The sequence below is a fragment of the Ursus maritimus genome, unplaced genomic scaffold (genome assembly GCF_017311325.1).
Source record: "Ursus maritimus isolate PB19 unplaced genomic scaffold, ASM1731132v1 scaffold_4, whole genome shotgun sequence".
NCBI lineage: Eukaryota > Metazoa > Chordata > Mammalia > Carnivora > Ursidae > Ursus > Ursus maritimus.
In genome coordinates this window covers 12,057,100-12,201,278 of record NW_024426552.1, presented here as the reverse complement: position 1 = coordinate 12,201,278, position 144,179 = coordinate 12,057,100, and the positions used below count along the sequence as shown (strand labels likewise).

The 144,179-nt window shown below is 40.3% G+C and overlaps 3 protein-coding genes and 1 long non-coding RNA gene across 7 annotated transcripts in view; 1 reads left to right on the top strand and 3 right to left on the bottom strand.

The window, feature by feature from the left end:
* Positions 1-36,100, bottom strand: part of SYNJ1 (synaptojanin 1) — a 94,525-nt gene extending 58,425 nt beyond the window's left edge. The window contains exons 1-9 of one of the 4 annotated variants that reach the window (XM_040621025.1): positions 36,036-36,100; positions 34,866-35,011; positions 15,320-15,406; positions 13,537-13,804; positions 10,191-10,416; positions 9,012-9,095; positions 4,211-4,272; positions 1,271-1,367; positions 1-131 (exon numbers count right to left, since the gene is read on the bottom strand). The exon at positions 1-131 is cut by the window's left edge and continues 39 nt beyond it. In XM_040621025.1, the coding sequence (XP_040476959.1) occupies positions 1-131; positions 1,271-1,367; positions 4,211-4,272; positions 9,012-9,095; positions 10,191-10,416; positions 13,537-13,804; positions 15,320-15,406; positions 34,866-34,989 (1,079 nt within the window). In that variant the 5' untranslated portion in view covers positions 34,990-35,011; positions 36,036-36,100. Of the gene's footprint in view, positions 132-1,270; positions 1,368-4,210; positions 4,273-9,011; positions 9,096-10,190; positions 10,417-13,536; positions 13,805-15,319; positions 15,407-34,865; positions 35,012-35,923 lie in introns of those variants that run through there. The other 3 variants (XM_040621021.1, XM_040621023.1, XM_040621024.1) reach the window with 3 other exon arrangements.
* Positions 36,101-42,364: 6,264 nt separating this feature from the next.
* Positions 42,365-75,984, bottom strand: PAXBP1 (PAX3 and PAX7 binding protein 1). Its single transcript, XM_040621020.1, has 18 exons — positions 75,464-75,984; positions 73,858-73,986; positions 69,077-69,253; positions 67,715-67,936; positions 67,051-67,154; positions 65,788-66,005; positions 65,053-65,242; positions 61,276-61,399; positions 57,580-57,679; positions 57,377-57,492; positions 55,394-55,593; positions 54,203-54,347; positions 53,384-53,505; positions 51,901-51,977; positions 51,452-51,518; positions 47,294-47,440; positions 45,402-45,556; positions 42,365-43,538 (listed from the first exon to the last, which is right to left on the bottom strand). Exons 1-18 carry the CDS (start codon positions 75,951-75,953, stop codon positions 43,421-43,423), a joined length of 2,901 nt encoding a protein of 966 aa, XP_040476954.1. The 5' UTR covers positions 75,954-75,984; the 3' UTR covers positions 42,365-43,420.
* Positions 75,985-76,283: 299 nt separating this feature from the next.
* LOC103673108 lies at positions 76,284-105,850 on the top strand. The gene is made up of 4 exons (XR_571314.2): positions 76,284-76,332; positions 93,963-94,017; positions 97,343-97,384; positions 105,811-105,850. It is a non-coding gene; the product is annotated as an uncharacterized LOC103673108 (long non-coding RNA).
* Positions 94,087-95,847, bottom strand: CUNH21orf62 (chromosome unknown C21orf62 homolog). The gene has a single exon (XM_008701824.1). The coding sequence runs from the start codon at positions 94,922-94,924 to the stop codon at positions 94,277-94,279; it is 648 nt and encodes a 215-aa protein (XP_008700046.1). The 5' UTR covers positions 94,925-95,847; the 3' UTR covers positions 94,087-94,276.
* Positions 105,851-144,179: the final 38,329 nt, after the last annotated feature.

Genomic DNA, 144,179 nt, shown 5'->3' with positions numbered 1-144,179 from the left:
TCTACAAACTTCTGGACTTGAGGTTTAAGAACACTATGTAGTTTTTCTGCCTTTCCTCCTTTAACCATTTGATGATAGTCAAAATTCACCATCTGGATATCAGCAGCATGTTCAGAAGCTTTCAAATGACTCTGAAAGTAAAAAGGCAAATACTCATCTAAATGTTAAGTAAATATGACCTTATCAAGTAATGTTAAAATGGAACCTTACATTTTAAATTTAAACCTCAGCATGGTCCCTTGAAATCTCACTGATCTCACACAAGGCTTGCACTGATGGTGGCAGTAAAATGGAAAATTACTTGCTGGTATCTAATAACATCTTTTTTGTAAAACCTCACATATGGTCCCCAAGAGATTAGGTGACATAATTAACATCAGAGAACTTAAATAATATTCTCATCTGATTCAGAAAATTAAAAATTATTTCTAAGCAGCAGCACTTCATTTTTTACAAATACCTGTATCTGTTATAGAATCTCAAAATAAAGTAACTGATTTAAGACAAAACCTACCAAAGACTGGAAAATTCACTTTTTAATACTTTCATTCAAATGTTTTAAAAGTCATTCTCTAAAGTATAATCTGTTTATTAACAATATTTATTTCACAAGCTTAAAAACAAAATAGTCAAGTAATTAAGTTACTTCCAGACTTCTTGAAATTAAACTTCAGAAAATGTTCTCTAACCATTTTTTATTTTGGTTTTAGCTTATAATCGTAAGGAACACCATCATTTATGTTAATTCATTATTTATTCAGTGAGCGTTTATGAAAAATACTTTTTCTTTAAAAGTTGGACAATCTTTGGGTTCTTTTTTACTTGAAATCCTCAAGTTTTCACTCATCAATACAAGAAGGTATAGCCTTGCATATATACCAATGCATCATTCACCATCTCCTAGGTTTAAAACAGTGACTGTGGTTTCTAGGAAATAGGCAAGGCAATGAACAGATGAAGGAGGAAACTGCCTGTTATCTTTTTACCAGTGACAGATGAACATTTTTCAGAGGGGAGGATATTCTTCTGCTTCTTCACAGTCTAAATTAAGTACATTTCAGAAAACAGCATCAATTGCTTTGAAAGCTTTCTATAATCCCAATTTCAACAACATTATGTGAAACTGTTTCTTAGTAGCCCAAAGAGTTAATGGTTCCAACAAGTACCCAACCTTTTTCTAGGAAATAATTTCTTTAGCGTATTATATTATTTTTTTATATCATTCTACATGTCCATGGTCCAGAACAAAAGAAAAAATGATCATGCCTACCTGGAAAGCCTTACTAAGCATATGTTCACCTTCCTTAGATCCAAGCAAATTTACTATTATTTGTTTACCATATAAATTCTTAAGTGTTCTAAAATGCCTATTAAAGAAAAAAAAAAGAAACAAGCATATGTCAAGTGATAAGCTAAATTTTTTTTCCAACAAACAAATCCATTAAATAGAACCTACAAGACTGTTTTCTAAACTCCTAGAACTGGCAATACTGGATACAAATTCATTCCACTAATTCATTCCTCTCAAAACTCTGAATTTATGAAAATTCAGATAATACCCATTTCCTCTCTGACTCATCAATGCTGAGACTCTCACTTGTGCTGGAGCTGCTGGACCCATCCAGCCCCTCTCCCCTCTGTGTGGCTCGTGCCACATAAGCACCGAGAACACAAGCTATCCAGCTTGGGATGGCAGCTACGGCAGAGGGCTGCACCATATACGTGAGGACATCACATACCCCATGGGTATTCAGGACCTCCTTAACAGTTCTAGTCTTATGAAAAATAGGTCCCAAATAGGAGTATTTTTTTCTCCCCAGCTTCTAACTATTCCAGGGGCTATAGAGCAATGCCGTCCCAAGGAAATATAACATGAGACACAGACATAATTTTAAAATTTCTAGAAGGTACATTAAGAAAAGCAAAAATAAACAATGAAATTAATTTATATATATTATTTAACCCAATACAGCTAAAATATAATTTCAACATGTAATATAAAACAAACATTAATAAAATATTTTGCATTTTGTTTGCACTATGTCTTTTTTAAATTTTTTATTTAAATTCAATTTAGTTAACATATAGTGTATTATTAGTTTCAGGGGTAGAATTTAGTGATTCATCAGTTACTTACAACACCCAGTGCTCATTATATCAAGTGCCTTTTTTTTTTTTTTTTAAAGATTTTATTTATTTATTCGACAGAGACAGAGACAGCCAGCGAGAGAGGGAACACAGGCAGGGGGAGTGGGAGAGGAAGAAGCAGCCTCATAGCGGAGGAGCCTGACGTGGGGCTCGATCCTAGAACGCCGGGATCACGCCCTGAGCCGAAGGCAGACGCTTAACGACTGCGCCACCCAGGCGCCCCTCAAGTGCCCTTCTTAATGCACATCACCCAATACCCTATCTCCCCACTCACCTCCCCTCCAGGAACCCTCAGTTTATTTCCTAGAGTTAAGAATCTCTTATGGTTTGCCTCCCTCTCTGTTTTCATCTTATTTTTTCTTCCCTTCCCCTATGTTTATCAGTTTTATTCCTTAAATTCCACATATGACTGAAATCATATGGTATTTGTCTTTCTCTGACTGACTTATTTTGCTTAGCATAATACACTTCAGTTCTTTTTTTTTTTTTTTTAAGATTTTATTTATTTATTTGACAGCGAGAGACAGCCAGCGAGAGAGGGAACACAAGCAGGGGGAGTGGGAGAGGAAGAAGCAGGCTCCCAGCAGAGGAGTCTGATGTGGGGCTCGATCCCAGAATGCTGGGATCATGCCCTGAGCCAAAGGCAGACGCTTAACAACTGAGCCACCCAGGCGCCCCTACACTTTAGTTCTACCCACGTCATTGCAAATGGCGAGGTTTCATTCTTTCTGATGGTTAATATCCCACTGTATATATACCACCTCTTTATCCATTCATCTTTCGATGGACTTCTGGGCTCTTTCCATAGTTTGGCTATTGTGGACAATGCTGCTATAAACATTGGGGTGCATGTGCCCCCTTCGAATCACTATGTTTGCATCCTTTGGATAAATACCTAGTAGTCAATTGCTGGTCATAGGGTAGTTCTATTTTTAACTTTTTGAGAAACTTCCATACTGTTTTCCAGAGTGGCTGCACCAGTTTGCATTCCCACCAACAATGTAAGAGGGTTCCCCTTTCTCTGCATCCTCACCAACACCTGCTGTTTCCTGAGTTGTTCATTTTAGCCATTCTGACTGGTGGGACGTGGTATCTCATTGTGGTTTTGTTTTTGTTTTTTTTTTTAAGTTTCCTTTTTTTTTTTTAAGATTTTATTTATTTATTTGAGAGAGAGAGACAGCCACCGAGAGAGGGAACACAAGCAGGCAGAGTGGGAGAGGAAGAAGCAGGCTCCCAGCGGAAGAGCCTGACGTGGGGCTCGATCCCAGAACTCCGGGATCACGCCCTGAGCCGAAGGCAGATGCTTAACGACTGAGCCACCCAGGCGCCCCTCACTGTGGTTTTGATTCGTATGTCCCTGATAATGAGTGATGTTGAGCATTTTTTCATGTGTCTGTTAGCCATTTATATGTCTTTTTTGGAGAAATGTCTGTTCGTGTCTTCTGCCCATTTCTTAACTGGATTTTTTGTTTTTCAGGTGTTGAGTTTGATAAGTTCTTTACAGATTTTGGATACTAGATCTTTATCTGATATATCATTTACAAATATCTTCTCCCATTCCATAGGTTGCCTTTTAGTTTTGTTGACTGTTTCCTTTGCTGTGCAAAAGCTTTTTATTCTGATGAAGTGCCAATAGAGTTCATTTTGCTTTTGCTTCCCTTGCTTTTGGAGACATGTCTAGCAAGAAGCTGCTGTGACCAAGTCAAGGTTGCTGTGCACTAAGTCTTTGAAATCCAGTGTGTATTTTACACTTACGGTACATTTCAATTTGGACTAGTCATATTTCAAGTACTCAGTAGCTACATGTGGCTAGTGGCTACCCTATTAGACGGCAAATTCAAAGATGTGGTTTTGAGGCCAAGAGATCAAGACCCACAACCTAGTGCTACTACCCCCAGAAGTCATAATACTGGGTATCACTTTCTTCTGGTTAAATTAGGAGTTAGCAGAAATCTTACTTAGAGCCAAAACAAGCTGAAATGAATCAGTAAAATATAATAACTAGTTTTGTTGCTTAACAATATCAAAATTTATAGCATTATATAAAAATAATCAGTCTCACCTGTCAAAAGCAGGGGCATTGGCTTCAAATCCCCTTGACATCCGAACACGATGAGATCCCACCTATAACAAGAGAAACACATTTAATCATACCAAAAGCCAACATGTAGACAAAAGAAATATCATTGTTTACAATATGTAGTAATTCATTTGTTGAACACACAATAGTACATCGAATAATTGATTTTCATTCATATTATTGTTTAAAAAAAAACAAGTTCAAGGGGTTTCCTTTCCCTTTATTTTTAAAAACATGACCTCATAAAAAAAACTAGACGTTATGAAACATTAGTAAACTAACAAGAATTTTTACTTATGAAAGATATTTTTAAGATAATTTTAAATTTCCTTCAAACATTACCTTGTTTTAGCTCAAACTACATGCCCTATGTAAGTTAACATATTGCTACCATCTGGTAATAAAAAAACTGAAATGCAGACAAGTGAAATAACTTGTCCTCTTAGGTCAACAGAACTAATTCCAAAAAAACGATTCACATGAGAATTTAGGTCTCCTGAACTAAATTCCTACTCTTCCAAGCTGCCTACAAGGGCAATGTCTACATATTTTTCTTTGTTATGCTAAATGCCCTATCCACTTCTTCATCCAAAGATCCAACAAATTAAAAACACCCTTCCTGGAAAAACAGGCTTTTCCAAGTCAGTCTCATAGTCACACACACAGAATCAGACAATATGGGTTAAGAGAATTAAACAAGATGGAAAATATCTGCCTTTCTGTTTTCTTTTCTCACATAGGAGAGGAGCAGAAAGATGACACAAAATTAAGAAAGCTATAAGAGATGCCAAGAAGAAATATAAAAGTGACACCAGATTATCTCCCTGAACTTCACTTTTAAACATTTCCCTCTAAGGCTCTGGGATCAAAGTTCCCCAGAATTCATTCTCCCCAATTTGAACAAAGTGACTTTAAAGAGGCATGGGAAGACGGCTACCAAATCAATCATGCAGTTTGATGAATTAAAAAAAAAAAAAAAGCAAAGCTCTAACATGCTCATCCAATTCAAAAATTGAATTAACGGTATTATCCATTCATCAAACATCCTTCTCTCCTGATAAGCGAGACAATCTAGTAACTCTCCTGATAATCAGTTATTTTCTCTTTAATGTTTTTTCTTTTCAATAAGAAATTGATTTGCCTAATGTCACACCTATATTCAATTTTATTTTATGGTGCTTAATAGTCTTTATAAAATTTTAAAATTTGAAAGAGGTGTACCCCAGGACATTAAGCATTTTAGACTGAAGAAAACTCACCAGAAGTTGATACTTTTTCTTTGGAGTACTCTCAGGTAATTGCCTATAACTCTATAAAAGTCCAAGACTTAGCATTTTTCTACCGATTAATATTTATTTTAAGTAGTACTGCCAACTGTCAAGAAGGTAAAAAAATACAAGTTCTGTTTTTCAAGCAATGGCTGTGGTTGTTCCCCATCACCTTGGTCTTCGACACACAACTAGCTATACAGCATAACTCTTATAGTTAACATATTGGTTAAACTACACTGTTTTTTTTACTCAATGAGGTTTTAGGACAACTGCCTAAAACAGAATTCTATAATAAAAGAGCTCTTATATTAAATTCAATCAATGTAGTACTCTAGAAAGTTTTAAGGCTTTAAATAACCATAAATTTATCCAATTTTTTAAAAAGTTGTACCAAAGATATCTTTTAACAATAATTTAATAGGGTGGTATGGAACATCATTTTCCATCAATACAATTGCTTCATGTTTACATATTTCTAAAACTTTAATGCGACCAAAAATTGAGTGTGCAGCATTATACTAGTCATAGATCTGATGATGCTTACCATCTTTTAAGGTTAATATAAGCTGTAACATAATGTCAGAGTAATAGTATAAATTGTAAATGTTAAAAAAATAATTTCTGAGAAAGGAAGTCATAAGTAAAATGAATGAGTTGCCACCACTTAAAGTATCATCCTTACCTGTGTAGCACCTTATGACAACTCCTAGTAAGTCCTTAAATTAATTCATATTGACATTTACCTTTTCTGTAAAAGGCCTGACTCCCCAAACAGATGGTAAGCGTTCTCTGAAGCATCACTATAGTCTGAATCTCGCATAGTATACAACGCTATACACCCAGTATAGAGTAATACACATTGGAGGAACTTCAGTATTTAATGAAGAGATCAGTGTGGAGGAGGGACTGAATCCATTCAAGGAGATCTGAGTGGGCTATACTGAAGGAGGGCAAACATTAATTTGGGGAGCAGAGGATACTTGTTAGAAGACAGCAAGGCATGAAGTTGGATAGGCAGAAGAAAGCAGATCGTGAAGAAAAGGGCGCCTCATAGATCTGATGAGCATAGTATTTCAAAAGCGGGAAGAACTGCCAGAGAGCTGGGAGGCGACTGGTTAGAAAACTGTGAGTCTTCCAGGCAAGAAGAAATGAGGAAGACCCTAACTGGGATAACAGGAGTGGGAAGTGAAAGCAAGGCAGAGTCCCAGCGCCTAGGAGAACACTGGGCTAAGTGTCACAGAGCTACCTTTGCTGGCTCAGGACTGGCTGTAGGAGCAGATGGGGTTGGAGATGCTTCGAGGTCAATAGAATAGCATCAGGTACACAGAAGTTCTCAAATGTGAATGGTAGGGGACTTGGTTAAAAATACAGATTTCTGGTCCCATTCCAAGAGATTCTATTTCAGCTGATGTGAAGTTGAGGCCATGAATCTGTCTTTTAAAATCCCCTCAGAGGATTCCTTCAAAATCTTACAATTAAAAAAACCTCAGAGAAATTAACTGTGGAGGATAAGAGGCAAGTGAAGGGACAACTAAGGATTCTCTGTCTGTGCCTTCTGAAGTGGGACATCTCGCTATGTAACACTAGCGTCAAGGAACTCTAAAATCAATTCCAGTCCTGAGAATACATAGGATACCTAACAATCAATTTCAACCACCCCCTGTCAAAAGCCCTTCTTTGTCTTCTAAGGGGAAATTAATTTACGGACTTGGTATTTTGTATTTTTAAAAATGAATATTTTTCAGTTTTTAAAAATTGATGAAATATTTTCATTCCTCTATTACCTATTCTAAGAATGATGGGGAAAATGTTTTCCTGTAAAAGATCCTTATGAAACTAATCCATTCCTGTTCAAAGAAAAGCGGACTTTAAAAACTACTAAGCTAAATAATTGAGAACCACTTAGTCAATCCTTAACCAATGACAACAATAGGCCAGCTCCATGAAAATTTAGCAGAATTATTGGACTGTCTCAATGTCTTTATTAAGAAATGCATGATTTTAAAATCCATAGTTTTCAGCCCTTAAACAATATGACATTGGCGAGACAGACTACGTGGGCCAGCCACAGAACACAGCAGGAGGGAGGAGGGTGGCCTCACCCAAGGAGGATCCCTCAAGGTTAATACTTACGATCTAACTATATTGAATAATCAAACACTGTAATTCTGAACTTCTAATAAAATATCATAGAGAGCAGCTAACAGAGGGCCCATAAATAGGTTATTACCATTTCTTACACTCCCCTGTTTCTAAAGCAAAAGCATTCACCTTGCATCAAAACAAGGCTTTAGGAATGTTCTTAGCAAACATTCCAAACACCCTTCTCTGGATCACAAAGAAGTGGACTAGGGTTGGGATTCTCTTCCAAAAGAGACTTGGGGAGAGATATATCTACTTGTTACCCCTGCGTGCTAAAGAGAAAACTTGCATAAGTCAAAATTCTTGATAAGAACTCAGGAATTGTAACTGCTTTTAATCCTTGTTAATTCTTGGCCTGTCTTACATAAATTGCAGAATTGCAAAGGTTCAAGTGGTCTGCAATCTTTCCTCACAACAGGCGTCCTAAACTAAGAGATGCAGCTGGGAACTAAAAGGAGGCAAGATTTTATTCTGTCCATATTCTCAGTATTATAGGTTAAGGCATGAAACTTACTAGACAATACATACAAGAAGTCTAAAATGAAAGTAACGTATACTTTAGGGACTAAAGATTTTTGAATAAAAATAAAATGCAAAATCACGCTATTACAGGCAATCTAATATTATGAACTTACATGAAAAAAATCTATTATTTTAAAGATTAGATGTTTATATCAACAAAGTTAAAAAAAATCAGAAAGCAAGCCAGAGAACATATTAAAGATAAACATAGTAAAATCACTACAAATTATAAAGTAAAATTCTAGCAGCAGATGTATTATTGATAACAACAAAAGCTAGCCTTTACACAGAGCTGCCCGTGGGTACCAGGCATTGGTCTTAGTACTTTTTATTTTATCTTTACAACCCTATGAACAGGAACTACTAATATTATTATTCTCCTTTTACAGATAAGCAATTGCCCAAGGTCACATAGCCAGTAGTGGCAGAGTAAGGATCCAAACTGAAAAGTCTGGTTTCAGGAGCCATCCCCTGCCTTTTTTTTTTTTAACTACTACATTCTTCCACCTAAAGACTTACGTAGAAGTCATATATTAAGATACTGTTATATATTAAGATACTGAGATAGTAAATATGAAACAATGAATATCAAGTGCTATGGAAATATCAAAATTTTAATATTAAATACGGTAGTTGAATTTCTATGGACATTTGAAAGAACATTAAATGAAAAATATCTAAGACAATTCCACGAACTCTTGTATTTAGACCATCATTTGTGAATCTAGCTAATATTACTAAACTGAGTAACAGCACTATCCAATGAACTAATGAACTATCCTCAAAGTTTAGAAAATGTGGAAAATATTCAAGAGAAAACACAAGACAAAACAATGTTACACAGATACCTGCAACCCTGGTTGCTCCCAGAACAATGGAACAGATCCCCGGATTTGTATGAAAGAAGAAACAGAGTCATCTAAGTACACAACCTACAGAGAAAAATCACATATAAAATATTTCCGCAAAGTTATTACCTCTACATGACAAAGACAAATTTGCTAGCATCTGTTGCCTGCTAGTTTTATCTTATGAACCAGTCTCTCACATATAATTGTCTTAACAAAATATCCAGAAGAGGCGACTAAATAAGTTTGACTTTCTTTTAATTAGTAACAGTTTTTCTGTATATTAATCAAAAAAATAGTAAAAACATAAGCATACGAATCACAACTTTTAAAAAGGAATGCCTTCTGAATCTCAATATTTTACACACATACCTTATATTTAATATTTTCTCTAGTTTTTAAAATGCTTTTCAAAAACTAATTTGAAGAACTGAACTGAGCTGGGAATATAGCCTGAATTTCAATTCTATAGCATCAGAGCCAAAATGTCATAAATTTTTTTTAATTCAAGTATAATTAACATACAGTGGTAATTAGTTCCAGTTGTACAATATAATGATTCAACAATTCTATACATTTCTCAGTGCTCATCAAGATAAGTGTACTCTTAATTCCCTTTATCTATTTCATCCCCTTTATCTATTTCCCCCATCCACCTCCCCTCTGGTAACCATCTGTTTGTTCTCTGCATTTAAAAGTCTCTTCTTTGTCTCGCCTTTTTCTTTGTTCATTTTGTTTCTTAAATTCCGCATATGCATGAAATCATATGGTATTTGTCTTTCTCTGACTGCAAATGCCATAAGTTAATTTTAGATGGCATATATATCTACCTTTAAGAGCTGGGTTTGATTTAATTTCAGAAAACAAAAACACTTTTATTAAGTTGTCTAGCTCTACAATTGAAAATTTTTAAATTCAATACCAAAATGTATAGCATTGACAACATCATGCTAATTAGTAAAAATCTTGTTATTCATTTGAAGAGCCATACCTAAGTTTGTTTATAAATAAGTTTGTTTCAGGAAAGCCTTCCTTAAGGCCAGTAAGTAGCCAAGAACAACCACAAAATGACATTACAGATGTGAAAAGGAGCTCTGAATCAAATTGAAATCTGTGGCTCTATTATTTTCTGGGTCTCTCATCTAATACATGAATTAAGCAATATAAAACACTATATACCTGTTCTGTTTCTACAAAATTAGCGACGTGACCGTCATCATTTGTTCCCCGGACATTAAACCTTGTCCCAGCTCGTTCACAGCTGAGTCTGGAAATGAGGCAAGCCTTTGCCTGCTTATGAGCAGCATAAATTGTTCTGATTTCTACTCCCCCACACATGAGGCGTAATAACCAGTCATCACAATTCACACCATAGTGCTTGAGATGCAAGTGCAAAGACTGATTCCTAACAGAAAAAAAATAACTCATTAGCTTACTGAGTACCAGATAACATAGCATAAGTTTTAAAACAGTGTTCCTGAAACATTTATTTAACGCTATTCAATTAAAAGGCCCTACAAATAAGTCAATTCATTTACATTTACTATGCTAGGAATCAGAAGAGAAGGCTATTAAATTCAATCCTTTGGCATATGACCTATGGTCTATAGAAAAGAAGCATATCTTTTATGTTTTTAGTATCTGTGCCCCATTCTGCCATCTTTTTATATAATGTATATACATAACCTTATCCCCAAAAAAAGGATTTCATACACATATCCCCACCCCACTTTATAAAGCTCTACTCTTAACGCTCCACTTTAATAAGGCTCTATTTTAATTGATTTTAACTTAAAAAGCCAATTGAACTAGTAGCTACCATATTAATACATGTCTAGAGTTTTCCATTATTCCAAATAGTTTAGCATTCTAGGTAACAGAGGGGACCTGGTTTCCAAACTTTTCTGGAGCAAAAAGTTTTACTCAAATAAACACACAGAAGCCCAATGATTAGGAAACACATCACAGCAGAGTCACTATGGCTAAAGCAAGGATAGGGGCTGGAGTCCTGCTGGGTTGGCCACCTTCTCATCCCGCTGACTGCCTCTTCTGGGCTCTTGACTGGAACCTTAGTACTCCAAAGAAAGCATGTGGGATCTCCCAACCAACTGATCACCAAGGAAAATACACTGTGCAGAAAAACTTTCTGGCTGGTCTTTTCAGATAACAAAGTGTTATAAAAGTGAATTTTCTATAATACTGAAGCTTGGTTCTTTGAGGTTTCAAACTCTTCTGTTTTAGGCAGAAATTTTTTCTTAAGTACTCTGCACTATCTTGCTGTCTTAGTCATTAATACACAGCACTACTGCTAGACCAGCAGCTGCCCAGCCCTTCTCCACAGGGTATAGGCTGCAGTAGAGATAAAACAGATGGTGGTGGCGAGCAGTTCTGATAAATCATCCAGCAAGAAAGCGTAATGCAAATGAATGGTGAGATTACTACTGGACTACCACTGAATCCTATGGCCATTATGTATTTTCAAAATACGACTTGAGCTTCCATACTCTACTATTACCTACGTTGATCAGCGGCAAAATTCAAACTGGCTGTGACCCTGTATGTCCAGACACCACAGTGAGTCCCATGTCATGGCAGAGGTATAAGCAACCTACTTGTCCCCATTTAGATACAAGTGGGATCCTATGCATTTGTTCAGATAGAGTTTCTCCCTCTGCCATCAGTTTTCATTTTTCTGTGCTGTCAATGTGTTGCTGTTTTAATTCTATTTAAATTTATAAACAACTCTCAACTGGCAGCAGCTTCAAATCCCCAATGGAATAAAATGACTTGGGTTTTTGTGATAGGTGTTTGTGACTGGCAACAAAACTTACTTGGCTGTATCCTGGAAAATATTTCTACTAAGCTACAAGAGTATGCATAGTAAATTCATAAAGCTTTCATTTTTCTATGCAAAAGTGAAGCTCAAGAAGGCCAATCCCTAGCAAAATTGTACAAAGTATAAAAATACCGAAACTCATTTTTGGTGTTTTAGTCTCCTTTTGTTCAACCTGTCTCCTATTAGATAAACTCCCTCAATGATACCTAAACTTGTTGCCACCTCCACCCTTAGTTGAAATAAATAAATAAATAAATCCTACTGGATAAACGTAGCAAATGTGTTTACTTGCTGATCATTGAGCCAATGCATCTGCACCTGCTTAAACTTCTAATTATGGCAGGAAAACGTTTATCCCTTAATCTAAGGAATTTGGGCTAAGAATGACCAGGATGGGGGAGAAAAGAAAGTAAGGTCAGCTGCCTGGTCCAGCTGTACCACCTCAAATTTTCAGGGATTTCGATGTCTCTTCCATCAGAAAAAGTGTGGGGCTGACATGAGCAGCCGGGACTCTATGCCCACTCATCTGCCCTGTTAACCCTTCCTTCCCCACCCCTCCATCGTCTCCTGCTTTGTGAGGCTCCAAGTCTCTGACTACAGTGCACTGGAGTCTTTTTTCATTCTGCCCTTGTTTCTCCTCCATGCTACTCTGCTGGGCCAAAAAACTTCTGTGTTAGCTACAAAGTTTCCTCTAAAATTAGTTTCTTATCCTAACTGTTGTTGATTTTGAGCCCTCTGACACCCAGGGCAGATGGGTCGGACCGAATGTGCTACTCAAGGACCATAGGTAGATGGTGCAAGGGGGAGGGAAAAATATATACAGGAGGAACACCTTGAATCTGACCTACTAAGGGATACCCAAGAGCAGGGAGTCCTGAACTTTGGCCTTATAACATGGAAACATAAAGAAATATAATTGCTACATGACGTGAAGGAAAAAAGTCAACAGCAATGCCGGCTGTGGACAAGAGAAGCACTATACTAGAAATCTGGTCAGCTCCAATAAAGCAGTACTATTTATAGTCACATACACTTACCCTTCGTGCATACTTACAGTATAGCACATTTATGCATGATCATGAAATATATTAGTTACCTACTTAAGTCTTACTTTATTATAGTACTAAACTTTACCCTAGTATGACACTTCTTCATAGTCTATTGCTCTTGAATCAGGATTATCCACCTATAACCTTTAAATTAAAAATAATAAGGCAATGTGGTCTTAGAAAAGCAGTGCTGCCAGAGACAAGATCTCAAAACTAAGAACAGTAAATACGAGTAACGCAATTTGATTACAACTAATTCATTCTTAATTTTATTTTACTTTTTTTTTTTTTTTGGACTTTGGGAATCTAACAACAACTATTACATGTAATTTATGAATAGTCAAATCCTTTATATATTAATTCTTAATTTTAAAATAAGTATCTTATATTTCAGAAATGAAAGGTCAGTCTAGATCAAGGAGAGCAAATGGGTTTCGTGTCACATGAGCACTTCAATAAGCTGACCCTGGATGCCTACTATGCTCTGCTGAGGATTCTGGAGCAGGACAGTGGTGTGCTCTATCAGCAATGCCCATCCCTGTTCTCTCTGCAAATAACCGATGAACATGCTATGCCCCATATCAAACTATTGCACGGCAAGCACATGATTACAAAAGGAAAAAAACGTACACAAACTCACCAGAAAAATCTATTATCAGTTGTGTGTTCTTGCATGCTACGATGTGCATTAAGACTCAGATCTAAACTGATTCCAGATGCAGACCATGCAAAATAAAAGTTCCCTGAATTCAAAACTTTTCGCACTTCTGAAATGCGATCCTCATCTGAAGAATCAATTCGTAGTGATATAAATTCAGTAGAAGTAACTCGGAAAACTTCAGATTCTTGAATTTTTCCAACAGACATACATCCGGTGACCAGGACCAGATAATGTAACATGGTATCACCTGCAAAAACCAAAGAATTAATTGGATGAAAAGTCCCAATATTTTTCAAATTATTCAAAGTTTCTTCCAACTTTCTTGTCATGTCTCCAACTTTTTAAATCTGACAGCATGGTTATTTTAAACTGACATGGACATGTTTATATTTACAATTGGATTTTTGGCAAAAGTTGAAAAAAAAATCCTTGCTTAAGCACATTTAGTATAATGAAGCATTTAAGCATTACCAGAATATCTCATATTGATGAAATCATTCCTCTACTCAATCTGAGGATATCAAGTAAAAAAAAATATGTGTGTTATCTTCCCCAGCTTTCTTTTATGATTGTCAGGAAATTCAGATAAGACAATAAATGTGGGAGTTCTTTGTAAATAGCACAGTTGAAAAAAAAAGGAAAAATATAAACGTGAGCTGCCGCTGCTGACACATGAACAGAAAGCCCCTGCTAACAATTTACAAAGCAATTTGGTTTACAAAAACTTTCATAGAGATTTTTCACTAACTTTGACAAAAATCCTATGAAATTAGCATGAAGGCCAAATTCAGCGGTGGTGTACTTTGACAATGGGCTCCGAACAGGCAGACACGGCCCTGAATCTTGGCTCCACCACTCATTATGTAGACCAACTTCAGTGTGTTAACATAACCAACCTCAGATATGCTCCTTCATAAACCAGGATGAAAATAAACCTCACTGGCCTGTGAGGGTTCCCTGAGACAGTCCTGGTTAAGCACCTAGGCGCAGTGCTTTACATGTGATAGATTCATAACAAATGACAAATCTCCACTTTACACACCAGTCCTCCTCAAAGTATGGCCCGTGAACTGTCACAGTGAGAAAGGTGCTTGTTCCAGAATGGAAATCAATTACCTCACTAAATTCACTGTTTAGTTTAGCTGCCTTTTTTTTTCATAGTAAGACTTTATCAACGATGGCAGCCATGTGTTGGTCTGCATGATGGTGCGAGCTCATCATCTCATTACTGACCAGTAACAAAATGAATCACGGACTGGTACCAGGCCTTGGGCCACGCTGTTACAGACAAACTGGTAATCACAAAGGTTTCTCTGCAGCCCATAGTGACATTAAGTGGCAGAGACAGACTGAATCTGAGACCTTTTAAATACAAAGCAGATGTCCTTTCCACTATAAACCAGAGCAAGGAGTGTGGCTCTTTTCCTAAAGCACTGAAACAAACAAACAAATGGAACCAAAAAAAAAAAAAAAAAAAAACAGGGCAATACCCTCATTTCCTCTTTTGACAACTGATACCAATCTTAAAATGTTTTAAATAGGACAATGACTCTGGAACTTAATATCACAAGAGCCTGAGTATGTAGCCTGGCTTTTCAACCAACACTTTCCCAAGATGAGCATAATTAGGGTTTAAAAGATGTTACCATGCTTTTAGCTCAAATATGGAGTATGAAATGATAGATACGCAGTCTCTCTCTCAAATCCTTAGAATTAAAAAAATCGAAATGAAAAGACTAATTATACGGAACAATGAACTTACCAAGATTTAATCGTAAAACACCTAAGAGTCCATATGCATCCAGTACTTTGGAGTATGTCCCCTTGATTGCCTCTTTTTCCGCAGATGCTACAAAAAAATTTTTTTCAGCATAAGAAAAACGGCCTTAAATATCAGATTTTATTTAGCTATAAAGCCAGAGTCTCAAACAAAAGCTCCTAAATCTAAATCTGATATTCTTTCTTCTTCTCCTTTTTTTTTTTTTTAAGTAGGCTCCACACCCAGTTTGGAACCTAACACAGGGCTTGAATTCACAACCGGAGATCAAGACCTGAGCTGAGATCAAGAGTAGGATGCTCAACCAACTGAGCCACCCAGACACCCCTAAATCTGACATTAACATAAATGTATCCCATAAAATATTTTCTCAACTAGTAACTTAATTGTCCTTCTCAGAGAGTCAACAAATTGCTCCAGCACCATTGATGAATTAATCCAGCCTTTCCCAATGATCTGAAGAACTGCCCTGAATAATACTCATAATAATGTTTGGAGGTTGTTTTTTTTTTTTTTTTAAGATTTTATTTATTTATTTGACAGAGATAGAGACAGCCAGTGAGAGAGGGAACACAAGCAGGGGGAGTGGGAGAGGAAGAAGCAGGCTCATAGCAGAGGAGCCTGATGTGGGGCTCGATCCCCTAACGCCAGGATCACGCCCTGAGCCGAAGGCAGACGCTTAACGGCTGCGCCACCCAGGCGTCCCTGGAGGTTGTTTTTGAATGTTCTTCTCTGTCCCACTTATCTGTTTGCCCACGTCTACTACCAGCACTACCCTGGGTTATCATACCCCTAGTGGACAACATCCAACTCCTTTACCAGCAATCTTTCAGAATCTGGACTCAACCTCCTCTTTCTGCTTCATTTTTCATTACTCCCTTCTCTCTCCCACCCTCTGCGTTCTATACTCTCATCACATTAAACTGCCCCTAACTGCCCAAACACGGTCTTTACACCCCTGCACCTTTGCACGACAATCTAGCCTTCTGCCTGCAAGGCTCCACCTAACCTTCACCTTATATAAACATCGCACAAGGTCACTTTCTAGAAACCTTTCTTTACCTCTCAGGCACAGTTCTTTCACAGAGCTCCCTCTTCATGTTGCCAACACATTTTATATAGACCCATCACTTGTCTTTCCCATTAACCAGCCTGATCCTTGAAGGCAGGAACATTGTCCTATGCATCTTTTTATCCCTGATATTTAGAATAGTGCTTGTAAGAGAGAAGATGACAAATGTTGAAATGATAAAAGCCAATGGCAACACTTGACAACAGAGTTTAGCGTAGGAAAGGAAATCTTCAGTTTGGCCTTTGTCTCAATTTCATTTCTTCCGCTATAAAGTTAATGTTATCTTGTTGATGAATATAACCCACAGAATCATATTCCTAGGTCAGGCTGTTGTGGTTGCTTTATTGAAAAACAAAAACAATCCTGAAACTTTAAAGGAAAACTCTTTTTAATTCTTAGCAAATACACTTGTTAAAAATTTGACCCAAAAAACTCCAAAGAAATATAAGCCACAGCTAGTATCTCAATGGACAATTCCAAATAATTCTAAAGTCTACAAATCCAGAAAGGTATGATGCTCTTTCTCATTCTGTCCTTTCTCTTCTGTTTCTTTTCTTCTCTACTGTTCTCCCTTTCCACTCTCCATCCCACACCCCCCAATTCACCTCCTAGCTGAGTAGTTCACTCCTTATTTACCCTAATCTCTTGCCCCCGTCCCCTTTCTCCTTTCCTCCTTCATCTACTATATAGAATTACAGTATATTTTGGCAATAGTATATGTTCCACATGAGAAAAGCATGTTATGGGATCCCTGGGTGGCTCAGTAGGCTAAGCGTCTGCCTTTGGCTCAGGTCAGGATCTCAGGGTCCTGGGATCAAGCCCTGCCCCACTGAGCTTCCTGATCAGTGGGGAGTCTGCTTTTCCCTCTCCCTCTGCCCCTCCCCCCCCAGCTTGTGCTCTCTAATAAATACAGAGAATCTTAGAAAAAAAAAAAAGCGTATTATTAGATCCTTACAGCCTTCCCACTTCCTGTCAGTCTTTATGGCCAACAAAAGGGCTATCTTCTCAGCATACTGGTTTGCTTAATACTCTTTAGTACTTTGTATTAGAGAACTTTTCCTACCCCCACCCCCACCCGAGCTCTTCTCCAGGGTTCTACAGACCATCTCATCTTCCCTGCCTGCTTCACCTCTTTTCAGACCATCTACTCATAAGCCTTCTTCCTAGTTAACCCACTTCTGCTTTGGAATACGTTGTGCTCCGCTAGCTGGCAGAACAGGCTAAAGCTTATTACTCAATTAATCACTCAATTAGCTCATGCCATTAAAATTATAGGGTTTTGTATTTTATTCTGCATTCTTAGAGTTCTTCTTCTTATTACACCATATGCTTAAATAACAGTTACTCCTAACATTAAATGACAAGCGACACAAATATAAAATGTCACAACATTAATTTTAATTATATTTTGTAAAGTAAATCAGGATTGCCTGTCCTGAAATACTGCCTCATTAAGAGTACCACGTGTACATTAAAGCAAACGTTAGAGACTTGTTATATCTCTGATGACGAAAGTCATGGCTTCCAGCGCAAATTATTAGAGTTTTAGAGGTTACATGTTTTATGTATTTAAATACAATTGCTAATATGGTAATATAGATATTACTAGATGTATCAGTTTCAGCAGCAATCATTATTTAGGTTCAAATACCAGCAGCCAGTAAGATTAAAAAGAAAATGTATTTTTAATATTAAGCCATCACCTTCCCTTAAAAACAAAAAAAAAGTCATTTTATAACTTAAATTACCATGCAACAAAATGGTCTCTCTTCTGATAATATATAATAATTGTCTTTTCATTAACTGTGTTCAAATATATGAATAAGTCCTATCTCTCAGGCCCATCTATGAAACACCCATCTATGAAACTGTCATCTGATTCAAACATGACAATAAAGGTCATGCTGCTTATTTACACTTATATATTATATTCTAAGACTCAGGAAACACACACACACACACACATACACACGAGCAAACAATTTCAACTAAAGGGCCTATTCTTAGATAAAAGTATGCTAAAGGAAAGGAAAAATAATTTGAGGAGTAGATATCATTTTACTTCCAAGGAATTTTTTGCTTTCTCCTCAAACTATTGAATGAAATTTTAAAATAAGTTTTAGAGTGATGAATGATGTTTCAGCTGAGGTATCTATAGATTGTTTCTGTGATGATTATGACAGTAACTAACACACATTATTCAATTTTCACAACAATCCCATGGGCAAAATTACAACTATTTCCATCTGACATGAGGAAATAGGCTTAGAAAGGTTATCAATTTGTTACTAACTTGTCTAAGCTTCAACAGCCTGAGTCAGAGAATACAGCTTCAGGAGGGAAGGGACTTTGCCTAGTTCACTGTTCTATCCCCAGTGGCCTAGCTCAGTGCCTGGCGCTCAGGAGTTCAAAGATTTTATGTTCAATGAATTTGTGAATGAAATTTCATGGCCATATGCAATTTTAATTCGACACTTTCAATTTCCTAAGAGAAAACAGTGTTTTCTTCCTAAACATTTTTTATGTAAAGGACTGTAGATGTTTTCCCATTCTTCCATATATGCTTTACAGGTTTGGGGTGGAATTGAGGGAGGTCTTTTGGAGGCTGTCAGACACCAGGCAGAGTGAAAACAATGGCCCTGTGCATGGATTTGAAGCCAGACGCAGGGAGAGAGGGCATCCACTTGGGGAAAGGGTCAGCCTGAGATAAGAGAAGTCTGAGTAGGATGAGGAGGGTGGTGTCCACCTAGGGATGTTGGGAGTGGCCTGGTATGATAGGTTGAAGCTTGGGCAGGGTAGGGAGGGCAGGGTGCACTGGAAGGAAGCCCAGGGCAAGGTGTTGGAGCCCCTGTGGGCAGAGGAGGGCACCCATACAATAGAGGAGGCTGCAGTGGCAACGAGAGAGTGGTTGATCATAGAGGGGTAGGATCAGAATAATGGGAACCAGATTCCTCACTGTCAGAGAATGAGAATGCAAATATGGAAAGAGAGAAAATTAGAATGGGGACTGCAGCGTTGATTGAAATTGGAGTTACCAATGTGAACTCACAGTTTTCTAGATAGACAGAATGGAAGACATGGATATAAGTGGGTGTGTATAACCATATATACATATTCACACATAATTAACATATTCTCCTTAGCTCTATCCACCAACAGGGCCTGAGATCAGCAGTACTCCAATAGCAATGGCCACACCTAGCACCCAGATCTTGCTTTCTAATACCCTTCTCCAATGTTAAGAACTCCTTGGAGAAATGGCTGATTCCAGGGCAAGAGCAGGGACAAGATGAGCCTGAAACATATTCTTGTGCCAGAAAGGGAGTACTCAAAGAAAAATGGAGCCACGTCACAAAAACACAGAAGCCAGCTTCAAGGGGCTTCTACTAGAGAAATCTGGAACAATCTGAGCATCAAAACAAATTATAATAGGAACAGATTACAGTCCACCGAAGAAGCCCATAACCGGAAGGGTGATGAGTAATGTGGATGCTTACATGTTCTCGAAGTACCTGCCCTCAAAACACTTCTTCTTATAGGAGAAAAAGGAGTCTGCCAGAGACCACCTTAACCAAATAATCAGAGTGAACACCAACAGTAATGGGACAAGTCAAAGTAGTGTGCCCCTTGACAGGATACAAGGGAGAGGACACAGCACCACTACTGTAATATTCCTGCCGAGGTATATAACCTCAACCTGTGCACGAGGAGCCATGAGACAAACCCACAGTGAGGTACACTCTCCGAAACAACTGGCCTTCATCTTCAGAAGTTGTGAAGTCATGAACATCAAAGACTGAAGAACTTTTCCAGTTTTAAAGGGAATAAAGAGGCATGACAACTAATAAAATGACAAATCTGAACTGAATCTTTCTGCTATTATGAGTCATTGGGACAACTGGTGAACTTGAATGGAGTCTAAGGATTAGACAGATGTACAATGTTAACTTTTTTATGGTTATATTGTAGTTATGAAGGAGCAAATCTTTGTAGGAAATAAGTAACAGTATTTGTGGGTGATGGGACATCAGGTCAGCAACTTATTCTCAAATAATTCAGAGAAAAGTTCTTTGTACTGAACTTCAGCCTTTCTGTAACTTTGACACTGTTTCCAAATTTTTTTAAAAACTAAATGTAACCATCAAAAATAAAATTTAAAAATACACATTCATATTCCTAAATTAAGAAGCTTTTATCTCTACATAGCACTAAGATAAACTCTTATAGTACGTTATCCCCCCATACATTTTTTAATGGAGAAACGATTCTCTTATTTTATGAAACTCCATGAAATAAAGAGAAATACATGACGTAAGAGGGAGAGACTTAATTAAATTATTGTCCTATTTCTCCAGTAATTTTTAATTCTAGAAAATCATCTGGGAATCTACTACTATATAGAGATTATTTAAAATTAAAAAAAAACCATACTACTTTAAAAAAATGTGTATAACCTTTAGATAAAACACAGAACGTACAGATCGTTCACTCACTCATCCCCATCTTTCCTTTTCCCTAATACCTACCCCTTGCATCCTACAATGCAGTCAAAATGAACAAAAAATGAATAACGAGTGGCTCCTTCTGTGTGCTCCACGTTGTTTTCCCTCTCCCTTTGTTCACAGTGTTCTTTCCATCTGGAACACCGTTTATAGTCATCTTTGTGTTTCCAAATATTACCCATCCTTCAATACCTAACTAAAATGCCTCTTCCTTCCTGAAGTTTTCCCTGATTGTGCTGGAAGTAAATCTTTCTTCTCATTATTTTATACCTCATTCACTTGTATACGAATAGCAACAGAAATTTTCTCATTTCTTTTCCTTTTTAAAGATTTATTTATTTATTTGAGAGAGAGCGAGCACATACGTGCATGTGTGCACACAAGTGGGGGTGGGGAGGAGCAGAGGGAAAGGGAAAAGGAGAGACAGAATCTCAAGCAGACCCCCCACTGAGGGCGGAGCCCGATATAGGGCTCCATCTCACAACCCTGAGACCATGACCTGAGCCAAAATCAAGAGTTGGACACTTAACTGACTGACCCACCCAGGCGCCCCTCATTTCTTTTTATCTCAACACAATACCAACCTAACCAGAGATGCTGAACACCGAGACTATTAAGTATTTATCTAATAGACAAAAAACATTTGAGAGGTTGTAGCACAAAAGGGAAGGTTTTGTGAGTTTTAAAATAATATATTAAAAGATAAACACTTCATCTTACCACCAGTAGCATCTGAATGCTCTGAAGCTTAACAACTCCTCACAGTGATGTCTGGAAATTTTCAAATGTGATGCTATCTACGGTGGACACCTCTGGTGGTGTGAGGGTGGGAGTGGGAAGGTGGGGATGGGGAAGACAGGCCTTGTTAAATGATTTCTAACCAGGGCTTAAACTAATGGAGTTTACACAATAGTAGGATGTATGGAGAGCCCCGAGGAAAACAGAGTGAAAGAATGAGAGGACATGAGAGTTCAGGGGATATGGTGATACGGAAGTTCAGGTTACTCCTTGCCGGGGCTGTCTTTCAAGGTATCTACTGGGCTTTCAATGAGGGGAACAGCCTGCTCTGTATTTTTTTTTTCTCCTGTTCATGTTGATGTTGTTAAGTAAACAAGATGCTAGGATAAACGGACTTTTCTTTTTTTACCAGTTACTGATTTCTAACCACCACCCAGACCTTTAGCAGCTCAGTTCAGGTAAGGAGGCCTGCACCTCTTTGGCTCACCTGTTCAACATAAGTAAGGCAGAGCCCAGCTCCCAGAGTTACTGCTGTTAACACCTCAGGGATCAAGAGTACCTAACTTCCTCAAGGGCTTATTTTAAAAAGAAAACCTCTTCTCTTATCACACCCAATGCTACCATTCACTTGTGCCTTCAATTTTTTCTTAATTTTCCATCTAATGCAAACATGCAGTTCCTGAGTACATACAGCTATCTTAAGCATAAAGCTATAATTACATTTTTAAACATAGCACACACCCGTAGAACTGATAATCTGAAGGTCCTCTGATTCTAATCCTAATGAATATGTGAATATGAATAAGGTCACAGAACAGAATTTAAAGCAAAATAAAATATGTGCAATAAACATTTATTCTTATAAAAATATTTATGGATGAAATTACATGATATCTGGAATTTACTTTAAAATAAATGGGGAGGGGGAACTAGTGGATACGGATGTAGATAAACACAAGTATCCATGAGTTGATAATCATTGAGGCTGGGTGACAGATACATGGAGTCAATGACACTACTCTCTCTTCTTTGATGAACATTTGCTATTTCCCAAAATCAAATGATAAAAAAAATTTATTCTGACAACATTCTGTGGCATGCTGGGTAAGTTCAGAAAGAAGAGAAGACAAGATAACTCTGGACAGTGAAAGCAGAGGCTACTGGAATTCTAAGTAATCTGAGAGGTACTTTCCTTCAATTACCCTAGACCAGAGGTATACTAGTCAAAAGGTTAATGGACATCGGGACTTTCATAACTTGAAAGGAAGCAGTAAGTCCTACTGCCTTTAGAATGACCCCATAGAGTGTGCCGGGGTGGCGGTTAAGCATCCGACTCTTGATTTCAGCTCAGGTCACAATCTCAGGGTTGTGGGATCGAGCCCCGTGTAGGACTCTGTGCTCAGTGTGGAGTCTGCTTGAGATTTTCTCTCCTTCGCCCTCTGCCCCTCCCCCTACTTGCGTGCACATGCGTGAGCATGCACGCTCTCTCTCGCTCTCCCAAATAAATAAAATCTTAAAAAAAAAAAGAAAAAGAATGACCCCATAGCCCACTCTAAGGCCATCATATAATCATCAAATGATAAATACATAATAAATTGGGAAGGAAGACTCTGCGATTCCAGAAAGGAAACCCCAGGGACAGTAAATATTGCTGTACCCTGTCATAAATGTTTTCCTTACATTCATCCTAAATAACTTAGCTTTAGTGTCCTCCTCTGTTGAAAACAGCCTTGGAGAATAACAAACTGGCCCTGGCTCATCGCAGAAGAGGTTGAGAAATACTGAAAGCTACACTAAGCCATGAGGTAGTGACATCCAACACCTTAATTCAGATGACTTAACTCACTCAAGTATTTTAGCTCTGTGCTGCTTTCAAAGTTTTTTTAACTGAATAAATTCATCACTGAAAGTAGACCTAACCTACGTTTCCTACTGAAGCAAGAGGAAAGTAATGAAAATAGAAGCTGTAGAGATGATCTGTTTACAGACTACAGAAAACACTCAAGAGTATAAATATACCAATTGGTCTTTATCAAAATTTAATATACTAATTGTCTTCCAGCATGTTACTCAGCACCCTCTTTGCTGAAGTGACTTGCTTTTATAGCACTATATCATATGATGTAACTGGCATTATTCAGCATTATTGGTATCACACTTTCTCTTCTCAAATTAGAATTTCAGGCAAATAATGAGGCATAAGATCATCTCTACAAAGTCATATGAAAACATAATCCTATACCTACTTCTTGGTTTTCATGATTGTGATTCTAAAACAGAGGCTTATTAAACAGAATAACTGGTGATTAGACTTGCACTGCTAACTCTACCATCTGAACAGAAAGAAACAAAATTAACTTACTACCTAAGATCACCAGATAATTACAAAGTCATTTGTTTTAAACTTAAATGGTATTGAGGATTACGTTTAAATGTAAATTTCTCTAACTTCTGATAATTACAATAATTCAAACTAAACAGGTGCCCCTGGGTGGCTCAGTCAGTTAAGCAGCTGCCTTCAGCTCAGGACCCTGGGATCCGTCCCACATCAGGCTCCCTGGGAGCCTGCTTCTCCCTCTCCCTTGCTTGTACTTTCTCCCTCTCTCTCTGAAATAAATAAATAAAATCCTAATAATAATAATTCAAACTAAACAATTAAGCTACCTAATGAAGGTCCTGCTTCCCAATGTCAACATTCTGCTGTGGCTCAAACCTTCCAGATGGGCAGCAAACTGTCTTTCTCCAGCTGATACAGAAGACCAAACTAAAGAAAGTCATTAAGAATGTGAAAACATTCTTACAAATTAGTATGCTCTTCCTAGAATCACAATTTGCCTGTGGTTGCATGCACTGCAGTTTGTGGTCAGCTTATTTGCATACAGGTAGCACTTTGGTGTAGTATGAGAGAGCCTCTAGCCAGAGGATCCTAGAGATTGTGCAAAACAAGCTATTCATTTTCAAAAGAAAAAAACTAAGAGTTTAAGTGATTCATCCAAGATCACCTAACTACCTGGCAGTAAAGCCACTTTCCTCATTTTATCCTACATAAAAAGAAAAATTATTTTAAATGGAAAAGGTTCTCTTTGTATAATTAAACAATTAAAATTCCAGCTGAAAGACATTAAACTATCCAAATTAATGTTCTGTATAAACTGCAAGTCCCAATCTTGGCAACATTTCAAAATAATAATAACCTTTCACTCATTCATGTAACAAGTATTTACTGAATGCTTACTATGTACCAGGACCCTGGCAAAGTTCTATGAATAAAAAAAGTCAGTGCCCTAATACCTTCTACTAGGAAGACAGTCATTATATAACTATGCAAATGCAAAATCAAAATGATAGTAAAACTATGAGGGGAGAGCAATGGTTAGGATAGGCCTGCCTGCAAAGGTGACCTTTAAGTTGAAACCTGAAGAATAAACAGGAAGTTAGCTAAATGAAGAGTGGAGGTAAAAACATTCCAGGCAACATACAAATACTCTATGACCCAGCAATTCCATTCCTAAAAATATATCCAACAGAAATGTGTACATACATGCACCAAAAGACATGTATAAGAATGTTCCTAACTACTGTCATTTATAACAGAAAGAATTAGAAATGTCAACAGAATACTGGAATATTCATACAATGGAATACTACATAACAATGAGACCTACTGCCACCTGCTACAACATGGATGATCTCCCATATAGAACATTGAGAGAAAGAAGCTAGACCCAATAGAATATATGAAATGATTTCATCTATGTTAAGTTAAAAACCAGATAAAACTAATCTATGATGTAAGAAGTCTGGCAGTGATTATCTCTGCACATCATGGTAGAATAATCAGGGAGGAATGTGAGGGAATCTTCTGGAGAGCTAGTAATAACGTTTATTTCTCAACCTGGCAGTGGTAACATGGATATGTTCAATCTAATAATTCACCGCATTCTACATTTATGATTTATGTATTTTTCTACATGCATGAATAAATTTTTTAAAATAAATACTGAGCAGAAGAAACAGCATATGTGAAGGCTCTGAGATCAGAAATAATTTGGTACATTCAGAACTAGAAGGCCAAAGTGTTTGGAACACAGAAAACTAGGAGGCAAAATAGTCTTAAGACGGAAGAGGGAGGCAGGGACTCAATGATTTAATGTAGATCATTTTAAAGTGGTTGGATTTCAAGTTCAGTGGTCAACCATGATAGGGTCTTAATCAGGGAAATAGTATGATCTAAATTGTGTTTTTAAAAAGACCAGAGAGTGGGTAAGGGGAGTGGAAACAGGAAGAACAGTTAAGGAGGCTATAGTAATGGTCCATGAAAGGGACTACAGTGGCTAGACAGTGGTAGAACCAGCTAAAACAGTGAATTGCATGGATTCTCAATGAAATTAGAAGGTTTAGTACACTGGACATGATAATAGAGTGTATATCTGAAGCTGGAGAGAAGGAGGTGTAGAGGATGAGTCTTAACTTCTGGTTTAAACAACAAGGTGGATGGACTGCAATTCACTAAGATAAGGAAGACTGAAGGAAGAGCAGGTTTGAGGGAATGCAGAGATCGATGTGATTATCAACCCAGTATCTATTCCAACCTTTCCATACTGTGTAGTCATCATACAGGTTGGGGTATCATGGAAACCCAGACAATGATAGTAATTTCTACCTTATTTTGCTAGTCATCGGCCCAATCCCAATTGCCTATGATATCTCTACAGCCACAGCAGTTGAATCAGGAAAGCACACAAAACTCAATTTGATCCAGCACAAGAGGACGTGCATGTTCCTTTTGTAGGTTCCAATCCATTCTCTCAGCTGGAAAAAGCTGGATTTCAATTGTGTCAGCCAAAACAAGTAATTATTCTACCCAGCTCTGCATCAGTCCCACACAACTTTGCAACATCTACAAATCTGGTAACTATACTTTCCATCCATTCTCCAACAGAATGATGAAATCATTCAACAAGATAAGCCAAAGACATAGATCCAATGTTGACCAAGGACAGACCACTAATGAGCACTAATGTACAGTTAGCTAGGAATTTACTTAATTATAAGATTCATTCTGTTTTTAAGATTTCTCTCCAAATCACTGGTTTTAAGCAATTTGATAATGCAGTTTGGTGTAGTTTGCTTCATGTTTCTTCTGCTTGGGGTTCATTTAGCTTCTTGGATCTGTGGATTTATAGTTTCCATCAAATTTGGAAAAGTGTCAGCTGTTATTTCTTCAAATATTTTTTTACTTCAACCCCCTCCTTCTAGGATTCCAATTACACATATATATTTGGCCATATGAAGTTGTTTCCCAGCCCACTGATGGCTCTGTTTATTGATTTTAGTCTTCTGTGTTTCATTTTGAGTAGTTTCTATTATTATGTCTTCAAATTCACCAATCATTTATTATGCAGTGTCTAATCTATTAATCCCTATTAGTGTTTTTTTTTTTCATTTCAGATAAGTTATTTTTATTTCCATTTGATTTAGGTCTTTCACATTTTTCCTATCTCTTTAAGATTTTATTTAAGATTTATTGTATTTATTTATGTATTTATTTGTTTATTTATTATTAGAGAAAGAACACAGAGGAAGAGGGAGAGGGAAACCAGACTCCCTGCTCAGCAGAGAGCCTGACACGGGGCTCGATCCCAGGACCCCGAGATCACCACCCGAGCAGAAGGTAGATGCCCAACCGAGTCACCCAGGGGCCCCCATGTCTCTCCTTAACATGTTTATTCTTTCCTCTACTTCTTGGACATATGGAGTATATTTACAACAGCTGTTATAATGTCCTTGTTTATTAATGTTTTTTTGAAAGAGAACGTGCATGTGAGCTGGTGGGAGGGGCAGAGGGAGAGGGAATGAGAATTTTAAGCAGATTCCACATTCAGGGCAGAGCCCAATGTGGGGCTCAATCTCATGACCCCAAGATCATGACCTGAGCTGAAATCAAGAGTCGGATGCTTAACTGACTGAGCCACCCAAGACCACCTCCTTGACTATTAATTTTAACATCTGTTTCTACAGATTGACTTTTCTCCTCATTATGGGGTGTGTTTTCCTGATTCTTTGCATGTATGGCAATTTTTAATTGAATGCCAGACATTGCGAATTTGCTACAGAGTTGAATGCTGGATATATGGTTATATATTTTGTATTTCCTGTATTCTTAAACTTTGTTCTAGGATATAGTGAAGTCTTTCAGAAATTAGGTTATTTGGAAACAGTCTGATCCCTTTGGGTCTTGCTTTTAAGCTTTGTCAGATAGGACCACAGAAGCCTTTAATCTAGGGCTACTCTGCCCCACTGCTAAAGCAATACATCCTTTTGAGTATTCAACCCAATTCCCGGAGTACTATAATATTTCTCCATTCTGGCTGCTGACAACTTAACTATTCCCAGCCCTGGAGGGAGGTCCAGGAATTTTTCTTCCTGTTCCCTTTTGGTGGTTCTTTCCCTGCATTTGGTAGTTTCTTTGCACACCAGCAGTGATCAGTACTCGGCTGAAATCTCACAAGAAACTCTCAGCACATCTCTGAAACCCTCTGTGAAGCTGCCTCCTCTTTGGTACTAGTCCTGAGAATTCTCATTGCATTGGCTTCCACAGATTCCCTACTCTGTCTCCTCAACTCAGGGAGATTGCCAGGCTTTCTTTGGGGGCATCTCCCTGCAGCCCAGAAGCACTCGAGGTAATCAGCAGAGTGATCAGCTAGGGCAACCCTAAGGCTCACTCCTTTGTTTCCCTTCCCTCAAGGATCAGTGTCTCATGCCACCTATTGTTCAATGTCTGAAAATTGTTTCTTTATTTGACTTGTTTCCTTGTTGTTACGTGCAGTGAGAGGGTTCCTAATATACCATCATGGTCGGAAGCAAAAAATCCTGTTATAGCCTTGTACTAGTTATATTTTATAACACAAGTTACAACATCTGGTAGACCTGAAATTATATAATAAAGTCACATAATGGGGTTTTATTGTTCAATAAGAGATACACTGTGCTTCACCTTTTATTTTCTCATAGCAAAGTTAAGTGGTAGAGAAAGGAAAGCACTTAGGAACTACTAGTTTGGCCCTACATTAACAAGCTAATCCTGCTACCTGGCCCAGGAGTGAAAAGTTAGGTTAATTATTTTTTTTTAAGCATAGATATTTAAGTTGCTGTTTACTTTCTCTTCTATCAGACAGAACATTCCAAAAATTACTTACAAAAAGAAAATGAATTTTTGCAACCCTAACACAAAGTAATATGTAACAAGTTTAAATTTCATCATTCTGTGCAGAAAAAGTCAACTATAAAAAGTCACTTCTTCCCTCAACTTGAATTTTTTTCTTAAAAAGAGACAGGATACTGCAACTTATCTAAAGGGCAATCATGCTGACTGCCACCATTTGGCAATTAAAAAACAAAAAACAAAAAAACTATACACATTGCTTGTCATCACCACCTACTACACTTGTTATCCAAAATTTTAGAACCTGACATTTAACTTGGCTCAGCAAAGCAACTTTATGTTTTTAATGACCTAACTCTTAATCAAATCATGTTCCCTCTCTAATATATTAATAGTTTGTAGCCAAAAACAATAAAGTTTAATACGTCCCTCATTAGAAAATGCTACCAGTTTCACTCTTAACTTTAAAGTCTTCTACTGGCATTCCCTTGTTTTTGCTCTTCATTCCCTGACCCCCAAAGTAATAACCACCACCCTCACAGCAACACAAATAATCATTAAAGTAAAAAATAAAATGGTAAGATTAAGTCATTAGAGCAATTACTTTATCTCTCCCAGCCTCAGTTTGCACATCTGAGAAATGAGATGAAAGCACAACCCACAGAATTAAATGAAATAAAGGAAGTCTATGTGGATGAAGTGTCCAGGACACTTCAACAAACTCCCAAAGAGCTGCAGGAGATTATTATTTCAAGAAACACAGAGATACTCAACAGATGTTGCAATGCCCAAACTATTAGCTTCAGGTAGTTCAGAGTTTTCACATCAGACTGCAGTACATTCCTTTGATGATATCATCTTTGTAAAGCTGGGTTTTTGGTACTTGCTGTGATAAAAAGCAAGTACCACTCCAAAATTAATGTGGAACAGGAAATGAGGGTGGAGCTGTCCAGTCTGATTCTAAGGTGTGAAAAGCTATTCAATGCTCAACAGGTTCATACATATCCCATTAGTAAATAACTTATGAAGGAAATAAATTATTTCCCATTTACTTCCTTATTTTTTCAAATAGCTGCTAGAGTTTTAAGACGGACATATTTAACGTTTACACCTAATTATTTAATAAATGGAACCATGGCCTAGGGGTGCTATGAAAAACTTAATGAGACGCCATGAAACAATAAAGTTTAGGAACTTCTGGCTTAATGTTGTGACTAGTAGAGGAAGCTTCCAGGAAATGGCAGCTATTATTTCATTTTTATTACTCCTTTACAGTATGAAGTTTCATAGAAAGTCAGTGTAATCCACATTCTGTGACAAAGATCTCCAGAATGTCATCCTATAGTTTTATGGCTCATATTTCCCTAAAGAAAAAATCGGGTAAATGAAGACACTCAGAGGGACAACCTGGGGTAAAACCAGGTCCAGAGTATAGTGATATGGCCTTGCTGTCTAGTAAGTAGATGATTTGAGTCCTGACTGAGTTGGAAACCCTGAAAATAATCTTACCACTAGACAGATGGAAGCAATTAATTCCATACTAGCATATACTGAAAAGAGCAAAAGCTCTTAAGAGTTAGGAATTTGTATCAGCACCTTCCAACCTATCTTTTAAACAGGTGATCCGTAACTTCTGTTTTTAGAATCATCCTTCATTTCCCATGTGTTGACCTTCTCTTCCCTTCACTTTCTACTTAGGATACAATTATGAAGTAAATCATTTACCTCTGCTGAAGCATGAGATGGGTTGAAAAATAATGGGACAGCTTGTGAGTTTAATGCATGTATCGGTCAGACTGGCTACTGGTCCTTTCCTTGTCGTCGTCTTTGTGTGTAACTACAGAAAGACAACGAAAACCGAACCTGACACACAACGGGTAGACATCTTTTTTAATTTCCTATTAGTTTCCAAGAAAAAACCTGTGGTGTTGTAACTTGCTGACCAGCACACTTGCTCCTTACACTGCAGACACAGTATACTAGTTACAGAGAATCCACTTGCTACACCGAACCACTGCTCCACAGACATCAAAGTTCAGTTTAATTAAACAGTTTTCTGGACTGATCATTTTTATCCCTTTTATATCGGCAATTCAGTCAAATAGCAATTCTTTAAAAGATAAAAAAATAAATTTTATAGAAAAAGGTACTGTACTTTGAAACACGGAATACTATATTTTGTCTACTTTGTAAGCTAGTTTAGGTTAATCCCCACCCATGGCACTAATTTAGCCATTTATTCCCTAAATGTGAGTAAAACACTGTACTAAGCACTAGAAATACAAAGATTACTAAGATATGGGTCTTTTCCTCAAAGAGTACAGCGCCCAGACACAGAAGTTCCACATTACCCGAAAGCACTATATCAAAAGTGCTACGGGATCATTAGCATTTGGTTCAGGCTGAAGGTTTCAAGAAACTAGTTATTAGCCCAATAATAGTCAATAATAGCATTAAAATTCTGGAAACATGGTTACTTTGGATAAAATTTGCAAGCTAAGAAAGTTATCCCATAACCTATCCTAGAAAGGCTGATATAAATTATGCACAGAATGATCATCCCAACCTGCTTACATCAGAATCTCTAGGGAGCCGGAGCCCAGGCAGCAATATTTATAAACCCCCACCCAGTGATTACGATGTGCATCCAACACTGAAAACCACTGGTTCACTAATTGATTAAGTCATTGTATCATGACTGATTTAAGTTTAGAAGCCTAGCAAAATACACAGATTTCTGAGGCTAGATTAGTAGACACTCAGGCTCTACAAAGATCCATGATCTGAAATTGTTTTTACTGTGTTTTCACTTGTACCTTATTTTTTGATATGTGCTAATAACACAAAATATAAGGTTTCATGTTGGTATCTCATGGCACTTTCAGCATAAGCCAAGAAAATTAAGTGATTATCAATCCTTAATAATACGTACTGCCTAAGACGTCTGATTTTTTAAACCTTAAAGCCGGGACAACTGGGGCCTGTAGAGATTTCTCTCATCTATGGAACATAAGAACTAGAAAGATCGGTAGGGGAAGAAAGGGATAAAGAAAGGGGGGGGCGTAATCAGAAGGGGGAATGAAGCATGAGAGACTATGGACTCTGAGAAACAAACTGAGGGCTTCAGAGGGGAGGGGGGTGGGGGAATGGGATAGGCTGGTGATGGGTAGTAAGGAGGGCACGTATTGCATGGTGCACTGGGTGTTACACGCAACTAATGAATCATCGAACTTTAGATCAGAAACCAGGGATGTACTGTATGGTGACGAACATAATGTAATAAAAAAACATTAAAAAATAAAGAAATCATAAACTTTCAGTGCATGACTGAGTCCTGCAAGGGTCATTTTTACCATCTACTGTCAAAAAGAACATATGCACATAACCATGTAGAGAACCAAAAACCAGCAAATAAAATGGGTTTATCCTGTGATACAGACTGCATTCCAGACAAATGAAGAAAAAGAAGAGACAAGAGTGAGATGGAGTTGGTGGGTGGGGCAGATTCTCAGAAAGGAAGAAGACTCGAGCGAGAATGACAGGCCTGGATTGGAGAGAGAAAAGCATTCTAGTAGTCATGAAAGAAGAGGGTATAACATCTTATGATGAAGGAGAGAAAAAGCATGGTACTTTGGGAAAGGACTGAGGAAACACAAGAGTCTCCTTAAAGGAGACCAATATCCACACTGGACAAACAGGGTGGGGCCAAGTTAGGGAAGACCTTGATGGACAGGTTGAGGACTTAAAAATTTAATCTGACTGAAAAATGGGGTCACACTTTGGTTTAATATCAAACATGATTTGAGATGATTCTTCTTGCAGATTAATAAGCAGAATGTCTTAAGATTCAAGGAGCTGGGATTGTTGAAGAAAAAAAGAATACCTCAGTATCTTCCAAACACAGCTCCCTGAATACAACAGGCATTTAAGAAATGTGAGATTTTAAAAATGAACACTCTATAGCACAATATGCACGTTGGTATTGCTCCCAAATAAATGTCAAATTAATTTTATAAGTCAAGGATTTATAAAAAGTCTGTTAGCTCTTAGTATTAATATTTTAAGTTATTACTGTAAAGGTTTAGGAAAGCTAACAACATATCCAAAAAATTATATATATCCATTTGTGCTTTTAGATATTCAACTTTTTTTTCCTGAAAGAATTGCTTATGTGTCTAAATCTAATGAAAATAAATACAATCAATAAATGTTAAGACAGTATTTTTCATATTTTTTCTTTAAAATAAATGTTAATGCCAAAATGGATGGTTTAGGGAGTTTGCTTTTTTAACCATTATTTGGCATAAAAGAGAGCTGTTGGAGGTTTGGAAGTATGCTTATCCTTAGATTTCCTAACTGAGAGTAAAATACAGCAATGATTCTAATAACTATGGGTAATGCATACTATGTATGCATGTGATCCCCTATTATTACCAGTAACCACAACTGAAGAAACATTTAAAATTTAGACAAATTAGAAAATCGGGTAATATCACGAAAAAAAACGCAAGCAGCTAAAAACTATTTCACAACTAAACCAAACCATTTCCCCCCAGATATTTTTAATTGAGAATTCATCAGTATAAGAACTATATTTATAGTATGAAAAAACAGACTATGCAAATTAATATTATAGCAAGATATATTTCAGTTTATTTAAATATAAAAAACAGTTTGCATTAAGTCCATACTGACTAAGTATAACCCACCTTATTAATACTTGCTTCTTAGAACACAAATAGCTCTTCTGCTCAAACCATGTTACTATATGTACCAAACATATATACATTTCTTATACATTACACTTTGCTCAAGCCTTTTCATTATGTCATTACCCTTTTTCCCAATCAGGATAAAATTTTACTATTTTAAAATATTAAGATCAGGTTAACATTTTAACAGGTTACTATTCTGTATGCAAAAGTTAGGGTCTTACGTATGCTCTTCACTTACTGAATCTGAAGAAAGATTAACAGTTTAAAATATCTAGGGGCTTATATTTGTAAGTATGACTTTTTAAAAAAGGTTTATTCATTTGAGAGAGAGAGAGAGAAAACGAGCCCGCACACAAACGGGAGGGGCAGAGGGAGAGGGAGAGAGAATCTCAAGCCGACTCCCCAATGACCGCTGAGTCCAACACATGGCTTGATCTCACAACCCTAAGACCATAACCTGAGCCAAAATCAAGAGATGAATGCTTAACCAACTGCGCCACCCAGGCACCCCTATAAGTATGTCTTTCAAACACTATTTTTAATTTATAAAATATGACCAGTAGCCAAACTGACGCTAGCAAAGCAAAAACATGACAAAAAAACAAGTACTTGTCACTAAAAAGCCCTTAAAAACACAATCACATTTCAAATAACTCCAAGCTGGAGTTACCTGCCAAAATCTTAGATTAAGAAAATTAATATTCAAATTAATATTTTTATTTTTAACTTCATCCATCTGCCCAGAAAATAACCTAAACCATTCTAAATCTACTATTTTGCTTGTGGTGCAGTCCTTTTCTTTAGATTACCAAGATAATTTTTTAAATAATATGAAATCAATCATATATGTCACATGAAATTTTAGATGTTTACAATTCTCTTAATTAAAACTGTAAGGGCCTCACCATAAGATACTCCAAAAATATCAGATAAATAAGTACTCTTGTAGTTCATTACTATAACTGAGATATAAGAAATCCTGTTCATTATAGAAAAACGTCAAGCAAGACTTTATGGGTTTATGTGACGTGATATAAACTGTAACAATAATTCTTTGGAAAGAAAGATTTTCTTTTAGGAACAGCCAAAGAACCTAAGAAAGCAAAAATCTGTAACCAAACTGGAATTTCCCCCAGACCCCCAGAAGAAACCTGCAGCAGGGGGCAGAAAAGAAAATGAAAGTTTAAAATAAGGTTTGATGAAAAGAAAATAAAAACATAATTTGCTTCAGGAAATACAGTGAAGGGGTTGTCGGGGTCTTCTCTAAAGAATGCTTGAATCTGAACTGTTTCAAAGCAAAACAGAGACGCGATCACTTGGGCTATGACAGATGACTTACAAAGCACAGCTACAGCCCCAGACTCGAACATGAGACATTCCTCCTTATGCCTAGTTTCCACTATGAGACTGAAAGGTGGGGGATCCAATTTGTGATAGATCCGAAATCCTTTGCTGAACGCCATTCTCCTTTCTTCAGAGGCAGCCCTGTGAAAACCAAGCAAAGCAAATGAAGCTAACGTTTCCTTCTGCAGTAAGGACTGCAAGGCATCCAGAAGTCCCTCCCTGCCAGGTTTTGATGGGGGTGGGGTGGAAAAAAGGGAGCTCAGGGAGAGAATGGTTTATTCCAAAAGATAAGCCGTCACTTAATTTTACCAAAAAGCCAGAGGAAGAGCTACCAGTTCTCACCGCAAGGCAACATCAGGTTTAATTACTCTAAGTCCACGAACGGTTTGGTTAAGATGAGTTTCCCGTTTACTTTATGTGTACCAAAAAGGAAAGATTTTGAGCGTATTTCGTTCGGAGTTGTTTATCAGCTTCCTGCTTCAGGATTTGTCACTACGATGAAAGGGAACAGATTCGGAAACTTCAAGCCGTTCCTTGGCCGGGGACGGAGAGGAGGTGGGAGGGAAGGTTAACGAGGCTGCTTCAAAGCTCCTTAGGGGGCAGGAGGAGGGAAAGGATTATCCGACACGAATGGCTCTCCCGGGGGCGGCAGCGAAGGGCAAGGGAAGCGGCACAGGTTACCGCCGCCTCCCGCCCAGCCGCAGGCCACCGCCGGCCGGGGGGACGGCAGGCGGGAGCCCGTAAATATGAATGGCCACCCGGGAAGACTCACGACACACACCCGACCGGGGCTCCTCGGGGGTCCCGGACGGCCGACCGCCCGAGAAAGCGACTCCTTTCCAGGGAGACGAAGCCGCCCAGCCACCCAATCCCTCCATTATGCGCCAGAGGCGATGACCCGGCGCCCAGACCGACTAGGTTCCTCTCCCGCGGACAAGCTGACAGCCGCTGTCACCACAGCCCCCGGCCCCACGCAGCGCCCCGCACGACCCATAGTCTCCTCACAATCCCGCCCGCCCTCCAGAGACAGGGCTGCCCGCGGTTGCCCCTCACCGTTCCCGCCCAGGCTGCGGCGGGGAAGGCTGCCCAGGAAGCGTCCGCCCGCGCGCCCGGCTGCCGGTCGGTCTGGCCGCGGCCGTTCCCCGCCCCCCGCCGGCTTGCTCACCTCTTCCTCCGGCTCCTCCTCCTCCTTCTCCCGCAGCCGCCGCCGCCACAGCCGCCGGCAGCGTCACTTCCGATCCAGCAGGCCCATCTCTTCCGCACTGCGCCGCGGCCGGGGGCGGAAGGCCCGCCCCCCGGGGGAAAAGGCGGGGCGTCAGGAGGCAGGCCCCGCCCACCCCGAGCCCGCCTGCGGGTCCGAAATGGTAGGCTGCCTGCTGCCTCCCAGGGCAGCGACCTTCGCCTCAGAGGGCCTGTCGGCAAGGCCGCAGCTACAGGTCCGACCGCTGGGGAGGCGGGGACGAGGAGGATCGGCCTCCCGGGCCCCCTAGCGTGGGCTTTTCAGAGCTTACCAACCCTCCCCGTGGGCGCCAGGGAGGGGCTCTGGGGAAAAGCTTTGGGGACCGGGGACCGTACGTGCCCAAGATGGGTGTCAGGACCACCCCCTGCCGCCCCCAGCGGCCTGACGAGCGCGGGGAGGGCTCGGGACAGCCCGCACTCCCCACCAAAAGGGCGGCGCCCGAAGAGCTGTCCATGGTGTCTCCCCGTGAACTGCGCCCAGTTCCTGTTCTGAGCATCTGGGTAGGTAGCGGAAGAAAAACTAATGCCCGCTTTGGAGCAACTCTTTTGGCTGCCTTTTCTTCTGGAGTGTTCCAGAGCTCTCAGGAACACTACAGGAAAGAGTGCTCCACTTTACACACGGTGGACAATCGGAAGTCGCGAACCGGGGCCTCAAGACTGAGCTGAAACATAGCTGTTTTGAGGCAGCTGTGGTTGGCACTGAATGGCGAATAGCTTTTGTCAACAGTGGAATTTAATAACTAATGGCGTCTAACCCTCTCATTTCCTCATTTTTCAACAAATCATGCTACGTGGCTAATATTAGTGTGTCCCACGGACTTTTCATTCTCTTTCCACTTAAGGGACCTAAATATGGGAATGAAGTCAAAGCCAAGAGGGCCAAAAGGAATTGAAATCCTGAAGAAACTGTTTCTGCTTGCCTTCGTTTTTTCTTTACCTCTTCCTCTTCTTGCTTTTATTTTAGCAGCGAAAGCAGAATTTAAATTTGTTATATTGCACAAAATCATTTCCCCCTCTGGGCCCTGTCATGTGGCTTCTTCATCCATTTTAGAGAAGCTGGACCCACCCTGGTTTCCGGATACCAAAGTAGCTATCATTCATTAGTAGAAGAGAAGCCTTTTCTTTTCTAGAAGGAGATATGCAAAGACACAGTTCTGAGAAGTGGAGAGGATTTCTCATTTAGCACTGTTTACTTAGAAAAAGGTGTTTTGTTCTTAGTGGTTACTGACAGCAGCCTCAGAATTAAATTTATATTAAGATTCTCTGGACTGTGGTTGCTTCCCACCCCCACCCCCCACAAGAATCCATTTCGATTAGAGATTGCATTTGACAGAGGAAGTAAATGGGAGTGGGTGGGAATGGAAATTTTCTTATTTGCCTATTCAGTTATAATGCCTCTCTAGCCCTGAAGGAATGCCAGATGTATGCACCAGAAAAACATATGGAAGGATATTGCTCTGTGAGAGATGTTGATGTTATTGAATGCTTTGCTTGTGAGTTGCTTTTTATGTGAGCTGAGACCCAGAAAAGATAAGTCGTTAACAATTACTCCGTTTCAAGTGGAATTGGAACCTGAAACCAAACTTGCCCACTCCTAACCTAAGATCACTTCCACCATGCCTGCCTGAGGCCACACAGGGAACCCCTCCTTCTCAGGGTGTCAGTTATGGGTGCTGGGCTCTTCTAGAAGCAGGTGTTCTGCCTATTTCTGATTTCCTTTGATTTTGGACTGAGGAGATTAAGGTCAAAGTTTCTTGGTTCTGTGTTTGAATTGCTGTTTCTTCAGAATGAACTGGGGGGAGAGGGGCGGGAAGCAGGACTCATTCCTAGAGCTGCCTGAAGGCCAGGACTTTTCCAAATCCTTTCAAAATAGATCATTTTATTCATGAAATAAGCACATGCCCAGGGTTTAAAACACAAGGGCCATTTTACTAGTGACTTTTATAAAATGTTATTCCTTCTTTTTCTTGTCCCTCTTTACTACTTATACTTGTTACAGCACATAGAAATAGCTGGACAAATTTTCATCAGATTTGAAAAGTGTGGGGAGGGGTGGTGGCTGACTTAAAATACGTGTTAAGTGGCACACACAAACTTCTTACTGAGGTCTTAAGGGCCCAGAGAGATGTGCTGACATCTTCTTGACCCTTGAAGATGAAGAATGAGGCCTGTGGTTGGCTGAAAAAATAGCACATCCTAATCCCTAGAACATGGGAATGTTAATTTATGGGGAAAACCAGTCTTTGCTGATGAAATTCAGTTAAGGGTTTTGAGATTATTTTGCATTATCTGGGTAGGGCCTAAATGCAATCACAACTCTCCTTATAGGGTAGTAGAGAGAAATTAGAGAGAGAGAGAATGTGAAGACAGAAGTAGAGACTGAAGCAATGTGGCCACCAGCCAAGGAATGTCAGCAGTCACCTCTATAAGCCACCAGAGAGCAGGAAGGAGTTTTCCCTAGAGCTTTTGGAGGAACATGGCCTTGCTACCACCTTGATTTCGAACTTCTGGATTCCAGAACTGTGAGAGAATGTCTATTGTTTGAAATTACCCAGTTTGTGATAATTTGTTACAACAGCCACAATCAATACAAATCTTCTGTGTCTTCCCATCAGGAGAGAAACTGAGATCGGCAAAAACAGTCCCAGACAGATGATTCAGATATGAGCTTCAATAGCTTCAAGAAATTGAAGGCAAACACCCAGAGTTTTAAATGTTGATTTTTGACTAAATTATTTCTCCTATGGGCAATTCCCTGTATCAGGTTAAAATACGCACTATTTCTAGAAGTCAAAAATACTCATATAGGGACTATAAATGGCTCAATCTAATAGTACGTCCCCAGTACACTATAGCTAGGGTTTATTAATTTAGAAATGACTGATTGGCCCAAGAATATTTTTTAAAACTATACCATGTTACACAACTATGAATTTTGACAGATGTCTAAAATATGAATTAGTAGTAGGGTCTACTTTTCCTTATAGCCTGAATTTTATCAAAAATACTAGAAAATGTTTGGCAAACTTGGGGAATATTAACAGCCCGTTCCAGCTATCTTTAACAGGCTCTTGTTCAGGTTACATAGACTGAGCTGTATCAGGCTCTGCAGAGAGCTATTAGTATATAGAGAGGGATGGCTCCTGAGAATCAACACAACAGTAGGTTCCAAATAGCATTAGCTATGTGCTTTGAATAAGTCTGTGGTAATCAGTGAAGAGTAAGATTTTAAATTGGAAAAATGGAAACCTTGTGAGTAGAAACTATAGTTAGCTTGAGAGCAGAATCATTGTGAAAATAAAATAAAAAACTTCAAAGACTAAAAAACCGCTCACACATACCACAGGTAAGGGCATTACCCCTGTGATGAACAGGGAAATTTTGCATGCCAAAAAGTTTTCATTTGGAATAATAGACCAACCCAAGGGAGCTCGAGTGAAGGGGTTTGTTTTAATGACACACAGGATCCTCATGGAAACCAAAGGACCTGAGCAATAGCAGGGCTCAGCCTCATTGAGATGAGAGCTGGAGGGTGTTCACCGGCCAACCTAGCTCTTCGTCCCTAAGCAGCAGGTGTCTCTGGAATTTCAACACCTAAGGCTACATGTGAAAAAGGTAAGCTTTCATGGGCAAAGTGTTTTTGTAAAGTAGCTTAAAATGGCTTCTACAGGATTTGTCAAACCTTTCACCTTTCACCATGTGTTTTGAATCATCAAGCACAGGATACAGAGTATATGTTTCTGAAGATCTTTTTAAGTAAAGCCACAAAACTAAGGACTATTAGTTTTTTTTCCAAGTATATTTTCCAAGAAATGCTGTGCTAGGCTTTCTCATTGAGCTGGATGATTTTAACATCCAAGTCCCTGCTGCGGTTAGGGCTGCCAGGGCTAGAGGAAAGCCAGTATAAATTACTGGGGCCTGGAGGTCCAGAAGCAGGCCAGGGGCCAGTCAACGTTGCACATCAAAACCAATTCCACTGAACAATTTTTAGCCAGTCTGCCTTTGCCCGTAGTCTGAAGCCACTCTCAGCAACTGTGAACCCAGTATCCATACACTTTCCATTTTGGAGGACAGTCTCCAAAGCATTTTGGACAATAAACAGCCTTATCAAAGCAAGCCCACAAACATGCAGACATATTACATCGTTCTCGCTACATGCAGAAGTTCTGGTGTTTTAATTGCTCTTATTTTCATTTACTTGAAACGACCGACCAAAATGTCATTATAATTGGTGAATGGTGAGTCCCTTTACTATATGGACATTACCCTGCTAGAGATGAGTTCTTTAACCATACAGAACCACTACTTACACATTGCATTTTGCAGCTCTACAACATCTGACCATTTTTAGAAGGATTTCATGGTTTCAAGAGAAATTAGCATTTTTTTAAAACTTAAATTCAATTAATTAGCATATAGTATATTATTAGTTTCAGGGGTGGAGTTCAGTTATTCATCAGTTGTATATAACACCCAGTGCTCATTACATCACGTGCCCTTCGTAATGCCCATCACCCTGTTACCCCATCCCCCACCCAGAAATTAGCATTTAAAACAAAATGAGGCACTTGTCAAAAATCACGGAACTGTATGTACTTAAATTTATGAGAGTAAACTTTACTGTTTATAAATTATACATCAATAGGGGTGCCTGGGTGGCACAGTGGTTAAGCATCTGCCTTCGGCTCAGGGCGTGATCTCGGCGTTATGGGATCGAGCCCCACATCAGGCTCCTCCGCTATGAGCCTGCTTCTTCCTCTCCTGCTCCCCCTGCTTGTGTTCCCTCTCTCACTGGCTGTCTCTATCTCTGTCGAATAAAATAAATAAAATCTTTAAAAAAAATTATACATCAATAAACCTTGCTTTAAAGAAACTAGGGAACTTTCCATTTTAGGAATACTCTCATGAGGAAGGTGCTCACTGTAAGGTTGTGCAATCTGGGGCCAATTCTGGGTGATGAGGTTATCATCACCACAGGCAACCATGGCTCAAGTCAACTGAAGCCCTCTGGGAGATGACAAGGAACATACTGGAGAGATTATTCATTGGTATGGTAGATCGTGCCTCCCCATCTCCCACAAGGAGCCCCTGGCCACCAATGACTGAATGCGGTGGGAAGACAAAGGCCAGCTCCTGGAGAACTAAACTCAGAACTGCAGCTCTGGCTTGAGGAGTCCCTGTCAGCCTTGCTGAGACCTTCTTAGTCTTACATCTGAGACTTTAATTCCTCCCACCTCTGCTTCAGAGGTCATGCCCGCCTCATGATCCTGCAGTTCTCAGGCTCTCCTGGCCTCCTCCAGTTCCTTCTCCTTTTTCCATCAATAATCTGCTGTACTACCTAATGCTATCTCAGCGACTGCTCCCCAGAGGACTGGAACTACTGGGTATTTCTCTTCCTGCTCCCTTCTTTGGCTGAGGGCTGTTCTCTGGGACATTATCTGGTGGACGCTCCAGCCTGTTGCACAGGCCAAGAGAAAGCCCTCAGGCAGAGCTGCGGGTGCCTGCAAGACACCAACGCATCCAAAGGGATAGGGGTGAGGCACCACCAGCATGTGCTATGACGGAGCCATCAGTCTTTATGACTGTGCTTTATATTGCCTCAATAAAATAGCTTTCCTTTTCAAAAGCCTTTCTCACCTATTTTGGAGTTAATTCAGAAGACTGATCCAAAAGGAAAAACTGAAGAAGCAAACCTTTAGCTTTATTAAAATGTCACCCTCTATTTATCTTTTGCTAATTCCCTTCATAAGAAAGGATGTACTTTAGCTATTTCAGGAACAAAACTTTTTCCAGTTCACCTATGCTGAAATCACCTTATATCAAGGTCCCTGTGTGGTATTCAAACCCATTCTTGAAACCAAAACCGCCTGAGGGATTGCACAGGATAAAGTTTCCAAGCTTACTACAGGAGTCCTTAAAAATAGACATAGGAAAAATCACCAGTCTAATGGGTTTGGAAACACAAATTTAAGGCACGCATGATGTGCATGTCCTATGTATACATGTTTATGTTTTATTCTCTTGAAGTTCTCATTTTAATTCTATTTAGTAGGCCTCTCCTGTGTAACAGAATGAATATGTAGGGATAAGCATGTTCCTACAATAGAGATAAAACTGACAGAGCACTTACGAGAGCTCATAACACTGTTATAAATATTATTTGACCTGACCAAGGGTATGCATGCTCCTAGTCTAACTATGTTAGAGTCATATGAAATGCTCTAAAATCAGTCACCAGCAAAATACAACAAAGGATCTATTTAAAAATTAATTTAATGCTTGGCTAAAGCTTAATTACATATATAATTATCAAACAATAGTCCTTAATTTCCAAAAAGTTCCTCTTTTGAAAATCACAGAATCAGAAAGCATAAACTTTAAAACAAGTTCTCTGAATATTTACAACATGGTATAAACATTATAGAAGACCAAGGATATTAAATTGCCTGGGTGTAGCTAATCAGCAAGGCGTATTCTTTATTGCATATATAACTCACATATGTGGGATTTTAATAAAATGACAGACTACTAAAATTCAAATGCATGTATTTTTGTAAGCTGGTCAGGGGGTAAAATCATGAATGAGAGAGGACAGTCAGCCCAAAACCATGCAGTGAGGTTTGTGGGGCTATTATTTCCAAAAGTTAAACTTCTATGTTCTTCTCAAAAACCTATGTTGCATATATTAGAGTTCATATTAAACCCACATTTGACTGTGATGCTGATTCAAGGAAGAAAGTTTCCATTCACCCAATGAGTAAGTCCACACTCAACTCTCAATTTTAAGGCAGCAAAGCTACAGTGATAGCAACTGCTAACCAAAAGGTGATGAACACTTAGTCACTTGCCAGCCCTTTTGTTGCAACAGTGTAGTAATTTCCCTAAGACAATTTGCTACTGAGTAATTTTCTGCTGTTAAAAGGCTTGCTCCGTAGAAAAACACCACAAATTTCCAGTGTGAAAGTAACTCCATGGTGGTATAAATATATATATGCATAATTACACAATTTACACTGCACACATCGTTTACAGAGAACAATTAACTGAGAGGGTTAATCTGAATGACCATATAAAATACTTCTGTAAACAAAGTATGACAGGCAGTAAGGAAAACATTAATAGGCTTCCTAGAAATAATGTGAATTCCTTTCATTCCAAAGAAATTGCATTTAAGGACACAGTACTGAATATTAATAATGTTCTTTGTATTAAAACAAGAATCAATATTTTACAGTTTAAGAAACTTTACATATATACAAAATTTATACACTGGGAATGGTATTAAAGCAAACAGACTTTAGTCTCACAGGTCTATTTTCCTTCGATCAAAGACTTAAATTCTTTCACATTGTGGTCACTTGCAACAGACATAGCATGATCCAGAGCGCGAACGCTGGCAAGGAGTTTTACTATCTGTTTTATGTTTTCCCTAAAAAAGAAAAAATGTAGCAACATCTTATTAATACAAAAGCCTTCAAAGGAAAATTTGTTACTGACTTTATGGCCACTTTTGAGGTTTGCAATCATTTTTTTCAAGCATACATTTTTAAAGAAGACAGAGATAAGCAAGCTACAGCATGTAAAAAAATAAAATAAATTTTTCCGTATAAAACAAAACTTGTGTATGTTTGAATGACTAGCCCAGAGACCAAGTATCCACTTTCAAAAACAAAAATACCCCAACATTTCATTCAGATCAATGATTTTCATTGATATCTAGAAAGGAAAGAAAACAATCTATTGTCAAACTACTTCAGAGCCCTGCCTCCCATTCCCTCCTGAATCAGAGTCCCAGGTCTTTCAGAACGTATCTGGAACCCAAATGCATTTGTGTGCATTCATCCCCAATCCATCCACCCCCCCACCATAATCTCCACGCTTCCTGAATTCACTAAGAAAGCATAAGCTGGCTTCCTCTATCACCCCTGCTAGCTGTCATTCTGGGTAGTCCTCAAATTTTAGCATACACCAAAATCACCTCGAGGGTTGCTGAAACACAGATCACCAGGCCCCATCCCCAGAATTCAAATTCAGTGGGTCTGGGTGGGGCCTGGGAATTTGCATTTCTAACAAAGCTCCCAGGTGATGCTGATGCTGCTGATCCAGGCACCACTTCAAGAGTGACTGTTTTAATAGCTAGTTTGAACCATGTGTGAGAAACAGCACACAATGTGACATTATTAGCTGTCTCTTCTCTGCAAAATTGTAGCAAGCACCTTTTAGGGAAGGATTATATTTGTAAAACTTTGTAACCCACATGGAACCTATTTTACAGGCTCTGCACACAGCAAATACTTGTAATAGGTGCTGAAGTTCTTTTCTGTAGAAAAGTAAATACCATTTGTTGATATTTAACTTCCTAACAAAAGCAGTTAAGTATATACAAATCAAAATTTAAAAAGTGATTAGGACTTATCTAGTAAGAAACACCAAGAAAAAATATTAGTGCCAAGAAATAACAACCAACAACAAAATGCCCCACACTAAAGACGAAATTAAAATGTAAGTCAAAACGCCGGCCAAAGAATTTTACCACTAAAATCTCTACTATCTCCTTGGTTTTTAACTTTATTGTAAGAGACAGAGAATTTTCTCCAGAAAGTAAGGTTTTTTCCATGAAAGGGAAATGAGGGAAAAGAAAAACGTTTTGTTAGAGGAGTATGACTAATGGTGTATATTCTGAAAATGAAAACTCTGACATTAGGAAGAATATATGAAATGATATTTTTTTAAAAAAGGGATAATGGTTCATTTATTCATCCCTTCCTTGCAACGCCTGGTAAAAAGCATGTACAGGCTGCTCCCCAAAAATCATGAGTGATGACCTTTAGTCTATGATATGGATACAGGAAAACGCCAGAGCACACAAACGTCCCGAAACTGGCATACAACCTTTAATATTCTTAAGTTTCAGTGACCAGCTTCTTGAGGGTTTACATCTATATAATGAACCTCCAGAGATTAAGATCCATGACATTCTAAGAGCCTGAAATCTCCCCAATTCTTCAAGGGAGGAGACTGAGAAAACCATGATTCATTCATTCACCTTAGAGCTGGTGCTTACCGGAAGTCCTTCCTAATACCTTCATAAATAACATACTGGAAAAAAAGATAAGGTCAAACTGCAAAAATAAAAAAACGATGTGTCTTTTCAGTAGGTTTACCAATACCAAATCAATGCACAATTTAAAGTAAAATATAAACATGACTCTAAAACACTTTAATAATACTAAAGGTGACAAAAACTAAAGACTCTAGATCACCATTTCATTGAACAATTACAAAAAATTACCTTGCATTTCTTTTTTCCACATCGGAACATCCGATACTGTTTCTGTAGATTGTATCTGCTAAGTGTACAAGGTATCGACAGAAGTTTTCTAACTGAGAAATAGTTCTTTCTCCTTTCAGGTTCATGAACCACTGCTTCGGGAAACAACTGATTACCTATGAAAAAGAAAGATGTAAAATAAAATAGTTAAAATAAAGTATCTAAAAGCTGAGCCTAGACAATGGGGATAATGTATGTAACTAGAAGACCCGCTATTGAACTACATATAGCCAATTGCTTTGAAGGGATATTCTTTTAAACCTGACTTTCCACATTAACTATACAAATATACCTGAATATATCTGTATTTTTAACTTCAACAGATAGGTACTCAAAACAAAAAAAAATGACCTTCAAGATTTAAGTAAATTAGGGACATAAAATTGATAACCAAATGCTTCATTTTCCTGTCTTCCAGGAAGCCCCAAATGAACTGAATTGTCCTTTTATCAGCAGCTTTTGATATAAAAACATGTGCAGCATAAATATCACATTGTAGCCCCTCCCCATGCTGAATAATTCAATGAGTAGGTGTCCGCGCTGGCCCAGGGTGAGGTCAGGACAACACTGTACTGGGGGGGGGGGGGGGCAGCTTAGGCCAAGAGCCTAAGCAAGGTGAGGCTGATTCCACATGGGAGAGGGCAGGGTACTAGCAGGATTCAGTTAAGTGGGCAGAGAAGGCTCCCCACTAAAGAACCCAGGGATGCTTGGAAAAATGATGGATTCTAGGTCTGGGGCCAAGCAAGTAGATGAGCCCAGAACATCATGTGCCGGAAAGCAAGAAAGTGCTCCCCCAAAATGAGATGACATGTTACAAGGTCACAGAGGTCAACCTGAAGGGACTCCAGTGAAATCTGGGACAGTTCCTGCCAAAGACGCAGAATCTGAAACCAACCATGAAAATATCCAACAAACCCAAATTGAGGGACATTCTGCAAAATATTTAGCTCGTCATCTTCAGAACTGTCAAGGTTGTGTAAAGGTCAAGGAAAAACAAGAACTCTTCCAGATTAAAGGAGACTAAGAAAGACGTAAAACATGACAATTAAAAGAACGATCTGGGAATTTCTTTTGCCAAGGATGTGATATTATTGACATAACTAACAAAACCTGAAGGGTCTCAAAGCTTAGGTGACAATAATAGATAAATGATGTTGATGGTTATGTCATACTTATGTTTAAGAACATCCATGATTATAGGAAACACACAAAGTATTTGGGGCAGGGGAGTATCATGTTAGAGACTTACTCTGATATGGTTGAGGGAAAAATTTTTGTATTGTACTTGCAAATTTTCTTTAATTTTATAATCGTTTCAAAAAATATTTTTAAAAAAGAGAGACTGGGGGTGCCTGGCTGGCTCAGCTGGTAGAGTATATGACTCTTGATTTAAGGTTGGGAGGTTTGAGCCCCACATTGGATATAAGATTACTTAAGAATAAAATCTTAAAAAAAATACAATAAAAAAGATGAAACTGTAATTCCCATAAAGTAGAAAACAAAATAAAATTACTTAAATGAGAGACTATTGTTGTAATAACACTCAAAATAGCTTTCATCCAACTGTTAAAAATTTATAATTCTGAAATTACAACTTTTATTAATACCTGCCAAAATAATGATATAACAGATGGATAGAAAGATAAATACAAATGTTACAGTATACATTTTTATATAAAAAATGCTGAGGGGGTTCAGAAGTACCTAGGAGGCAAACTGATTGTCAACATTACACCAAAGTCAATGATCAAAGGAGTTTTCATAAAATTCTAAAATCTCTCTTCAAACAAAGGAAACTCAATTCATTCTAATTTACAAGCTTTAAAAACTACAATATGGTTCATTTAACTTACATTCTGGGCTTTTTTGATGCTGTCATCTCCATATTCTGAATTTTGAAAAGCCATGAGAATGTATCTATTTAATAAACCGTCTATTGACAACTCCTGAAGAGTTTTATTCGAGAAAATGCCATACCACTGAAGAAAATTCCCTAATAGCTAGAAAGAGAAAAGAAAATTATTTTCCCAATTATATAATTGACACATAACATTGTATAAAGTGTACAACATAATGATTTGATCTAAGTATATATTGTGAAATGATCACCACAAAGTCAGTATCCCTCACCTAACTAAATTTTTTCCCTTGTGATGAGAATTCTTAAGATCTACTCTCTAAGCAACTTTAAATATACAACATGGTATTATTACCTACAGTCATCATGCTGTACATTACACACACAGAATTATTTTATTTTGTAACTGGAAGTCTGTACTTTTTGACCCCTTTCACCTAATCCCCACTCCCCCACCCTGGACTCCCCATTTCTGGCAACCACACATCAAATCTCTGTTTCTAGAAGTCTGGCTTTTTTACAAAACAAAACAAACAAACAACAAAACTATTCCAAGGTATTGTTAAGCAATTAAATTAAGTCAAAGAAAATAGAGTAAAACACCTCATGAAATACAGTGCACCATGTCTTGCTAAAGTACTAACAGTTTTAAAGGGTCCAAATGTTGCCTCAAATGAATGAGGATTTGAATTTTAAGGTGTAATTAATTAAAATTAACTAAGTAAGACATAAACAGCCACATGGGGCTAGTGGCTACTTTATGGGCCACTGCAAAAACAGAACATCTTCCATCATAACAGAAAGTACTACCGGGCAAGCGCTCATCCTTCAATAAATGTCCTTTGTTCAAAATCATGCTTAAGTGAGTCCTACAACCATCCACAAAAAGATAAACTCTCTTTTTGACTACAACACTGCATGTTTACCAGATCTCACAAAACTGAACTGAGCTACGTCACCTTAACAGCTCAACCTACTTAAAGCTCAATACATGCAAAATAGAAGGCATTAGTTTAAAATGGGAGTTCCCAGCCCATCCCATCACAAAAAATTCCCAAGTTTCTCAGTATTTCTCAGCTCAGTAAATGTTAACATTTAACTGATTAGGCCAGAAGCTTGGATGTCGTTGTTCACCTCTCCCTCCAGTTGTTTGACCCCCTGCCATCCACTGTGTCCACTTCTCTTGGTTCCTGTTGCCACCCCCCTAATCTAAGCTGCCATCATCTCTTTCTGGACTTCACAGCTCAAGTGATTATGAGCAAAAGCTCTGGAGTAGTCTTTTTCAAGCAGGGTTCTATGAGAGAAATAAAACCACAGAAAATGATCTGACTCTTTAATTTTCCCAAAGATGGTACATAGCAAGTACCGATCTAGATGCAAGGAAAGGGGAATGCATTATGCTTAGGGCATTAGATATTGATTATTTCACAGACCCCAGCTAAGAAGAGCTACTCATCAGTCAGACTGGCCTCAATTAGACTTCCATTTCTACACTGAATGACTCTGGGCAGGCTATTCTGTACCTAACTGTCCCAGGAGTAGAGTGAGAAAAACAGTGTCGAGTTATAGGCTACTGTGACAACTCAACAAGATAAGCAATAAAGGGTGTGGCACAGTGCTTGCCACATAGTACGTCCATAATAAATTTTCATTATTACTATCCTTACCTGCTTTGATCCATTATCCACACAACAGCCAGAATAATCTTAAAAACAGCAATTTGTGCATGTCCCTTCCATGACCAATATTAATTTTCAACAAAGGTACACAAGCAATTCAATAAAGACAGCCTTAGCATTATTTAGCCAAATTACGGAAACAGCCCAAGTGTCTATCAATTGATGAGTAAAGAAGATGTGATGTGTATACACACACACACACACACACACACACACACACAATGGAACAGTATTCAGCCATCATAAAGAATGAAATCTTGCCATTTGCAATGTGGATGGAGCTAGAGAGTATAATGCTAAGTGAAATAAGTCAAAGACAGATACCACATGATTTTACTCATATGTGGAATTCAAGAAACAAACAAGCAAAGAAAAAAAGAGAGACAAACCAAGAAACAGACTCAACTATAGAGAAAAACTGATGGTCCCCAGAGGGGAGGCTGGGGAGAGGGGGTGGTGAGTCAATAGGTGATGGGAATGAAGGAGTGCGTGTATCATGAGCACTGAGTGATGCATGGAATGGGTGAACCACTACACTGTACACCTGAAACTAATATAACACTGTATGTTAACTATACTGGAATTAAAAATTTTTAAAGTTAAAGAAGAAGAAGAGCCTTTTCAATAAACAGTTCTAGAACAAAGTTCAATCCAGGCCCCACACCTTATATAAAAATGAACTCAAAATGGATCATGGACTTATACGTAAAACCCGAAACAATGAACTATCTAGACAAAAGGATAGGAGAAAAACTTTGTGGTCTTGCGTTAGGCAAAGATTTCTTAGCTATGACACCCAAAGCACAACCCATGACAGGAAAAAGTGATAAACTGGACTTGATCAAAATGAAGAACTTCTGTACTTGGAAAGACTGTTACAGGAATGAAGACAAGCCACACAGTAGGAAAGAAAGACTCGCTACAAATCATACACCTGATAAAGAATCTGTATCCAGAATACAGAACTCAAAGCTCAGTAAAGCAATTTTTAAAAATGCAAAAGATCTGGGCACCTAGGTGGCTCAGTTAGTTAAGCATCTGCCTTCGGCTCATGATCCCAGGGTCCTAGCATCCAGTCCCAGTCCTTGTGTCGTCGGGCTCCCTGCTCAGCGGGGAGCCTGCTTCTCCCTCTCCCTCTGCCCCTAACCTGACTCGTGCGCTCTCTCAAATAAATAAAATCTTTTAAAAAAAAATGCAAAAGATTTCAACAGATACTTCACGAGATAATATATACAATTAGCAAACACACGAAAACATGCTCAACATCATCAGTCATTAGAGAAATACAAATTAAGACTGTAACAGGACACCATTACACACCTAGTACAGCACTCCAAAACTGACAATGCCAAGCGTGATTTGTGGTGAAAATGAGGGATAACTGAATAACATTAATATATTGTTGATTTGAAAACCAGTTCTGTGTAGGTATTTACCCAAGTGAAATGTAAACTTACATACCCAGAAAAGGCCTGTATGCAAATGCTTAAAGCAGCTTTAATTCATAATCACTCCAAACTGGAAACAATCCAATATTCCTCAATTGGGGAATGGATTAAAAAAAAATACAGCAACTTGCGGCATCATCCACCTTACAAAGGAATACTACTTAGCAATAAAAGAAATTAACTACCAGTAACACATGACAACACTGATAAATCTCAAATGCGTTACATTAAGTGAATGAAGCCAGACCGTAAATGATTCCATTCATAAGGCATCCTTACAAAGAAAACTACAGGACAAGAAAAAGGGGTGGCCATGGTGCAGGAGTGTGCTTGACTACAGAAGGACATGGGGAATTGGGGGAGATGGTAGAAGTGTTATGCACCTTGATCTGGGTAGTGAACACATGTTTGTATGTAAATTACAGCTCCTATGTCATCTGGGAAGCTCATCTCTTCCCTAACTTCAGCCATCCTGGACTTCTCGGTTTTTGTAATGTATGCTGCTCTTCCTCACCTCAGTGCCAGCTCCTACTTATTCTTCTGGTCTAATGATATAAATATCACTTCCTCAGGGCAGTTGGGGATCTTCTGTGACTCACCAGTCAAGGTGCCTTTGTCATATGCTCCCATACTACCGTGAATTTCTCCTTTCAGGATTCATCACAACTGAGATAATAATACTTGTTTGCTATCAACTGTGCTGGATTATAAACTCCATGAAGGCTCCACTTGTATCATATTCAGTGCTATATTCCCCAACTTAGAAAAGTAACTGGTACTCTACTTGCTGAATAAGCAAGGCATTCTGCTGGCTAGCTTAAACCTTGCTTTGGAACTCAGAATACATTTTCTCGTGTGGAAACATCAAACCTGAATAACTTTTGGAATAAAAATAGTTTGTAAGATGGAGTTTGTATACGGATATCAATCTAAGCCTAAAGATTTACTTAATCAAATAGTAAAATACCTTCCAAAATATATGAGCCAAACAAAATCTGAAGTCTTTTAAAAAGCCTAGACACATACCTTAACTGAAGACCAAAACTGTCGTTGAAAAAACAAATAAGGCCCAGAATTTTTATTTTCCAAGACACTAAGAAAAAAAGAGAAACATGAGCGAACATTTTATATGTTAAGCGCCATCTGATTCCTGGAAAAGATTTCTACAAATAAAATAGGTGAACAAAAGAATTAAGTAATTTTTCAAATTGTCAAATAATTATATTCCAGAAGACAGGTTTTAAAAGAAAATGGAAATGTACTGTGAGATACAAAGGAAGTACAAAAAGCATTATTTGCTTTATTCTGCTTAAGGGAACCACTTTCCCACTGAGCTAGTCTCTACGGGCTACAGGTTTACACTAAATAGGTAAAGTTTGTATTTTGAGCTACCTTTAGTTTTCTAGAACTTAAGAAGCTTCTCTGGAAGATAATGGATAATATTATCATCTTTAACATTCTGAAGAGTTACTTACTTTTTGGGATATAAGGGCATGAAAACATCATCATCTAAAGTTCTCCGCATTCTTAATAAGAGTGCTTTTAGGTATACCTAAAGAATTAAAAACAGATCACACATTTTAGTAAGGGTTATGATAAAAGTTAAATTTTAAGAAAGAAAAACAAGCCATATTCTAAATCACCTGAGTATTCAACTTCAAGTCAACAGTCTTCTCCAATTTTTTACATTCCTTGCTGAAGGCATTTAAGGTCTTTAATACTCACTACTCTTAGTTCAGCCCTCAACTACCAGGCAATGAAGCCACTTAGAAATCTGTAAACCCTTCAGGCTACTACATAGTACTAAGACTTAAAATCAGATACATATTCTGGTTCTTCTCAAAATGAGGTCAGTGAAAATGATGATGGAGAGCACCTTTTCCGGGATGCCTGGGTGGCTCAGTCAGTGAAGCCTCTGCCTTCCGTTCAGGTCATGATCTCAGAGTCCTGGAATTGAGTCCCCCATCAGGCTCCTCACTCTGTGGGGAGCCTGCTTCTCCCTCCCTCTACATCCTCCACTCATGCTCTGTTTCTTTCGCTCAAATATATAAATAAAATCTTAAAAAAAAAAAAAAAAAAAAAGAGCACCTTTTCTGTGTCTAAATTGTCTACTTAAGAATGCCCAGAGGGATGCCTGGGTGGCACAGCGGTTAAGCGTCTGCCTTCGGCTCAGGCCGTGATCCCGGCGTTATGGGATCGAGCCCCACATCAGGCTCCTCTGCTATGAGCCTGCTTCTTCCTCTCCCACTCCCACTGCTTGTGTTCCCTCTCTCGCTGGCTGTCTCTATCTCTGTCAAATAAATAAATAAAATCTTTAAAAAAAAAAAAGAATGCCCAGAGGGATGACAACAATCTGAAGTTTGAAAATTAGTTGTTTTATATGATGTTCAAATGCTTTAGCATTTAAATCATAATGGTTACCCATTCTAGTAGTTTTACATTTTTCTTTTTCCAAAAAAACCCAGTTCTTAAAAGGGATGTTTGATTAGTGGGAAGTGGGGAGGTGAGAAGGATGAGAGGCTACCTGGAGTAATGACACCACCTTGCCAGAGAGATCTTAACATTAAAAATATGATGATCTCAAATCTTATATATTTCAGGCTATAAAGGACCAGATGGCCTGAGGGAATCAGATTTTCTGGCAACCTTTAGAACATAACCACTCACTCCTTCAACTCTCGCTCATTTTTTTTTTTTAAGATTTTATTTATTTGCGAGACAGAGGGAGTGCGTGTATGTGCGCGCGAGCAGTGGGGAGAGGCAGAGGGAGAGGGAGAAGCCTACTCCCCACCAAGCAGGGAACTGGACGCAGGGCTCAATCCCAGGACCAAGAGATCATGACCTGAGCTGAAGGCAGTCACTTAACCAACTGAGCCACCCAGGTGTCCCAACTCTTGTTCATTTTTGAAAGGAGAGGGGAGAAAAAAACCTTTCACAGATAATAAATAATTAAGTTACCTGGGTATTTTTGTTTTCTGCATTCACAACTGAAGGATATCCATTTATTAATTTTAGTGTAATTCCAACCATTCTTGAAGTCTGTGTTGTAGAAAAAGGGTCCCACATATTTTCAGCTATTACTAGTAAGAGAAAAGTAGGATGTGCTGAGATACAGAAGTAAATTGCAGCTGGCTTAAATCTGCATCAAGCAGCCCTCAACTTATAAATGCCAATCCTGATTTACTTTTTCTCTCTCTAGAGTATAAGCTCCACTCTTCTTTGTCCTCTTAACTCTGGAAACGTTGAAGATGAGGCAAATGTGGGGAGGGCATAGATTCATTCTATTTTCTGCTGCTGGGTGATAATAAAGATTGGCGGGGAAGGGAGGATTTCTATATCCTAGGAGATGTCCCACCATCTTGTCCCAGCAAGTTTTCCTAACTAAACTTGAAACGTTTGTAATATTTTAAATAGGTTCCCATACCAATGATCCCTAATCTTTTTTGAGAAATTGATGGAAGTAATGAAATTGCTCCCCAGCAAAACGCATATCCCCCTGCCAAGGCTATGTATTCAGTTTTCCTTCAGGTAGTATCTAAGAGTCTCTAAAATTCATCTATGGATTAATTACTGCCTCCAACTCCAGGCCCACCCCAAGGTGGTCTTCAAGTCTTAGGCTAAGAGATGTCCATCCTTTAACCATCTCTGGACCTGGTGGTTACTTTATCATCTGTAATATAACTTCTATGAGGAAATACGCGCTCTGGGTAAAAACTCGTAGAAGTAGATTTGAAAACCGATGTGTCTAATTAAATGTTCAAATTCAGAAATCTCTACCTGTTAGTTTAGGAAGAATCACCTTTTCCACAATGGTAGGCAATAGTGCAACATCTACATCATCTTTCTCTTGCTCTCGCTCTTCACAACCATAAAATAGCAAAGATTCAAACCACAGCATATTCTCAAAGTCACGACATTTTGCCTAGAAAAAAGAAATATTAAAAGTGAAACATCTAAAATACTTGCTATTTCTGCCTCCAGCCATGGTTAAGAGTGACAGGAACAGGATTTAACCTTCAGTGGTAAACAACTAAAGACTGGACAAGATATATGAAACATCCATTTCCAGACACTGGACACAGGTAGGACAGGACTATGGCCCCCAAAAGGCAGAGAATCAAATGAAGTGAGCCTTGGTGGGAGCGCAGAGCAGGTGGGGGATCGCAGGCAGAGCAGTCTCGCTCAGGTGTGGGGACAAGCACTGGAGTTCAGGGAGGCTGAGACAGCTGGAAGCCGTGGGGCAGAGGAGGGAGTGACCCAGAAAAAGAACTCCAAAATGCACACAAGTCCCCCTGACCTCTGCTGTGTACATGCACAGGGTGAAACTCCACAAGGTCTGGCAAAGAACAACTGGCAGTTGGGGGCCAAATGGTTCCGTTTTTTCAGTTGTTTCCAGGGCTCCGACCTCAGCCCCTCTTCTCCTTACAGTTTACACATTCAACCCAGCCAATCTCACTCGTGCCCATGGCTCCATCCATGTGTAGGTAACCTCCAAAACTCTTGAACATGACCACTGAACATATATAGGACCCTTATAAACCAGGCCATCAGGTCCTATTAATTCCACCTCCTAAAGTTATCAATTTGTCTTATTCTCCCAATTTCCATTACCCTCGACTCAGTTCAGGTCCTCATTTCATATCTGCCTCACTGAGCTAAGCGAAGTTCTAAGTTTTTCTAGGATCAAAGGACCAAGGTCTTATTATTCATTCACATTCATACCCCAGTGTCACTACATGCAATTTTAGTTGACTGAGAAAAGCACTGTAGATACCTTGAAAGTAACAAACGGCTTTCTTGAGAAGGAAGGGAGTGTAAAAGATCATGACCTCATACAGTTTCTACTGTAGCCCTGTGCCCTACCTCCCTTGAAAAATATTTTGCTTAAGCTAACACCTCTAGCTTTGAGATTAAAATTACCCAGGCACCATGTTATACTGCTCTGTACTAGTGACACAAGCCACTCACCTCAAGAGGAGTCCAAGTGAGAAGCTGCAGCCGTATAAGGGGGTTGAACAGCTTTGGCAAACAAAGGCCAATGTAAGCATCCTTGTAGGACAGATAGTATTTTGAACGCCATGCCTCAAATTGGGATTTAATACAGTCGATTGAATAGAAACTTTCAAGGACATCTTCAAAAACCTTGCTGGACTCCTTTGAAATGCGATCTAAAGACAACAATAAAAACAACAAAAACCCCACAGAGAACCGTAATTTAGTATGTAGTAGAAAAAACACAATTCAGTATTTTCAGCGTAGCTTCAGTATCAATCAGATAGGCTCATTAACAGAAAAATCATTGTTAATTACAACTTAAAGCACAAACAGAGGTTAAGTTTAAGTTTCAAATGTCTATTATGCAAAGCAGAGTGTAGGCAGTGTTCATCTGCACGGCTCCAACACATAGCATTTCTGGTTCCCAGAGTTTAGTTAAATTCCACCTGTCCCCCAACAAGTCAGCTCAAATTTCAGTTACTATGGTATATTAACCATGAGTAATTGCATGAAGTAACTGCTCTTCAGTCCACAATCACTGTATAAATATCAGATGTGCATCATGATCAATGAACAATCGTATCACTTCTTTCAAACTCTGCTGGTGACGGCAAGAACGGACATAGACAAGTATCGCCAATGGATTCTAGGATCTTTAAGTGGAAGGTTATTTGATGCCACCGATGACCTGGGAAACGGGAATCTTTATAATGGAGAGACCTAGTTGTGACAACTTACTTCTCAAGATCAATCTTAGCATCACTAGTAGTGGCGACAATCTAACACTCACCATCTGACATTATGCAATAAGCAGCAGCATCTTATATGAAGTATTCTTGCCAAAACAAAAGCTTAACCTGAATCTAATCAAGTCTTCAGACCTAAATCCCACCTTACATGGAAATACAGTGAATAGAAAAACAAATTAATACTATGAGGAAACAGACAAATTTAAAATGTAGGAAGTTCCGCAAGGTAAGTGGCCTGGTCTCTTCAAAAACTTGTCTTAAACAAACAATGGGGGTGTGTATATGTGTAAGGTACCCTTGGACATTCATTAATTCTAGGGGGAAAATGTAACAACCAAAAGCGGGGCAGGAAATCTCGTGTGGATCCTAGGTTGGAAAATACAGAATAATCCACAAAAACAGTCCCAAGAGTTTTATTTTGGGGGAACTGCTACTAAACAGACACAATATAAAGAACTTATAGTTAACATGCTCAAGTGTTTAAAGTACCATGGTGTCTACAGGCTCCTTTCAAATGGTTCAACAACACACACACACACTCACACATCCCTCAAAAAATTAAGGCAAACTTGGTTAAATGACAATAACAACCGCTGAATCTGGGTGACAAGTACATGGGTGATCACTGTGCTATTCTTTGAATTTCTGTTTAAAAACATTCACTATAAAAAGGTGGGAGAAAAACAGACTTCTCCGACTAAGTTCCAAATGGCTTGCAGCTGATATAATTCCAAAGAACCACAACCATTGGTGGGAAATGAAGACTTCTGAAGACTCTTCTAGAAATGCCTGGCACATAGCGGTATTAACTGTTCCTCTTGGCTGACATTATTCAGGACTCCGCAAATCAGGAGTTTACTTCAGGTCTGAGTGTCCCATGGCCAAGTTCTTACCTTCCTAGGACAGGCTGCATTAGGGCTATCATTGGGATCTGACACATTTTTTTTTGTCACTTAAAATTCTAATTCTGAAGAGTAATATCATTGATTATGCAAGTACTAAATAAAGCCCATGATGAGGTGTCACCACTATTTTTGAGAATTCATCATTATATTCAGTTAATAAAAATGCGTGCAAGTTTTTACAATTAAGAAAAAAGTGGCTGATTCTAATTCATATGCCACAAAACTTCATACCATCTCATGGTAAAAACCACATCCAATAAACCAAAGCGTCAATGAATCTCATTTCCAAATAAATGTCTAACCTTTTTCCAGATTGAAATTAGTAATATCTGTAGAAGTTTCTTCATCATCACTGGAAAGGCCTTCAAGGTGATCTGCCATCTTACCGGTTTGCTCTCTGGCTTGTCTCCGACGAGTCCTAAATAACAAACATCATGTTCCCAAACCAGATAAAAGAGATTCCTCCCTTTGCAAACAAAGCAACAGCAAGCATTTTTAGAATTACCTTCTGGCCTCCCGTTCTGCAATCCTACGTTTTGCATGCTCTTGATACAGTGCCCGATCTCGCCCAAAGGAATCGAGATTTGGTGCCATCAGAGCTTTATCTGCAAAACAACGATGGTTAAAATTAAAAGCCTTCCTTCAACAATCTTGAGGAAAGAGTTTGCACAGAATAAGCCATAATGATAGACTGTTTGCTAATCTCAACGACAGGATTCTGCGGTAACTGGTAAACGAGATAGTTTTCTAGTTTAGAGCAAATCTCAGTATTATTCTGTGTTCCCATGAAAAGGAGTAGAAAAATAAATGGAGAGTTCAATAACCCTACACAAAAACAACTGGGATTAATCACTGTTTTTATATCTACTTGTGAAAGAACTAACTAGTTGATGCTATCATGATGACCAAATAAATTAAAAATCAAAATTACCTGTGCAAAGGGAAAAATAACAGATTACTTTTTAAGGAAGAAGTTAAGCATCACACGTTGAATGATACGAAAGAAAAGAAACATGGGTAGGAAGGATGAGAAAACAGCTTTGTTTTGGGAGTTTAATAATTTATTCTATTTATTCTAATTTTGCTGTGTAGAAATTTAATCTCTATTTCTAAAACAAGGACAGAATCAACATATAGAATGAAAACCAGATCTAAGAGGACCAACCTATGCTTTCTCAAACTCTTTCAAAGCACAATTCCCTTCTTTTTTTGCTTCCTATTTCCCGTCTCTCTCTCCTTTTAACTTTCTAGGGCAATTTTCTAGCCTTAGCTTCCAACCTTCCTATTTAAATTTATATTTCAGTTACCGTATTTTTAAATTCTAAGAGATGGCTCTTATTCTGAGAATATTCCCTTTCTATAGCATCCTCTACTTCTGTCACATGTAGGGCACCTCCTATTACCTTCTGAAGGGTATCAAGTCTATTTTGTGTATCCTTCTGCTGCCTGCATTGTCTTTGTTTCCTCAGTCCCTTTGGTTCTACTGCGTGTGCTGCTCTAGGATCAGTAACCACCTCATATAAAAGAACGAGACTGGCAGTTCTGTGGACAAAGGTGGGAGATGTCTAACACAGGCCTCTCCATACAATCTCTGGGGCGAAGTCTTCTGTTGGGGGATCCCAGATGTTCGCATCTAAGGGTCTTTTCTCTGGACCCATTCTCTTTCTCCAGAGAATAGTCCTCTGATCTCTTGTCTAGGGTAGGAGGAGGAGCAGGGGTTAACATCTGTCTGCAATACTTCCCTCATTTCTATACTTTATGAAGATATTCTGTAAGACAGGGATCATAACAGAAGCAAACGACCTGAGGGACAGGATGCGAGAAAATCATACATAAAATGAAAGACATCATGGGGCGCCTGGGTGGCACAGCGGTTAAGCGTCTGCCTTCGGCTCAGGGCGTGATCCCATCTTTCTGGGATCGAGCCCCACATCAGGCTCCTCCGCTATGAGCCTGCTTCTTCCTCTCCCACTCCCCCTGCTTGTGTTCCCTCTCTCGCTGGCTGTCTCTGTCTCTGTCGAATAAATAAATAAAATCTTTAAAAAAAAAAAAAAAAAAAAAAGAAAGACATCAACTTAGGCTTTCACATATTTCTTCGCCTGATATCAGAGAGGTGCCGCCAATAGCAGCAACAGGAAAAAACAAACCCCAAAATCAGCCCTCTATTTCGTGTATCCTAACTATCGTAGGCCCAACTATTTTTAAAAGCTGACCTTGAGTTGTTCATTCATACTTCAAAATCACTCTGACATCAGGAAGGATGTTCCAGAGTTCAGCAATTATAAAGAAAGATGAGCAAGGTAAAAAGAAAGATGCCCCTGTTGTACCTCAACTGAGTTCACACACCACAGGTGAATCAGCTGAAGTCCCAAGTTATAGAAATGATTCCTGTCTCTTTAAGAGGTATCCTTCATTAAAGAAATGTTTTAAAGAATATTCACTGCTATAACAAATACTTAAAATGTCACTATGTTCACAAGATTCTGTAGTATATTAAGGGACATAGGAGAGAGTAGAAGACTCAAGGGATAGCCGCCTTCACTTCGCTAAGAACTACATGCAGTAATCCTGTTAAGTGTTCACAAATCTCAACAGATGAATCTCAAGGTTTTTTGTTTCTTTAAAAAAAGATCAGAAATGGAAGTGATACTTTAATGTCCCATGTAATTTTCCTCAAACCTTTGACAATGAAGAGTCCTCTCCAAGGCAGTATTTTTTACTTTCTCATTACTTTTCAGTTTTTTTCCAAATCTCAATCTAATTAACATACATCATTCAACCTTTACTTCTAATATCAAGTAAGTAAATAGCTTCAAATTATAAAGAACTGCTAATAGGCAGGAAACGCTATCTGATGAGATGCACAGCTCATACAAACCATTTAACTGAAAAAGGAATGACTTCCCATCAAAGGTTACCTGTAATCTGCCCCAGAAATCTGGTTCTGCCTGAATCGAAAGTGATCTGGAAGGCCTGCATTAGTCACCTAGGTGCCCAATACGGCAATAAACCAATTTAAGTTTGTGTGGCAAAAATAGGTCAAAGCCATTCATATGGCTCACATCTGAGTCTCACTCAGCTCTGAGGGCCATATTACCACCTTTTACAATGGTCCAAAACCCACCCCTCAGGGTTTGGGACACAGGATGCCCTCTCAGGGATCCAACATCTAATTTAGGGGACACCCTGTATGACAAAGCACTGTTTTCAGAAAGAATAACATTAGGGCCCTTGGCACTTGGATCACCTGGGGTGGTTGTTTAACAAGAAGATACTGGTCATTATCCAAGACCTAGCAAAAATCTCTGAGGACAGGACCAGGAAACCTGCCTTTTAAATTAGTATCACAGGTAATTCTCATGCACACTTCATTTAGACCTGCTGACACAGGGAACAAAGAGATGACAAAAGAAGCCACAAGAAATCCATGCTGGGAAAATTCCCAGCAGAGCACCCAAGAATATGGAGCACAATGGAAAAATGGAATTAAAAGGTTTAAAACTTCTGGTTACAGAATCTCAGCTGCACTATTTAATGAGAGGCTTCCAATTAATTTCGGTTTTCCAAAATACATCTCATAATTAAAGGAATATAAACTGAATTTCTAAACTTTTACATTAAAATTTCAAGAACTGGAGGCAACTGACTTATTTAAAAAACCCAGTATAAAAGGCAAACTGGAGAATTAAAAAACTATGCTTTTCTCTGAGATGTGAAGCTCAAAAATGCCCTAATCTTGGAGTTGTATTATTTGTTATGTCATTAAAACCCCTTTCAGTATTTTCCAGTCCCCAAATTCAGAATCTTTCACTGTGATCAACAAGAGCATTTGTATTGGTGTTATGAACAGGATGAAAATGGGGTAGAAAGATCAACTGGGGCCCAATGATAGTGGTTTTAAGATAAAATACTAATAATATCTTCTCTATACTCTAAAGAATGAAAAAATATGTCCGAAGAAGAATAAGATTGATAGCGTATCAGTGCATATTTTTGAGCTCCTTGCGAAGCTATGTTTTCTTAAACACAATCCAAGGTCATGCTGTTGAAAGTTTTAGAACTACCTGACACAAGAGCAAGGAAATGTGTTTCTTTAAAAAAAAAAAAAAAAAAAAAAGCTAAGCTCTCTAATTTTCAATTAGGCTGCACTAAGTAAACAAGGTTGTTTAATGAATAATAAAAACCTTCAAGATGGACTGACTTGAATGGCTTGAAAACTCCGAAGATTCATCTTTAATATCATCTTGTCGTCTTTGGACAAGGCGGGAAGCTCGCTGTTTGTACAGCTGATGTATTGCTGATTCAAGTTCATTAATCAGTGGCACCTGTAAAAATACAACACACTCCGTAACACCAAACTCCTCAGTTGCTTACTTAGTTGAGGGTTCCATACTATTTCCGGATTTCTGAAAAAGTACCCTCTAAGGACAGAATCATCATGAACTCCCAATGGGACACAAATAGCAATTCAGTTTTACGATGTTTAGGAAACATCTCTTCTTTTAATCCATATAGAGGGCTATAATGTCCAGTGCCTAGTTATTGGAGTAAAAGTTTGGTTAGGAAACTTAACGCTTCAATATTAGTAAAGAGAGCAAGTAATGTCAAAAGCTGTAGTGCTTTTCTCTCAGAATAAAGTACTTGCAAGTCTTTTAAAGTCCATTTTTAGTTTTCCAGCTGCATGATCTACCTCAGATTTTTTGTAGCTTAAAATAAACCATTCTTGCTGTGCAGTACCCAAAAAAGGCAAGGGCTCCATGAGCAGGTAAGAACGGGAGTCTGCTAACAGCCCAATTCCGGACACTTAAGCTGCTCTGCCACTCGTAGGTACCAAGCATCTTGCGGTAACGCAGTAAGGTCACACTACACACAGCTATATTTCACATTCGTAGATGTAACCTTCACTTACATTAGTAAGGCAAATACAATTTCTAGCTTTCACTAATCTAATATCAGTATCTCAACCTCAGAAAGCTAGCAAATGTTTAAATTTTTCCATATTGTGTAATAAAGTAATAAAATTCATCACATGAATTATCACTTTACAAAGCCAAGGAATTTTTCCAGGTTAATATCCACAGCTAAGCATTCACTCGGTTCATATAGAGTACAAAAGCTTATAGAATAAAACCTAACTTAAAAAGAAAAAAAAAAAAACAGAAAACTTTCTCTTTATCAATATCTTATATTATAACCAAATGCTATGAAACTTTCACAAAACACTAACACAACCACTACACATACCTGAGGAAACCAGAAATTCTAGTTTCCTGATGGTTAGTGCAAATGGAAAACACAATATTTAGAGTTTGGGAACACTGGCACCAAGTGTTATAGCAGCTTCCTGAACTGAACAGACTGCAAATGGAAAATAAAAAAAGGCAGGTGGAATTCAAAGATGTCTGTAATAAAAGCAATTTTATACATTGCATGATTCCGTTGAAAAAGTAGCAAATGTTCACAGAAAGATCAAACTGATGGAGTTATTTTAATCTCTAATATGCCACACCATGGGCAACAATGTCCCCAAATCTGCACTGATTATCTTAGACAGCTGAGTCCACAGGCTCTATCTTTAAAATTTACAATGAGTGACTTTTTTTTTTTAAAGCATTTAGTGCTGAATTACTGTGACTTACACTTCCCCACCCCCTTATTTTTTTTTCCACACCACACAGGATGAAAGACGAATGTACTATGTACCTAAGGTGCATTCTGTCACTCCTGGAGACTGTTAACATTCCTCTACTGTACAAGCTACATACCGAAGGCTGCATCAGACAGAATTTAATTATTCAATTTATAGCTAAAATTCTGATAATGTAATTTTTCTGTTCAGGTAATCGGAATGCCTTTCAACAAAGCTGAGAAAATTCTGAGAATAAAAACCTTCAAACACATTTTTCAGCTCTCTTTCATGTTTAACAATACTGATTTGTCTCAAGAGTATGCACCATGACAATTTCTTGACCCTCTCCAAACTCAAAACTGTTCTTGACTATTTTTATTTCAAGACCAAATTTAAGGCGAAGAACACAAGAAGGAAGATGACTATAGGGAAACAACACAATGGAAAGTTAAAATGATCTTTAAATAATTAAAAAATCTAAATTCAACACTACTTAAACTTTTGTAACAAAAGAGAAAAAAAAAACCAAAGAAATGTTTATCTTTCTATGGCCTTACCCTGAAACAAATTTTTATAGTATAAAATGAATATTCAAATGTATCCAATTATTCCTAAGTATTTTCAAGGCGACAATATATGTCAATATTAACTTAGAAGCAGTCTCTTAATAAAACTCAATGCATATGAAAATGTCAAAATGAAATAAAGTACTCATCCTTAAAAGAAAGGATTATCTACCTCTGTACGTGACTCTGTGAAACCACATTAGCACATTTGAAGTGATTTCTCTAGGAACATGGTAATTGAGATCAATAAAGTATACTACTTGTTTTTAAAACAGCGATTGAAAACCATATGAACTAGACGTCTTAGTAGTCTCTTTAATTCAAGAATGATATAATCTATTCGATCAAATTACTGTCAATTTTTAAAAGTTAAGCTTATAGTTACAAGTATGTAAGTTTACTAAGTTCTAAAGCAAAGGCTCAGATACTTCAAGGAAAAAACTGGACAGGGACACACCTCACTCACAAAGTAGGGTTTAAGACAAAGATCCTTTCTCCAGTCACAAAGGTTATTGGACCAGCTCCCACCATGTCCACTGGGCTCAAAAAGGCTTTATTAACAGGACGGACACAAGCACCAGCGCTGACACCTATGTCTACTTCCCACCTTGACTTTAGCCCCCTGCAGAGTCAAACCTAGGTCTCTTTCCCACCCTTGTACTTGTCACCCTAAGCCAGTGATCTGCCACAAGGGATATCATAGCTCAAAGTACAGCTGCTTCTCCAGAATCAGGTGATAAGACAAGAATGTGATAAACCCTACAGATAAGACCTGGTGAATGCTGTCTCAGCCTGCACCTGACCACAGACTGGCTAGAACCATTAAGACCCAGGAGGAAGACAGTCTAGCAGTGTTCTTTCGTGAGTCTTTGGCTTTAGGGTATTGAAGTAATCAGCAGAGATGATAAAATATTCCTTCAAACATACTATGCTTAGAGATTCTATGCTAATCCACACAGCCAAGAAAAAGGGAAAAATGTTGCCTTCTAATTTGTATCACTTGGAAGTTTAGAGACAGGAGATGCAAAGATTTTAATTTTTTTTTTTAAAACATAAGGCCAAAAAGTCCACAAATGCTTATACACCAATGCACCAAATACATTTATCTTAAAAGAGAAAAATCAATTAAGAGGTCATTTGAGAAGGGGATCCTATGTGCAGCTAATTTAAAAAATGCAAATAAACAGTACAATAGAATGCAAAGAACCATTCCAAGTGCCTAGCATACAAAAAAACAAAAAAAGGAACTTGGAAGAATTGAGGCCTTCAAAGAAATGACCAATATTACAGTTCCTGAAATGGCTGAAGCATAGGCTTATTTAGATGAAGACTATCAGCAGCAATGGTGTGACCAACTTTATCTAGAGATGAAAAAAAAAAAAAAACTAATAAAATTTTGCAACTTTATGCCTATTTGGAATTATCTATAGAAACAGTTTAAAGATAAGTTTAGACCTAGACCATAAAAAAGAATATTCCACCAGATGAGTCCCTTATATTCTAATATTTCAGGACAGGCCAATAATCTACCACTATATTAAGCACAACTTGCCAAAGTCTTATTTAAATACGCTTTATCTTATTTGTTTGCAAAAAGGCACTATGCCGCCCCCAAGACAGAATGTCGCTAATGAAGTGAAGAAAATGAAGCGTGGTTTTTCATCACTTCTAGAGCTGAATTCAGTGGATATTTTCTGAGAAATACAGAATTGATCTACACAAGGCCGTCTAGACCTCCCTAATTTTGCCTTAGTCAAAGAGATTAATATTTTTGCATTCTTACCTTTTCACTGAAACACTCAAGCAAGTCTTGGACATACCCTCGCATTTCTTGCAAAAATTTATACCGTTCACCAATACCCCCAGAAGACCCTTCTAATCTTTCAATAGCCCTGGTAGAGTCCACTCGGCTTTGCAGATGTTTCTCATGCTGCTGTCGATTTGTTTTGTGCAGTTCTTTCATGGAGTCCAACCTTAAGAACACAAAAGGATAAATATAACACATTTACATCCAAAAGTCTATGCTGTCAGGACTCTTGCAATATTATAATAATGCAATTTAGTTCCACTATTAGAATATAAAAATACTTGGAGTGGCATCTTTTCATCTGTACTGCTTTTTTTTCTCAAAAAAAAAAAAGGAAAAAAGAAAAGAAAAAGAAAAAGAAAAAAAAAAGGCAGTTTACAGACTTCATATAAAGTTATTTGGTGGGCTAATCAAAATCTTTTGCTTTTCCCCCCATATCTTGACTATGCTTTTTCAGAGTCCAAGAGGTACAAACTCAGAACTGTCTTCAACAAGATCATGGAGTGGCATTTTTTATAACTTTTCGAGGCTTCCAGAGAAGTAATCCAAGAAGGTAGCAGAACAAAGTATGAAGTCATCTTCTGTTTAGCTTTTGAAGATGGGCCAGTGAATCTTCTTTGCCGATGTTCTGCATCTGCTACCCCAGACTACATGTTGCCTGAGGGAACAGAAAGCTAGAGGACAGGTCTTTAAGAAGTTGATCTGCCCTACCTGTCTTTAAGCTGTTTCTTTACCAAATCAATAGTAACGGGAGTCATCTCATTACTGGGAGTTTTGAAAGGGACTGTATTATCTGTTTTTTGAGATTTGGCATCAGATGATCCATAGGCAGTATAACTATAAGGAATGCCATAGGATGAACCATAAGGCATCGTCTGGTAAGTGTTCTGGTAGTACATATTCACTTCAGTGGGCTGACTTGCTTGAACCTAGAAAAGAAATGGGATATATATGAAAACTAACAGTTAAAACTATAAATATCATGCCTTTAGGGTTAAAAAAGAAAAAAAAAGAAAAAACAAACAGCAAAAATTATACCATTTTCCAAATACTATGTCAATTAAAAAAAAATAATTGCAGAGTTCTTCAGAATCAAGTAAAGGTAGGGCTGGATGAACATTCTAACTCTTATGGGATTACTAGATTCATTTCTATTAATTCCCAGGAAAACATAACATCAAAGAAGTTTAGAGCTGGAAGGGACATAAAAAATAATCCAAGGCCACCATGTTATCAATGGAGGAGAACAAATGACTTGTTGTAAGTAGAGAATAAATAGATGAGCGGAGACTAGAGACTGCCATCTAAATACCCTATTTTCTTAACATAACCCAAATGTGTGCAAAATTCTCTGTCAAAACACCAGGAACAAAAATAGTTTACATTTATGCAACACTTCCACTGTTCTACTTAATTCTATAAAGCAAATTGTTGTAACTATTGAGGAATAGACTTTTCATCTACAGTAAGTTTTCATATCACAGAGAAATCCATCTTCCACAAAATAATTTCTAAAGTCAGAAACAATAAGCTCTACAGGAAAGAAAAATTTTATTTTATTTTTTTTAACAGTGGTTCTCAAGTTCAGTGTGCATCAGGATGACTTGGGAGTGGTGGCTGCCCCCCCCCCCCCGGTTTTTCATTCACTAGATCTCAAGAGGGTGAGAATTTGCACTTCTAACAAACTCCCAGAAGCTGCTGCTGTTGCTGCTGCTGCTGGTTTGAAGAACTACTCTGAGAAACACTGACCTAGGAAACCAGTAATTTCCCCATCATTCTGACTGTAAAAACCAGAAGAAAATACAGGTTCTTTTAAAAGCTTATTGGATATGTAACTTTATGTATTTTCTTAATTACGTTAAATGAATGACAAAGATTCAATTCAATGTTCAATACGTTTTTAACTCAACAAAATAGGCAAAAAAGGTTTTCATTTACTTTTCCATTTTTGAAGTGAAATCCATCAGTTCTTACCTGAGGGATATTAATTCCTTTTCTTATCTGCTCCTGTTCCCATCGGCTGAGCTCTTCATCTTGTTCTCCAGTTACTAAAGCATCATCATCACTCCCCTCAATGCCTGCAGTCATAGCAGCAAAGAAAATTAAAGACAAGAAAAGCAGGGAAGGAAGAGATGCTATTCTGACACTTCACAAAAATTAAAGAAAACTACTGGTATTAATTCAGTCTTACTAAAAATGTCAATCATGATCTCCTCTCTTTTGATACTCCTGACCTTGTTTGTCTTGGCCGCGGTCTCCCTTGAAGCAAAAGGCAGTATTACGTAATCGTTAAAACCTTAGGAAGGTTTCCTAATCTGTGAGCTTGACATCAAATCAACAAAGGAAAGAACAAAACCTAAAGGCCTCTGAAGACTGTTAAGCGGATTATATAAATTTATGCATGTAAAGTGCTTAACACAATACTGTCTACTTAGGAAGTGCTCAGTAAACATTAGCCATCACAGTCATGCTATAGATCTAAAAACATTCCAGTAAGACAGTTGTACCCAAGCAAAAACAGTCCTCAAACATTAAACATAGTTAAGTAAAGGTGGGTCCTTTTCATTTGTCTACATTTAATAGCAAATCATATTTAATAGCAATACAACAGGCTTACTATCCTATTAAATCAAGTTACCTATTTCCTCAGCAATTTTTTGTCTTTGTGACTTTTCTTTCACAGAAAAAACTATGCGGCGTTTCTCATCATCATCTTCATCATCGCTGGCATCATTCTCATCTTCTCTAACAAGGCGGCCTTTACCAGGCTCACTATCATGAGGAGTGAAATCTCCTAATTCTCGGGCCATTTGACGCTTTTTCCTTGCAGCATGTATAAAAGCAGCATCTGGAATTTCTCCTGGAAACATATGGTAAGGATTATAAAAGATGGAGATATTAGGGTATAAAATTTCTAGTTTCTTGAAAATATGAAGGGTAAAATATTCTCACCAAGAGAGCCTTGTTGTAGTGATGGTCTAATGTTAGCTGCTGGTGCCCCCTTCCCAAACTGTGCCTGTAGTCCAACTGATTTATTTTTAATTTAGCTTAAATGGAAACTAAAAGTAGCTACGGAGGCTAAAAATATATATGTAATGGCACTACATATGAGAAAGGGGGGGAAAATCCACCATAGCAACTTTAACTGTAATTTTTTTTCATTTTTAAGAAATAAACAAAAGTAATCAAGTCATATTACCGAACTAGAAAAGAAACAATAAAAAAGGTGCCCACAAACACACCTTAAAAAACCATTATAGCATGTTTCTGTTGCAAACAGCTTTCAGTTCACCTGTAAGCACACTGAATATATCATTCTGTACCTAATTTTGCCTTAAAGCACAGTAAATTTTTTCCATGTTGTTGTCTGGCATAAATACAATTTTTAATGGCTTAACAATATTCACTGAACAGATAAAGCATAACCTACTACATAATCGAATTGACCTTTCACCTACAGTAAAAATTAATGCCTTTCTACTTGTCTATGTTATTTTAATACCTTTGGAACATCCCATCATGTAAATGTACCTTAATTTACTAAACTGTTCCTCCCCTGCTAGACACGTTTTCTAAGCATTTATTTACTGGAAAACTGATTAGCCAGTGAATAGATTTGCAAACTATTTCCTATAGAAAAGTAAAAAGGAAGACAGTGTGGGGCATAAAACTAATAACTACTTTTGTTTTTAGTAGCATTTCTAAAAGTGTTAAAGTCTTAATCTGAAATACATTAAAAAAAAAAAAGACTAGTACCATTTACCCATTTACTTGAAGTCTCACATTTGCTCTGATAACAAAAGTGCCTCTTTGAGAATGATCTTGGAAAATTGGGAAGTTTCTAGTTCTCTCACTTTAATTGCACAAGGAAACACCTTGGCTTCAAGCAGGGATGTCATAAGAAACACCACTTAGCTAACTCCTTCCTTCACCATCTTTCCACACGGCCCTTCTCCTTGAGGGCTTCCTTCATTTCTGAGGCGTATTTGCAAGTACACACCTGGACGGAGAACGTTCAAAGAAGATAAAGCATTTGAAAAGGCTCCACCAGCTTTTGGCTTTTCTTCCTCCTTCTCACTTTCCATATCCATTTCATCTTCACCATGTTCACTGATGATAACCCCATCTTCTTGACTAGTGTCCTTAACATGTCCTGCTTTGTCCAAAGGTGGTTCGTCTACATTTTTGAAAAAAGTTATTAAAATATGTTTAAAATAGAATGCACAAATTAGGTAGGCACCTTTTTATTCGTTTATAGGCTCAATTTGTTCAAGTTTGAACTATTTTAATTGTTTGTAAGAAACTCAAACCACGAACATATGAAAATGAAATACAATAGGCATTAATTGGGAAGTAAGAGTAATATAGGAGTCACAGGGGTGCACTGGAGGCTCTGCTCAATTCCACTTTGAGTTCATTTTATCAAAATTTTACTAAATTTATCAAAATTAACTGCTTCTTCCTCTAAACGCCCACTGGTAACTGTTCATACTTCTTTGAAGCATTATTTCATTTTATATCAGCATTTCATTAAACTCTTGGCCCCTGTGAGGCAGTTTTCTATCAAGATCAGTGTTTATGGACCACATAAATCTCTCCGTAATGAATGTTTCAGGATTACCTTCTTGGTTCATAACCATTTGTCATCCGTAACCTAAAGGGGTAAGACCCAAAAGTCACATTTATACAACGCAACTGTGACCCCAATGCCATGACTGAATGTTCAAGAGTGGATTTGTTTTTTGTTTTGTTTTTTAAAGATTTTATTTATTTATTTATTTGACAGAGAGAGAGAGAGACAGCCAGCGAGAGAGGGAACACAAGCAGGGGAAGTGGGAGAGGATGAAGCAGGCTCCCAGCAGAAGAGCCTGATGCGGGGCTCGATCCCAGAAAACCGGGATCATGCCCTGAGCCGAAGGCAGAAGCTTAATGACTGAGCCACCCAGGCGCCTCTCAAGAGTGGACTTGTGACGAAAGCAGAGACAACCTGATTCTCTTCCCGGAAATCTGGAACTGAGACAGCAAGACAAGTCAGAGACCAGGTGGCACTAAACACCACCACATGTAAACGTGGAAGGAAGCTGTAGAGTGCCATATTCTGCCATATGGACAGAAAGAGAGCTCCCTTCTGAGGCCATTTGTAAGACCAGTTAGTTGCAACACCGCTTTCCTGCCACCGCGTTCCAGGGGCACCACTGTATCTTTACAGAGCTTTCCATTCCTTCTAACTAAATAATCCTATGGCACCATTAGTCCCAGGCAAAAAATGAGAAAATCAAAGTGTTTTTCACCTTGAGCACTGAACCTGGCATACAACAGGCACAATGAATATACTGAAATAGTTAAAGTTTATTCTAAATATGATATTCTTCAGTTTCCCCAGCATGTTGCCCTCCCGAAAAGTGTTTCAAAGATTATTCTTCTCAAACCATATTCCATTACCCTCAATAGGAATCCCAGGGATAATACCACCCCCCACACATGCACTTTTAACTTTACTAAGATTTAGGTCATTTTATCTTAGGCTCTTTTGTTTTCTCATCTACCATCCTACCTCATTAGCCACAACCTTCCTTCTGAAGTGCATTCTGATGCTATTGAGATTTAAAAATTCACCTCATCATATGGATACAGTTAGATGGGAGTCAAAAACTACCCATTTCCTTCTACTCTAAACCCACGCTAAATCAATGGCTTTTAAGAAAACTTTGAAAGGTCAGATATGTTCAGATAATGATTTCTGCAGATTTTAAAAGACTGAGCAAATACATTTTATGACTGAACACATACAAGCGTACAACATGGTAACAGCTGAAGTTTTGTTAGTGGACATATATTATCCTTCCAGATGTCTTTGTAAAAAGAGATACTAAATAACCTTTCTCTAGGCTCCTTTTGTACCCTCAATTTCTTCTACCACCACATCAGGAAACTTGTTCTCCTGAACATTCTCTTTAACTTGAACTTGATCAGGCTCTCCCTTGGCTTTCTTCTGTTTACAAACACAGGTTTCTCCTTATTGGAAAAACTTCTTGATCCCAACGGTCCCTCTAGTTACTGTTCTCTACTTCTCTGACAAACTTCTGGAAAGCAGTGTGGACCTGCTGCCTTCTACTTCATCACCAACTTGTGCCTCAACCTGGGCAAATGGACTTTTGATTTCTCTTAGTCCAAGCTCCCATACCAACTAACCCAATGGCTGCAGCTACAATGAAATCATACAGTATCAGTGAGCAATTTAGCAAAAGATGTTCCTTCATCCAAACAGTCAGAGCTTGGCTAGTGGACTTGTCTCTTCTTCCAGACATCCTCCTCCAGAAAGAAAACAACAGCAACCCTGCCAACGGCCTCTCCTTGATCCTTTCTTTTCCTGACCTTTCTGGTACTTTATCATACAAATGAGCACTGTCATCTTAAAATTTTTCCTCTCTCATCTTTGGCCTTTACAATTTTATTTAGTAAATCCTCTTCTCTATGTGTACACTTAGTAAAGGTAGAAGTCTTTGGTCCTCAGGAACTTTAGGTCCTTCTTGCTGCTCCCTCATCAATTCCATTTACTTCTGGTTTTAATAAACACCTCGATAAGCACCATACCTAAATCTACATCTCCAACTGTTCACTGGCTATTTCCACTCACATTCAAGTTTAAAAGCAAACTCATTATTTTAGGAATACCACAAAAAATGGGCTTTCTAACTCAAAAGTACCTGAATTTTCAGATTAATGCACCTCTGCTTATCTAAGGAGGCGGGAAGAGTTCGGGATTGTCAGCTGATTAATGAAAAAGCTCCAAGCGCCATCATTTCAGGGGTAAAGATGACAATCTATAATACAGAGGCCCTACCTTTAGGGAGAACAGTCACTAAATTACCTGGCAAGTGCAATATCAGTTATGTGAAAGCAGGAAGACAGGTCACAGAAGAAGACCTCATAAATCCCAGACTTGCTTCAATTTCTAAATGGTCCTTTCTCACTTCTCCTGAGCTTTCTTGCACTCTCACATTGCACACAGTTGTTCTCAAAAGATTTGGGGAAAAAAGCAGTTTCCTAGACTCCAAAATAACTGGTTCCCCTAAAAATACTCCTCCTCCCACCTGCCTTCCCTATTTCTGTATATAATACAGAATTGTTCTCTCAGTCACCAAGTCACAAAAGTTCAAATCTGACTGTTTCTTTTAAATCCAATAGCTAAAGCATATATCAAGCCTACCAATTTTTCCCTTGGAATGTTTTTCAAATAATCCTTTCTTTCTATTTCTTCTCCCACACCCACAGCAAACATTTTTAACTTATCCACAATTTCCCACTGACTCGGGAAAAGCCTCAGTCTCACTCAACTAAGACCGTTTTAAACTCACTATTAATGGATCAAAGCTGGCCCTTGATTTTAAACTGTCTTAGGCCTCCAACCTCTCCTTGTGCCAATCCATTCTGCATGCTAATACCAGGTTAAGGTTTCAAAAGGCATTTATCATGTCACCATCTTGGCAAGCCACCCAACACAGCAACTCTAAACCCCTTAGTGGATACTAAACATCCTTCACAATCTGTCAACAATGTACCTTTCACCCTAAACCTCTACTTCCTCTATAAATCATCCACTGTGACCTGACAGATGTACTTGCTCTTGCCTTAGTCACTTTAATCTTTGATAATACATCCCTATCTTCTCTCTCCCATCTTTTGGAATTTAAATTATCAAAAATCCAGCTTCATATTCCACTTTATATATGAAACATTCCTTCTGCCTCTAAAAAAAAAATGTGGCTCCCCCTTAAACTACTCATTGGACATTTTGCCAAACACCGGGTCCAATTATACATTTAAGTCATGCTGTCTCCAAAATTAGACTGTAAATTTGAGATATAATGACATACTTTTTCACATTAAGCCTGTGGCTGAGAACCCGTGAAATAACAATTTTATCCTTAAATCCATAGAACAAAAAGATTTCCCTAAGGCATTTGCATGAGAATAACTCAGACCACAGCATATTATAATGGATCCACTTTCCTCCAAGACAAGTAACTTCTTAAAATTGTTAAGATTCAGTTATGAAAGGGTGTTGAGAGCTGACTGTACAACGTAGGCAGGGGCCTCACATTGAGGAGTCTTCACCCATGTATCTGATAGGACTGCCGAATAAGAATGTATTATTAACAAACATTAAAACCAGGTGTTCCTAAAAGTTCTGCAAGAAGTAAATCAACTGTGGAAATACCTCCAAAGAAACTGAACACCTGTCTCTATAAAATACAAGTACAGGAATTTACACAGTGCTATCTCAAACAGGAATAAACCCATGTCTCGGGCTTAAGTGGGAAACTTCCTCTGTCTGATTAACAGCAGTCTGAACACTAGCAGGAAAATTGGGGGAGGATTCAGGTGCTACAGCAGAAACATTCCAGTGGCAAGGATTCTGTCTTTTTAAAAAATGCATTTACTGGGATGCCTGGGTGGCTCAGTCGGTTAAGCGTCTGCCTTCAGCTCAGGTGGGATCAAGTCCTCCATTGGGCTCCCTGCCTCTCCCTCTGCCTGCTGCTTCCCCTGCTGTGCTCACCCTCTCTCTCTCTGACAAATTAAAAAAAAAAAAAAAAACGCATTTACTGTGCAACTGTTAGAATTAAATAACAGAACTGTATCAATATTCAGTTTGGACCTTTGACAACAACAGAGTCAACTGAACAAGTTCATTATATATACGGCAAATCCATTCAATCAATCCCTGTGAGAAAGAGCTTTCATTTTGTTTCTAAAGAATCCTATTAGTTTGCTACTTACTGTCTGCTGATGAGTTGAGTTCTGTTTTAATCTTCGATTTTTCAAGATCTTCTTTATATTCTTTCTTAAGTAATTTTACTATCTTTTTGCTGTAACTTGATTTCTTCACTTTGAAAACTTCTTCATTTTCTTAGAAAAGAAATTAAATGAAGTCTGTAGCAACCATTTCAGACAATATCTTCCCTTCTAACTTTCACATGGTCTTAGGTGCTTTTTGCATTCATCCAAATAGATACTCATACACCCCAAGCATTACATAATTTGAAGTTATTCCAAATCTGTCATAGACTCTGCAAGCTGAAGTCAACGTCATAAATTAACCTCGCATAATGCAAATTTGAGACTTTTTAAAAGGTTTAACACTTGCGACTACACAAAATTTTCATATGTCCTATTGTCTTCCTCAGGAGGAAAACAAAATCACCGAAAAAGCACTTAATTAAATTACTTTATTATCAGAAAAAAAATATCCAAAGTCAAAAGATGCTGGGTAAGAGAGCTGTCAAGTCTGAGTAAATCTACAACCATCACGAACTGACATATATTATTTCAAGACCAACCTAAGAACAAAGCACTTTTCAAAAATAAGTTTTGGTATGTATCCATGGTCTTTGATTCGAAAATTTTAAAGTCAAATGCAAACACTTTATCAAATAGTTTCTGCATCATCATTAAAAAAAAAAATCTGGCTGTGGTCGTCTCAAACAAAATAAGAAATAACAGAAAGGCCAAAAAAAACCTGCCCACCTTCCTGGAAGGATGAGAGCATCTTGCATCAATATGCAAGTGAGATACCCAAAAGTCTCTTTTTTTATAACTTGCACTTAACTGGGTTACATAAGCACACACGCAACTGGTCGGGAACTTAGATTTAAGGCTCATAAATGATCAGAAATCTAAATCCCCTGCTGCTTGGCCTCTCACACCGGATTGGATAAAATGCCTTCAATTATTATTACACCGTCTCTCTCCATTGTCCAAAAATCAATGCGAGAAAAGCCTCGCAGGGTATATCTGTACCCCTACTTATTTACTTATTTTCATGGGGAAACTGAGCTTCGGCGTTTGCTGGGGACTGGCCCAAGGTCACTCAGAACCAGAGCTTCAACTCCCGGGATTCTGTTTCCAGATTTAGGATTCCTCTTTACAAACCCAGCCTTCCTGGTCAAGGATGTCTGGACAGATCCCCCAAGAGGCGTGGGCACGGTGACCTGCAGCGGACTGAGAGACCGTGCCAAGAGCAGAGAGGGGACCCAATCCAAGTTCACCCTGAAACACACCCGGCAGGAAAAAAGCAGGACAAGGGACACTGAACTTCCACTTGATAAACTCAGAATGACGGATCTGAGCTCCTTCCCCTCAGAGCAGGAAATGCACAGGAGGACGGTGAGGAGGAGGCGGTTGTTAAGAAAAGGCTGGTGGCGGCGCGGGAACGCGTTCTCCGCCGGGAGCAGAAGGCCGGAGGCGGGGAAAGATGTGCAGCAGGTCGGGCGCGAAGGGGCTCCGTTCCGGGCTGCGGGGGCTGGGCGTCCAGGGAATGCGGGGACTAAAAGTGGGGGCCCAGGGTAGGGATGCTGGGGTCTGAGGTCCAAAGCGCGGCAGTTACCTTCCTCCTCGTCCTGGAAGCTGAGCAGGCTGGCCCGGGGCACCTCTTTGTTCTCTCGCGGCCTCTTGCGCGGCTTCAGCCCATTGCCGGGCTCCGCGCCGCCCGGGAAGCAGCCCCCGGCCTCAGCCCCGGAGCCCGAGGTCAGCGCGGAAGGCGGCGGAAGCCCCGGGCCCTGCAGCGACTCCCCCCCAGGGGCCCTGTCTCCGCCGCCGCCAGAGCCCGGTTCTTCGCCGGTGCCCGGCGGCGGCAGCAACGGTGGCGGCTCCTGCTCCTCATCGCGCTCTCGCTCCTCCTCCTCCGAGTCATTCCGCTTGCGCACGTTCACTCGCCGGGCCTTTCGGAACATTCCCGCGGCTCGCACGGCAGTCTCACACCCGCTCCCACACGGCGGCCCCGGCAGCGGCAAGCTCGCGATAGCGCACGCGCACACTCCGGGGTTCCAGCCGGGTCCCGTCTTCCCTCCGTCTACCGCGCACCACCGAGCGCGCATGCGCTCGCACCTTCACTACGTGGAGAGATCTCCGCGCTTCTCGCGAGAACGTCAGCTTTTTGCGCTGTCCTCTGTCGGCGTGGAGGACTGTTGGCACGGAACTCTGGGACTCTGGTGCTATCCGACGGGTCACAAATGGGATCATAGAGACGAGAGGACAGAGTAAGCTCGGTCGTCCCGCAGCCTACGGTGCTGCAGTGCGTCTTCCGCACTTACGCAGAGTAGTCAGTCACGCGAGGAAACCTCCCGCCAAGCTCCGGGAGGGGCAAAGGGAGGAGGAGGAGGAGGAGGAGAGGGAAGGGGAGGGGAGGAGCCAGAAAGAGAAACCAAGTTTCGTGAGGCAAAAGTAGGGTCCCAGGGTGGATAGTCTCCCCAAACTGTAAGTTGAGTTGTGATATGGTAATTATTACTAACTCTGTTGAGTCACACTTCGTATTTCTACAGCTTTGTAGCTACAAAGTACTTTCGAAAGCATTGGATTTCGTTTATCATAAATTGTTACCTGGCCTGGTATTTTAGCCCCTTTCTCTGTTACCCCGAAAGCAAAAGTGTTTTAGCGTTTTAGAAAGAATGCCAAGTTTGCGAGCAGTTCTGAAACATACCTAATTTCAGAAACGGAAGGAAAATCGGCTTGCACGAGTGGGGATGGTTGTGACACATTTCAGCCTTGCCTCACAGAGGCGGTCTTAACTGGCAAAGCCCCATTGGGGTACTGGGCTGTGAGGTTGAACTGACAGGCTTGTCCATCGTATCACCAGACTTGAGGCCTTTTCCTTCACGTGTGCGTGTATATGTGAATTCGTTTGCATGTCTCAAAATTCAAAAGGTTACAAAGGGCATTCTTACAATGAAAAGAGCGCACCCATCACCGGAAGCTTTCCATTTCGGCAGCAGTTAAAATTCTCATGATCCCCCTGAGATACTCTGAACATGAAAGCACATAAGTGTATCTTTATGAATTATCTTTTTTACACAGTATGTAAACTGTGTTTTTAGTTTAACATAAATTGGAGTTTGGTTTGTGACCGTACATAAAGTGTTGGCTTTCCTTTTACACAGATGCATACCGATCTATTGTTGGAATGTACTATAATTATCAAACCAGCCCCATAAAAACTGATATTAAGGTTATTTCCTATCTTGCTATAATATTCAATGCCACAATGAAAACCTTTGGTCACATCTGGAGAATGAAACAGAATTGGAACCACTAGATCCCAATCAATGTGTGCGTTTGTAATTTTGCTAATTCTAAATCGCTCCTTATAGAATCTGTGCTAATGTGTACTCTTATCAGCAAGTATAAGAGTGCCTTTTTGACTACACTGCCCTGTCAAAATTGCACTTAAGAATTAAGTTCCAAGTTGAAACAGAAAATCCCAAGCCCACCAAGAATTTCTATGTCATACACATCCGCCTTATTTTCTCTGGTTTTCTTTGTTTGGATTTGAGATCTGCCCAGCCAGGACCCACGTCTGGAAAGTGAAAAGATGGTCTAGGCAAAGAACATCCTCTGTAACATTTTCTTCCAGTTAATAGGAAAAATTAGTAATATCTCACTCCCATTCTGCTCTCATTACACTAAGTTCTTATATTTTGGCTGCTCAGCATCCATTTAAGTTCTGATTCCAACAGACTGTTTCATTGGTGAAATTGAACTCCAGTTCCCATCACAGAAGATTCAAATTGTGCCTGATCAGCCTCCAGACACCTGAGCCAAGAGACAGATTTTGCAGTAATATGATTAGGGTTAGAGGTAACAAACATAGGTCCCAGAACAGAATATGTTAATATCTTGGCTTAAAATTTCAAAAAGATCTTCCACTGTAAAAATGGTGGCTGTATATGGATAGAAGGGAGGACAATTGTCATTTTAACATGAGCCAAGATAGTAATAGACAACGAATGTCTTTATAACTTTGACAGTGTACCTATTCAGATAATTAAAGGGCAAAGTTAAACACTTGAAAGTTATTTTTGCTGCACAAGCAAGCCAAAGGTCTTTTTATTAGAGGTTATAGATCTTGTGAAATTAAATCCCCAAACATGAGTAGCTGCTTTGGTTGCCTGTCAGCCAGTATATTATCCAAACTGATGATTTTATAAATGCTTCTGTGCTTTGAGTATTAAACAGACTAATTTGTGTATTGCATATAGTATGTGATCACCATTTCATATTGGAAGATCGTTAGTATTCAGGGAAAACAGAGACAGCTTACATAAAACTGTTAATATCAGTCATTTTGTTTGAATCAATAAGTTAGTTCAGTTCTTCTTAAAAAGTCGTTTTTCCAGGCAGTAATTCTGATTGGTTTTTTTTTCCCCACCGAATTGTGACTTTGCATGGATTAATTGATCCATAAATTCAGATAAAATAGGCAAACCAGTTTGGTTTTGTTTGCTGACTCAGTATTAGACTCCATAGTTTAGAACAATGGTTACGAAATGCAAGTCTATGGACCTGTGAAAAGTTTTCCCTAGTCAGCTGCCAAATGAGAAGAGTGAGAACAGTCTGTCTGCGTAGAGTAGCCAGATGTCCTTTCTTGGGGAAAAAAATGTTCCTTTATTCTGAGATTGTCTTTCTCTTTCCATGTTAAGGTACTAAAATCTCCTTCTATGAAACAGTGATGATGGCATAGGATAGTGTGTTTTGTTTTTGCATAATTATTTGGCAAAATAAAAAGTAAATGCCATGAATCCTCCTAAATTTTTTATTTTATCTAAAAATTTTATTTTATTTTATTTTTTTAAGCAGGGTTTATTGAGCTATAGCAAAGTGATAGTACAAAACTCCCAAAGAGGGAGAAGACCCGAAGGGGTTGTCCTAAAAATTTTATTTGGCAGGTGGAATCTCATAGTCTAGGAATCCCTGATCTAGGAATTTTTCTTTTCTTTCTAAAACTGTAACTCTATAATTCTATTCTGGAAAAATAATTTAATTATTTAAATATCTTTAGAGCTTGCCTTGCTGAATGCTGTTCTGCATTAACTTATAGTAAAATGTAAGCTTCACGGGAGAAGAGATTTTGTGTTTTGTTCACCACTATCTTTGCAGCAGCTGTAATAGCACCTCATACACAATAGGTAATAAATATTTGTTGACTGAATGGTACTGCACATTATCTGTTTATTTAATTAGTGATAAGTATTTCATCCTATGTTAATATAAATTACATTTTCTACAGCTTACATCCCTTTATTCTCAAAACAAGATTGCAATACATTTGTTATAATTTCCTGGGTAGATGAGTTCTTAAAGCAGTAATAGATAGTTCCCCCTTGACCTTTGGGAACTGCCTCCAATAGGGAGAAAGGCACTCCTCACCCAATGATGGCTGGAAGCCTGGTTACACAGTCCCGACTAGGCAAAGATGGGCACCTGATCCAACGTGAGCCAATCAGATTCTCCCAAGATTTTGCACTTGAAACTAAGACAATGAGTCCCTGCTCATGGCTGGAATTGCAATGAACTCAAAAGCCCAAGGGAAGCCATAAATTACCATGTCAATTCAAAAGCTGAGAAAACTAGTCTGTGTAGCAGAAGAGAAGAATGAAGCAGATGTGCTAAAAAGCAGAAGGCAAAATAGCATGTGGGCTTCTTGTGCCTTTCCTGGGTCTTGTTCTCAATGCTTCTTGAAGCAGGACTTCACTCCTGTCTGTGGGCTCCCTGAAATGCCCCCAGAATCCTTAGAGTAAATTTCTTTTTGGTTTTGTTGCTGTTGAGGATGTTTATTGTTTGCGTGTGTTTGCTTAAAATACTTAACGTTTGTTTCCATTAGTTAGAAGAAAAGAACATTAGGACCAAAAAATTCTAACAAAATAACCAATACTTATTTTAATTTTGTAGTAATGTTAATTTTATCTGTGCAATTTATACAATTTTGGTTTTTTTTCTTTCAAGATTATTTAAATTCAATTCGGGTCACATATAGTGTAGTATTAGTTTCAAGGGTAGAATTTAGTGATTCATCAGTTGCATATAATACCCAGTGCTCGTTATATCAAGTGCCTTCCTTAGTGCCCATCACCCAGTTATCCCCCTACCCACCTCCCCTCCAGCAACCCTCAGTTTTGTTTCCTATAGTTAAGAGTCTCTTAGACTAAGGTTTGCCTCCTTCTCTGTTTTCTTCTTATTTTATTTTTCCTTCCCTTCCCCTATGTTCATCAGTTTCGTTTCTTAAATTCCACGTATGAATGAAATCATATGGTATTTGTCTTTGACTGACTTATTTCGCTTAGCATAATACCCTGTAGTTCCATTCACACTTTTGCAAATGGCAACATTTCATTCTTTCTGATGGCTGAGTAATATTCCATTGTATACATATACCATACCTTCTTATCCATTCATCAGTTGATGGACATCGGGGCTCTTTCCATAGTTTGACTATTGTGCACATTGCTGCTGTAAACACTGGGGTACATGTGTCCCCTTCGAATCACTATGTTTGTATCTTTGGGGTAAATACCCAGTAGCGCAATTGCTGGGTCGTAGGGTAGCTCTATTTTTAACTTTCTGAGGAACCTCCGTACTGTTTTCTAGAGTGGCTACACCAGCTTGCATTCCTACCAACAGTGTAAGAGGGTTCCCCTTTCTCTGCATCCTCACCAACATCTGTCATTTCCTGAGTTGTTCATTTTAGTCATTTTGACTGGTGTGAGGTGGTATCTCATTGTGGTTTTCATTTGTATTTCCCTGATGGTGAGTGATATTGAACATTTTTTCATGTCTGTTAGCCATTTGTATGTCTTCTTTAGAGAAATGTCTATTCATGTCTTCTGCCCATTTCTTGATTGGATTTTTTGTTTTTTCATTGTTGAGTTTGATAAGTTTTTTTATAGATTTTAGATACTAGCCCTTTATCCATTATGTCATTTGCAAATATCTTCTCCCATTCTGTACGTTCCCTTTTAGTTTTGTTGATTGTTTCCTTTGCTGTGCAGAACCTTTTTGTCTTGATGAAGTCCCAATAGTTCATTTTTGCTTTTATTTCCCTTGCCTCCGAAGACATGTCCAGTAAGAAGTTGCTATGGCTGAGGTCAGAGGTTGCTGCCTGTGTTCTCCTCTAGGATTTTGATGGATTCACATTTAGGTCTTTCATACATTTTGAATTTATTTTTGTGTATGGTGTAAGAAAGTGGTCCAGTTTCATTCTTCTGCATGTGGCTGTCTAATTTTCCCAGCACCATTTGTTGAAGAGACTGTCTTCATTATTACATTGGATATTCCTCCCTGCTTTGTCAAAGATTAGTTGACTATAGAGTTGAGGGTCCATTTCTGGGTTCTCTGTTCTTTTCCATTGATCTATGTGTCTGTTTTTGTGCCAGTACCATACTGTCTTGATGATTACAGCTTTGTAATACAGCTTGAAGTCCAGAATTGTGATGCCTCCAGCTTTGCTTTTCTTTTTCAATGTTACTTCGCCTACTCAGGGTCTCTTCTGGTTTCATACAAATTTTAGAATTGTTTGTTCTAACACTGTGAAAAATGCTGATGGTATTTTGATAGGGATTGTGCTTTTTAAAAAAAAAGTTTAACAGCTTAATAACTCTTCAGCTTTACTATAGTTTTTTAGAGATGAGTTTTCTTTCTTTCTTTTTTACTATTGTTAAGATATCCATACAGATATGTTCATTGGCATTTAAGTCACAAGCAAAAGTGAGGAAAGCTCTTTATCTTGCAAGTCTGTAGTTATTACAAGTACAGAGAAACAAGTACCTCCATCTAGAGCATGTGAACAATCCTATTAAAAATGTTAGAAAATTTCTAAATTCTTTCTCAAACTCTATTGAAATATAGTTTAGTCTTTTCTATCAAATCATTATTATTGATGGACTCCAGTTTTAAAAGATTCAGTCTTTTAATAGTTAATTTTTTTTTTTACCACATTAGAATTTTTGGTAGAGAGACACTCAACTTTTAAGAATGTTTTGGCAGTTCCACTGTAATAGCTATTCTTTCATTTTCTGAAATGACAGTTTCTTCAACAAAAAGAAAGTGAAATTTCTTTTCATCCAAATTTAGAGTGTCATGATAAAAGTAAATGATGTCTTATTTCCTTGCATGGAAATATTGGGCTTATTTGGTATTTTAAAAATGCATCTGCTATTTAGACCAGGTAATTCTATTATTATCCATTTATTCAGCAAAACTTATTGAGCATCTGCTATGTTCTAGGCATTGTGTGAGGCAATAGGAAACCAGAAAGAATAAGGCAGATGTGTTCTTTCTCCTTCCAGACCTGTAGTCAGGTGCTGGAGACATAATAACAAATACATAAAAATTAATTACTAATTGCAGTTAATATTATGAAGAAATCAATAGGGTACTACATCTTAAGAAGCACAAATATAAAATGATAGAAATTTTAATTTGATTCGTTTCTTCCCCAGTGCCAATGACCATTTAAATATCTTTATCATCAGTAAATATGTAGGAATTCTAGGATTGAGGCAGAACATTTTCCTTCAAGATGATTGCAATTACTAGCTCCAGGATGACTCCTTAAGTAAACTCTTCTTAAAATATTTCATGTAAAATGAAAAGCAGTTGAAATAATTTTATCCAGTACAGTATTTTACATTTACTTTTTTAAAGTAATCTCTACACCTAATATGGGGCATGAACTCACCGCCCCAAGATCAAGAATCCCATGCTCCTCTGACTGAGCCAACCAGGCACCCCCATATTTTATTTGCATTTCTAGTGTTACTCTGTGAAAGAGTGTAATTTACAGTCATAGTACAGATATGATATTTATATTACATTCATAGTGGACACTTTATGAATGCATCTAAGAACTATATTACCAATACAAAAGCAAAAAATAGCAATGCAGCCTCTCTGAAAGAACTCATTTGTGTTAACTCAATACCATTCATACATTATTGCCTGTCCTACTTGAGGAAAAAATGAAAAGATACATTATTAAAAACAACAGAGGTATAAGTATCTCTTCTAGGTATAAAAGACAATGTTTCCTTCTTCTGTGGTATTGAGCGTTACTAGAGGGCAGCAAGGTATGTAAGAAACACACTAATCTTGTAGTACAGTTACATTAGAGAAGAACCAAGTCAAGCTTCCAATTCCTTGAAAATTAAGTGGACTTTTGTTTTATTTTATTTTATTTTAAAGATTTATTTATTTATTTATTTATTTAGAAAGAGAGCTGTGGGGAGGGGCAGAGGGGGAGGGAGAGAAAGTCCCAAGCAGACTCCGTACTGAGCACAGAGCCTGACACTGGGCTGGATCTTAAGACCCTGAGATCATGACCCAAACTGAAACCAGGAGTCAGATGCCTAACCAACTGTGCCACTCAGGCACCTCAATTAAGTGGTCTTTTACAAATAACCGTTCTCTGATTTTAAAAGTACTACCTGTCTATTTAGAAATATAGGAAATGCAGAATAAAAGAAAGAAAATAAGTATTTATAGTCTTAATACTTAATTTTTGATGCATTTCCTTCCAGAAAATTTTTGATGCATTTCCTTCCAGAATTGTTTTATGAACATTCATTCATTCATTCATTCTTAGTGGCTTCATCATTCCAGTGCATAATCTACTCAGAATTAGTTCTCTACTCCTCTCACCTTTAATAATCATATCTACCACTCTACTTTGGCTTGCTACCATGATTGCACCTTGGACTTTCTCCAAGTCACTGGGGAGTTAACTGTGTGTCTTCCAAGAACTGTATCCCTTCTGTCCTTCCAGTCTGCCTACTCTACCTCCAGTCCAATGAACCTATCACTGTTCGCTGCCCATTCTCTTCCTCCTGCCTTTGTTTCCCTTCTTTTCCAAGTTGAATTTTTTAGGGCAAGATTATAGTCACCCCCTTGCCACAACTTCAACTCTTTCCCCCCCTCTTCCTTTGTTATACTCACACAGCAAAACTCGAGCCATAGTTGAGGCAGACATTTCTGTATCTGTTCCTGACTAGCTAACATTCCTGGTTCTGTCTTAAAAGCAGTGCAGACTTCAAATGGACACAAAGAAAGATTTTTCTTTGTAATACATTGTTGTAATATGCCTTTCTGTCTGAGTCAGACAACGAAGTAGCCAAGTCATATGTAAAGGTATATGAGATTTTAATAATGTAATCCGTGAACTCAAGTGTATAGATAAACTGGTAGAATTATGTACTCTGCAGAGACTAATCATCTGTTTCATCTATAAAACATTTATAAATAGCAATCATTAACCTGGCTACAATTAAAAAAAAAAAGACAACCTGAACAAATTCTTCAGGATAGTGATTTTACAGGGCACGTTCTCCAACCAGAGAAAAAGTTACATGACAAACCAAATTCAAAAGGCAAGCAACCCTTCCTAATTTAAATTCTTTAAAAAGCCTTGACTACATGGGAATTAATGAGCAGCCACCTGAATCTCTGAATCAAAGAAGAGCTAAAATATGATATGTTATCTAAAAACTCTAAAAATTAATAAAAATTCTGATAGTTGCATATAAAAATATATGGTACACTGTTGTAAAGGTGTACTCAGAGAATAGTGTATAACTTCAAACCATTTGTAATTACAAAAGTTGTGATAGGAATAAATTATCCAACCTCAGAAATGATTAAACAAAACAAAACCCTAGCAAAACAAAGAATGTGGGGAGTAGGAATATTCAAAGAGAAAACTGTAATCAATAAATTAGAAAACTATAAAAACCAAAATGTAGGAATTATAAAGAAATTATAAAGAAAAGCCCAAGCCTGATTTTAAAAAGCAATACTAAATACACACACCCTACAACTTTAGATATAACCAGAGATAAGGAAGAGCCAAATTAATTATGAGAAGATGTTATATGGAACCCAGCAATAATACATACGAAATTCTACAGAAAATGTACTTTCTAGCTGACTTAAGAAGAGCCTCATGGCTCTTGACAAACCAGTAAGCAAAAAGAAGTCAGAAAGATATTAAAGAGGTAAGTAGAATTTTCATTAAAGATGTGAGAATGACCACAAAGTTATCAGTCTTTTCTCCCATTACCCAATGAAACCATGACAAAGGAAATGAAAGAGCCTTCAGCGTGTGAGGGATATCAATACATTTATCCAGTATCTTTAATCTGTGTCCTTGGTAAGTTTCCTCTCCCATACCATGAGACTGGTGTGTCATCTCTTCTCAAAGCCCTCATGTGTCCCCAACTAATAACTATATAACTCTTTGCTGAAAAGTTCAGCTCTTCACTCATGCTCATGTAAATCAAAAAAGAATCCTTCTTCCTATCTAAGATTAATCTAACAAGATGTAGACTGTATTCTCTTTCTTTAAGGACTTCACTCTATTGGCTATCCCCTCCGTCTTCTGGTTCCCATCAGCACACACACCTACTTTAGTAAGTTCCAACCTAGAACTTGCTTGGACATCTGGCTCCAGCTCCTTTTCTCTAGTCTCCTTCACAGCCGAACTTCATACATGTGTCTCTACTCGCTGCCAGCACGTCCTCATCTTCCATTCATTCCTCAGACCTCTTCAGTCTGACTTCTGTCTCCATGACTCTGCTAACAGTCCTCTTTCAAGGCCATCAGATGACTTATTTCTTGCAAATCCAGAGGATGCTTCTGTGTTCATCTCATTTGACCTATCAACAGCCTTCAAACCAACTGACTCCACTCTCCTGCTTGAAACACTGTCCTCTCAGTGGTGTGCTGGAGCCGACTCATGTGGGCCTACAAGGGCTGATTATACAATCTCTTCTCAACTTCATGTCCGGTGATGTCACATTGTAGCTTGAAATTGGCCAAGGTAGGAGTATTTTACACCATGGAAATCAGCAAATGCCTCAGATCAGATCTCTTTTTCCTGTAGAGCTAGTTATTAAACATTTAACAGAATACCACTGCTTCAAAAACACCCCAGGCTCATGTTATTTCCTTTTTCACTAACCTTGCCAGCCCTTTAGGGAATCTCCTGTAAGTAATCACTAAGTATTCAAGTGCTTTGTTGTTGTTGTTTTTTTAACTCTCTTGTTAGATGATTAAATTAAATCCTATGGCTTTAATTATTATCATGATAAGGATGTACAATTATCATGATAAGGATGCCAATATGGACCAGGCAGTTGAATTGAATGAAGTGAATTGAAGTTGAATTCAGCTAAATGGCAAAGAAGTAGTCTCCTTTGAGAAATTACTCCTGGCTTGCCCTAAAGCCCAAATAGACACTTGAATGCCTAACCATGGGATACCAAGTGACCATGTGGTCTAGCTGCCCTGATGAACTAAAGTTGTCTGATCTACTAAAATATAAAGTTGGGCATTCAAAACAGCCATCTAAAATTTAATGGAAGTAGTACATAAGTGATTGGATGCTAGCAGGCCTTGAAGACACCTGTGCTTTGCCTCTTGTACTCTTGATGCATTGCTACCTGTCCTTTGAAGCATACTTATGGTCTCTTGAGGTAGTCCCAAAGACCAATTGATTAAGGAAGAAAAAATTCAAGCCTGTTTACATATGGTTCTGCAGGATGTGCTGGCACCACCTACAGTGGGCTTTGTAGCATTATAGCCCCAGTCAGGAGTGAACATGAAGGAAGCCAGGAAGGGAAATCCTTCCAGTTCATCTGGGTGCCTGCTTTGCCAGGGAAAAGCTTTCCCGGAAGAACAGATCTCTTCTGACTCATTATATAGTCACTAAGGGTTTGGCTTGATTTCCACTTTCAGGTGGGGTTCCTCAAGAAAATTAGCCTTGATGTCCTAAAGGCATCCATTTTATGTAATAAGTTAGCTTATCTTTTATGCATCTAGAATTAACTTATCTTGTATGCATCTAGGTATGGTCCATCTTAGGAGAATTAAGAAAATAGTCACTCAGATCACTTTCTATATTGTTTAATTCTCTTGAAAAGGCCAGAGTAAGAAAGGCTGGGGTGAATGGTCAGGAACTCGGAAGGAATTAGACAAGGTGATGTGGGGCTGAGTGATATGAATAGACTCAGAATAAGCACAAGTAGAGAGATTCTTGTGTTTATGTAAATACTACAAAGTCTCCCCATCAAAAAGGATGCTCTCAATATTCTGGTGGATCAGATGACTCATTCTATGGATACCAGTCTACCTCTTTCTCTAGCTACTCCAGTGCTTACACAGTGGCCTTTTGAACAGAGTAGCCATGGGGTCAAGGATGAAGGTTTTGTATGGATTCATTAACATGTACTGCCTCTCACCAGAACTGATCTGTTTAGTGCCCAACCTGTCAACAGCAGAGACCAGTGTTGATCCCCCAATATGAAACATTCCCTGGGAGGACCAACCCTTTTCATTATACTAGACCTTTCCCATCATTAAGGGGAAGAAATTTGTCTTCACTGGATAAACAAGATGTTTATTCTATACATTTTTTTTTTCTCTGTCTGTGATGGTTAATTTTATGTGTCAGCTTGACTAGGCTAAGGGATGCCCAGATTGCTGGTAAAACATTATTTCTGGGTGTGTCTGTGAGGGTGTCTCCCATAGAGATAAGATCACCCTTCCCAGTGTGCGTGGGCGTCATCAAATCCGTGGAGGGCCTGATTGGAACAAAAAGAAGGGGAAAACGTGGTGCACTCTCTCTGCTTGAGCTGGGACATCCATTTTCTCCTGCCTTTTATAGCTGTTGTTTTTCCCCATTCCAGGATCCAGTAAATATTGTGCATTACATTCAGTTGTCATAGCTAGTTAGTCTCCTTTATTCTAGAACAGCACCATCACTCTCTTGCTTGCTTTTTTTTTTATCCAGTTTTCATGACATTGATATTTTTAAAGTTCATTCCAGCTTTTTGAGGCTTTTTTCCCATTTTTATTTTTGCAGAACGTGCCTTAATTTGGATTTGAATTAGATGTAGGCTTAACATATTTAACAAGAATACTACATAGGTAATGTTGTGCCTTCTCACTGTATTCTTTCTTGTGATAGTACAGACTCACGGAATTTTTTTTTTTTTTAAAGATTTTTTATTTATTCATTCGACAGAGAGAGATAGCCAGCGAGAGAGGGAACACAAGCAGGGGGAGTGGGAGAGGAAGAAGCAGGCTCATAGCGGAGGAGCCTGATGTGGGGCTCGATCCCACAACGCCGGGATCACGCCCTGAGCTGAAGGCAGACGCTTAACCGCTGTGCCACCCAGGCGCCCCTCACGGAATCTTTTCAAATCAATATGCTGTAAACCATTCCTGTAATTGACCATGCTGATGCTCAGATGGTCCCTCTTAGGGCCGGTGGAATCCTATAATCTGGCTCCTGTATTTTTTTGGATATGTTCCCATCAACTTATTGAACTTTTCTTACTTTCTGTCACAATAAGATATTCCAGGCTCATCTTATACTTTTGCTGTCCTGATCCTCTGGAATTAGCCATTTCATCAAGGACCTATTTTGTTGTTGTTCTTGTCGTTTGTTTGTTTGTCTTAATGGGGGATGGTTTTGAGAAACCAAAATTTAGGTATTGGTGTGTTCTTTGCCACACAAGGGTGTCACTGCTTCTTGGGCCTCTCAGTGGATAAAGCTAAGTAATGTGAGTCTTAAAAATCATGAGTTTGTGATACCTTTAGTTCCAAACCCAGGATGCTGCTTTTCCTCCCCTTAGTTCATATTTCCTACTGTTAGAACTCTGGGTCCCCCAAAACCTTCGATATATTGACTCTTTTGCATAACCCTATAATACACCCAAAAACGGGCACCTGAGTGGCTCAGTCGGTTAAGTGTCTGCCTTCGGCTCAGGTCATGATCTCCAGGTCCTGGGATCAAGTTCCCTGCTCAGCGGGGAGTCTGCTTCTCCCTCTCCCTCAGCCCCTCCCCCCTGCTCAGGTGTGCCATCTCTCTCTTTCTCTTTCTCTCAAAAAAATAAAATCTTTAAAAAAAAATACACACAAAATAGTTTCAGAATTGTGCCAGTACTACTAACAACAACAAGCCTACTAAGTAAAATTCATAATTTATTTGCAGTTCTTAAAACTAATATTGTTTTATATCTTTTGCTTAAAAAAGTTTAAAATAAACATGTGCTTAAAAATTTGTTAAATAAGCGTGACAAAATGTTTCCATTCATCAATTCTGGATGACAATCCCATGATTATTAGTTATATTATTCATTCTTTTCTTTTTAAAACTCTTTATTGAAGTATAATGTGATTTGTAAAAAGTGCATTTTTTCTAGGTGAATGGCTAGATGAATTTCTACTAGTTGGCATATGTGCATTTGTGGGGGAAGGTGCTTATGGTAGATCCAAAGTAGAATTGGCTTCTAGCTTGTATGTGTTTTAAGACACATTCCTAAATTGTACTTAAAAGTGGCTGTGCCAGTTTATTATCCCACCAACATTATATGAGAATATCTATTTACCTATAAGTGAGACAAAACTTGGTATTAAGTAGCTTTTTTTGCTAGTTGAATAGATGAAAAATCAGTGTCCCATTGCATTGTTATTAGTTCTCTTAGTAGAGGTAATTTTTAATTCAGTTATTGGCTATTTGAGTGTCATCTCATGTGAATTGCCTGTTTATTTACTTCCCTGTTTTTAAATAGGTTGTTAATCTTTTTCTTTCTCATATTTTAGAGTTGTTTGTAGTTTCATTTTAGTATTTTCCAACGTAACATTACAATGTTGGTTAGGAGGTCAGGCTATAGCTTTAAGTCCTAAGCACTTGTTCCAGCATTTGTTTATATAAAAATACTGTTACTGGGTTTTCCCTATTACAAAAGCGATTGTATGTTTATTCAAAAAAGTTTAGGAAATCAAGATACTCAGGAAGGAGAAAATGAAAATCAGTTTTAATATCATCACCCAGATACAGCACCATTAATATTTTAGTGTGTATCCTTTTAATCTTTTTTTCCCTCTGCATACCATTTATTAAATTTCTTTTCCCATGGACTTGTGATTTTATTCTTAACATGTGCTGATTTTTTTAAATGGGGGATCTGTTTTTGAGCTGTTCTTACCACTTTATTTATTCGTGCGTGTGGTGATGTGCCTGTATCATTTAAATTGGTGAGGCTTTGTGATACACTGTGCTCTCTGCAGAGCCAGCCCCCCCCTCCCCCGGGCTTTCCTGGAGGCTACATCAGGTAGCCTGATGACACTTGTGTGTCATTCTGAGTCGTGAGTTGTGACTACGGACTCTGCTAAATTTAAAATGCATTAAAAATGTGAACAGAGGGGCGCCTGGGTGGCACAGCAGTTAAGCGTCTGCCTTCGGCTCAGGGCGTGATCCCGGCGTTATGGGATTGAGCCCCACATCAGGCTCCTCTGCTATGAGCCTGCTTCTTCCTCTCCCACTCCCCCTGCTTGTGTTCCCTCTCTCGCTGGCTGTCTCTATCTCTGTCAAATAAATAAATAAAATCTTTAAAAAAAATGTGAACAGAAAAAGGGCTCAGCATAAAACAACTTTTTGTTTTCATGTCATTTTTCATGTAACAAATCAGATTAGATTTACAAATGTCCTCCTGTAGATTCTGGAGAAAAAGAGCCTGAAGTTATTAGTGAGCAACTCTGGGAAATGGAAATTGATTGCCCAACTCCCATTTTTAATTTAAGGTGTGTAAAATGCTGTTAATATCTGGGAAACAAACTGAGGGTTGTAGAAAGGGAGGTGGGATGGGGGGATGGGGTAACTGGGTGATGGGCGTTAAGGAGGGCATGTGATGTGATGAGCACTGGGTGTTATGCGCAACTGATGAATCATTGAACATAATATCAAAACTAATGATGTACTGTGTGTTGTCTAATTGAATTTAAATTTTTAAAAATGCCGTTAATAGCTTTTCTGGATTCTTTTGTTCTTCCTTCCTTTCAGGAGCCCTTCATAGGTTCACTCAAGAGTTTTAATCCCTAACTTCTTTTTCTCATAAGGACTTAGATTCCTCACTCCCCCACCCCCAATCTCCCATCTAAGGGCTTTTAGGATCCTGACTCTAGATGTTGAAGAGCGAGCTACAGCATGGGAGTGGAAGGCACATTTCCTAAAAATCCCACCTGTAGCTCTGAAAAATGAGGCAATGAGGCAGCATCAGTATTGCAAGTGGGGGCGTCTGGGTGGCTCAGTCCGTTGGGAGTCCAACTCTTGATTTCAGCTCAGGTCATGATCCCAGGGTCCTGAGATCAAGCCCAGTTGTGGGCTCCATGCCCAGCAGGGAGCCTGCTTAAGATTCTCTCTCTGCCTCTCCCTCTGCCCCTCCCCCCACCCCCTGGTGAGAGCATATTAAAAAAAAAAAAAGATAATCCTCAAAACTCACCACTTCTTCATTATTCTACTGTATTTTACTATTATTTATGCTCTTGAGATTATTTGTGCCTGTTGCATCTATGGGTAGAAATGCTATCTAATCTAATCACATCCTACTGTGCATCTTTGCTCAACTCCGTTTAGTGGCTTCTCTTGGTAGCTTGAAATTGGTTATGATGTCAGTATTTACACCACTAACATTGGAAAACACCACATACCAGGGTTTGATTTGTTGTTTTCTTGAGTGTGCTGGAGAAAGTGTTAACAATGCAGATTAAACTTAAGTGTATCATTTCAATAGCGTTAACATTCTGAATAGTCCTCCAAGTTAAGGAAACATTCCTCCAGTATTTGAAAAATATTATTTGATTCAGCAAAGAATTTGCTTACATCATTGACTAGCAAATGACATTCCCACAAAAATCTTTGTTACTTTTCCTCTTACTCCTGATGTAAATAAAAATATCAGCCAATATTCATGCCAGAACTACATTCACACATCGATCACAACCCTAGGTTAGCTTTGGATATAAGAATTTGCCAAAAATCACCTAAAGCATTCTTTGGGAATTAATTATGTACATAGAATTTATAATAAAGAATAGAGTGTATTTTATTATCATTTTGTAAATTGTGTGATATACATCCTTAATATCAGCAAAATTTATAATGAACATATATATGTACTTTTTTTTTGGTTTTTTTGGAGAGCTGGTGGTTAAACTTTTACCAGCACATCACTGTTCAGAGGTGACAAATGGCTAGCCCCAAGCCTAAGGGGACCACTGACATTTGACCACACAGTGTTACTGAAGGCAACAAACAAAAAGGCAAAATAGTGTGCTAACATTTATAAATTGTGAGTTTTCACCCAAAAACCTGGAATTCCTAATTTTCTCGAAGGATGGGATCTGGCCCCATTGTACTCTCCCACAGTGACACTCAGCTAGTGCTGAGCTGCTGTGGACCCTTCAGGTGGGGCATATACTCTCAGTTTTCCACTATCCCCACTCATCCCTGCTGTCCCCCCAACCCTCACCATCCACTGAACACCAAGTGCCATTTCTCCCCATGTATGTGCTGTGGATTTTTCTCTGTTCCTTATTTATCCTCTGTCAGCGCAACCTGAACCACATTTTCAGGCCAGAAATAAATCAGGCAAGCTTGATTTATTACTGAATTAACTTTCCTCTTCTATTGATTTAAGTCCCATTGATCTACAATTATATCTTACAAGAATCACTTACAACATCTGTGAAAGGGCTTTGAAACTAGTCAAAGCCACCAAATGGAAGATAATGCATATTAAGATGCTCATAATTTCTGAATCATTTAATTTTATACTTTATTAATAAAAATCCATTAAAATTCAGTTTTTTACATTTTCAGTAACTAATGACAGTAAATGTATTTATTATTCGTCCTTTCACTTATATGTTTCTTGCCTTCCCTTTTCCAAATCCTTTTTTTTCCTTGTCTTTTTCTCTCACTTTAAACTTACCTCTCAAATACAATGTCAGTAATGAGGTCATTGCATTATTCTATTAAAATTCATACTTTGGTCTTAGTTTTGGCCTAATTTAAACACTGACATTATGGACTCATGCTAATTAGCCTGAACGACCAAATCCCCCACCAATTAAGCAAATGTCGATAATTTCAGGTTATTTCAGTTACCCTATGTTAAGGATAAGAGAAAAATGTGGTGAATGTGATATGAAATCATCAACCCTAAGACATCCTGTTACTTTATAATAAAACTCTTTCTTACCATTATGACATTATAAATGCAATTATGTTTCTATTTCCTTGCACTCTCAGTTTGGTCATTTGTATCATAATTGCCATGGATTCTTTACATCATTGTATCTCAGTGGTAAATTGAGTCTGTGAGGAAGATTTTTCTTTGTACACTGAGGTCTGTTTCCTTTTTTTTTTTTTTTAATATGTTGCCTTGGTTCCTTTTGTCATCACACCTAAGACCATTTTGTGTCAACCATGTCATACAAAGTGTCTTAACTTTCCAGAATTAAACATCTGAGTGGACTGAGCCCTGAAAGTTCCTTTGTTAATTATCTTTTAGTCATTTGAGCATTTTTGTCCATAACATTATAAATGAGTCTTATATTCCCAGGCTAGCCCCTGGTGGCGTTAAATGCAGTTCTAATGGTATTAATCCAAATTCTTATTTCTGGAGCAGAAGGAGGAAGGGGAGGGAGAGGATGAGGAAAATGGGAGGAGAAAGGTGAAGTGGTATGGTGGGGACAAAGAAGAAATCAAAGAAAGAAACAATGAAAGAGAAGGGATACAAGAGAGAAACTCCCTGGGTTTAGGCCTTGCTCTAAGCAAAAATTTTGAGATATATGCCATTGATTTTTATGTCCTCTGGTTTTCATTCCTGTATCACACGACTTGAACCCCAGTGCTCTCATTTGGTCCTAAGGTCCCACCCTAACCCGATCTCTTCCACTCTTGAAACTCCCCTTTCTCAGCACATATATTCTTAGCAAGTATCAGTCTAAGAGATATTTGGAAACTATATTGGAAAATATCAGTCTAAGAGAACCTAATCATTGTGTGGAACTCACGGTCCCGAAGCCTCTGAAATCTAGCCATCTCTTCTTAGGGGAATTCCAGTCAATGTAACAAAATGAAACAGAAAAAAAAAATGCAGGCAGTATTTGGAAGGAAGATGCCTTTCCTGGGGGTCGTCTCCTGTGCTGAGTTCCGCCCAGCAGTCCATGGTGTGCCCTGCTTTCTCCATTTCTGATCTGACATTTCTCCACAGACTCCCAGGAGCACAGACCCGGCCTCTGGCTGCTCTCAAGACCTTCTGGACTCAGGTCATTTTGTTTGGTTGGTTGGTTTTGGTTTTTTTGAGTTTTTGTTTCTTTCTTTTTCTTTTGTTTTTGGAAACAGCTCCCATGGTTGGACAGAGAGCAGAGCAGAGAGGGCTGGTGTATGTGTGTGGCTCTGTGGCGAATGGGGGCTGGGCGGACAGGTGAAGTTGTAGGTAAGGATCCCCCTGGCCTCATTCCCAGATTCCCTGTTCAAGCTATCCATAGTTTGCCAAAGTTCCCATGGCTGGCATCCGTTACAATGTTAGTAAATGAACGTGACGACGTAGCTTTTGTTGCTTAAAATTGGGAAGGTTTCAAAGTAAGAGAAGTAAGGAAAATTGTTGGCAATGCTGGCAACGTTTTCAATACTGTATGCTTTTAAGGATGATTTCCTGTTGAAAAGTGCCATATCTAAGAATGAGACGTACATACATCTGGGGAACCACACGGGCTGCTCTCTGGGTTCACTTTCCCCGCCACTGTAGATGAGTAAGCTCTGCTCTGGGGACGGGTGCCTGGCCTCCGTGTTGACGCGAAGCCTCTTCAGACCGCAGATGGCCAGGTACTCCGTGGGGAGAGTGCTGGTACCGCACAGAGAAAGCTTCAGGTCCCGCACCAGCGTGAAGTTCAACAGGAGGCCCAGCGCCCATGCATCCGTGAACCAGATGGTCAGATGGTCACTGTAGCTGGTTTGCTCGAGTGCCAAAGGCAGGACGGTTTGGCAGCTGCACAGCAAGTTGGCCAAACTGTAGTCACAGTCCTGGACGTCTGCAGAGCAGCTGCAGTTCCGAATGGTGTTTTCCTTCATGAAAATCAGTGTGCTGTTCTTCTGCCCCCTTGAGAAGCAGTGGAGCGCAAGGATGCCCAGTGCGCTGGCCAGGAGGAGCCTGTGCCCAGAGGGTGGTACCATTCTGGTCTCAGCACGTGCCGCCAAGTGAGTGTGGCCCCGTCGTGAGCCCGTTCATCAGAACTCACCTGGAAGAGAAAGATGCAACTTGCTTATCACAGGCTCTCATTAAAAATCCACAGCTTGTGGGGCACCTGGCCGGCTCAGTCGGTAGAGCCCTTGACCCTTGATCTCGGGCTCCTGAGGTTGAGCCCCACGTTGGGTGTCGAGATTACTCAAGAAATATGCAGCTGATAGAAAAGGAGCCCCCGAAAGAACCCATGGTAACCTTTTCTTCCTCGTGGTTCTACCAAAGGCAGGCAATGTGTAGGAGCCCAAGTGCAGAAATGATCTTTTCTCAGAGCCTCGTGAGAGGCAGCAGCCCACCTGCTCCTCTGAGGTGTAAGACTCCCTGGGACGTCTGCTGACAGACTAACACACCAACAGCGAGCACGACGGGGAGCCTGAAGTGAGACCCGGCGCACCCGGCTGTCTGTGGGCCGGGATCTGTGGGGCTTTGAGTGTGCACATTCTCCAAACACCGTCTTCCTTGTACTGAGTACCTGGCAGCCCCTGAAACACGCGCATTCCCTCCTCCCTCTCAGTGTCTGACTTCCTGGAATTCAGGAGACAAACAGTTCCATGTTGGATTCAGCTCCCCAGGCGCTACCTGTTAAACAACATAGCATGAATACCAGCAAAACATTTAATTAATGAGAAACTTGAATTTCTAACTAGACAAACACCCCCCATCATATTAATCTGTTTGTAGGTCCGTTGATACATTCCTGCCCTCCTACAAATGTATTAGAGTAGCTTGTAAGTGTGTTCACAGACAGTGAAAATGCTAATCACACACCAGTTCATCCCAGTGAACTTGCGGATCTGCTCCTTCCCCAGAACAAATGTTCTAAATAGATTTTATCAAATAGCTTAGTATAGGGCTCCAAAACTAAGCAATATATCAGCAGTGATCAATGATCTTAATAAGGTAGGAGTGTATGCATAGTTTAAGGAGCAATGCCAATGTCCAATCTAGAGGAAAATGCCCCAGGTACCTGGCATATAGTAGATGCATGGTTTCCTTTTATGATGAGCTTGGGCTGAGACACAGCTTATGAAGTAGGGTGCCAGGTTTCAGTCTTGCAAAAATAATTACATTTCCCTTGAGTTAGCTGATGACGGACCAGAAGATGCAGGGTACCATTCAGTTCATCTGAATTGACCAAAGAGACAGTTCAGTTCATCTGCATGTACAGAGCACCATGGGTATGGCAAAATACTTGGAATAAGACCTCTGACTTGGAGAGTGCAGGGCTAGTGACAGGACCCCCACAGGAAGTGCTGGGCAGGGATAGATGCGTTAGTCTGAGGAGGTGAACATGTGTCCAAAGAGGACGGTGACCACAGGAAAGAAGCGAGGCTGACATGCACCACTTAGGGTGCAAGGTGAGGCCACGAGGTGGCAAAGCAAGGCAAAGAGAAGACCAAGGAAGGCAAAGGTAAAAATGCTGGGGTCAGGTGGACAGGCAGAGAGCCCAAGTTCATCAGTGGGTGACTGGAGTGCAGGGAGACTAACCTGAAGCTCAACCAAGTCAACTTGAACAGAAGGTGAGACAGCCATCATAGCTTCATTCATTCAGCAAATGTTTACTGGGCATTCACTAGGTGGCAGGCACTTCGCTAGCCCTGAGGGCATAGCCCGAAGACAATGAGCTTCTGGAACTTGGGTTTTAAGGGACTTGATTCTGCTTCCAGGCCTACATGTGAGGACCAAGGGGCTGCAGCTGGGGGAGGGGGGCAGGAGCAAAGGCAGGAATCGGGTAGGGTTCAGCATGGGCCATGTGCCAAGGCCAAGCAGAAGAAACAAAGATGAACAAGATGTGTACCCTTGCCTTCCAAGGGCTTATAAGCAGAAGAGGAGGACAAATAAAGCTGAACTGAGGAAGGCCCTATTGAACATACCAATGGTTATAGAAACATAGCAGAGAGATAAAGTCCATTTGGGGGACTGAATAAGGTGTTTTATAGTGTTTTGTGTTTGTTTTGAAGTTGGCACAGCATTTTCTGAAGGGATGTATTCGTTGGTTCATTTTGTAATAAAAGAAAGAGCTTTGAGAAATGCATAGAGCCAGAATTCTTCCTGAACACGAGATTTAACAGTTTTAAATGGTTTTAAAATGTGGTGACTACCCCACTTAGTAAGGAGCAGTGACTAAGTTATTAATTGCAAGCTAATTTTAGACGATCAGTTGTCCTAGATTCCACTGGAGGTTTCTAGGTCTTCATGCCCCAGTAACCCTTTCATCCCAGGACTAAGAAAGCTGTCATCAATGCCACTGGCTTGCTCTGATCCCAGCCTGGAGGGGAAAAGGGAGGCAGAAAAGGATCTATCCATCAGCTTGGAACCTGGTGAGAAAAGTGTCTTCTTCATTCTTCCAGATGCTGGTACCATTCAGAGGCATGCACGGAAGAAGAAAAGAGGTAGGAAGGGAAACGGACATTGATTTCCCGAAAGGAGTGGGGCTGGCGATCCTAAAAGGGCTTTGTGAGCCACCTCCCTGCCGCCTGCAGTCAAGGCCCTGTCTGGACCTCAGGGTGGCCCCTCCCTGCCTTCTGGATGTCAGGGAGCTTGAAGGCTGCAACAAGGAGGCCAGATGCATGAAGTCTCATGATGGGGTACAGGGTGGGACAAATATCCCTGGTAACAAGCTTATGGGGTTTGCAAAAAGATGCTAGTTGGACATTTTTCTCCTTCGGTTTTACCCTGGACTTCTTTCTTTAGATTTGTTGAACGTGGATTGCAAATCACCTTCATTTCACTGTGTATTTATTCGTCCGTGGGCAGATTCCAGCCTGTCCTAAGGAGAATGGGCACAGATACATCACACTGTCCCTGCCCCTAGCTTTGCCCCTGACCGACGTGGGGAAGGAAACTGTTTTTCCTCTGGGGGGTTGCTCATCTTGTTAGAAGGGAAATCATGATCCACTGGTGACCATCTTGTCTCCAGAAGGGGTGAGCTTGCCTGACAATGAAGCCAACACAGAGAAGAACAGACACGAAATGGAGAGATATTCCTAATAACCTTTTTTTGAGCACTGGGATCAAGCCATGCCTGACATCCTTCCTTGATTTTTGAAATATGTGAACCAGGTTTGTTTTTGTTTTTCCTACTCAAGCCAGTCTGAATTGGATTTCTATAACAAGCAGTGAAAAGAGTACACTGACATTTGGTAAACTGTCTTATTTTCATTCATTCAATAAACCTTTGTTGAATCCTTGCTATGTGCTAGGCACTTTCCCAGAAACTGAGAATAAAGTCAATAAGAGCTCCCTCAAGGGGTTCTACCCCAGTGAAAGAGACACTTGAATCAATAATCACAGTATGATGTGATAATCACTATAATAACATTTTGTATAGGGTGTTAAGTCTACACCTAACTTTGCCTGGAAATGGAAGATATCAGGATAAGCTTCATGGAAGAGGTAGTATCTGAGGAAGGCAGTAGTTCTTGAGTGAGAAAAAGAAGAGAAAAAGTTATCTATGTAATTAACATAGGGTGCTCAGAATTCGAAAAACCCAAAAGTAGGATGGAGAGATTGATGGGCTGTGGGGATGGTAGTGGGACAGGGTAGGGTGGAATGTTCTGACTTGCCCTGACACATCATTTTCTCAGCATCCCAGCTTTTTGTCTGCTCTATCATTAGGATTTGCCTCCTATGTCCTAAGATGAGCCCCCTCCCCACCCTCACGATGGGCAGGGGCCTAGCAAGGGGCAGGGGCAATGTGACGGATGTGCTATTCTGCTTATGTTGTGCTGGTATCTGCCCACAAATGAAATATTACATAGTGAAGCTAGGGCAAAGTTTGGTTCCTCCCTTACATTGCAACATAGTGCCTGTAAGGAGCCATGGGGGTGGGGACGGTGTGCTGTGCTCCACGTGGTCATACAGGACCTCCCTTGCTCTATTATCTCCTGGGCCTTTGGATCCTCTGCATAATTTTCTGTTCACATTTCATCGGCCAGAACTCAGGCACGTGGCACCTCCTCCCAGCAAGCTGCTTGGAAATGAAGTCCAACACCGTGACAAGGGGGGAGAGGATGGCATGGGTATTGGTAGGCACTAGAGATTTCTGACATGCCTAGGTTGGAAGACATAATAAATAGCTTTATGCAATCATGACAGTCAGGTGGTGTCAATCCACCCAAATTTCTCTGGAAAGATGCAAGAAAACCATGTATGATCATTAAATCTTGGAGCCTTTAAAGCACCGAACATGTTGATAAACCAGAGCAACCGTTTAGAATCAGTTCCACTGTTAGTTTTCTATTGGCACCAAAGGAATCTTGACAGCAATTAATACCAGCAATTAGCTGCATGAAAGCAAAGATTTCTGAATTGAGCAGAGAAAGACACCAGTGACTTCAAAACAAATTCCACACAGATTCCTTCTCAATCTAGGATTACACCCAACGTTTAGATAATGTTTATACTTGGCTCCAAAAGGAATGTTTCAAACTGCCCCAGTTCTGTTTATAAGAAGATATTACTAGTAAGGAGATAGTGTGTCTGTTGGTGGGAGGATACCATTTGGACCATTTGCCCAAAACAGATTTGAAGTGTCTTCACTATGATGTTTTGAACTCTGTAGTCTCCACACAAAAGAGAAAAAATATAACTGTGTAATAATATAGTGGAATTCCCCAAATTCTAACAGCAATTACAAACTAAGTGATTTCAAATTTTTAATTCAGAAGTGAGTTTAATTTGAAATTAGAAGGGATTTTTTTTTTTTTAATTTTAAAGGTGGAAAGGCACTTAGGGAAAAGACTCAGTTGAAGAAGCTGGGGAAATAAGACCAGAAACGAAGGAGATGCTCTGGCAAGAAGCAGATGGTCTGAAAGACAAATCTGAATGCAGACACGGGAGGAAAGGCAGAAGACAGCCAGTGTCTGGGCGCCCCAAGAAACCCACTTTGAAGCCAGGACTTGGGGAGCTGGGCTGGGCTGTCTCTCACAAATTCAGTTCTCAAAGTGTGTTTCTGCCAAACTCCTTGAAGATTCTGAGGGGGCGAAAATGAGAGAAATTCCAGAAAAGGAGACAATTTGGAATTTGGGGTGTATCCCATAAAGTGAGAGCCATGCCTCACTCTGAAGGTCCCAAGTGTTGCTAACCCTGAGAGCAGTAGGATGGCCTTGCTCACCCCAGGGGTCTAAAGGGTTGCCCCAGGAACTCAGCATGCACTCTGGGAACAAACAAGTAGGCAACTAATTATAGGGCCAGGTGATTGGTGAGTGCTTATTAAAGACACAGAGCAAGTGTTGGGTGGAAGGATCAGGAACGACTCCCAAAGGGGGTGCTGTTAGGGCCAGGCATGGGAAGAGGGAAGGGAAGGGGCTGCAGATAGAAGGTCACTTGAAAACTAATGATGTACTGTTTGGTGACTAACATAATAAAAAAAGAAGAAGAAGAAGGAAGAAGGTCACTTGAGCAAAATCTCAGAGACTAGAGTGCTTGGCGCATCGGGAGGCCCATGAGGCTGGAGTGTGGGCAGGGCAGGGGTAGACAGGACCTTGCCAGACAAGCTCAGGGGTTTAGTCTCCAAACCCTTCTGATCCTCATCCCATCAATAAAAACTAAAAAAAAAAAAAAAAAAAAAAAAAAAAAAAAAAAAAAAAAAGAACAAAACCCTCCCTAATAGATGTAACCTTTTCTTTATAAAAAAAATTATAGGGGCGCCTGGGTGGCACAGTGGTTAAGCATCTGCCTTCAGCTCAGGGCGTGATCCCGGCGTTCTGGGATCGAGCCCCACATCAGGCTCCTCCGCTATGAGCCTGCTTCTTCCTCTCCCACTCCCCCTGCTTGTGTTCCCTCTCTCGCTGGCTGTCTCTATCTCTGTCGAATAAATAAATAAAATCTTTAAAAAAAATTATAAATACCATATTTATATATTATCTTCATTGTATGCAACACACTAGAATTTTTAAAATTTGAGATGGATCAAAGTCGGAGGACCTTAGGCACTTGCCCACTGGCCTGGCTTGTGCACACTCTTGGATGCAAACACTCCTTAGGAGACCCCTGAAAAAGGCAAAAAGGAGGGACTGAAGGTTTGTAAGCCGGGCAGACCTGTTTAGTTCTGGGTATAAGGAAGGCCATTTAGGCACCGGGCAGATATGAAATTGAAGTAGAGACAGAGAGAGCACCATGAGTTCTAGTAAGAGGAAATTTTTCTTTTGTATTTTCTTTGAAGGTTTACCTCTCTCCATTTGCTGACTCCTCCATGCTCCAGGCTCTCCAGATAAAGCTGTTTCAGTATCTGGAATCTGGGGGTGGGTGGAGTGGACCAAGAGAGGAGGATCTGGGAGGTAGGGATGAGGACACCTGCCTGAACTCCTGGGGAGGAACAGGTGGTGTAGGAAGCAAGAGATCCCGAGTGGGCAGCACTGGAAAAGCATTTGGTTTTGTTCTTAGCATCCCACCATGGCTTGCCTGGGACTCCACTCCTGAAGACGCCCACTCTGTCCCTGACTGCCCTCAGAAAGGCAGAGATCATTGTCCAAGTCAAGAGCGCCTTGGTGGTTTCATTAGGCTGGTGGTGAGACCAGCTGCTTTCAAGACAAGTGATAGGCAAGATTATGAAGTAGGTACAGTAGCTTTCCCGTCCCCAGGGTTCCCTTGCTGTGCTTCCTCTTAATTCCTTGGTCAGGGCTCATCCAGATGCCTGGTGCTAAAAGCCCACTCTCATATAGGGCTCTAATGGCACTTGGGTGAGCCTTCAAATGGATTTAAATAAACCCCCCTTCTTGCCCAAGGGTATTTGTACTTAAGCCTTATCCCTACGTGGCCCTTGTTAGGGGGAAGGCGAGGATTAAATAAGAAGTAGGGGAGAAGTGTGGGATGGGGACTCCTCTCGAGGACCCCAGAACCGAGAGATCCCTGTTCGCAGGTCCAGTGCCCTCTCGTCGGTGGCTGTGCCATCACCCTTCCCAGGCAGGCCAAGGAGGAAGTGCCAGCTACCCTGCATTACGTGGATGAGATGCTCACAGGGACCCTTTAGGCAAAGGAACTTGAGAAGCTCTTTGAGAAGAAGGATCTTGGGCATTTTTCTTTTCTTTGGCTCTGTCCCACAAACACACCGCGGGAGTCAGGTTACAGATAAAACACTACGAAAGATGATATTTAAAAGAGGAGGGATAGCTTTGTTGTTTAATATTTCAAAGCTTACAATGTTGAAAGTTACGTTGATTTGGGTCTCTCCTCAATGTTTACTTAACTGTGATAAGTGTTGTCTTTTCTCTCTTCTTCACATTCCTCAATGGCACACCCCCATCCCTGGTATGAGCCACAGAATTTTCACATGCCCTCCCGAGTGTCTGCCTCTGGAGACACCGCCTTGTGCACTCTCTGTTGATGACTCAATGACTTCCCTGTCATTGAGCTTGACACGGTGCACTGTGAGAGGCTCAAAGTGGAATTTGCTGTGATTCTGAGGCGATCAGGATCTTGCTGGATTTATATAGTAGGAGCTAAGCTGTTTGCTATCATCTGATTTATTTCCTCATCCAGAAAACGAAGAAACCAAAGTTCATGTCTCCATGAGATGGCATTTAGGCAAAATTAACATCAAGCCTCCAATTCGGGTCTCAAGAGGACATTTAGAAATTTAAAGTATTTCTACAATGGTTAATGTTCAACTCACTGTACATTGTGGGCTACTCAGAAATGACTTTCTGAGCCATTTCTCTCAATATGGCACGGGGATGACAATTCCTACCACACTAGGATATAAAACTGAGTACAGCAGGATGCTTGTGGACATATATATAATCTATTTGTGCTATTCATGAGTACTTTACTACTAGTAAGTATACTGTGATGTACATAGTATTATAGTACTATTTGTTAGCTGTGATATTTTGGAATGTCAGAATTTGAAACAAAGATGCCTCTTTACACCATTTTTCCCGTAACAAACAACTCTGATTTGCAAATGTTCTTCTGTAATTCTGGGGAACGGGAAGCCTTGACATCATTAGTGAGCAAATCTGGTAAATGGAAATAAGTGTCCAGTTCCCATTTCTACTAATTCTACACATTCTAATTGAAATGTGTGTAAAATGTTTAAAGGAGCATCAGGATATGGACTATCATCAAAACTCTTTCTGGTCTCTTCTTTTCCCTGCTAGATGCCTGGAGGTGCATGTCCTAATCCCTAGAACCTATAAATGTTGTCTTACAGACCAAGAGGGTCTCTGCAGATGCGATGATGTTAAGGATCTTGAGAAGGGGAGATCCCGGCTTATCTGGGTGAGCCCCGTGTAATCGCAAGGGTCTTTCTAAGAGGAAAGCGGGAGGAGACAGAGAAGAAAAAGGCAACGTGGCAACAGAAGCAAGGATCAGAGCGATAGGGCTACAGGCTGAGGAATGCCAGCCGCCTCTAGGCGCTGGAAGAGACAAGGAACGGATCATCCCCTGGAGCCTCCAGAAGGAGCGAGCTGTGTCAACACCTTGACCTCAGCACAGTCAGCCTGCCCTTGGACTCTGACCTCCAGAAGTGGAAGAGAATGGATTTCTTTTGTTCTAAGTCACCACGTTTGTAGAAATGTGTTGTGTAGCGATAGGAAACTAAGACAGAGGTTAGAAGGAAACAGCAGAACACCCACATCCAACCACCGTTTGGACCAGACGCACTAGCAACTCTGTTTACAGCCCTACAGTATTTGCTAGCTGTGTCTTACTCCCCTTACTAGCCTGGGTCATAAATAAACTCTTGGGGTAACTAGATCCTCCACTCCATTACTCGTTTTCTGAACTACCAAGCTCAAAACTGTCCAGAGTAGTCATGCTGTATTGGACCCAGCCCAGCCTAAACAGATGGATCTAGACACATCTCATGAATTCAGAGGGGGCCCTGTAGCCAGTGGTTATTTGCATGTGTGGAACTGTCAAGGAAAAAAGAAGGAAGCGTGAAGATGTGTGAAGGCCTGGGGCAGGGATGAGTGGAGGGACAGGATGGCACCTGTCTCTTCTCAGCCCGGACTAATTAATGCCTTGGGAGCCGTAGGCAGAGGCTGCTTGGACTGCTCTCAAGAACTCTGAGAGGTGGGGCACAAGTGGCCCCTCTCTGGCTGACAAAGTGTGACACTGAGCTGGGGACAGAGTCATTCTCCCCACTTCTGCACTAAGCGCAGGACAGCTCTGGCACAATGAGAAGGAGGGGCAGGGAGCCCCATTTGGCCCTTCCAGGAGGACAGACTGGTGATGCCTCTGGTCACTGCTCTCCAGGCAGTGAATCAGTGGGGAGCCCCATGGCTAAGGCAAGGGACAGCCAACATTCAGTGCTGGTTGGAGACAGAATCTAGTGAAAGGATAATTTCCGAGCACAGGTAAGACATTCCTGGGGACTCTATTATGTAGAAACTGTGGTAGGAAAGAGGCAAAGGCCTGTATCAGGTAGGTGGAAGCACAAACCAGCAAAATACAAGACGTTAATGTTCACTTAACCTTATTTGTGCCCACTGGCTGGTGAAGCCAGGATTTCTTCAAGGACAAATGGATGACTGCTTTGAGAGTAAATGTATTTAAGAATGGAAATGAGCTAATGTGCTCGGAAGCTTCTAGACTAAGATGACAAAGGACCAACTTGAACCAAATGAAAAGCAGACATTTTTGTGTTTTGAAAGCATTGAGCTCCACTGGGTACTAATTTCACCCACGAATTTGCTAACTGGATGCTGGACCCCTTGCTGGTGGTACACTGGGTAAGTCAGGTTTCTGATGCGACAAAACCCTGGTCTTTTTGTTGACTGTGTTTCCCCCAGTCCTTAGCACAGGGCTTGAGGCATTCCATAAATATTGATATTATCCAGGTGAATCTCTACATTAGCTAAGTCAAAGATGCATATTCCTGATCCTTCTCTTCCTCTTTTACCTCTCACCTCCCAGAATTGTGGAGTGTATCATGTCACCAAATCGGCAAGCAAAATTCATCTTCTTTAGAAGGAATTTTGGCGTTTGGCCCAGCCACGACAAAGGAAACGTATTGAGACTTTGTGTATGGGTGAGAGGATGGGAAATATGAACTCGACATCCTAAGCCCTGCCTGTGGGTTCCCGTGGAAGCCATTGAGTGACATCTGGCAAAAATCCCATTAGGCATCCCCCAACCTCTGTGGCTTTGCCAATGAGCGCCATTTAGGTCTGCAGTTGCCTTGGAACTTCCCTGTAACTCTCGTGGGGACACAAAGCGAAACATGCTCACCTGGAATGGGGACCAGGAGCCCCAAGTCAGGACCCCAGATCCCCGTCCTTCCACCTCTCTGCACACACCCACCCAGGCCTTCCAGGAAGAGTGAGCAGAGTTAGAAAATATTGATCTCACAGATATTTGAGAGCATTAGAAGCCATTGCCCTAATTGCTCTCGGTTGAGGGATTATAACAGCCCCCACTGCAGACTTCCCTACAACCGAACATTTAAGTGTCCAATTTTGTAAAACTAGCCCGGAACAGATTTGCTCAAATTACTGGGCCTGTATTACATGAGTGTGAGGTTGCCAAGGAAAATGAGTCAGAGTAATCCCTTTGCTAAGAGATGAGAGAGAGAGAGAAAAAAAAAAGCTCGCAAACCTTTAATATTTTAATTACCTGCTTCCAGAACAATAAAAAGGAGTAAGATCTTCCGCTTAGTGTTGTACGTTATTACACTCCCATAAAGTACCTTGAACTATTTCCCTGCGATGTAAGCCTTAAGCTTTTTCCTTTCATCTGTATTCAACTATTCCAATGTTTCTATGTTAGAAAAGTAAGCATTCAATTTTCCTTTAGTGGTTTTAGTTACAAATATTGGGCCCAAAAACAATTTAAACCTTGATGCTTTCTTTTCTTTTCTTTTCTTTTTTTTAAGACTTATTTATTTTAGTGGAGAGAGAATCCCAAGCAGACTCTGAGCCAAGTGCGGAGCCGGACTCGAGGCTTGATCCCACAATCCTGACATCACGACTAGAGCAGAAACCAAGAGTCGTCCACTCAACTGACTGAGCCACACAGGTGCCCCAAACCTTAATGTCTTCTTGAAAGATTTGTAAGGGTCTTTAAATGCCTCCTGGGAACAAGGACTAAGGGTAATGTGGGATCCTGGAACAGAAATGGGACATTCTAAGGAAATCCAAATAAAATGTGGACATTAATAATAATAATGTCCTGATATTAGTTCATTAATTGTAACAAGTGTATTTGGCATACTAACGTGAGACGTAACAATTAGGGAGACAGGGTGTGGGGCACGTGGAAGTCTCTGTGCTATCTGCACAATTTTTCTAAGACTAAAACTATCCTGAAATAAGTGTTGTTGTTGTTTAAACCATGCCTCCTGATCTCATTGACTCCTTGAAGATTATTTTTGTGGCAACAGCAGAGCTCCAGCAGATCATCTGGGCATCACAATTTGGGCCAAACTGCGTACCCATGATATGGTGTCTAGACGTGACTCCAAATGAATTCTTTAGCCCTTCTGGCCACAAGAAGATTCTGGCTTTCTTAATGGCCTTGGAGGGAAGGCAACTTGGAGATGCAAACAGAAAGTGATACTTTTATGGAAAATGAATTAAAACTGGAAGGGAGAGGCATCAGGAAGTATTGTTAGGAGAAGTCCTGAAAAGGCTTGTGGGTGTGTGTGTGTGAGAGAGAGAGAGAGAGAGAGACCTCCCCTACGTGGCTTACGTTGCTCCCTATGTCTAGGAGTGTTTTCTATTTCTCAGCTGCTGAGAAACCGGCCTCATCTCTTAAACCATCTTTAGATCCCACCTCTTTCATGAAACTTTCGTAGCGAGGGGATGGATGGTCGTTTCTGCCTGCCTCAAACCTGTTTCTCTTACCGGGCTACACCAGTCTACTGTAAAAGAAATGAAAAGCAAGCAATTCTAAGCAGAGAGCCCATACATGTCTGTGTTAGATCTGTAAGCCATCCCAGTCAGGCTTCTGTTAGGATCACCCCATGAAAACCATTCTCATCAGCTTTCCAGTGACTCCCACCCTCCAACACGCCCAAATCCAGTGGTTAATGTGCTGGTCTCATTTTGCTTGACTTCTCACCAGCCCGCGACTTGGTGGCCTACGCTCTCCTTCTTGAGCAAAGAACTTTCTGTTCTTCCCTGACACCACATTCTCCAGTTTTTCCTTGCGACCTCAGTGGCCACTCTTTCTCTGTCTCTTTGGCTGGTGTCCCCTCTTCTTCCTTGTCATCGTTGGCAGCCCCTGGCTCAGTGCCTGGCTCTCTTCTCTGTGGACATCCACTCCTTTGCTGATTGGCATGCCAACCTACGAACTTCAAAGTTGTCTATATGCTGATGACAAACCAGCTCCCAAACTCTTCCCTGAGCTTCATGCTCGTATATCCAGCATCTTACATGATAGCTCAACTTGATAGAATATCCAAGACACCTCAAACCTAACTTGCCAAATACACAACTCTTGATTCTCAGGAGAGTTCAGACTGCTGGGTAGAGAAGACATGTTATTGTATCAACATTTTATTGCATCGACACTTACTGCTCCTCGGCCCTGTGTTCCCAGATGTAAACTAGCTAAATATAGAAACAGTGATAACAGACAATGTACTTCCAAATAAGAAGTGTGGGAGATACATGGTGTTGAAAGTTGACTGATGTTAGGAACTATGGCTATGTTTTATTGATTAATTTTGTGCCAGGTACTCTTCAAAGTATTTTAACATGTTCTATATCATTTAACCTTTGCAATCATAGTAAAGGTAGATATTATGACCCCATTTTTAATATCAGAAGATGGAGACACACAGAGGTTAAATAGCTTGCCCAAGGCCACAGAGCCTATAAGACACAGCTAAGATTTGAACTCGGGCAGCCAAATATCTAGGGAGTCATGGTGGGAATTACAGTATTATTTTCCAGTCCAGGCTCATGTTTCTACTCAAATGCCTCATATTCTATCACTAGACCCTGTGTTCTTTAACATAAAGGGTGTATAGGAACCTCATGCTAGAGAAATAGGAAACAAAATGAATGAAACGAGTTCCAGGAGACACACATATTTCAGAAACACTTTTTAAAATGAACATTTAGGGGCTTCTGGGTGGCTTGGTCGGTTAAGCGTCTGCATTTGGCTCAGGTCATGATCTCAGGGTCCTAAGATCAAGCCCCATGTCGGGCTCCCTGCTCTGCTGGGGGGGAGGGGCTGCTCTCCCTCTGCCATCCCCCCTTTCTCTCTGTCTCTCATGAATAAATAAATAAAATTTTTAAAAAATGAGCATTTAGGGGCGGCTGGGTGGTTCAGTCAGTTAAGTGCCTTCAGCTCAGGTCATGATCCCAGAGTCGCCTGTCGGTCTTCCTACTCAGTGGGGAGTCTGCTTCTCCCTGTCCCACTGCTGAGGTCCCTGGTTGTGCACTCATACATGCTCCCTGTGTGTCAAATAAATAAAATCCTTTTTTTTAAAGATTTTTTTATTTATTTATGTGACAGAGAGACAGCCAGCGAGAGAGGGAACATAGCAGGGGAGTGGGAGAGGAAGAAGCAGGCTCCCAGCAGAGGAGCCCGACGTGGGACTCGATCTCAGAACGCCGGGATCACGCCCTGAGCCGAAGGCAGACGCTTAACGACTGCGCCACCCAGGCGCCCCAAAAATAAATAAAATCTTAAAAAAAAAGAAAAAAGAACATTTAGAAATTAGATTTAAAAATAAGGACATCAGTTGAAAGCGGCTTCTGCATGTGGGACACAAACTATCTCAGAGAGCGGGCCAATGGGAAGACTTAACTGAAATACGTGCTACTGCACCTCTCTCCTTGACAGACGGCCTCGCGAGAATTAGTTAACCAATGACTGCAAGCCCCGCAAGCTTTCCCTTGCATGACTTGGTCTGTGCTCAGCTAACCAGATCATTGGTGTTCACACCGCCCGGTGTGGCACATTCACCCATGTCTGTGCCCTTGATCGTACACCCATGGAGCCATGTGGCTTGTCTGTTCCTCCCACGGACACAGAGAAACGACCTACTGGATACTGGATTTTAAAAGTTGATTGTATACCAGCTTTAAGCAACACAAATATTAGTAGGGAAGAGAAAATTGGGAAATCCAAGTCAGCTGTGGAAAAGCACTCTTTTCCATAAATACTTTATTGACATGGTTATTTTCAGAAAATGCCCAATTTCTGTAAAAAAATTCTAATGAGAATATTTTTTTTCTGTCAAACATATTGCATTATTTGGACCAAAAACAAGTTAAAAACTTCCCAAAGATCACTGTTTTCATTAAAAATTTTTTCGAACAAATGAAGCTGGATATTTTTGGTAGTTTTTAAAGACAGAATATTATGCACGACTCTTCTGAAACATTTCCTCTCCTCAGTTCACACCAATGCACTTACTGCTTAAAAAAAAAAACTGTCCAAAAACATGCTTATTAAACAATAAAATTAATGCAGAACTGTGTAAGGACTACCGGTTTTAACTAAGAAATCCCCATCCTCTTGCCCTTGACTACAGTATTTATCAGATTTTTTTCACTTTTAAATAAAAGGACACATTTTTTAAGAAGTTAACCAAGCCACGTGTTAACGCTCATCTAAACATACTTTCTTCTTATCGTTCCATGTTTTCCACTGAGCAGTGTGTAAAAAAGCAATAAATGTAATGCTGTTAGAGCAGAGGAACAGTATCAGCTGATGTTTTGAGAGTTCCCAGTTTTCTCTGTTTGGGATCACGATAAGGCAAAGAGGTCATCTCTTGTATGTAATTATGACTTCGCATTGACAACAGACAGGGAAGTAGAGCCAAATATTTCAAATAGAAATGAGAAGCCCAGGTTCCACAGAGATGTGTGTTATATAATATTAGCCTACGTGCGTTTATCTGCTTAGAGACTAAATGAGAAGACCATTTCATTCTTTGCTGAAGGCACTGAAAACATTTCCTTTTAAAGGCAGAATCTCAGTACAGAGCAATTCATGTGCCTGAAAGCCTTAAAAATTATATATATATACGTATATATATATAGACGTATAGATATAGATATATATATATACGTCTATATATATATATATATATATATATATATATATATTTTCATATATATATATATATATAGATTGTTTCATGGTGAACGTTACCCGTTAAGTGTACATTATGTTCAGGAAATATAAATTCTGCAAGAAGAAAGTTAATCACCGCAGCTCTTCACATGGTCACTGAACTCGCCTGCCAGCCAGCAGAAATTCTGCAAGCTAAGAAAAACTGTCCTGCTAGACATGCTTTTCAAAAAAGAACCGAGAAAGTACTTACGTCGTAGAGTTCCACCGTGAGGCTCTCTTTCCACGCCGCAGACCTCTGTCTGATTCTTCACTCTGGCTTGACAGCTGGTTTAATCTGCAAGGCAGGATGGAATGCGTGGTCTTGCACTGGCTGTTCTTTTCCATTTTCAGAGGGCCAGTGGCTCGGTCATTCCCATGGCAACCAGGAGGAAGCTGCCGGCCACCGGCTTCATTAACCACACAGCAGGACAGAACCTGCCTGGGGAGAGCGCTAGCCACTCTTCAGGGTTCAACAGTGGAAAGTTTCCAGAAGAAACCAGGCAGGGTGCTGCTGTATGCTGACCCTGAAGGGCCAACAGTAAGGGAAGAAGTTCTACTTTAGTGATATCAAATGGGCTAAGGGTAGAGCATGGAGATTCCTAGATGCTTTTGCTTTTGTGATTTCTTCCATTCTTTGGGCCTGATGGATTGTTATGTATGCAAATGCCTGAGCTAGGGTAAAAACTGGCCTCTTGTGGTTGAGAAAATGAACTCATTTCAACTCCAAAGATGTCTGTTCTCTCTCTCTCTCTCTCTCTTTTTTTTCCTGTTCACTTTTAAAATGTCTAGAGCCACAAAGCAAATACATATGTAAAAACATTCTGTATACTTTAACTGATGAGGGCCAGTAAATACTGGAGAAATCAGATGGTTGGTGGTGATGGAGGAACATATCACTAATTAAAAACACAAGGGAAACTAAAGCAATTGATTTCTAATTACCTGGATCTAGATTATCCAATATTTTTAAAGAAGAGAGTCCCTCGTTGGAAAATTCATTTATTAATTATTCATCTAGTGAACGCGTTTCCACATGCATGAGCTATGCCAAGAGCTTTACAGGGACAACGGGCATAAATGTCATAGTTCTAGTCTTCAAGGAAGTTATAGTATGGAAGGGGTGGATATATCAGTTGATCATGAGAAATGTTTGAAGGAAGTAAAAGAAAATACAAGGGAGTTACAGGGAAGGTGGAGCTACATGTTGGCAGAGAGATGGGAGATGTCTTTGTAGAGGGTAGCATTTGATCTGGGCCTTCAAGGATGGCTGAGGATTTGAGTGGTCAGATAAAAGGGGAAAAAGGGCAATAATCCCTCATGGACGGAGTCTTTGGCCAACGGAGGATGTGAGCTGATGGATGAAGCCTTCCTCCTTTCTCACCCCCATTCAGTCCTGACACCCAGGTCATCCGGTGTCTTAGATGGTCCACGGGACCAAGCAACTCAAGCAACTAAGAATGTTGCTAGAGCAAAGGTTTGGAGATGGGAGAGTAGAAGCCTATTCAGCTCTTTGAAAGCCAGTGACTCATAGTCAGAAGCAAGGGAATTGCGAATGCAGAGAGTCCACTATTCCCAGCATTTAGGTTTAGCAAAGCAAACATATACATTCTACCATATAAGAATAGCAGAACATGGACTTTGGTTCAAATCTTGATTCTACTACCTTCTTGAATGTTATTGTTCAAAATTCATGTGCCTGGTTTCCTAACCTATAAATGGGATAGCGATACTTTATTGAAAAGGTTGAAGTAGGGATTCAGTGAGATGATATATGTGGACAGGACCCTGAGGATGGAGGAAGTAAAGCCGACCAAGCATACACCAGCTGTCCCAGCTTTCCAGAGCAACTGTGGCTCATACAGGAGTTACACACTGAACTTTCTATTCAGTGCCTTCTCTCTTGCCTGCCTCTGCTAAAATACTCAACTTCCAGAGTCTTCAACTACCATGGCAGCTATGGCTCCAGACAGGATTTGAGTTGACTGATCACTTCTCCTTGATCTGGAACTAAGTCACATGGGGAAGAGGACCGTGGGACTTTGCTTAGGAATTGAGTTTGGTGGGGGAATGAGAAGAGAGTTCTGGGTCTCTCTTGCTGGCACTGGCCTTAGCAGACTGGCCTCATCTCAGAGCTAGAGCTGTGGGGCGGCTTTCTGAGTGACTTGCTCTCTGGTCCTGGTAGATGTGTCATGGCTTGGAGCTGAGGTCTGTGGAGCCTGGCTTCCAGTTGGAGAAGGTGGCCTCTTACTTCAGCAACTTCCTGACTGTGGAAGAGGCAGCAGCTCTCTCCATCGCCCAGTTCCCTGGGGGACTTTCTGAGTTCAGCCTAGAGTCTGTTCAGCCTCCCCATGACTCAAGAACTGTCTGTATGTCTTCAGAAACTCCTTGCTAGAGTGGCCTCTGGCGTCTGTAGCCAACCTGAACTGAACGACACACCAGGACAAGTTCTGGCCAATACCAGGTGAGGGCGGTTTGCTGATACTGCCTCCCCGTCTGCTTCTTCCTGCATGAGCACAGAGATCACAGGAACGTGGAGCAGCCTGGTGCTTGAGGACATTGCTGAATCCCACGGCAGCTCTGAACTGCCCGTCTGTAGGAGAAAGATGCCATCACCTGCTCACGGGTATTTTATGACTAAGAGAAACTACATGAAGCATTGAGCATCAGCTGTGCACAAAGGAGCCATGGGTAATGGTGACTGTGGTCAGTATCACTCTTTGTGAGGACACCAATGCCTTCCAGGATCTCTTGTTGAGTGGGGGACACCGGGACAAAGACACAGAGTGCGGGGAGGTGGGTTCCTCCCTGAAACCTGAAGGTCAAACAAACAGCTGCTGATGAATATGATTGGGTCTGTGTGTGGATCATGTTAAACATTTACCACAGGGTTTATATCTGTCTTTCTAAAACCTTCACTTCTAAAACATTTGCTCATGGTGTTACCTGGGTCACACCATTTAAGGGGAATTAGCAAAAATGAGTGTTGGGAAGACTAACCAAACCCCACCTTAGGCTCCCTGCTTTGTCCAGCCATGGAGTCAAGGGTCATGGACAAGTGTTTGTTCACTGTGGGCTTGAATTCTAGTTTTGCCCTTGGCTAATTTTGTCCTGTCCCCCCCCACCTTCCCTCCCTCCCTTCCTTCCTTGCTTCCTTCTTTCCTTCCCTTCTTCCTCTCTTCCTCTTTCTCTCTCTCCTCCTCTCTCCTCTTCTTTCTCCCTTTCTTTCTTTCTTCCCTCCCTCCCATCCTTCCTTCCTTCTTTCTTTCCTTTCTCTCTCTCCCTCTTTTCCACCCTTCCTTCCTTCCCTCCTTCCTCCCTCCCTTTCTTTCTTCCTTCCTTCCTTTCTTTCTTTCTTTCTTTCTTTCTTTCTTTCTTTCTTCCTTCCTTCCTTCCTTCCTTCCTTCCTTCCTTCCTTCCTTCCTTCCTTCCTTTCTTTCTTTCTTTCTTTCTTTCTTTCTTTCTTTCTTTCTTTCCCACAAGAGCAATGCAGGCTCCAAATAGCACATTCAAATAATATTCACTGCATTAAGAATGAAATTCTACACACCTTTCCAACTTATCCTGCAGAAATAATGCCAGTTATAAGTCTGCATTGAGGCAGATCTTGTTTTGTCTTCAAACTTTAGCAACTGCTTAGATTGTTAATTAACATGTTGGTTCCCTAAACTCTTTTAAAGCAAAGCCTCAAACTCCACTCTTTCCAACAGCCTTTCTCCCAGTATCATCTTCTGAAGTCTCTATTACCACTTGCAAACCGCCTCCAAATCATTACCAGTATCTTCTATTAGCATTTACATCATCCTGGACAACTTCAAGATGCATCTCGGGTCTTCTCTTTCCATACCAGCTCCTTCTGAGACGACCCGAACATTCCTCAGTTCACTGCAGAATACCAAGGCTCTTGTCCTCAGCTGGTAGCTCTGATTGTGCTCCAGCCCTTATCATCAGCATGTGACTCTGTTCCACCTTCAAGTTGCCACTGTTTCCTTTGTGTTCTTTCTCTCCCCCTCCTGCTCTGCTTCACCCGCCTGGAAATGTCTGTGTGGGCAGTGCCTGGGCTTCACTTCATCTGTTCCACCAACTCTTGACTCTGGGATCAACTGCTTCCGTACTGCTCTCCCCACTACGCTGATGACTCCCCACCCAGCCCTTGCCCCACCTGGATTGCCCCCACAGTCTGCCTTCTCAGCTCCTGCTCGTAGGGTGCAAGCACTTGTGGAGAAAATGCAAAGAGCCAGAAGTTCATAATGCTCACTTCGAATGGACCCCTGCCACGATTTGGCCATTCCTTCCCCTCTGCTCTTGCCCAATGGCTTTCTTTGATGACTCTCCTCTACTTATACCGAATACCCATTCCGACCTCAGCACCCTCGTTCTTGTAAGGGGTCCTTGCATCTTATTTTCTTGAGAGGAGACAGGCACCTGGTCTGCATTTTCTCATCACCCTGCTCACAGAAACACACGTCTTCTTCAACTGCAAACGTCTTGGAGCAGGCACCTGTTATGGACCACTTTACGTTCTTTCAGCCATACTTGTTTTCTGCTCCGGTCACCACGATAGTAAGCAGTGCTGTCATGTGTCCAACCAGCTGCACATGAAGGCGACCTGCAAAGCACCTCTTGCCTTCTAGGCTAAGGCTTCTCTGCTTACATTATGGCTTGGGACAAGGCAGACAACCTTTGGCATCCTCATACACGCAACCTGGAAGTGCTGGGGAGTGAACGGCTCATAGAGTATTCTCTGACCAAGGGAGGACGCAAGCCGATAGAACACCCTGCCTGCTTTCTCACAGTGTGGTGTGAGACGTGTGTCCCGTGGCCTCTCAGGTGCCTTGTGGGGTCAAGCAATGCAGTAAGAGAACTTCCCAGTGCTTCACTCTCCTTCACTGCTGCTTCTTGGGATCCTCATTCCCCAGCAAAATATTTGCAGATACGTATTTTTCTCATGTTCTTCTCTCTGGGGAAATCAGGCTAAGATGCATCCTTTGTTCTTCTTTCCAGATCCTAAAATATTCTTCCTCCTCTGAGCTAAAGACCAGCCATTGCCCTTTCCTGAGAGGGTTTTCTTCTATAATGATATCCTCACCTCCTCCAGTAAGTAAAATCTTGATAGTTTTAAGGGATGTATCCTGAGAGTCTCAAAAAACCCACTGTTTTGAGGACCTGTCTTGTATATAATTGTCTCCATAAAATAGAATACCTGAAACACCAAAGCGAGGTCTTGAGACCCTTAAATGGTTTTATAAAGTACCTTTCTAGGCCTTAATCTACTTAAACTCTGCATGGTTCTTGTCTATTGGCCAACCCTTCCTTGGTGCTCTGTCGTCATCCGTGATTCTGCGATTTTTCTCTTGTGTTTACTTATTAATTACACCCTCTCTTTCTCTCCCTATGGCTCTTCTTTCTCTTTCCTTTCAGCAGTACCTAAAGCTCATTCCTTGTTTCTGATCTTCTTTTACATTTCTTTATGAGTTCCAATCCCTTGTTTCAATTATCCTAAGGTTACCCCCACTTGGAGAACAAACTCAACACAGTATAACTCAACTCAGCACAGGAGGGCCATTTTCTTAATACTTGGCGATCCATCCTCAGCCAGAATGCCTCCAGAAATGAAGGTCTTACCTTTCTTTACACAGCAGCTTTTTCCATTTCTGGAGAGCTCTTTTGTGTAAGGTGGTTTGTGATATATGGCTAAATCTGTCTCCTGGTAAATTTGAGACGTTGACTGTTTTTCTGTCCTCCAAAGCAGCACTGAAAAAAAAAATCTTTCCTCTTCTTTTTTATAGTCTTTAGCAGTACTCTGTTGTCTCATACTAATCCCTTCTTAGTCCCTCAGACCCCAAACCCCAGAAGCATTTTTGATTCTCCCTCCCCTTTGGTCCATACAACAACGGCCATACCACCCTGAACGCGCCCGATCTCGTCTGGTCCATACAACAAACAAGTCACCAAGTCCTGCAAGTCTTGAAATTTCTTCTGCAGAAATAGCATATTTCAAGGTAAAAGAATGAAATATTCTAAAAATAATAACTCATGTCAAATTAATTTATAAAGATAATGCAACAATGATAAAAATCCCCAATGTATTTTTTTCAAAAGAGTCAGTGCAAGTATTCTGAAGATTCAACTGAGATAATAAAAAATATTCCAAAAATGAAAAGCGATAAGGAGAGATTAGCCTTATGAGTTATTAAAACAAATTTAGAGTTCTAAAAATGGTGTGGTACTAACTTGGACATATACAGATAGATCAATGGGACATCATAAACAATGCAGAATTATAGCTTATTAAATATAAAAATGTGACATATAAAAGAAGACAGTAAGTATCCATGAGGAAATTAAAGATTACATAGCAATGATTCTGGAATTCCTGGCTGAGAATTTTTTTTTTTTTTTTTTAAAGAGAGCTTGCCACATGGCAAGGGTTCACTAAACCATTGTGGGGTTTTTTGTTTGTTTTTTGGTTTTTTTTTTTTAAAGATTTTTATTTATTTATTTGACAGAGACAGGCAGCGAGAGAGGGAACACAAGCAGGGGGAGTGGGAGAGGAAGAAGCAGGCTCCCAGCGGAGGAGCCCGATATGGGGCTCGATCCCAGGACTCTGGGATCACGCCCTGAGCCGAAGGCAGACGCTTAACGACTGCGCCACCCAGGCGCCCCTCCTGGCTGAGAATTTAGAGGAAAATCCAAATTCAGTTGTCACTATGAACTGGGTGAAGTCCGTATGGGATTAATGGATTTAAAAAATTAAGCCATAGAAAAATAGGACAATTACTTGAATAGTGATTAAATCTCTGAACACTGAGAAACTTTTGAGATAAGTATTGATGATGCAGCCACTTTGGAAAAGAGTCTGGCAGTTCCTTGAAATGTTAAATGCAGAGCTGACCTATGACATAGCAAATCCACTGCTAGATATATGTCTGAGAGAAATGAAAACGTGTTCACACGAAATCTTGTACACGAGTGTTCATAGCAGCATTATTCATAAGACGCAAGAAGGAAAGACAACCTATGGCCATCAGTAGATGAATGGAGAAGTGAAATGTGGCATATTCATGCAGCAGAATATTATTTGGCAATAAAAAGGAATGAGGTACCAATACAAGCTGCAACATGGATAAACGTTGAAAACATGTCAGGGGAAGAAGTCAGTCTGAAAGTACTGCATATGGTATGATTCCCTTGATATGAACTATCCAGAACAGGCAAATCCATTCAGATGGAAAGTAGATTAGTGATTGCATAGGGCTGGGGCTTGAGTGAAATTCGGGGTGATTGCTAATGGATGTGGGTTCCTTTTGGGAGTGATAAAAAAAGTTCTAAAATTGATAGTGGGGCTGGTTGTACAGCTCCATGGATGTACTAAAAACATTGAATTTCTCACTTTAAATGGGTTTCTTAGAAAGTATATGAGTTATATCAATAAAACTGTTAAAAGAAGAATTGAAGTCAGCAAGGAAAGTATCAACCTTCTACATTCCAAAAATACGAATCTTATCCTAAATCCTTTCTTGAATGAGCTATGAGTATACACTATTCACACAGGGCAGGAAGATCAAATAAAGTAAAAATTCTGTCTGGATTTCTTTCTTTCCTTTTTTCCCCCTTATCACTGATGGTAACCCTCATTAAAATGTTCTGTAATCGTATTTCACAGAAGCTTACTTCAATTCAGTGAATCAAGTCTTTACATTTCCTTATGGAGTCTTTACCTCAGTGTCCTCCGTAACACGCCTTGTCCCGAAACCAGTGTACCAGCAACCCCCTGGTGAGTTCCCAGGATAAGCCTCCTCATTTCCAAGGGAACCCATTAGATGTTAATACTGTAGGTAAGGAATAATGATCCCAACTCAAACTTGTTGGAGAAGAAATGAAATTTCTGCAAAGGGCACTTTAAGTGTGCATTTTGCTGATGGAAACAAACCAGCATGTCTTCTAAGAATAACACAGAGCATTTGGCAATTAAGCACAGGATTTGGAGTGAAGAATTCAGTTGTTATCACTTTGCTGGCCTGGGCTGTTTATATCATGTGGGTTCTTCCCATGGGTCCCCTCCATTAGGAATCACAAAGCTTCATCTGTGGTACAGAGATGCTATACTCCTTCCCTTTAGTTGTGAAGTTTGTTCTGTCAGTCTGCAGGTTGATTTTTGGGGGCTTGAGAGATTTGATAGCTATCCAGTTGTGTTCGAGGGATGAGACGAGTCTAGGGTCTCCCTACTATGCTACCATCTTAGGTCCTCCTGAAGCGAGATGCCATTCTCCCAATACAGGGCAATCTTCTTCCTCATTCTCCTGGCAAATCAATTCAACATTCATTAGTTTTTCAAGTAGAACTCCTTTGCTTTTCCAACTTGTCAGTGGTTTCAATACACTGACCTGTTGCATTGATGTGGCTACTTTGTTGTTTCCATTAGGTAAGCCAAGATTCTTTCCCTCCAAGCCAGAACCTGTATTAAGAGCTCCATGATTCTAAATGGACCCCTGAGGAGCTGCATGGTTGGTTTATTCAGAACTGTAGCAACAAGGGAAGGTGCTTCTGCCATACCTTGACCTTGCCTAGCAAACATAGTAGGGTCACGATCTTTGCCATTACACTTTGCATCAAAAATTTTGTGAGCCACTGGGCAAATTTGAGAAGACTTGAGACTTTCCTTTCAATGATTCATCCACAAAAATTATTTTGTCAACCTTCATTCTCTTAAAGCCTACTTGTCATGTTTTAAAATTCTGGGTATATTCATGTTCCAGCTTATCTTGGAAATTAATTTCTTCTAAGCAATATAACTAGGGAAGAGCATATTCACAAATAGACGATAAGCAGCCTCCAAGCACAATTGTCCAGTCTTTGTCAGGGCCAACTGTAGAGGCTCATTCATCCAAACCAGTATCACCTCCTCTTACTGGAAGCAGACTCAGAATTGGAATATAAAAATGGAATGGCATCTTTTATGCTGTGGCTATAGAGACATAATTTAGAGATGCCACAGAAGTGGGTAACTGGCCGTTTAGAAGGTCATCATCATTCAGGATCTAATCTAACACTGAGGCACCAGAAACTCAATTTTTTTTTCAGTGAACTTGGACCTGATCATGTTGTGAAGAACGAGCTCATGCTACCCAAAGTCTTAGGGGACTGGTATATAAAGCTGGTGGGGTGGGGTACAACTAACGTGTGGCAGCAGGAAGAAGAGAGAAGGAAATGCACAGCTTGTTAACTTTTGTGCAAAGAGCCCAGCTGGCAAAACACATGTCCAAGAGGGAGGGGCCTCTTAGGATATTTGGGAGACAAACTGACCCAGGTATTTAAACAACCAATGTTGGGGTGCCTGGGTGGCTCAGTTATTAAGCGTCTGCCTTCGGCTCAGGGCGTGATCCCAGAGTTCTGGAATCGAGCCCCGCATCGGGCTCCTCCACTGGGAGCCTGCTTCTTCCTCTCCCACTCCCCCTGCTTGTGCTCCCTCTTTCACTGACTGGCTGTCTCTCTCTCTCAAATAAATAAATAAATAAATAATCTTTAAAAAAATTAAAAAATGAACAACCAGTGTAACAGAATGCATAGGTTTATGTACCAGATGGAGAACCAGTGATTAGAGGACTCACTGATCTCCACTTCCTGAATCCCCACCAAACCTGTGTGTTCAGTTGAGCTGGGCCTCTGCTGGCTACCCGCTGCAGGGCAGGTGGCTGGAATCCAGAGTTCCACACCATGGTGTGTTCTGGGGTGTCAGCCAGCCAGATGGAGAGGGCCCTGGCCCAGAAGGCTCTGAGGGTGTGCGATAAAGATGGGAGCTCCATTGCCTAAGAGAGGGTGCCTATGGAACTCCCTGTGGAGGGCTGCCCCAGCTTAGTGGGGCATCCTTCACTATGTCCCACATTTCCAGTTAGTTTTGTGTCTCATCTGGTTGAATACCCACTTTCCTGATATCTGCTAAACTATCTGGACCATGAGCATCCCGTGACCTGCTTGGACCACTTAATAGCTAAGCTGGCAACCTTCTCCGTCTCCAACCTCCCCCTCCCCCCACCTACGCCACCGCCGCCCCTCCCCACCCTGAATTTCTGGCCAAGTACTCCACCTACTGGTGACACTTGATTCTCATAAACTGAGACCTTAAACCCAGCAGTCCAGGTACTTGACTAACACTTACCTTGACTTGAAAGACTCTGCTTGTTATTTTAGAGGGTGGCTCACACTTCTTTCTCCTATTACTACTGGAAGTTTCAAACTATTGACAAAAAAATTAATGTCTGTTAGAGGCACTATCCATGAAGCCATAAGAGATTAATTCATTTATAAACCAGACATTGATACGGGGAAAGCAGAAACAAGACCCAACTTCTCATCTTGGTAGGAGGCAAGCCCAACTAGTCAAGAGAGTGGCAAGAAAGGCTATCTGCACTCCTTCTTCAACCTTGTCCTAATTCTGACTGATTGCCCTAACTTGTAGCTTTCCAATCTGTGATTTGGTTGCCTGTTACAAATCCTTAAAGTTTATCGGGGAGGAAATAGCAAACCCAGAACATTGCAGGTCATTAAACTCCCACTTGTATAAAAAAATTTAAAAAGAAAATTAAACTCCCACTTGGGTGACTTGTCCAAAAGAATGGTTTTACAAACTCCTGGAATCCTACTAATTTTAGATGACAAGGCAGGGTTGCTGGTTGGACAGTCAGAAATGAAATTTAGGGTCAGGAGTCACAGGATTTTTTAAAAAATCCATTCTTCGGTATTTTAAATACCACCTTGCGAAAGCAGGCAATGCTCCCAATGTCTTCAACTGGCTGATACAGTTAGAATGAAAAGGGTGATATAATAGTAAAGTTGGCACAGAAAACCACACCCTTACTGTATCAAAAACGTAAAATGTTGTATCTACATAATGTTACTGGTTTTAGCAAGGGAACGGTAATCCTGTGCATTGCAGTTTGTCAATGCTCGGAAAATGTAAATGATGTTAAAGTACTATGGAATTAAAGAACTACTTCTTAAAATCTAAGAAGTCATAAATACTTGTAAAAGATGAGCATAAAAGAAAGTCTTACTGCAAAGTCTGATGGACCTTTGAGGAATCTTTGTTTCACTGTTTCTGATTTCTGTGGCATTTTACCAGAAAATATGCCTCCAAATAGAGAAAGAACACATCATCTGGGCCATATTTGCAGCTTCAAGGTTGCAGATTCTGTCTCTTGATCAACTGATTTTTATTGGTCACCCATGATGCACGCGCATTTCAGAATGTGGAAGCGTAGCAGAGGGAAAGAAGGCAAAACACAACCCAGGCAGCTTACGTTTGGTGGAGGCAGTTTGGTGATGGGTGGGGGGGACATACACAGAACAAATGATTAAATGAAATGGTTGATAAAGCAATTCAACTCATTTACATTTGTTTGTTTTTTGATGAGTAGATCATGAACTCTTGTCCTTTCCTTGTTATGTTTTTCTGTTATTTTTTTCTTCTTTGTTACCCTCCAAGATTGAATAGCTTTGTCCTTCCCTTTAGTTACCAAAATTTCTGGACTTTGTTAGGCATAGATTTGCCAAATTGAGAGCACTTGTCTCTGGTAACCAGGTGTAGCTACTTCAACAACAGCAACCAATAACAACAACAAAAACCTATAAAGCACTTAATAAGTGCCAGGTGTTTTTAAACACTTTATGCATATTACACATTAATCCTTCCAACCCTTTGAGGTAGGTTCTGTTATTACTCTTTTAAAAAATGCTGTGTTTGTACACAGATGATCTAAACTTCCTACTCCTATTCTCTACTTTCTCTTTTAGAGAGGATTGCCAAAAATAGTTAAATCTCTGTGGCAGCTTGGTTCACAGAATTCTATGGCCACCCGCCTCCTCAATCCTATTCAGGACTTGCCTTCTTTAGAGAGAAAACTCCAAGTGGCCTCCCAAGCCAAGAATGTCAGCATCAGTGAGGATCTATGAAAACACACTTAGATTAGAAACATATTTATTTTGAACTGAACTTCATATGACTTAAATTCTATTGGCTATATTTGGCAAGATGGTGACTGCTAAGGTTACAGCCCCCTTTGCTGCTGCTGTCTTTTGAACTCAGGATCAGTCCTGGTGGCTGATGTGCATGGTGGAACACTCCGCATTAGATCAGTTTTTGACTTTTTTAACTTTCAGGGGAGGAGTTGCGACACATGGGATTATAATCAAATGTGGAAAAGTTCTCCATCTTGTCCACTGGATTGATTTGGATTCCTTCTTTGCTGGTAAAGAAACCCACAAACAAAATGGGGGAGAGTTCCGAAAGAGATTTCATCAAATTCTTCTATTATTATTCTGATTTTTCAGATGTGGAAACTAGAGAACAGCAAGTGACTTGTCCAGGTTCTTCGCCGCTGGTGAAGTTTTGCTTTCCACATTTGAGTTTTTAATATATCTATCATTAATTTTCAGTGTGATATAATATAAATATCCATTTTTTTAAATTTATGTATAATAGACATATAATGTTATATTAGTTTCAGGTGCACAACATAATGATTCAATACTTGTATATATTGCAAAATGATCTCCACAATAAGTGTAGTTAATATCCGTGACCATACAAAATTTTTTTTCTTATGATGAGAATTTTTAAGATTTACTCTTACAAACTTTAAAATGTGCAAAACAGTATTATGAACTATAGTCACATGGTGTGCATTACATCCCTGTGACTTATTTATTTTATAACTTGAAGTTTGTACCTTTTGATCCCCCTTACCACTTTCACCCATCTGCACTCCCCACCTCAGTCAACTACCCATTTGTTCTATCTATGAGCTCAGTTCTGTTTTTGCTTTTTAAGATCTCACATTTAAGTGGGAGATCATATGATATTTGTCTTTCTCTGTCTGATTTATTTCACTTAGCATAATGTCTTCAAGGTCCATCCATGTCATTGCAAGTAGCAAGATTTTATTCTTTTCTCTGGCTGAATGGTGTTCCATTGGACGTACATATCATGACCTCTCTATCCATTCATCCATCAGTGGACACTTAGGTTGTTTCCGTATCTTGGCTATTGTGAATAATGCTGAAATGAATACGGGGGTGCAGATATCTTCTCATGCTGTGTTTTCATTTTCTTTGGATAAATCCCTAAGAAGTGGAATTACTGGATCGTAAGGTAGTTCTATTTTTAATTTTTTGAGGAACTTCCGTTCTATTTCCTTAGTGGCTGCACCAATTTACATTCCCAGCAACAATGCACAATGGTTCCCTTTTCCCCACAACTTCGCCAAGATTTGTTATTTCTTGGCTCTTTGATAATAGTCATTCTGACAGGTGTGAGGTGATATCTCATTGTGATTTTGATTTGCATTCCACTGATGATTAGTGATGTTGAGCACATTTTCATATATCTGTTGGCCTTCTGTGTGTCTTCTTTGGAAAAATATCTACTTAGAGCTTCTGCCCATTAAAAAATTGGATTGTTTGGTTTTTAGCTACCGAGTTGTATGAGTTCTTTATATATTTTGGAGATTAACTTATCAGATACATAATTTGCAAATATTTTCTCCCACCGAGTAGCTGGCCTTTTCATTTTGTTTTGATTACCATAGCTTTGTAATATAGTTTGAAATCAGGGAGGGTGAGGTCTCTAGCTCTGTTCTTCTTTGTCTAGGTACCCATTTTTACAGGCATACCTCGTTTCAGTGTGCTTTGCTTTATTGTGCTTTGCAGATAATTGCATTTTTTACAAATTGACTGTGGCAACCCTGTGTTTAGTGAGTCTATTGGCACCATTTTTCCAGGAGCGTTTGCTCACTTCGTATCTCTGTGTCGCATTTTGGTAACTCTCAGTATTTCAAATTTTTTCCTTACTGTTATATCTGTTATGGTGATCTTTGATCAGTAACCTTTGGTGTTACCGTTGTCATGGTTTTGAGGTGTCACAACCTGTACTCATTCAAGACCAGCGAACTGAGTTGTATAACTGTTGTGTGTTCTGACTGCTCCACCTACCAGCGCTTTCCTGTCCTCCTCCCTTTCCTTGGGCCTATTCACTGAGAAACGATGTTGTTGAAATTAGGCCAGTTAATAACTCTACCATGGCCTCTAGGTATTCAAGCAAAAGGAAGAGTCACACATCTCTCACTTCAAATCAAAAGCTAGAATGATTAAAGTTAGTGAGGAAGGCATTTCAAAAGCCAAGACAGACGGAAAGTTAGGCCTTTGGTGCCAGTTAGCCAAGTGGCAAATACAAAGGAAAAGTCCTTGAAGGAAATTGAGTGCTACTTTAGTGAAGACGCAAATGATAAAAAAGCAAAACAGTCCTATTGCTGATAAGGAGAAAGTTGAATGGTCTGGATAGAAGATAGAGCCAGCCACAACGTTCCCTTCAACCAAAGCCTGATCCAGAACAAGGCTCTGACTCTCTTCAATTCTGTGAAGGGCGAGGGAGGTGAGGAAGCAGCAGAAGGAAAGTCTGAAGCTAGCAGAGGTTGGTTCATGAGGTTTAAGGAAGGAAGGTGTCTCCGTACTGTCAAAGTGCAGGTAAAGCAGCAAGTGCTGGTGGAGAAGCTGCAGCAAGTTCTCCAGAAGGTCTGGCTAAGATCATTCACGAAGGGGGCTACACTAAACAGATTGGCAACGTAAACAAAACAGTCTTAACATTGGAAGAAGACTCAATTTAGGACTTTCATAGCTGGAGAGACATCAATGCCTGGCTTCCAAGCTGCAAATGACAGGCTGCCTCTTTTTTTAGGGGCCGATGCAGCTAGTGACTTTACGTTGAAGTCAATGCTCATTTACATTCTGAAAATCCTAGAGCCCTTAAGGATTATGCTGTATATACTCTCTCTGTGCTCTACGAAAGGGACAACAAAGCCTGGATGACAGCTCATCTGTCTAGAACACGGTTTACTGACCATTCTAAGCCCACTGTTCAGACCTACCGGTCAGGAAGAAAAGATTCCTTTCAAAATATCACTTGCTTATTGACAATGCACCTGATGGAGACAGCCAAGGAGATGAATGTCATTTTCGTGCCTGCTGACACAACATCCATTCTCCAGACCATGGATCAGGGTGTCATTTCGACTTTTTCTAGGAAAGCTTACATGTGATTCAGCTTAAAAGTGAGATGACATGGGGCACCTAGGTGCCGCAGTTGGTTAAGCCTCTGACGTCTGGTTTTGGCTCAGGTCTGCTTCAGGCTCCAAGCTCAGTGCAGAGTCAGCTCGGAATTTCTCTCTCCCTCTCCCTCTGCCCACCCCTGCTTTCTCTCTCTCTCTCCCTCCCTCTCTCAAATAAATAAATCTAAAAAAAAAGTGAGATTGCACTATAAACATTCAATCCACAGTCACACCCATAGCTCAAGAAAAGAAATGGGAACGCTGTTTTTTCTTGCACTAGATGGCAATGTTTCTCTGCAAACCAAACCAGATTTCCAGGTTCTCGGACAAGCTAGCCGACTCCCCTAGGGGGTGCCCGAGGGCTCCCAGTAGCGTTCCTGACTCCAGGAGATGAAGTGGTGCAGGCTTCTATGCACCTAGGAAGGAGTGCTGCGTGGTCCCTTGAGGCTGGTGACTAAGTAAGAAGTAGGGAAGGGAAGACAGCGAGTGGGGGAAGAGAAGAGAGGACGTGCTCCATCACAGCGAACATCCCAATGAACACACAATGGGAAGCAGGTGCTTTTCTGAGCAAGTATCTATGGACCTAACTTTGGATCTGAGATTGGAGCTTAATTTCCTTCTCTTTGATGTACCACATTCACGGACTTTCTTTCCCGGATTGTGTTAGAAAGAATCCGAATGAGAAGCAGGGCTGTGTTAGAGCTTAGAATAGCTAGGGGTCAGTGTACCCTACAAGATGCTTACCTTCTCATGTCACTGTGCCTCCTAATCAAAAATTTTTTTCTAGCACATTTCTTTTAGTATTGCCACTTATATCAATAGGTATTATGGAAATAAGTCTACATTCAAAAAATTGTGCTAACACTTTTGTAGGTACAAAGAATTACTTGGTATGTACTAAAGAAGTATTATTATTTTACTGTAAATGTATTGGGTCATCAGAAATAATCCAGTCGGGCCCCTTTGTATGAAGGGGCTGTATTTTCAATTTTTTTGCAACTCAAAATACATTTTCTAATTAACATTTTACATGGTGGTTAGTTTTCCAAGTTAACTATTAATATCACAACATTTTATCATTTCCCTCTATCATTAGGGTAATCTATGGTTATTATCAAAAATATAAACACAAAGAAAAATATTGTAATCTCCCCAAATTCCATCTCCCAGGATAATCACTGCTAACATTTTAGTGTCAATATTTTTCTCTGTGCATTCAAAAAAAATCGTCATAATTTTTAATTATCAGAAGCATTTCCCTTCATCAATAGAAATTCTTCAAACCTGTGAACTCATTTGATTTCTGACCTCGGTTTCTTTATCTACAAAGTAGAAGTAATAAAAATCCCTATGACACAGGATTAATCATAAAGGAGGTAACACAGATAACGTGCTTGCCATAGGGACAGGCACATAGGAAATTACCAATAAATATTAGTTTTAATGTTGTTGTTACCATTTTTATGTAAACCTTTCTCCTATTACAAAATGAATATGGAAAGTTTGAAACAATCAAAGAAATAAAATAAATAACATAAAAATCCTGTGTAATCTACATGGAGATAATCATTGCTAACCTTTCACATTTGTTTTTAGAGATTTTAATTTTTTTTTTAGAAAGAGAGAGGACCTGAGCAGGGGGAGGGGCAGAATTTGGAAAGAGAGAGAGAAAATCTTAAGTAGGCTCCACGCCCAGCCTGGAGCCTGACAAGGGCTCCATCTCACGACCCTGAGATCATGACCTGAGCTGAAATCAAGAGTTGTATGCTTAACCACTGAAACACCCAGGTTCCCCCAAGGATTTTTATTTTTTTAAGTAATATGTACACACAACGTGGGGCTCAAACTTAGAACCCCAAGATCAAGAGTCACATGTTCCACTGACTGAGTCAGCCAGGCACCCCAAAGCATTCACATTTTTAAAGCTTATTTTTTTAACGCAAATGGGGATCATACTCCATGGTTTTGTTTGCTGCTTTTAGACTTACAATTGCACAAAAAAATCCTGATTTTATTGGCTGCGAAATACTTTCTTGTAGGAATGTATTATAATTACCTCTTTCCTTATTACTGGATGTTTGAGTGCCTTCTAATTTTTTGCTCTTATAAGCATGATGTGATGAATATCCTAGATAACAAAAATTCATCTGCATTTGGCTTATTTCTCTAGACCAGTGTCATAGAAACGAAACTATTGAGTTGACATATATGAACTATTTTTAAATTCTTGATATACATTGGCCAGATTCTCTTTAGAGTGTTTAAGCTGATTTATGTTTCCACCAGCCTCAGTGACCCTGCCTGTCACTTTAAGTAGCCCCTAATCTTTAAATTTTGGCTAATTTGGAAAGTAAAACATACAATCTCATTTCACTTGGCATTTCTTGGATGGATGATAGGGTAAGACTTCCTTTTTTATTGTTCCTTTTGTCATCTATCTGCCCTGTGAAATATCTTTTTCCTTTGTCCATTTCTTATTGTCCTTTTTAAAAAAAGGTTTATTTATTTATTTTAGAAAGAGAGAGAGCATGAGTGGGAGGGGTAAAGGGAGAGGAAGAGAGAATCTCAAGCGGACCCTGCACTGAGCACAGAGCCCAATGTGGGGCTTGATCTCATGATCCTGAGATCATGACCAAGAAAGAGTCTGGCGCTCAACTGACTGAGCCACCCAGACGCCTCTGCTCTGTTTTTTAACAAGTCAATTTGTATTAGGTTTTTATATAATGCATATGCTGACTTGCTGTACTGGTCATGGTAGTTACTTTTCAAAATTTGCAATTTGCCTTTTATTGGGCTTACAGTGGAATTTTCTTGTGGAAAGAAAATCTGAATTTGTGTGCAGAGGGACCTGTTCTGTGTGTGTGTGTAGTGTAGATGGTTTTCGTTTGTTTTATTTCGCTTTTATGCTTGGATGCATTCTTTCTCACCCAGAGATCAGTTTACATTTTCTTCTGCAATTAAAAAGCAGTGTGTGGGGTGATGCTTTGAGACTGTGTAATGCTCCCGTTCCCCCAAAATCTTTTACCCATTGGCTTTAGTATCCATTGAGAATTCTTGTCTGAATCAATTATTTCATTAGTGATTGAAATATGTACTTAGTGCTTTAAAATTGAACAATGTTAATCCATCAGGAATTTGGTTTGAATATAGTATGAGATGAAAAGTCCAGGGGCACCTGGGTGGCTCAGTTGGTTACGCATCCAACTCTTTTTTTTTTTTAAAGATTTATTTATTTATTTATTTGACAGAGATAGAGACAGCCAGCGAGAGAGGGAACACAAGCAGGGGGAGTGGGAGAGGAAGGAGCAGGCTCATAGCGGAGGAGCCTGACGTGGGGCTCGATCCCATAACGCCGGGATCACGCCCTGAGCCAAAGGCAGACGCTTAACTGCTGTGCCACCCAGGCGCCCCACGCATCCAACTCTTGATCTCAGTTCAGGTCTTGATCTCAGGGTTATGAGTTCAAGCCCCGAGTTGAGCTCCACACTGTGTGTGGTGCCTACTTAGAGAAAGGAATAAAGAAAGAAAGAAGAAAGAAAGAAAGAAAGAAAGAAAGAAAGAAAGAAAGAAAGAAAAGAAAAATGTTCAATAGACTTGATTCCTTCCAAGTATGAATATTTGCCTTTTATTAATTAGTTTGTTTTCATTAAAAAAGTAATATATGTGATAAAAGTGCAAATAGTAAAAAAGAAAATACAATAAAAGAAAGTTCTCTTCTTATCCCAGTCTTTCCTTTCCCTTGTGTTCAGAGTCAGTCAATGCTTCCTGTTTATTGTGTGACTTCCCAGAATTATTCTAGTATACAAGTGCACATGTGGGCATTTGTGTGTGTATCCATTCTTACATGATGGAGACATACTATACAAATGGTTACATACCTTATTCCTTTCTTAATTTTTCAGAAGTCAATTTCTTATCATCCAGGTACCTCAGGGCTTTGTTTTGTTTTTGTTTTTGTGTTTTTGTGTTTGTGTGTTTTTTTTATGACGGCAGAGTTATGTTGTATAAAGGATGTATGTTTATTTGACCCATTTCTAACTTAAAATAGACTTTTTGCAAGTTGGACTGGGGATGTGCCATGCGTTCTCTTTACTTTTCTGTGGGAATAGATGTGTTGTCCTTGGGGGCCCCTGGAGCACTTCCAACCCCCCACTAGTCGGTAAGCTTGCTGAGGGCATTGTTTTTCTTCTCTGCTGTATTCCCAAGTGTCCATCACTGGGATATAAATTAGCCTCTTGTGCCCCCTAAACTTCTCTTTTTCAGCCCTCGTCCTCAACTTGTAGCCCTGAATAGATGAGCTCTTTGGCAAATCTCCTTTCCCTTGCCCAGCTGGAGGCTTCTATGTACTGGGTCGTGAGTGTGGTAACTTGGAGGTGCCCGGACAAGTGGAATAATTAGAGAATTGTTAGCAGCTCCCTCGGAGGGACAGATCGTACACGCCATTTAGTAAGTGCTGGTTGGCGAGCGCACTACTGGTCATGATGCTGTGTCAGTCGTGGCCAGCACCTGCAGCTCCTTGCTCATCCCGATTGTCGGCTGCCACCTCCGATTTTTGGAACTCTCAGCTCCCATGATGTCTGACCCGACCTGGACCTATGTGCCAATTTGTCACCGCTGCTCATCTGTGTCATGTGGTCCCTTCCCTCCTGGCTCAGCTCACATGGCTCCATCATGACACCCAGAGCAAAGGGGAACAAGATGGGCAAGGGTAGTCAGAGAATGTAGGACTCGAACCAAGCCCCCCCCGCCAATGAATGAATGGGTGATCTGGTGGTTTAGTTTGCACGGTACCACAGGCAGGGGGCTTAACAGAAATTATTTTCTCACTGTTCTGGAGACTAGATGTCCAAGATCAAGGTGCCGGCAGAATTGATTTCTTCTGAGGCCTCCCTCCTTGGCTTGTAGGTGGCCGCCTTCTCCCTGTGTCCTCACCTGGTTGTCCCTGTGTGTGTCTGTGTCCTAATCTCTTCTTATAAGGACACCAGCCATATTAGATTGGAGCCCACATTAATGATCTTATTTTAACTTAATTACTCTTTAAAGACACTGTCCAAATACAGGCATACTTGGAGGTTCTGGAGGTTAGACTTCAACCTATGATTTTCATGGAGACAGTTAAGACTGTAACACTTAGAAAGGTGTGGGGAAGGGGAAAGATTTACCAGGGAGAGAAACGTGCCAGTGAAGGCTGGGCAGAGTGAGCAGAGTGCGGCGTGGTGAGCTCAGGGACCGAGGCGAGGTTGGCTGGAGTTCTGGGGGAAAAGGTGGGCAGATAACCTGTTCTCACTCCTGCAGCTCAGATGGGTACCGAGCTCCACGAAATCTCTTTTTCGCCCACTCTATTGCACAAAGCAGACTGGGGTTTAGTTTTAGAGGGTAGTGAGAAGCACGGGTGAGCAGGGGAGGGGGGCCAGCACAGTGGGGAAGGGGGTAGCAGAGCAGTGGCTGGATGCAATGACATTTTAGGCTGGTTAAGCTGGTCTCCTATCAATGCTCCGAAGAGCGGACCTGGGGTGAGGGGGAGATAGAAGGTGTGTGGAGGAACGGTAACTGGAAGGAGGAGCTAAAGACTCGAGAAAGAGTTTGAAATAATAACACTTGGAGACAAAGGGCGTAAGGGCTGGGGAGGAAAAAAGGCAGACATTTTCTAGCTGAGAGAAGAGTGTGGGCGGCGCCAGGGGGACAGGAAGCCAGATGGCCTTCTCTATCTGAACACAATTTTTACGCAAATGATTAAGATCTTGCTGGTCAAAACCACAGAATTGGAGCATTGAGAGGCCCTGAGAGGCCATTTAATCCACTCTCCGTTCTGTCCACACGGGCCAACAAGTCTGGGGAAGAGACCACTGGTTAGCTCGCTGCAGGGAGGAGCTCACTGCATCAGGAGGTGCAGCCTGGGGCCTGATGCTTCCCCAGTGCTACCCCTGGGCAAACATAGGCCATCACCAGGCCTGCGCGCCTTGCCTGCCTCAAGGCCGAGAGCTGAAGGCCAAACCAGGAGACCCCGGGAGGCCCCCACGGCTTTGAGATCTGGGACTGGAGCAGGCCTGGTCACCGGTGTGGGGGGCTCTACTTCCCAATCAGCATTGTCATGCTTTCGTGGGTGACGATGTCTTAGCCCCCTCCCATCTATTTAGGAGACAGAGGTTTTAGATTTTTTTTTTAAGATTGTATTTATTTATTTGACAGAGAGAGAGACCACAAACAGGGAGCGGCAGGCAGAGGGAGAGGGAGAAGCAGGCTCCCCAAGGAGCAGGGAGGCCAACGTGGGTCTCAATTCCAGGACCTTGGGATCATGACCTGAGCTGAAGGCAGACGCTTAACAGACTGAGCCATCCAGGCTCCCCGGGGTTTTAGATTTAAATAGACAAGTGTACCGGGTGGCTCAGTCAGCTAAGTGTCTGCCTTCAGCTCAGGTCATGATCCCGAAGTCCTGGGATCGGGCTCCCTGATCCACGGGGAGCCTGCTTCTCCCTCTCCCTCTGCTGCTCCCCCTGCGCACTCTCTCTCTCTCTCTCTCAAATAAATAAATAAATAAATAAATAATCTTTTTAAAAAAGAGATTTAAATAGAAGAGGTAACCTGACTACTTAAAATACAGGAAGGTATCAGATCTTTCACCAAGAGCTAGGAAGAAGAAAGGGTGCCAAGAAAGAGAAAAGAGGAAGCCACGAGCATTCAAGACAAACAAGTGCATTTCCCACCGGAGCCCGAGGCTGGCGTGAACCTTGGTGCCAACCTTGTCCACCTGCCACCCGCGGACTTCCAGCCCCTCTCTTCCCAACTTGCTAGCCAAACTAGGAAAGGTGGGCAAAGACAAGTCACCCCTTGGCAGGTGGGTGGAAGGGGCCCTAAGCCACTGTGTCCTAATGAATCTTGGCCAGAGCCGGGCAGAGCCCGGCAAGGAGTGATGGTCCATCCCCAGGCTCTGATTTGTCCCCCAAAGGCTTCCACAGCATTTCCGGATTTTATTTTTGTCACCGGTATTATGCTCCAGTGCTGTCAGTACGGTTCCAGGGAGCAAAGGATCACAGATAGACCCCTTTCTACATTTTCCTTCAGAACCTTAGTCATCAGTCTGAGATTCCCACTCTAACCTGAGCCCAGCCAGCCAAAAATGACCATACATTTGAAAAAAAAAATGTGTGTCTCTAAAACCACACTTCTTTGCCAAATGCGGCTATTATTTTCTGTGTAATTTGATCACTGTTGAAATATGGTGGAAAAGTTTCTGAAACTCAAGAAATCAACTGTTTCAATTATTTGAAAATTCCTGTGCTCGTTCGATGGACTTGCGAGACCACTAAATCAAACTTACAAAGGGTCGCCCTTTGCAGTTCCAGAGGCCAGAGGCCTAGTCTCTGTGGTCCTTTCCTGCCTGCAGCTGCAAATGCAGGAAAACTGTGTTAGAATTGTGCCACAGTGTCTTTTTCTCAGGGCAGACTCATTCTGCAGCACGTTCAACGGATGTCAATCATCCACAGATCAAGATTGAAATGTGTTTTGTAACTTGCTCTATTAATGAAGCAATTAAAGAAACAAATTGTTGTTTTGGTTTATTTTAAAATCATCTCTCTCTCTTTTTTTTTAAGATTTTTATTTACTTGTTTGACAGAGCACAAGCAGAGGGAGAAGCAGGCAGAGGGAGAGGGAGAAGCAGGCTCCTCAAGGAGCAGGGACCTGGATGTGGGGCTCAACCCCAGGACCCTGGGATCATGACCTGAGCCGAAGGCAGATGCTTAACTGACTGAGCCACCCAGGTGCCCCTTATCTCTGGTTTTAACATACATTTATTTATTTATCTATCTATCTATTTATTTTTGAATAAGATTCAAGTAATAACAGACATGGAGAAATAGCACAATTTTAAAAAGCCACCAAATTGCAAATATGATAATATTTGCAAAAACCTGATAATATAAATATATTTCACATTAATTTGGTATAATACGATATTAATCTAGTATACCTTCTATTTCCTCTTATAACTACAAATCACATTTTAATGGCATCTATTAGGATTTGGGAGAGGAGCAGTTTAATGGTAATTTTTTAATAAAGAAACCTTATAAAAAGATTCTGCGTTTTTAAAATGTTATATGTTTACCCAGAGTCACTTGCAATTATCATTAACTCAAATGTGGCCTTTCTAAAATTGTACTGGGTGCTAAGGAATGAAACAAAAATCAGTAAGAAAGCATGTTATATTTCATTCAGATGATTAATTCAATCATAATGTTGCTGGCCTCCCAAGAAAGGAAGAGATGCAAATTAATATGGAATTGTGTGAGAAGACAAAATCATTCTCAAGAAACCGTCCAGTTTTAAAAGCAGAACCCTAAACCTGAAGAATAAAATTTCTGTATTTAAAGAAGGTGAGAACATTTTCATTTTTACCTGAAAACTTCTTAGTGGGTTAATCGTTTCTTTACATTTTAGGCTTCTACAAAATACACCACAGTCAGAGGGCAAACCGCAAAGAAACAGAAACTTGCATTAAATCTATTTAGCAACAAACAGATACATGATCGTGCAGTGTGTGTGTGTGTGTGTGTGTGTGTGTGTGTGTGTTGTGTTAAGGTTTAGAAAACGAAGTAGATTCGTTACCTTGAGCAAAGCATCTAGTGTCATTGATTAGCTCAAATGGCAAAGGCTTTTTAGGTCATGATTCATCTTTATTGCCTGACCCAAACAAAATGAGAAGTAGCAGGAGTTTGGCTTGTTTCTCATCGATGAGCAGTGTAGCTGGGGACACACATTTCTGCACCGAACCGTTGCTGGGATTGAACTATAGCTGAGCGCTGTTGGCCGCTGTGGTCTCCGGCCCCCTCCTTCTGCAGGGAGCCGGAGAGCGCCTCGCTCAGGTGGGTCCGGCAGCCTCCTGACTCTCCCCGAGCGGGTGGCACAGACAGGCATCATGCATCTAAGACGAGGACCTCTCATCTCCCACGGAGGCTGCTTGTGTTGGGAAGTGAGCACAGGCTTTGGAGTCAGACAGCTCTTCCTGCTCTGCCATCAACTCTCTGGCGGATCATCTCTCCCTGAACCCCGGTGTTGGGGTCCACAAACCAGGGCTGAGCGGACTGACCTCTCCTCTGGAGAGGCTGGAGGGTTGCATGAGGTAACATAAGAAACACGGCTGGCACCATGCTTCGCACATACTTAGGAGATACCAAATAAAATACCATTTTACATAGACTTGTAGGCTTCGGGTGGGTTTAACCTGGCTCCTACGACCTTAGGCAAGTCATATGACCTCCTGGAACCTCAGTGTTTTAATCTGTAAAATGAGTCCATAAAGCTCAGTCAAGACGGGGGCAGTGAAGTGCTTCGCAAACGGTAACACATTAAGTAAATGTTGCAAACGTATCTTAAGATGCACTTTTTCTAACTTCAGCCTGGTGAGCAAGGAAATCCTACACTCCCACGAAAGAAGACGCAGGCTCAAAGTCGTTACTGTGAAGTCAGACAGCTAGGAGGAAGCCCAAATCTTATCATTATAATGCTATCCTTAAATATCCTTATACTCAGATACTCATGCTCAAATGTTATAATAGCAATACCATACTCAAAGAGTTTATGATAGTACCAATATTCACATATTACAATGCATATTCAAATATTATACTGTAGCACCCACATGCACATATTGTAATTATAATGCCATATTCAAATACTATGAAAAATACGAATACTCAGCTATTGTGATCTTAACACCATACTCAAATATTATAGCATCGAACTACTACTCACATATTATAATCATAATATAGACTTCAGAGCTTTGTCAGGGTTATCGCTTTGTTTTCTGATTCGCATCTATTTCCAAATCCTGTCTCTGTCGCCCTCCATGTCCTGCCCTCTGGGCTGAATTCCCCACGGACAGGGGCAGCTGAGCACGTGGCCAGGCACGACCAGCTCCTCACGTCTGCTCTGCTGTCATGGCTCTAAGGCAGGGCGATGTTTGCCTCCTCTCTGAAGACTTGCTGCTCGTTGCAGGCTGCATGGGCTCCCCATTTCCTGATCTCCAGGGGTGCAGAGAGGAAACACCACTGGATTTCCAAGTATGTTCTGTGTTCCACGATGGTTTCCTGCCATTGTTTGGGCTTACTGTTTTCCTTTGAGAGTAGCAACCGTGTTTGAACGAGTGCTTAAAAACACTTAATAAATCCGTGTCGATTGGGGCGCCTGGATGGCTCAGTCGTTAAGCATCTGCCTTCGGGTCAGGGCGTGACCTCAGGGTCCCAGAATCGAGCCCCGCATTGGGCTCCTCTGCTAGGAGCCTGCTTCTTCCTCTCCCACTCTCCCTGCTTGTGTTCCCTCTCTCACTGGCTGTCTCTCTCTCTGTCAAATAAATAAGTAAAATCTTAAAAATAAATAAATAAATAAATAAATAAATCCGTGTCGATTAATCTGTTAGCTGACGTGCAGCTGACCCCGGGGCCTCAGTTTCTCACAGGTAAGATGTCAGGCCCTAGATTTGTCATTGGCCTTCTTCAAAGGTAAACCCCACACTACAGAAAAGGACCAGAGACGGAGGGTCAGCCACCACCTCTGGGTAAACCATTGCAGAGGGGTGCACCTCAGGAAAGAAGCTGAAGGTTGAATCTTGGTTTTGAGAGCTCACTGGCGGCAGAACCTTGCAAACATTTTTATTCGTAATTGACATTTTAAAGCTGGATTTCTCTACATGATATAGTCTCTTTCTCACTGCCCTGGGGAGTTTACATTCTTTTAAAAATGGCCTTAATCTTGTATAAAAGCTCACTTATTAACAAATGGCTAAGCAATCACACGCCGGAGGAATAATTTTTCATACGGGGACTCACGAAAAATTCAGACTTCACTAGTAGTCACAGCAGACACGCAGCAACTTATATGATTAGCCAACATGTTTTACTCCGTTGTTTTTTTTTAAGATTTATTTATTTATTTGAGAGAGAGAGAGAGAGCATGAGAGGGAGGGGCAGAGGGAGAAGGAGAGAGAATCTCAAGCAGACTCTGTGCTGAGCAGGGAGCCCGACCTGCTCCATGGGGGTTCGACCCCATGACCCCGAGACCACAACTGGAGCCAAAATTTCCCAACCGACTGTGCCACCCGGATGCCCCACCAACATGTTTTAAAATGAAAATTTGCAGGGTGTCTGGGTCATGCAGTCAGTTGAGTGTGTGACCTACTCTTGGTTCTGGTTTAAGTCATGATCTCAGGATTGTGAGATTGAGCCCCTCCTAGGGCTCTATGCTGAGATCCTTTCCCTTCCCTCTCCCTTCCTCTGCTTGGGTGCACTCTGTCTCTAAAATCAATCAATCAATCAATCTTTAACATGGAAATTTGCTGTGCAGGCCAATCCTTGGCAAGACACTGCATCCGTATATACCCGGTACGGTAAAAATTGGCTCAATTCTTTTGAATATCAGGTAGCAATTCGGAGCTGAGCTCTCACATCACAGAAATGTTCATAATGTTTGATCCAGTCATCAGACTTCCTGGACTCTCTCCTAGGCAAAGAATTGAAAAGAAGTTGCACACTCTGTTTGAAAATGTTCACCGTGGTCTTTATGGTTAGTGTGAAACATTTGGAAAGCAGCAAGCAGTAACTACCACTCCTATGGGCTCTGCACTTCAGAAGCAACTCTCAACTTCTCATCTCTGATTTTACGGTGGGCCTGGGAGGTAGGTGCTGTTCTTCCCCTCACTTCATAGATGAAGAGACTCTCGTTCAAAGTGGTTAAGGTACCCAGATCCCACTGTTGGAAAAAGGCAGACCAAGGCTGAGGCCGCCTCGCCCGTGTTATGATGTCCCTTTCTGTATTTGTCCAGCAGGAGGGTAAAGGTGAACTATATGAACTCGGTAAAACACATATCTAGCCATTAAAATCATCATTATGGAAGCAACATAACAATATTTAAAAAATGCTTGACTAAAACCCCCGCAAAGAGCCAAAATCAACGTATTTGCTGTGATTATTATATAGAATTAGATAGGCACAGTAGTTAAGGGACTGGAAGGCAAGGGAAGAAATTTAAGTCATTGAAAGATTTCCTTGGATTTTAGTGCCACTTTGTTTATAATTTCATAACCCTATGAGCCAGCTGGCACTCTTTTGGTCCTTAGTGGAATCAGAATTTTCGGGGAAAAGAACATATAGAGAAAATGGTCCCCCTGGGCTGCACTCCCCAGGAGAACTCCCTACCTGTGAAAATGCCTGGAAATTAAATCACAGCTTTCCTGGAATGATGGATCCACAGAGTGACAAAGGCTGTGACGGATGGGCCAGGGCTGGTGGCAGAGGCTGGGCCGGGCCATCCCCAAGCCCCACATACTGTTTCATCTCAGTGACACTTGTGAAGCGAATCTTGTGTGGAGCATGGGGAGGTGGGGCCTCCTTGTGAGGCCGACAAAAGAGGGCTGGGCTTGCCAAATGGAATCAGGCTCTGGGAGGCTCCAGTGATTACATGCCGGATTAAAGAGGAAACATTCCTTCCCCCTCCCTGCCCCCCAGCCTCGGTGCATCAGGCCCATTCACAAGGCTCCTTCCAAAAAATATTGACAGGGGTGCCTTCTATTCATCGCCCTCCCAGCTGACACCGCCACCCAGACAAAGGGGCTTCAGGAGGTTAATTAAAACCAGGTAATAGAAGGAATCGATGACCAACACTTCAAAAATGCCATGGGGGCTCTGAGGCAGGGGAGAGACATATGGTACGAGGGCCACCTCCCAGACACTGCCCTGCTCACCTTCTGCCTCGAGCTGGCACTTGGCGATTTTCTTTCTTTCTTTTTTTTCCAAATATTTAATTTATTTATTTGACAGAGAGAGAGACCGCCAGCGAGAGAGGGAACACAAACAGGGGGAGTGGGAGAGGAAGAAGCAGGCTCCCAGCAGAGCAGGGAGCCTGATGCGGGGCTTGATCCTAGGACCCTGGAATCACACCCTGTGTCGAAGGCAGACACTTGATGACTGAGCCACCCAGGGGCCCCACTTGGCGACTTTCTTGCCGGACGTGAAGCAGCCCTCTGTCCCCGTGTTTTGCCTTTCTCCTGATCAAGCAGTTGTGTCTTTCTGCACATCTCAGGCTAGTTCTAGCTTTTCCAGACAAGACTTGCATCACATGCAGCCTCGCCATCAGACAGACGTGGATATTTCATTCTCCTTCATTTCTGAGGGCATGCTTTCCAGGGACCCACACACAGGATCTGCCAGAGACCATCAGACTAAGCTAGTCTCTCGGGCTAAACTTAATATTCCCTCGGTCTGACATGGGGTCAGAGAGGACAGAAGTGTTGAAAGGTTGGGGAGAAAGAGTTTTGGAAATACTGCCTGGATGAAAGGGATACAAACATTAAACCCATTGCTTAGACCTAACTATCCATCCCAACATTCGCTTGCTTCTTTAAAGGCAAATGTATTGCGTAGTGCCTTTGAAATAGGAGTCACTCAGTAAATACACGTTGCAGGTTGAATGAGTGAGTGACTTGGGGAATCAAAGCATAGGCTGTCGTGCCAAATTGGCTGTCCTTTGTCACTTGCTACCTGGGTGACCTTGAATAAGTTCCTCAAGCTCCGTTTCCTCATGTCAAAAGCAGAGATGGTGACCATGACAATGAGGACAATGGTGTTTTCCTCCCAGGGCTGCTCTGCGGTTGGAAAACATTAAAATATGCACTGCTGTTAGACCAGCATCTGTCACAGAACACATGCTATCTAAGTGTGAGCTACAATTATTATTACTATTACTTACTTTCAACAAAGAAATTCTAAATTCTAAAGGTATTACTAGCATTCCCCCTTTCTACAGGGCCAAGGAGAATAGAAACATCAGTATGGAGGGGGATGATACTATTTCTTTATATTGTATATCCTTAGGTACAATTCTGAAGGAAAATATTAGCATACAGAATTCAGGAGCTTATTAAAGTGCAAAAATCACAGGAATGCAAGGATAGTTTGATATTAAAAAATCTGACGTCCAAACTCACTACATTCATAAGGTATAGGACAACAATCCCATGATTATATTCTTGGTGGCCAAAAGAGCTTTTTATCAAAATTTAATAGCCATTTATTATTTAAAAACTTTTAATTAGGAATAGATCTTGAACACAATAATTCACATGTAAACACACATATCAATTGAAAAACTGTCACCACGCTTCATGGTAAAATTTTAAAAGCATTTTCCTATCATCAAAGTTAAGAGAATATTGATCACCATGGAAACTATTATTTAATATTATTCTGGAAGTACTAGCCAATGCCACTCAATAAGAGAAACAAACAGAAAAAACTCTGCAGATACGGGGAAGGAATTGTTTGCAGATAATATTATTATAAATATTTCTAAAATTCATGACGACATTCATTAAAAAGCTGCTAGAGGGACACCTGGGTGGCTCAGTCGGTTAAGTATCTGCCTTTAGTTCAGGTCATGATCCCGGGGTCCTGGAATTGAGTCCTGCATCGGGCTCCTCGATCAGCAGGGAACCTGCTTCTCCCTCTGCCTGCAGCTCCCCCTGCTTGTGTTCTCTCTCTCCCTCTCTCTTTCCCTAACAAATAAATAAAATCCTAATATATATATATATATATATTTTTTTTTTTTTTAAAGAAACAGCAAGGTAACTAAGTAATGTGTCTGGTCACAAAGTTAGGTACACACGAATCCGTAGGTGTTCTATAACTAAATACAGTGGAATGAAATTGATCACTTTCAAAAAAGTTCGGTGATAGGCTGGATTGATTTCTTTCCCTCTGCAAACTGGGCTTCCTTCTGCCTCTGGGTGGTGGGCTGTGACAGGGTGGGTTTCTGTTGGAGAAACTGAATGGGGGGGCTTGGAGAACAAGGCAACTCTTCATGAAAACACACCTTTTTGTTGCTTCTGATTACCTGCTGGCAGGAATGAAGTTTGTCTGTTATGTGGGGGCCATGTGTGTCAAATCAGAGTCTTTGAAGTTGTTCAAATAAAGAGGATTAGTCATAGTTCCAGGGAGACATAAAGACTAAGCTCAAAGATGCAGAGTTCATATGGTTTCATGCATCCGTTAACCTGGCTTAGATACATTTCCTTGTTGTAGTATGGGTATTTTATGCACTGTTTGCCTTGAAAAAGTCACAGATTTAATCAATTCTATATGGTACTAGACCTCTCGTGTCCACGAAGAAAGAAGATGTTCCATCATTATCTTAATAGCACATCTCACACAGAGTGGTAATCCAATCCAATGAGAAAGTTATTTCTCAGACCATTACATTTATACATAAACTCCAAACATCATAGATTACTTTTAATCCTACTTTCTGATCTCCTGCCATCAAACCTGACATGTTGCTTTCTTACGATGAACTCTCTATAATAGTTTACTTTTTAAAAAATCTTCAATGTGTTTTAAGGGTTGAGGCAATTTTCCCCACATTTTTGAAGCTCTGCTAATTTATTCTTCTTTATCTTCCACTGTCAAATACACATTTTTCAGAGATGTGTTGCCATTTTCAAGTGCTCAGAGTTAGGGAACATAGAACTTGGTATGTGGTAGAAAGCTTTACTCATACATCCCAGACCCTTAAAGCTGCATACCCGTGTCGTCTGTAGTATCAAAGGAATCCCGAATAGACCATGTATGCTAAGAAAGCAGGGGTACTTACCTATGTTTGCAGAAATTTTTAATTAAAATAATGTTAATCATTTAGAAGAGAACTGCAGGTTTATTTCAAAAACCAGCTTGGAGAATGCTGATTACTTAATATTGTTGTGATCACAGATACTTGATAAATATGTAAGAGGCAAGAATAATGATAAAATATAACACCATTCAGTTTTGTGCTCCTTATACGTATTTGTGTCACCACATAAACAAAGGCAAGTCAGACTGAACTTAACCATAAAAGAGTCCTTCACTGGAAACAAATCCAACACAAACGCTGAAGTTTTTTAGAAAATTAATTTACGGTCATTATTCCCTTTCTGAAAAGATTCTTTGTTTCATTACAGGACACACACACACACACACACATGCACACACACAAAATGCTTCCTTTAAATAGCAAGCTCCTTTCGTATAACTAAGAGTATTTAATTTACAAAAATTAAAGACACATACATCTATTTAAGATCCCATTCAATACTTTTTTGGTTAAAACTTTTCTGGCAGATACATTTTTACTTCCCCAATTTCAACCTCCTCCCTATTGGGTTTGTGATCAACTTTGAAGTACACTATAAAATAAAAATATATAATAAAATTACTTAACATTCTTATGTTGCTCTTTAAATTTCTTTCATTCATTCATTCATTCTTTCATTCAACCCATATGTACCAAAACCCCACTATGTGCGAGGCATGTGTGCCCTGGGGTTATAGCAGTGAACAACATTGCCATCCTCATGAAGTTAAGATTCTGATTCTGATGGAGATAAAGAAACTGGTGACTTTAACATTTTAAAAAGTCTATAAAAAACTCAGATGCGGAGTTTGTCACAAAGAAGAAAAGGGAAAGAAAGTTCAGGTCAATACATGTATCCTGCTAAAATAAATCCTTCTTGGGAAGTAGGCAGTACTTAGTAAGCAGTCGTTTGGGCACCTCCCTAACTGCATCGCGAAAATAGAAAGTAATACTTTGCCAACTGCCATTCCTGTCTGGTGAATCATTTGTTGGAAGTTGCCCACAGGTTGGAACCAGTGCTCCATTCTGGGAGGAACATTAGCCTTGATGTCAGAGGAACTTGCCTTCTGATCTCACTTCTTACTGGGACATTAGGTGAGTTACTTGATTTCTCTGAACCCGTGTTTCACCTGTTAAACAGGCATATTAATCCTCCCTCAAAGGACTGTCATTCAGGTTAGTGAACTAGTCAGTGGAAGGTGGTTTGCAGGGGGGAGTTACCCTACCTGAGGTTCCTGTTTAGTGTCAGAGCCAAGATTGGAACCCCTGTCACCTCACTCCGTGACCAGTCTTTGTCTGTTACCATGTTTGCACTTAGTAATCTCTGTTGGTTTTACCCATATGACAAGACAGTAGATATATTTATTCATCATTTATCAAGAAGACCCAAGCCCTATGCTGTGCTGCCTCACGGACCCCTCTGGGCCTCAGTGTCCTCTTATGTAAGATGAGGAGTTGGGTGAGATGGTCTTTAGCGTCTCCCTCAACCATGCAAAACTGTGACTTCAGGTAGAATGACCAAGCATCCTGGTCTGCCTGGGACCGAAGGGTTCCCCTGGACATCCGACTTCCAGTGCCAAAACCATCAGAGTTCACGCAAACCGGGTAAGTCCACCCCCACCAACCCCGGGCTTGCTCTCTGCTTGGTTTCCACCATCACCTTTCCCGATATACCACTCAACACCTAAAACTGAACACAACCCTGCAGCAGAATTCAAGCATAAAGTGAGCAAACAAAATGGCAGCCACGCGGCCTTCCCCTCTTCATCCTTTCTTCTCGATTAGCGGTTTCCTATCCGAAAGCTGTTTTGCAAACCTGTTTTGAAACAGCCGCTGCCGTGGTTTTAGCTTTGGTAGCAAGCCACTAAGGCAGCCGACCAGCCACCTCAGCAGACTAAGGAACAGTCACAGACTTTCTTGACATCTCTGTTCACCCCAGTGGGAAGAAACCAGGATGTCTGTAGTCCCACCACCCAGCCCTGTCAGAAACATTCCCTACTGAGGGTAAGTGCGAGTTTCTGCTCCCGCTCCTCCTCCTCTCTTTATTTTTATCCTCCTTCTCATTATTACTTTCATCCCGACCAAAGGCAGTCACCTCTATGGGAACAACAACAAAAAGGGGGCTCTCAGAGCGTGATGTTTTGACTCTGAATGGAGGCTGCACACCTTTTGGCTGTTCCCTGGTGGGGACACTGGCTCTGCCAGCCCCAGCTGAGATATCACTTAACAGCACGGGGCCTTCAGGGGCAGGACCAGTCCAACATGTTTACAAGATGTGTCGCCATTAGCAACATCGTACAGCTCACGCTAATTAATGGGGAGAGCGGCTGATGAAGGCCAGCTCGAAAGACGGCCAAATTGCATCAGTGTTTGGGCTTTGAATTGATACCAAAAAAATAACTCGTCACAGGGGTGTTTTGAGTAGCACCTTCCCCCAGCAGGTTGGTTGTTTGCTACGCTCCAGCTCCAGCAGATCCCAAAGTGGCCAGGACACCAGGGTTACGAGTTTATTAAGGTCACTTAAATTGGTTAAGCATATCCATTATTATAGCGGAGTGACAAAGACTGTACGTACACAGGGACCAGCTCCCGTGAATCCCACACCAGGAGCAGCGTGCTCGTGAGGTCCTGCCCCTGCCATCGGTGGGGGCATAAATTTGTGTTGTGTCCTAAACCTGGGGCCGGAGGGCGCACTCTCCACTGTAAGATGCATGTGCCCCCTGCCCTGTTATCCCAGTAGAAGTGCAAGGTTTCCCTCCTGTTTATAATGAAATCACTCCACTGAATTATTTTAATAAATCAGTAGATGGTGTCTTTTTTTTTTAATAAAAGAACTCTTTTACTTTATTAATAGCTTCTTTGGCAGATAACAACCTTACCTCTTGTTTTTCGACTTCTGCTTATTTCAAGTTCTAAAGGTTCCAATCGTCCAATGAAAATAACTTAGAATTTTGAGGTCACCAAAATTGCCACTCTCCTGGATTTTATTGTCCTGGATACCTAGCTATTTAGTGCTTTTTTTTGCCCTGTGGTAGGAAGGTGGCGATTTTTATCATGCCCATTTTATGATGGGTAAGAGAGTACCGATATGATACTGTATAATCCTCCCAGGGTTAAACATAAATAAATTAATAAATCAGGACAAAACCCAAACCTCTGAATTCCAAGGTCAAGGGCTATGTTATGTGTGAGATATCCCTGCCAGGGTGAAGTTGCAGAGGTATTCTGGCTCATTCTCAGCATCGTAGAGGAGATTCTAGTATCTACCAGGATGTTGATGAGCACCACCCAGGACCCCTTTCAGAATACGTGACACACCAGTAACAGCAGATGCCCTTGGACAGAGGGAGAAGGACGGTCAGTGGGTAACACTTTCACTTTTCATTTTCTCCTCTTCTGTATATTTTGAAA

What these genes read in the sequence shown, in the direction of transcription:
- PAXBP1 (XM_040621020.1), bottom strand. Translation starts at nt 75,953, where the DNA reads ATGCGCGCTCGGTGGTGCGCGGTAGACGGAGGGAAGACGGGACCCGGC. An exon ending in TCACTTGGACTCCTCTTGAG is followed by an intron (nt 54,348 to 55,393) that starts GTGAGTGGCTTG and finishes TCTTTTTTCTAG; the next exon opens with GCAAAATGTCGTGACTTTGA. An exon ending in CAGAAAACAAAAATACCCAG is followed by an intron (nt 51,978 to 53,383) that starts GTAACTTAATTA and finishes TTAATTCTTTAG; the next exon opens with GTATACCTAAAAGCACTCTT.
- CUNH21orf62 (XM_008701824.1), bottom strand. Translation starts at nt 94,924, where the DNA reads ATGGTACCACCCTCTGGGCACAGGCTCCTCCTGGCCAGCGCACTGGGC.